The following is a 116,642-nucleotide window of genomic DNA, read 5'->3' as shown; positions in this document are numbered from 1 at the left end:
ACAACATGTAAAATGATCTTCACAAAGGCATTTACCTTCAGGAAAAAACAGCAAAACAATAAAATGAAAAGTTATCTGTGTTGGGCTTCAGTCTATTTTTTATTACCCAGTAGTTCATCATTGCTCTTTACCTTCCTCCTGAAACAGCCAGTGTTGATGCAGGCATTAGTGTGGAAATATACTGTCGAGCACTTCAACAGTGTGGTGGAATGGAAACACAGTTTTGCAGTGACATTCCCAAAAATAATTTCCGTGGACTAATCATTCCAGAACAAAAGTAGCTGTTCTAGATCAACTCTATAAATAGGGTCTAGATAAACCAGAGTAAGAAAGCAGATTCATCAGTGGTGAACCAATCTGGATTTTTGTCACTTTGAAAATCCAACCTGTTACTTTCCAAATCCTACCTTAAAGCATTAATATACATACACAAATTTAATACACAACAAATTATTTCAGAAAATTAATATTTTTAATATTAATATCCATTATTAAATGGATATGGATCTCTTAGATTGGTCCTGTCCTTTAGGACAATGAGATGGGTCTTCTCTATAGCATTTCCACCAGAACAGAGCCAAGCTGGCCAGTCATTGCTGCATGGTTATCAGGAATAATGGAGATACAGCAGCAGAAAGAAACTTACAAATTGTTGGAAATTTCCCAGGTTCTTTGCTCTCATGGAAGCAAGGTCCATGCTAGAAAGTGTGAAGCTGAGACAAGCTTTATTTTAAGCATTTAAACTTGTTAGATATAGCACCAGAACACCAAATAACCAGCATCCCTTAAAATTACCTATTTCTATCCTGTCCAATTCTTTCCCCACCCTAGCCAGCATTTTGATTTGTTTTTTTCTTGAGAATTGGACCATTTTTCATTTTAGGCACTCAGTATCTACAGTCTGGGCGATCTGCAGGATTTGTTTCTCTGACCAGAATCAGTTAAATTATTCAGGAATGAGTTAACAATTTAAGCAAGTTGTAGCCATCACTTTTGAGCAGCAAATTTGTAACAGAGGGCCAGTGTCAGTTTCTATACATCTGGGAAATAAGCCATGTCTCCAACCAAGGTAAATCGTATGGTCTCAGAGAGAAGTTTCAGCAGAAAAGTAATAAAGAAGGGCTCTGTTTTGCAGCTCTGCTAGGGATTGAAAGGAATAAAAGCTAAGAAAAAGGTGGTCTGACACTGCCAGAAAAAGAGCAAAATAAAGCAGATTTAGGAAGACAAAAGAAATTGCTGGGACACCTCCCCTGAATCTTCAACTTTCTTCCCACCTGAATTGAAAGGCATGCAATCTTTTAAAACTGTGAGGAGCAAAATGTTCCTGGGATCATTTACAGCACAGTTTGTAACTGTGACTCTTGAGTAACAAGCATGGGATGCCACCTTTCGCTGAGTTGCAGGCAGTAGATATATATTCAGCTCTATAAAGCCCTTTTCTTCTAACCTGTCTCAGGTTAGAAGTTACGTGAGCTGTTTTCCTTCATGTCTTATGAAGGAAATCATAATAGAAACAAGTTTGCCTTGTCAACATTTCTGTCACTTCTGCCATTCACGGTGTTAGTCTCAAAGAAGTTGAAGATCCTCTTAAATAGATTAGAAACTGGTTGGAAACTCCTGCAGTGACCTGGACCTTGCTGAGGACCTGAAGGTCTCTGTTTTATTGAATTTTAGCAGTGAATTCTACTTTGGGCCCAGTACAATGGGCTTAAACATTCTTTAAGCTTTGAAGCACTGGGCAATGTCCTTGAATGTGGTCCTTATCTTGGGCCGGTTTTAATTGTTTTCAATCCCTTGGTATCTAATGCACATGTGTGTAAGCGTAAGAGTAAAGGGCCAATAAATGCAGTGTGAGCAGTTAGCAAAGTTCATACAGATATTCTTTCTCTCCAAAAATAAAAAACTTGCCTGCCATATTGCATTAAAATTCTGTTACAAGATGAGCTGTCTCAATACAAAGTAAATCTTCTTTATGGTAGGCTTTGCAGTTCAGTGAGGATTACCACTGCATGTCCAGGAAAGATAGATTTAATGAGGGAAAGAATAACCTCTTCTAGATTTAAAAAGACATTGGAGACCAAAAAGCCAAGGCTTTGCAGATACATGGGGTTTTTCTGCCACGCTTTTCCTGTAGGAGATGCATGTTCTGTTTTGTTCCGGATCACATAATCCTTGGGGTGACCTTCATGTGCTTTTGCACATGACACTCTACGGCAAACACAGAGTTCCTTTGTGCAGAGTCCTTATTTAAAAATCTTGGGATTTTGATTGGAGTTTCTTCTCTTTCTGAAAAGACTATTTTTCATGTGAAAATTAAGATTTGAAGATTACTGTGATGTCTTTTGAGTATTTGTGCAATCTCATTCTCATGAATTTGAGGCTGGGCCTTTGCACTTGCAGACAAAGCAGAACTGCTTTATTTCTCATTTACAAGACAAAATCAGAAAATGCAAAAAAACCAAATAATTTTTATGGGAGCACTGAAACTTATTCTGTTGCTTTTAAATTTCAAAAGAAAAAAGTTTGAAAGAAATGATTGATCAAAGCTAGTTTTCAAGGGAAAATTTATTTAAGCCAAAACGCTACTGTGGTAGGGTTTGGGTTTTGTTTTAATGATATCTTAGGCAATAGCAAGTCTATTCCTTATTCACCAACCCCTCTTACCACAGCAGCCAAGAATCCAGAAGAAAAAATCCACAGAACAATATACAGAAATAAGGAACTGCAGATAAAAGTAAAGCAGGCCTCCATTTGGGACATAGGTCCTGTGGCAGCCTTTAAACTCTGGCATGAGATTTTTATAGCAGAGTGGAATAATATTTTAGCCGCACATCATGAAGTAGTTGAACGTAAATATTTACTGGGGCTTGCATGTTAATTTTTCTTAGCAATGAGGCATTTCCAATCCTGGACTTTCTAATATTACTAGTATTCTTTATACACTGGCTTCACAGTTTGGTCTTTTTTTTCATTTAAATTGATTCAGATATTTCTAAGGTAATACACCTTCGAGTTGTTATTTGGGCTCTCTGAAAGCAGAATTAGGTTCATACAACAGGTAATGAATGATCAGTGCACCACCTGTTTTTGGAGCCTGATCTTCACAACTGAAAATGTCCTCTATGTCCAAGGAGGGCACAAGAGCCATTCTTCACCTTTTAAATGCTGGGCTGGGGAAAACAGTAATCCTGTTGCCATTGCTTGACAAAAAAACGAGCTACAATACAAGGGTGGTGGATTCATTCACTTCTGTCTCTGGGGTATAAAATGAGGGTGGATCATTAGGGGACTCATAATATGCTGACCAGAAAGGCTACACTTGATGTGTGACTGTCCTCACCGGAGAGGATGATGAGGATGAGGAGGTGTTGCTGACCACTGGCTAACAGCCAATATGTGTGACAGACACCAGAATCCTCACCTGTTCAGTCGGTGTCTATCCGTTTATTGGCTGTTACCAGAATACCAGGGCTGAACTCATGACAGAGCACAGTAGTGTTATAGAAACTTCTGTGTATAGATTAAGTTCTGTTTACTATGGGTTTGCATCACATTTTGGATTACTTAAAGCTGTAGACTTGTCAGATGTGCACATTAATTTGCAGCAGTGGGGGTGAACTCAGTGACCCAGAAGATCCTTTCAGGTCCATGCTCATAATTTATTCTTGTATCACATTATAAAGTAAACGAGGAGCTATAGCTTGTCACCATTCAATTAAAAACTTTTAAACAACACTGACTTTTGCATTACCTTCAAAAACAAGATGTGCTTTAAGAATTGAATCATGCATCAATGGTGATGTGTTTTGAAGTCAATGACTTTAAGGAACACAAATCTCATTATTCAAAAGGAAAAAGCACAGAGGTATCTAAGTGCTTTTAACAATGAGTGAATTAGAGTTAAGCCCTTTCAGAAATTAAATAATCTAAAGAGCATTGCAGATTTTGCCCAAGATTTTCAGCACCCTGAAATCAGCCAAACTGAGGTTCTGTCAGATTGCTGCTTTGATTGGAAAGGTAGTAAAACTGGAATCTCTGTCAAACAGGAGAGGTAAATACTGTTTTTTCCTGGGCACCACTAGATTAGAAATTTACTCCAGAAATGTTGATTTCTAATACATGCCACAGTGGTCTGGCAGACATAAGGTATAGCTTTTAAACAGAAAGAGGGAATTTCAGCACTTGATTTTTGTCACCCTAGTCACTATTAATCTGGGTTCAGAAACAAACACTGACTCATTTTGAATTCTGATAAAAGAGTTCTCATCTCTTTTTTTTTGTTACTCTACGTACAATTCATCAGTTATGGAATCACTCCATTACTGAAGGGTGACCCAGCAAATTAGTTGAAGCCAAAATATTTAGTAAAACTTAACTCTGAAAAAAACCCAAAGCAAAATGGTTGTTAGTACAATATTTTTGTAATCTGTTATTAAATTATCCAGAATACAGATGTATGCTTTTTGAAAACAGATTCTCTATGACTCTTCATGAAACTACATAAAGGTTCTCATGAAGTTTCACACCAGCCATCATCAATTGCTCTTCTCACAGACCTGGCTGGTCTATGTGTTACCAGGATCTTGGTGATTTCAATAGTGTCATGAGCTATTCAAGCATCCCAGGGTGATCACCACAGTCCTGCCCAGCCTGGGCTGGGCTTGGCAGAGTCATAAAGCAGAGGCGGAGGGAAAGGTCTACATACAGCTCCTGCCCTGCAATGACATGCCTGTTTTCTGTCACATGGAGATATAACTTATATAAACATGAACTTCCTTGAAAGTTACAATCTGTGGATTTTTAGCCAAAGCACTTTTATTTCTAGATATTTATCTCCCAAAATATATACCAGATTTAGTTTTTACCTTGTGTAGACATTTTGGATATACTTAATAGACAGGAGATGTTAGACTGTTTGTCTTCACACCTGTATTTTCTTAGCTCTCACTATGATGAGCAAAGGCAGCCTTTAAGTAGTGTGGTCTTCACTAGCAATCCATTTGTGAGGCTTGAATACCTTTCCGCCAGCAGCAACTGTTCCACCATATGACTTCACTCACAAGTCAAAAAATACAATTGGAGATGAACTGAAGATCCAAGAGTGGAGTTTCTGGTGGAGTTCCTTCAAATCTCTGAGAGAAATCAAATCTTTTTAGGAGTGCTATTAGCCTTTAATTGTTGGTTAAATAATAGAATTATTTACTTCTTTTCATGTAGCAGGTTTATCTGCTAGTGAGAAATTACACCAATTTTCGCAGCTATGCCACTGGGACATATTGTAGTTTCCACATCAGATCTTGGCAGCGAAACTGCCTAAACTAATGAAACTAGGCATGTATGCAGTGTGTATGTGGCCACGCTATTACATAATGAGATTTTTGATTGATTTCAGTAATTTTAGCTTTGTTCCTCTCTGTACAATAGGATGATGTCTGCTTCAGGACCCTCAGCATTGCCCACCTGGTTTCTTACCTTTCACAAAGTCCCCCTGCAAGCTGGCAATGCCAGTGAGTGGTGAGCTGAGAATATGTGGAAGTGCTCACTTACAGGTAGCCACATCTCCCAGCCTGGCCGCTGGCTGCTGGACTCAGCTGGGATCAAACCTTGGCCATGCTGATTGAAGCAGTGCTCTCAGACTTGGGGTTATGGATGGGCAAAGGAGAAGGTGCAGACCGAACTCTCAGTGGTTGCCAACCACTCTGTCAAACCTGTGACCTAAAACACAGCTGAAGAGAACTTTTACTGCCCCAACCCTTTCCTGCTAGGCATTGAAATTAACAAGCAGTTAATTTCTGCAGTGTTCTATGCCCAACAGATCCTGCACAAGCCCAGAACAGTTATGTGAGACACGGACAAATGGTGAATACTCAGGAAGTGAACTGGGTTACCAGAGCAATTAAAAAAAAAAAAAAGAGAAAATAAAAACTTCTTCACAATTGTGGTTTCATTTATTGTCTCTCACGTGACTCGGGGTAATCACCTGCAGTACTGGTATCCATCCATAAAGCTTCATACACCTGAGCTGCCAAGCCAGTGACTCACTCAAAGGGCAAGCAATATATCTAAGGTGAGTTGTACACAACCACAGGTAACCACGGCAAACCTGAACAAAAGCGAGAAGGACAGGGGTGAAGGGGAGAATTCTTGAGACAAAAGTCAAATCTCTTACTGTAGAAGTGTAACCAGCTTTATCTGCTCTCAGCTCCCATTTTCCTTGAAGCAGCAGTGGGTCCTGTGAATTGATGAGTCCTGCTGGCTGGTGCTGCCTGGCTCTGCCTGGCTCTCTCTGGACCTGTCTGGCTCTGTCAGGCCCTGCCTGGCCCTGTCTGGCTCTCTGAGTCTCTCTCTGGCCCTGTCTGGCACTGCCATCTCGTTTTCTTTGCCAGAACTGCTTCCTGATTCCACACAGCTGCCAATAATTATATTTTGCCTGTTCAGGCATAAGGGCCATATCCCTTTTATGTTTCTTACTATTTTTCAATTCCCAGCATGGATTCTCCTCCCTTCATGTAGAACACAGTCAATGTTATTTCTCCAAGCTGGCTTCCAAACGGAGTTGCTCTGGACATTCAGCAACTGGGTAATAATAATAACCACAAGGAACTTACTTTTACAAACTGAATCTTATTTTTGAGACTTGTTACTAAGCAACCTCTTGATTACCAGCTAAAAAGAATTAATGCTTTTCCCATCTTAATAAGGCAGGGTAATTTTAGGATACTCCTTAGAGCCAGGTAAGATCACATGATAAAACCTCCCTCCAACACTGTGCATGGCATGTCAGCACTGCTTCTTGGTGGAGACATCTGACTGCTAAACAGGAGACAGGTTTCTGCACCAGCTCCAGGGCTCTGATACATGGCTCAATAAACGTTTGTTGTTCATCTGGCAACAGAAGGAAGCTGATGATTCACTGCTGGATCAAATATTTAATTCTTTATCCCTTGATAAAGCTTTGAGGTGCATTAATTTGAATTCCAGGGGAGAAGCCACAGAGGAAAAAAAGCTAAGCAACATTTGAGATTGGTAGAAGCTGCCTGAATGTTTAGTCAATATAATTAGAAATAACTGCCATAGTTAGTAGCAGTCTCACCACCTGAAATTAAGTGGAAATTGTTTGTTATTACAGAACTGCCAAATTGAGTTTTTTCGCTAAATGTGAGTTAGCATGCGTCTGAATGCTGAGACAATGTTGAACTGAAAATTTCTGTGTAAAAAATAGGGAGTAAGGTTTTGTGGAGAAGATATAAAAGAAATTATGTCAAGCAATATGAAGAAGCATATAGTTAAATGAATTGTTTCTTATTCTCTCCTTAAAAATGAAGGATTGTAATTCCTCAAATAGATTGCTGTTTGAAAAGCAGAAATGATCAGTTTCAAAAAAAACCTTAAATGCTACTGAGAACGGATCGTGTGATTGCTGGTGATAATTTATTTTTACAAGTTTCACTCTTTTAACATTTTTTCTACCTCTTATGATTGCTTTAAAACCATATACTAAATCATCAGTATGGAAGTTTCTCTTGCCTGTTAAGCCTGCTACAGTATTTTAGCCTAGCACATTCAGAGCCCAAATGTCCACCTGCTGATATTTCTTTTAAAAGTAACATCAAAGATGCTTCAAACATATAAAATTGTTCAAAATTCTTGCAACATAAAGATAGTCACAAGGGTAGATATTTGGCTACATATGGTATACACCTAATATGACACGATTCAGTCAAAAGCCACAGTATTTGGGGGTTCTACCCTGAAAGTAATTTTCAGCTCAGTTAAATTCTTATTCTCATGAGGCTGGTGGGAGGTCTGGACATGCACTAACTCACTTCAGCCTGCCTTAAACTCACCTCATTTACATCTAGCTAACTCAAGCTTTGCTCATGTATGTAACTTTCAACTGCAAGCAACACATTGCACACATTGTCCTGGTTAGATATCCGTATAGATTTGGTCTAAATTTTAAAATTTTTCTTAGGTTTTCTCCAGCACAGTCACAAAAATCAGCTTTCATTACGCTGCTCCCACTCAGTGTATTACCTTTGCTTCAGAAGTACTCTAGAATCAGATCCAGCTTGTTAGTTGGCTTTCTTGGGCTTTTTGAGTTTTTTAAATGGTTGCTGGACCTAGGGCATTTTACAACCCTTTCACTTGATAACTTATCAAACCTGATGGCTTAGTTCAGGAGCAGTGTGTCCCAAAGTGACATGGCTGGGTAAGGTAAGGGGCAGATCAGCTCTCAGGTTACCTCTGAGATACCAGTAAGGATAAGGAAAAGCATCCCCTCCTCAGCTGTGATTACTTCCTTCTTGGGGAAACTTGCATTTGCACTGGGAAGCAGTATCCTCCCCTCCTTTCCTGGGAAAGGACAGATGACGCTACCTTTTGACTGGTTTTAGTGATTTTCCCAACAATGACTAATGAATGTTTGCTTGAAACTTTTATAGATAAACATTCAAAATAACACTCAAAAATAACAACACACTCAGAATAATCACATTAGCTAGTACTTTGCTTAGTTATGAGCTCCCCGAGGTGATCACTTTTGTTTTTAATTGTTTCTTCAGAGTTCTTGGATGCAAAAACACCTTTTCCTGATCCAGTAGGTCCATCTACTACATCAGCCTCTAAAAATCACAAGAATGTGAATATATTTTTTAAACTCTAACTACTGTAATTATTTGTCTAGCTGAATTTTCCCATGTTACCTAGTGGGATCTCCAAAAAGCACCTCAGTCTTAATCTTCATCCCACAAAACCAGGTACCTGGGAACTTCCAGGTCTCTGATCTTTAGGCATCTCAGTACATCCAGAAATCTGCCCTGTTCCTCTTTTGGGAAGAGAGCAACTTGTTTTCAAGCCTCACTTGCAAGAAACAAAGAATCACTGCTGGATTACTGACTCCACAGCAACCAAGAGTGTGACATTTGCTGGCAGATTCCTCTCCCAGAGACTTAACTCCAGCCACATCTGCAGCTGGAATGCTGAACCCACCCTCCATCTCTGCAGAGGCAACATTTCCCACAGGGCATAGGGAGGGGATTTTTCTACACAGAAGAGAGTCAAAGAAATGAATGTTTTCATTAATAGCCATTCACTAGACAACCTTTTAATGTAAATACTTTCATTTGACAGTTTTCTCATTTTCTTTCTTACTAAAGCATTCTTGAATCCTGTTTTACTGTTTCACAGGTCTGTTCTCACATGCATGCAGATGGATTTACATGTTTCTTCTGCAGATTATCCTGCAGGTAAAGCTCCTGTTATAGAAAATGCAGACCTCTAAAATCAGGGCAAGTGTCCCAGCACACATGCTTTGCTAGTTCATCGCATACCCCCGAACAAGTGTTTTCAATGCCCAAGGAAAAACTGGCATCTTGTGCTCCACCTATAATTTATGTTGATGAGCTGGTGTCATGCAGCTGACTGCTACCAGATAGAGAAACAACCAGCAGAATGGTTCTGAGAATCCTACCTGGGGGCACAAGAGTTGTTAAACTAGTGTATAAAACTATATTGAATGTTTCTAGGGGACAACATGAAGTCACTGCTCCAGGAATATCTTTGTATTGATGGGGCAAATCTCAGCCTTGCCCTCAGAATTTTGGCACTCTCTTTCAGGGGCTTTTTGTGAGTTTGTTTGCTAATTCTACTGGACAAACATCAACTTAATGGATTTTCACTGAATCTCTGACTGGTTGGAAGGGATTTTAAAGACCATCTTGTTTCTCCCCCCCACCATGAGCAGGGACATCTCCCACTAGACCAGGGTGCTCAGGGAACACTGCCAAGCCAGGAAATACTTCCAGGGAAGTGTTCAGGGCCAGGCTGGACGGGGCCCTAACAATATGTGAGTATTCTGGAGAGTATATGAGAAATTAAGATGCAATTTCAGGATGAATTGCCAACACTGATACCATAGTCCTACCCTTAGTTTCCCTGTACAAGTGTTTGCAAGGGTGTTCAGTGACACACATTAAATCAGTCGGATCCAGGCCAAAACTAACCCATGAAGATGTCACGGAATAGGAGAGGATGGTGCTTCCTGAACGTGAGCACAAATAATTCATTTTCTAGTTCTGCAGAAAACTTCATGTGATGTATTCAGTTTCTTTCAGATAAAAATTAGTATTTATTTGGCCCTGGCTGAAAATCCCCTCAGCCAACTACTTAAACCAGCACGTTCTTAAACCACAAAACCAACAGGCAGAACACACAATTCCTTTTGTCTTTTATTGCTCCTGCCAATGTGACTACCTTTATGCAGGCACATTGCTTTCCTAGATTAAAAACCGTTTTATTAATCTGGAAGCAGTGTTTTGACCTCCACCCCTCCTCCTAAGGTTATCCAATTAACATGGTTATCATTTTAAGAAGCATAACTTTTTTGTTTCTCAGGTCTGTGTAAAGGTTACTTGGCAAGAGTACATGCACAGGACGTTAAATGGAGACCAACCCACCACTAAAAGGTAATGCACATGGAACATAATACAGTACTTCAACATAATTTCAAATAAATACCCACATACAAATGTAGTAATTTTAAATGCAACAATATTCCTAATGAATCAATAGTGTAACAGAAGATGGAAATATAAGTCCCCACATCTAGGAATAATAATGCTTTTTCCAGCAAACAGAAATCTTCTCTGCACTTTCAATATTAATTCAATTTGCACTTTTTTTGAGAAGTGGGAGGGCTCTCCTCCAGCAAGTACCAATTAAATCATCCACATGAGCCTCACCAAGCCATTGAGAACCTGGCATGGCTTGTTGATGAGCTTCTCTCTTTCTGTTTGCTGAAATCACAATTAGATACAACATGCAAAGGAGATCCCAATGTGCTGTGGTTCACATATGCACACAGTGCCATGGCTCCTGCCCCCACCACCACCCACAGTCAGAAACATTCCTGACACATTCCCAGACTGATACCATAAATGTGGCCATATACTGCTCATCTGCTCAAGATGAGTCCATCTGGCTCCCAAAGTGTAGTCATGTTTGTTCAGGTTTGTGGTTTTGATTTTTTCCCATCTATACCCCGAATTTGCAAGGATTTGCATGATGAAATATCATTGACTAACAGAATTTTTTACAATTCCTTGAATATATAAACTCTATAGTAAGCCTACCATTAAAAATGTGCGAAATGGGAGTTCACTTGCACTTATTGCTCCACATCTTTAACAAATTCCAAACCAGCCATTCCATTCCTCCTAAGTGACAGGACTTAGCCTACACTACTCTAAGAGTCTCCTTTCAAATTATCAAAGGCACTACTGGCAATAATGAGTGACAGAAAGGCGCTGACAGATAACACCCTATCACTGACCACTTTAGAATTTTTCTTTCTAAATGTACCATAATTTGGCACAATAAAATGAAAAAGTAACAAAACAATTCCAATTTGGAATTTAACTGGTATAGTTGTACAAAATTCTGTTAATCGATAATACTTCAACTTCCTAAAACCCAGGAATTCTGGAATTTATATGTAATACTACTTATTTTATATTTTTCAAGTGCCTATTACTGTTTTAACCAGAGCAAAGTCAAGTTTTCTTCTTGTTACATTGAACTATTCCTAAGAATAATAATACAATATGAAAAAAACACCAGAATTGGCATACCCTGGATTTCTTAATGAACATGGCAGTTAAAAAAATCAGTAATTTAAACATATAAAGCATAACATTTTAATAAAAAAAAAAAAGATGCTGAAGCACAGCACATAGTTCAGCAGAGCTCCTGCTTTTTGTTGAAACTCTTTTCTAATCACAATCTAGAGCCCCCCCCCCCCAAATCTCTGCCACATGCTGATATATAAGTCACAAGTTTCAAATTGGAGAGAGACTATGAGCACAAACCACTGCATTTATATAAACCTTCTACACAAGGAATTAAAGAAGCTAAAGAAAAATATGAAAAGTGCACAGGTTTAACAATCAGGTAAAAAATTAGCATCTGCAATGAATTAAATTCCCCCATCCAAGATTTCTAGGACAGCACAGACTAATATGGTGAGGATTACATTTGAAGTAGATTTCTTCAGCACTTGTAAGGTTTCTTACTGCAGCAGCACTTATAGGTAAAGCTTGTTTGTTTTATAGCTTCAGGCAGAAAGGGAAGGTTTCAGGTAGTATATAGGAAAAGGTGTTTTCAAAAGTTAGGATCAGGTCAGTGGTTTCCATTCTGTGTGCAATGGGCCACCACTTTGAACCAGAGTGAGGAGGGCTAAGAAATGTGTTGCACTGTTGGAAAGGCCTTCTCCAGGGACTACTCTACAGCTGAAAAATGGAAAAATAAAATAGCATTAGGAAAAAAAAATCAGTGTTTATTTCTCAACAAACTGAAAACTTAACCCCATCCATGTGCTGCACAGGCAGGTTAGTTGGCTGAGGGTCTGTTATCTGGCTGGGGGAGCAGCAGCCACTCCAGCTCACAGATGCCTTTCCAGTGGGTGAACAAGGCTTTGTGGGCTCAGCCTGGAAGTAACAGCTTTGCAGAAAGAAGGATTCTTACAAGTACTGAATACAGCTTTGCTATTCAAGCATAAGTTAAAAGCAGTGAGTGTGCAAGAAATGTTTTCAGTGAAGCTTTAGGTTCTCCAGAAACATGCAGGTCAGAATATCATGCAGGCCTATGCAGAGAATCATTCAGAAGAGCCTGCTTGCAGAGGTAGGTGATGGCTTAAGGAATTTTCCATGCTTTACCCCAACCCATTGAGACTGATATGAAAGACTTACAGTAAATGAACATCTCAAGAAATTGTTAATCAAGAATTAAAAGACAGTCTTAAATATTACCTAAAAATACAAACGGCAGGATCAAGTCACCATTTTATTACACCATTCCTCAGTTCTTCTTCTGACAGGATAAACCATAACAGTGATAGACTCAAACAGCAGGCTGGCTGTTAAGGTTTTTTAAATATTTGCAGAAATGACTGAAGATGGAAATGATCACTAAGGCTATTGGGCTAATAGCAAAACTGCTCACACTTGGAACTGACAGAAGGAGCCAAGCCTGAAAGCAATAGTTACTGTCTGGTAACACCAGAATTGTTACAGAAAATTCCAACTAATTCAGAGAAAAACCTAACAATGCATTCAATTCGTTTCTCCAGTTTACCTTTTTGCGATCAGTATTTTGCAAAAGCACTGTCACTAAAGACATGGAAGCAGTGAAAACTGTGTTAAAGCTCCCTACTACGGTGGAAGCAGAATTGTAACTGAGTCTATTAGAGCAGAGAAAGTTAGCACTCAAAAGCCTGCTTTCACGATGTATTTTTAAATTGTACTTAATGTAGGAGTGAGAAGAATGAAGGCCTTTCGGAAGATTGTGCAGCAAAGAGAAAAGCAGGATTGAAAATTATAAAAGGATCTCTTCTAAAATATCAAGCCTGCTATTTAGCAATATTAAAGCTCAAATTCAGGAGAATTCAGTATTTTCTAAAAGAAGTAGTAACAGACACACAGGGCCCAGTTTCTAAAACCAGAACTGAAATTTATTTAAGCCCCAAGCAGTCATGTTTTAGAAATGTATTAGAATTTAATCACTTGAGGTTTTTTGATTCTTCTCAAGATCATTAGATGAAATTCTGGCTCTGGGCTGCAGTATTTCCATGGTTCCCAGCTTTGTAGCAAAGTTCCATTTGTTTTAAATCTCACTGTAGTAATTTAGACTTTCCCCCAACATGCCTAAAAATATCTGGGAAGCCAAAATTTCCCATGGTTTCTCCTCAGTGGGAAAACCAGCCATGCTCTTATTAGCTTCTGTTAGCACTGGATATCTCCTGCATGTGCATGAGCAGCACATGGAGCAAGCTGGGAGCAAGGACAGGGACAGGCAGGGGAGCACAAGCACAGCACAGGGTTAGAATGGCTTTGGGAACCATGCTATCGAGCACTCACCAGCACAGGCTCACATTTCTTTTAGTAACACTACAGGCATACAAAAGTATTTGAAAGAGTACAAAATGAACAGGGCTTTACATTAAAATAAAGTCTGAGGCTAGGCACTTCAAACTCCGGGTTAAACAAAGAACTGTGCCTTTCTGTGCTCCACAAATTTTCCACAATTTTAGAAGCAACATTTTCAATCTTCTTCTGTTATGTAGGCACCAATTAGAAAGTACACTTCTATACTGTCAAACTTATTGTAATTAAGTGGGTAGAAAGGCCCCTTAAAAGTTCAATATCAGACAAAGGTTTATTCATTTTTAAAGATTAATATGTGCACTAAGCTATTTCATAAATCACTATTAGCAGGATGATCTGGATCAATTTCCTGTGCCTCTAATGTAGAGCCCTGTGAAACACATGGCTTGCATATGGAATGCAGTATCTTCCGTGTACTTAAAAAAATGATCAGAGCTCTGAAATGCTACCTATTTACGTTAATACTGAGAGCTGAGAAAAACTGTTTGTGACCAACAATGCTAGACCATAGTCACATTAATTCTACACATACATATTGTGTGGCTACTTTCCTGTAAAGGGTATCTCAGATGGGTTCTTTCCAAAGTGTTATGTTTGCAAGGAGCAACATAAGACCACACAGAACCTTTCAGGACATAACTTCTTAAAGTGGAACTGTCTACCAGGTAGAATTCCAATTCTTAATATTTTAAATTTTTTATCAGATGGAGTTAATATTGCATATTTTTAATATACATGTGCAAGTTTCTTCTGATTATCCCTCTGAAGAGAGAGATGCAGAGTGTCCCTAATGTACCTGGTTTTGTTTTAGCTTTTATAGCCTATAAAAGCTTTAGGACTTTGGTTAGTGGTGATACAACAGCAAGTATTTAACATCCACTACCACAGGCAAATTAAGTTTGACTCCAGTTTCCAAATGCTCTGAATTCTGGAGACAGCTCTAATTTTAACCTTTGTTTTTCACCACTTAAGCCACAGTAACAAAGAAGGTTTTCCATTTGTTTCTGCCTATGAAAGCATTTATTGAAGTATGCTGCAACCCTGGAGAAGGGATCACATTTGTGCTATACAAACTACAGTAAGTAACACCAGATACATACTCTATCAGGTGTACTCTTAACACTTACCATAAACAGCAAACCCCAGACATGTTAATTGTGGAAAAAGCTAACAGGTTTCCACTATTAACTTGTTAATAGCATCCCCATACTTATGCATTAGTTACAGTTAGGACCACTGTAATACATTTGTATTACCCAGTTCAACAACATACTAGTATGAGTCAACTCATTGTGACGTTAGATATCGGGGATTTACGCTGACAGTTACAGCATAAAATAAGATGCAGAATATGGTTTTTCTAGACATGTGTCCTAGTCACAACAGATTTTATATTTCTCACTACAAAACACCTGGTTGTTCAGGACAGATCCTTCAGACCTGTCCCCACAGGACCGAATGGGACTTACACTGGGGTTACTGCCCTTGGCTTTGGAGGCAGACTTTGTGCGCACCCTTTTGGACTGCTCATGGTCCAGTTCCAAATGTTCCAGGCGCTGGGTCAAGGCCAGTTTCTGTTGGATAGCCATCCGAAGCAAGGAGTTCAGAGTCTTCTTCTCATCCTCGGCTGCTGCAAGCTGCCGCTGCATTTCATCCAGCTGTGTGACATACTCATCACATCTGCAATGAAATACATCAATCTTTAGCAATACGGTTCCATTATAAACACCTTCCAACATAAGCCCTTGTGTCCAGCCTATACAGCAGTGATAGCTTTGCAGCTGCTTATATACACACTCTTAAACAGGAACTTCAGCTAAACTTGTCGAAAACCACAACTACTTCTCACTGGGGTTCTAAGAATCCCACACTCAGCACTTCATGTTTGTGGTTTTCAAGATGGTGTATAATTAACAGCCTCCTTGGAGAGAGGAGGTGTGGAGCCTGATGTATCTGTACTCATCTCTGAATGTCAGTGAGATGTCCTCCCATAGCAAGTAGACCCCGTGCAGTCATACTACTTTTCTCTGTGCTTACAGAGTGGTTCTAAGCTTCAGGCTGGAAAGGGTCTGAGGGCAGCAACAGGAGCATTGTGAAATGGCCACCTGAACTGTGCTGTTTGTTACTTTACACAAAGTCCAAGTAAGAAATCTTCAGAGGTGACTGAACAGCACTATTAAAAACAAGCATGCTTCAGAATTCTACTTTAACCTACTCTGATTATGCTGTAAGTAGTGGCTGTCTTCTCAATAGCAAGTGGCCTTTATTTAATTGTTCTCACCATCAAAATCAATTTTAGAACAATTAAAGGAACTGTGTTAGTGGGAAGGCTGTGGTAAAGCTATATGAATGCCTCAAGCTGTTTCATCTACAGTCATTGTCACTGAGTCTGGAAGCTGCTTAACTTAAAAAATTAAAGTCTACCTGTAGGTCCATATAGAGACAACATTTATGCATATGGATAGAGAAGTAAATATTCATAGGTACCAGCTGGAATTTACCATCTGCAAAGTACAACTTCTTCATAAAAGCAGAAATATCAGCAGAGAAGTTCCTTTAAATTTTGAAATGGAAAAGCCCCTGACTTAAAGGGACAGTTATCATTAGGTAATATAAAGCAGACTGGAAAAAAACCCACCACAAAACAAAACCGCATTGATATACAGATTCATCAGCTGTGCTTATGCTATCAAACTCTAGTCTCCCTGACTTTAAATAGCAGAATTAGGCCTATATGCCTAATTATATTTGCTTGGGAATATAAATAGGAAAAAGAAAACCCAGATTTTTATTTTTGAATACATAGAGATGTTAAATAGCAACTTAGTAATATGAACATATAGTTCATATGCATGAACTATAACTGCACTGCAGCTTTACAGACCAGGAAGTTTGGGTGAGTTTGGGGCCCCCACATGCACAGGAATCTGTCCCCTCGCCTCTCTGGGCATCCTGCTCTGGAGTTCCTCACAGCCTCTCCCACACTGTGCAGCCCAGGAGAAACCAGTATGTGAGGCGTCTTTCTTTAAAAAAAAAAAACAAAAACAAAAAAAAACACCCACCAAACCCAGGAACCTTAAACTTGTTGGAACACCAAACCTGCCCTTCTCAGTGGGGTCAGATGGACTTATATCAACTGCTACACTCCAGGGAGTGGAAGCCAGACTCTGGGCCAGATCTCGTCCCATTGACCCATTTCAGCTCTAGAGACGAAGTAAGATTGAAACAGCCCTGGGAAGTCTGAAAAGACTAAAATAATCTTGAAAGTGTAAGAGTCTTCCCCTCTGAGGGAAGGCTCCACCAGCTCCAGAAGGAGGGTGTGGCCACAAAACTGAGCAGCTCCCAGCATCCCACTGACCCTGGGCCCTGCTGCTCCAGAGTGTCAGAGAGGTGTTTTCTTCCCCTGGGGGTGAGAGCAAGACACAGGCTAAAGATTTCTGGGAGGACAGAGAGGCTGTGGGGTTTCACCCTAGCTTTCAAACCCACTCATGACATCTGAGGTGAAAAGCAAGGTCTGGTTATATTAGAAGTGACCTTTCTGCTATCTTTTCTGTGCACACCTTGAACCTGATTCCTTCCAAGCTCCACTATTGCAAACCAGGGGGATGTCCAAAATAGCGTTACCAATTCCTTGAGAAATGAAATGTGATTGCTTCAGGAAAATATGATCTGGCACTGGAGTGACCTGTCCCTTGTTCATGCTCAGTATTATAGTCCCAAAAGACTTGGGACACGTAAAAAATATGCAGAGGTTCCCCCCACTCTCTTCCAGCCTCTTTCTTGTGAATCAAAACATATCCACATTTTTGTACAGAACACAAAGTTAATGTAGCCCCAAAACTTGCAGCTCAATAAAACAGCACCAAGATTGCTGCTGTCTTGATTTGTCATGCAGCAGAGACGTGTTAATCCAGGCAAGCTAAAACAAGGGGAAGAGAACTCTTCACTACCATCCCATTTGGAACAAAAAGAGATAAGGAAGAGAAAACCAAACCATTGCAGTAAAGCAGAGCAGGGACTTCCCACACCATCTTACTTATGTTCTGGTATCACTCCTGCCTCTTGACCAAGTACAGCCACTTGTGCCAAAGCCAATGGCTGACTGGCCTTTCTAGGCCTGGCATCTAGCCTAGAAAGCAGTGAAGTCTTTCCCACGTGAGCCAAGCTGTAATTAAAGCCAGGATTTTGACTCCAAAAGATTATTGTAGCAAGTCATAATCTCACAGAGCTTCCTGTTAGCACAGAAGTTTACAACATCAACTTACTGTCCCTAGAAATTACAAAGTATTCACTATTTCGAATACCTAAATTGTTTGGTTTTTTTGTTTTCCATAGAACTCTATTCGGGGAGTTTTTCCTTTCTTCCCCACAAAAAGGGAAGTGTTGTCAGTAGCATATGTGTAGCTGCAGTTTGTAACTGTACCTGAGCGACCGTTTTCTTCTATAGAAGAGACGACTGGAGAGAAGCAGGAGCATTAACTACTCTGCCTACACACCATCCTGCACCCTGAACCTGCTTTCCTGATTCTTTAATCCCAAAGGAATCATATAGCCTCAAACTCAAACCTTGTCCTGGTGCAAGCATGGCTGTCCTGGGTCAAGGAACATCACACTGCACAAAGCACAGCAATCATTTACTGGAACAAGGGGATAAGAAGTTTTCCTAGAAGTGGCTGTAGATGTTGCACACAGAGGTGGACTGGGATCTGCACTACTTTCTTCCTTCATGCTACTCACTGGCTCTCAATTTCATTTTCCCAAAGAAACCCAAACCAAAACCCAGCAATGTTGCCTCCCTAACCATCTAGGATGACACAGGCTCTGGACCTGCTTTAGTTGGTGGCAGCAGCAGCTATGGCAGCATATCTTTGTGCCCTGTGTATTTTTACTGCTTTGACAGAACAATAAAGGCTCCTTCCCTTTTACCATTCCCTTTGTCATGTGCTAGGCTACTTCCCAGCTATATATTCAATAAAATCGGAATAGAAGATGTCTTTCTTTTAAAAACACCTTTGAAAGAAGATCATTTGGCTTTCACACTTTTAGGAAGAATGTGAAATTAGTATCAGCCTGCTGTACTTTCACACATTGCAGCTTTAAGTAGATAGTGAACACAAGGCTCTGATTCTGCCCATTTTCTTAGTACTGGTAATTAACAACAACAAAAAAAGAAGCTTAAGGAAACATCAACTAGATTTTTAAAAACAACACCAGCTATATACAAATATATACACTGCGAAAATGAACATCCTGAGTGTTAAATATAATGATGAGAAATAAAAACTAAATCTTGTAAAACTGTCTGAAGCCAAACTATTGAAAAACCTAACTCGGCATTTTCCAAAGCCGCATACCACTGCTTCCCACAAACATTGGTCTGACCTTAGTTCTATAGACCAGTTTATGCAAGGGTCAGCATGTAATAGTTTTAATACCATTTATATGTAAATTCATTAGTAAATCAAGCCCTGTTCCAGAAAAAAAAAAAAAAGAAAAAAAAGAAAAGAAAAAGTGATGTAACCAAATGCACCTGGGCATACTCATATTTCTCCCCTCTTCCCTGTAATCAATGAAGACCACATGACAACTTCCAAGGAAACAAGACAGGTGACTCAATAGTGACTGAAGGAGGCACTAGAGAGAAGCATCAACTACTTCTACCTTGAGAGATTAAACTGTCAACCCACTAAGGAAATTCAAACATGCAGGATTAAAATCACAATTTCTCAGCTTTATAAAAAACTGGGAAACATATTAGCAGAGACACAGTTAAAATGAGATGAAAATGAGCACTGACTGCATTCAGCTGTAAGAGATCAGCCATCTGCTACTTCTAACTCAATCTCTGTATTAGAAATTAATAGTAAAGACAGATTTTTAACACCTTCTCCCCACCTTTTCCTTACCCCAGGCTCTAATTCCAAGCTCTTCAGCTCTCCCCACCCCAGGCCACCCAAGCCGTGCATGTGCTTTGCTTTTTACATCATACAAGCACTGACACTTTCCATGAATTGTCAAACATAACCAGGACTTGTGAATCTAAACCATGGAGACAAATAATTGTTGCTGCAGTAATCTCCTGTATTTTAAAGCAACTCACTTTCCACTTTGATTAAAACCAAAAAGGCAGACAAACTACCAAACAAGAGCTGGCACAGTGTACTGTGAGGAGCTCTCTGCACCATTATTATTGCACAGGAATGCATCCTGTGGTTCACTCTCTTAGCAGCAGTGTTCAAGCAGAGCACCAGGAACATGGGAAGGTGGTGTCAACATAGACACTTCAACAAATCTCTCGAAGAAGACTGTTACAACCCAGGTCCAGGGCCTATCTACAAGAGGCACCTTCACCAAGGCTCAATGTCAACATATGCAGCACTACATTTTAGTTGTCAGACACAGAGTCTAGAGCAGGCACCTCAGTGCTGTAAATGTGAGTGTGTGCACAACATTATTTATGGGGTTTTGTAGCATGCCCATTGGATAGTGAAATGCCTTTGCCCTGCCTGGACATCTCCTTGCTTTCACAGGGATGCTGACAGCCCAGACCTTTATTAGTCTCTAGATGCCATTCATCACCTCCAGATCTAGCACCAGGAATAGGAGGTAAATGCTGTTATTTCCATCTGGGAACCCCTTTCTGGAAATGCTCAAAGTCACATCTTCTGTGTCTAGCTTTCCTGAATATTAATGACGAACAGCTGAGGGAGCTGGGTTTATTTAGTCTTGTCAAGAGGAGGCTTGGGGGGATCTCACTGCTCTCTGCAACTGCTGGAGAGGCAGTGAGAGGATCACAGGAAATGGCCTTGAGCTGAGACAGGGGAGATTCAGAGTTCAAGTGGCCAGGCATTGGAATAGGCTGCCCAGGAAGGTGGTGGAGTCGTCCTTCCTGGAGGTGTTCAAAAAGCATCTGGATGCAGTGCTGGGTGATGTGGGTTAGAGGTTAACTGGTAGTGCTGGGTGGACAGTTGGACTTGATGATCTTAAAGATCTCTCCCAAACTTGATGATTTAGTGATTCCATGTATCACACCATAAAGCACAACTAAGAAGCAGAAGCAAGTTCCAAAGACAAAGCAATCAAATCATCTGACACAGGTCAGTGAAACGACAGAAGCCAATTGCAGGATGGCCAGCCCAAGAATACCAGGATGTTTGCAACATCTTTACCTTTTCCTAGATCATCAAGGTAAAGCAGAGTCCCATCTTCAGTGTACAATAAATGCTCATTTTCCACTGTTAAATGTCACTCCTTCTCAGAGCTAATCGCTTCAAGAACCAGGGAGAACAGGTAATCTCCCAACCAACTTGAATAAATACTGCCACAACAGCTTTATGTTTTGTAGTAGCACACTATATCCACACATGTTCCTCATCAACAGGAGCATATCACAGACACACACACACACTGCAAGCAATGATCTTGGGAAGAAGCACCTACTGCTTCACTCCGCACGGTGGATGGGAAGGATGTTCAACTCTTCCCCACACAAGCAAGGAATTAAATTTTGTGGAGTTCATTATATTTGTTACCTTGTAGCAAACATAGCTCTCAGGGAAGAGAAGGTAGCAGCATCCTCCTTCAAAGCCTTCAGCTCATTTCGCAGCTTCATCATGGTCTCTGTAACCATCGCTTTCTCATTCTCATACTTGCTTTTTAAGTTGGCAAGGGCTACTTCTGCAGTCTGTTGGTTACCAGGGAGAACAGAAACATAACATTTAATGAAACTCTTCATCAAATGGCTGGCTAAAAGATTTTTAATCACTATTCATGTTATGAAACATTTACTTTGTACTGCAATGTTAGACTTGTGGTCAACCTATCTTGTACAGATAAAGTAAAATTTCATTTCTGAACACTGGGAACAGACATAGTCATCTCCTACTCCCATTACAAAGCAGCATTAAGGAAGTTACAGAATATAGATGTAGTGAAACCTATCTGCTAGCAACATAAAGGAACAAAACAATCTACTTAGTATCTCAATACTTAAATGCATTTGTCAATCACTAGCACAGTTCTCTCTTATAGCATCTTACTTATCTTACATTTGGGACACCTTTATTAAAATGTGCAAAAGAAAACTTAATGTGTTTATTTCATTCTTAAACAACACCACTAGTAGTTTAGTAGACTAAACTACCTTTTTTTTTAAGACAATTTAAATTTAAGCGTAGAGAAGAAGATGAAGCATGTCACGTGGTGCTTCAATGGCAGTTATTTTCACCTACTGCACTGCTAATGTTGTTGAATGTTCAATCCCCAAAGACTATTTTTATCTTTTACTTCTGTTATTTTGACCACATTCTTATATCACATTCTCATTTTGGAAGGATCTCTTTTATTTTGGAGTTTGAGAGAGAACAATACTTATATTTCAGAATTCTTTTAAGGGTAACTACTAGAATTCTTTCAAGTAGAAAATAAGATTACCTCTTAATTTTAGGTGTCCTACATTAAATATAACCTGATCTAATTCAGACAGACAGTAGATTGAAGCTACCTTAACCTTAAAAAAGTCTCAGGAGTACGTGAGAAGCTGAAGTCAGTTACAGCCCCAGTGCTCATCTTTACATGGGACAGCTGGGTGCCTCTAATGGAACAGCCAGCTTCAGCCTCAGACTAGCGAAATAACAGCAATGAAAGCCCCACAGAACTGAGGGAATAGCAGAATGAACTACAAGAAAAATTTTCTTTTGCTTATGACCTAGTTGCCTAACATTGTAACCTTCAAACCTCTAAGACCTGGTCACCTGTTTGTTGGCTTTCAGCACAGTTCTCAGAGTTGCTATCTGCTCCCTCTTGGTGCTCAGCAAGGACTTCAGCTTCAGGATTTCTTCCATAAGAGCTTCCTTGTCTTTGTCCACTACTGGGCCAAGCTCTTGAGTAGCAACACGCTGCCTGGACAGCTCAGTTGTTCTGTCCACAGCAGCCTGCAGGTGCTTGATCTGATCCCGAATTATAGCAATCAAGTTGTAAATGTTCATCGGCTCCTTCCGAGGATCTGACACAGGGGATGGCAGAGATGACACTGGGGATGGGCTGCTGTCACCACTTCCATTCTCTCCTTTTCCCATCTCAGTAGTTAACAGCCCTTTAGAAAGAAGAATGGGAGACCTTCTTCCCTTGGCCTCTGGACTACTGCGTCCACCTTTACCTTCCTTGTAGTAGTCCAGCATCACTCTATTTGGAGTTTCATTGTTGCACATGCAGACATGGTGGTACAAATTGGCCAGCTCTTCGCTGAAGGTGACTAGTTCATCTTGAGCCACACTGAGGCTGCCCTGTGTTTCTCCAGCAACATCACTGACCTTCTTCAGCTCCTTCTCCAGCCTGGCCATCTGTTCTCTATCATGCCTACTGGACTTTTCCAGTGAGGTGATCTTTTCAGTGAGAGCTTGGCTCTCAGTCTCATATCTACTCTTCTCTTCCTCATACTTAGACTCACATTCTTTGTATTTTGTCTTCAAATTTTTGAGCTCTTCCTTCAGGTCAGTAATTTCTGCCACAGCCACTTTGTACTTGCATTCCAGGATCTCTGGCCCATTGATGTCAACTTCATAATAGTCTCCATCTTCATGGCTATCTCGGTCCTTCTCATTATCAAGGGCAGACTGACGCTCCTTACTGGCCTGGAGCTTCTTCATGGCATTCAGATTTTCAGTGAGCCTGCCAATTTTCTCATGCTGCTCTGAGAGGGCCCCCCGTGTGTTTTCCAGCTGCTTCTGAGATTCCTGCAGTGTTGTTAACAAGTTAACCTTCTCTCTTTCCATCTGAAATGCAGGAACATAGACATCTATGTTAAGGGAACTGTATTACTTAAATGGTTTTAACTCTAAGAGACAGCAACTTAGCCAACAGTCCATATGGTTACAGAAATTCAATCACTTGCACATTATAGAAAGTCTCCACAATGTATTCTAAAATTATCTCCAGTTACAGTGTTCATTGCCAATTCTTTCTTATCTCCTCGTCAAAATGCACATTTTTACACATTTATTCCCTAGGTGATGGTCTCATTGTGAAAACTTCCTTTCAGCTAACAACAAGCTAAAGTTTATTGCTATCTTCTAAATTATCAAGTAAATTCTAGAAAACACAGAGTTACTCTATGGTGAAAGCTTGGAACTTCATGAAAGACTCAGAAATACCAAAACCTTTTCAAGTTTCTCCTCTTAAATTTCTCATTTTTAAAAATTCTGACAGCTTTTTGCATAAGGGCTTTTTCTTACGGAACATAATTTAAAACGTCTGACAAAATATTAGTAGGAAACAGAAAAGTGCACCTTGTCCTAAACTCTCCAACCTTCTAATTGCACAAATACAGCACAGAAATGCTTGGTGCTGACTAAGACTTTATGCTCTTTGAACTAATTACAGAAAATATGAGTACAAAACTTCTTTTGATGAAGGTGATTGGAGTAACTTTCAATTTTGAAACAAACCACTATTGTTCTTGGTAGTGACATAATGAAGTAGACATAGCAAGTATTGCACAGGAGATGCATTAGAACTTTCCACCAAGGAAAGGACACCACTGCCAACTCCATTGCATTAAAAAAAAAAGGAAAAGAAAAAAAGCTGTGTTTTTTCACTAACAAACATTTAACATCCTCAAATTCGAAATCAATTAAACCCTTTAACAATACAGTATAAACAGTACCACGTGAGATACCAAAAACACTGAAATTACATCCCAAACGAACTTTAGGAGCTATTTGAAAGCACACAGCTTTCAAGGAAACCCATTTACCTGCACAAGCTGCTGTTTCAGCTTCTGGATTTCAGAAATGTTTAATTCACTCAGAAGATCTGAAACCAGACTTGGGGCTGGAGGGAAGCTTTCATTTTTCTTGGGCGTTGAAGTACTGTTTTTGCCATTGCTGAGTTTGCTGAGGCAGTTTTGTTCAAACCCATTCATGATTTCATCATTATTGGGCTCTGTGGCTTCATCGCTGAACTTCAGCCCATCCAAAGAGATGTTTAAGTGGCTGTTGTACAAGGAATCATTGATGTTCATGTAGTGAGACAGCTCCTTCCGAAGGTTGTTCTTCTGCTCCCGCTCTGTCTTCAGTGTTTCCAAGGCCTCCTCAAGCTGGCGCTCAGAGATCTCCTTCAGCCGGATGGCATCTTCCAGCTGGCTATTGAGAAACTCGGTTTCCTCTTCCAGCCTTTTGATTTCATGTTTCAAGCCTTCAAACTCCACCTGGAGATATACAAAGTGGGGGCGAAATCTCTGATGAAAATGTCTGCCTGCAAGGCACTGAGTAATTTTGCTTTTGAATGCTTGATGTCATTTAAATATTGTAGAAATAGAATACTTTTTCATTTCTGGAGTCTAGTTTTAGCACTATGACTGTAAAAATGGCTTATGTAATTCACCTTCACAGAGACTACAGAATAAATTCACTAAGCAAACTGTCAAATGAGTTCGTCTATTCCAGCTCAATCAGGACAGGTGGGAGATACAGTGTGTCTGATACAGAAGCATCCAAAAACAGTCTCCCTATCTCTGCATGCAAACATTTGTTCTATTAAAAAATTCCCTGGCCAGCCTTCCCACAAAGTTAAGCTTCACATTTCCAAAACTGGCATGATAAAGGTACACTTTGACGCTCTGCTTCACTACCATTCAAATACACACCACTGGGTTAAAACTGTGATCAAGTTCTGCTTTGATACATTCAAATTGAAATGCTTTAACATTTCTCTCATCATCATTTCAGCACATCTTGAAAGGGCTAAAATTCAGATTCTACACTTGAGATCCACATCGATGAGTTTGATGGCATGCTATCACGTCTAGTACTGCACTTTTCTAAATCTCTCTTGCACTGAAATTATGTACACAAACAATTAATGTAAAATTTTTAATCACTTGGGAGTAGCAGGGAAGAAGCAAACAAAGAATATTTTTCTTTACTCTGAAAGAAAGGAACTCATACCATATGATATCTCACATATTTATTGTTTGCCAATTGCTAAACAAATTTTAGATGTCAACATAGAGCAACCTGGGAGCGCGGACCACACCCAACTTACAAACCAGGAATCAAGTATGTTAATTCAGTGTTGCCTGGGAAAACTTGACGGCTGTTTCTAGTTGCATGAGTAACTAGAATAATTAAAAACTAGAATAATTAAAAGTTTATCAAGTAGGATTAGGACAAGGTAGAAAATTAATCCACTGCCATGAAAAGTACAAGCTCTTGGTTCTGTATACTTCCATTAACATAAAATACTTCAGACTGTAGTCTATTTTCAAAGTTTCCAGAATAAAAATACAGCAGTCAATAACGACTAGCAAATATTGAGATAGCATCTGAGGTTAAATTTAGCTCAGGCCAGAATGGCAGCATTCTCCAGTATTGTTATTCTAGAATGAGAACATGGGGCTGAGAACTTTCACCTGCTGCTCTGAATATGATGAATGAGAAAAAAAGGTAAAATCCAAAAGTAACCAACTACATAGGTTTGATTTTACCAGTTCCTTCTCTTCCAGCCTGCATCCAGACCACAACAGCCCCTTTTGTCCCTACTACAGGATGTCAGAGTGCTCAAAACTGCACAATTAAACCAAATATATGCAGATGAGAACAGGTCCAACCTGGAATCCTGTTTTGCACAGTGAGGCCCAAAGTAATAAACAGAGACACAGAGTTTCACTTGGACATAAATAAAATACATTCGATATCCGACATATCTAGCCTGACAGGGCAGCTTTCATTCATTACACTGAAGGAGTTCTGCTGACCACAACAGATAGTATTAACATTGAGTTTTCTAAAGAATTTTGATTTTAGGAGTATTTTCATGGAATTGTAGAATCAGAGAATAGTTTGGGCAGGGAGGGATTAAAATTAATCTCATTCCTCCCCCTGCCATGGGTAGGAATGCCTTCATCTAGACCAGGCTCCTCCAAGCTCTGCCCAACCTGGCCTTGAACATTTCCAGGGATGAGGCAGCTGCAGCTGCTCTGGGCAACCTGTGCCAGGGCCTTACGACCCTCACAGCCAAAAATTTCTACTCCTCTGGCAGTGGGAAGTCATTCCCCCTCGTCCAAGGTCCCTTTCTAGCTTTCTTGGAGCCCTTTAGGTACTGGAAGGTCTCCCTGGAGCCTTCTCTTCTTCAGGCGGAACACCCCTAGCTCTCCCAACCTGTTTCCAGAGCAGAGGGGCTCCAGCCCTGGCAGCATCTATGTCCTTCACTTTCCCAACTGAGCTTTATTTATGCAATGGAACTGACAGCTACCTGAAGAATAAAAATAGGAAGTCCCTCACTGATAGATGAAGATAAGTGAACCATGCCAAAGACCACATCTATCTTAATTAGGTCCACAAATGATAACTCAGGGAAGCTCTTAAGAAGTTCCAAGAATGCAGTTTTCTAAAACTCTGGAAATAGCTGGAACTGTACAATTAAACATGGCCTTTCAGACAAGCAGTCACACAGATGTGACAGTGCAGAGCAACTATAACAGCATTCCAGGTTTATTGAAAGTAGCTAGAAGAGTAGCACAGAAACAGAGAGAGAAGATAAGGATAAAGTAGCAATTAAAACATATTTCAGAAACACTCCTATTTCCAGATACTGTAGAAGGGGAAGGATGGAAGATGGATGGATGGATGGATGGATGGATGGATGGATGGATGGATGGATGGATGGATGGATGGATGGATGGATGGATGGAATTGTAAAGAGACACTGAAAAACTACTGCAGCAAAAGGACTAAAACAAGTAACAAAGCAGAGAGAAAGAGACTTTTCTTTCATCAGAGAAAGAGAAGGCAACAGAAGGACTTGGAAGTCAAACTAGAAGCAATGAAGTATTATGACTGTGTATAGAGTCAGAAAGAACAAGTCTTGGTGCTAAAATATAGAGCTTATAGTCTCAAAAGTAGTACGAAGATAGAAAATAAGTAGGTGTACGCTCAAATGAGACAGAACCATACTGTAAAACAGGAATTAACTGGTACTACCAAAGCAATGCCACTGGTTGGAAAACTTGCCTGACTTTGCTTCAGGACAGACACTTGTTTCTGGAGACAGATGTTTTCCTCTTCAAGTTCAGTATAGTCTTGCAGCAAACGTGCTTCTCGGAATTTATATTCCTTAATATCATCTCGCAGGCGGGCCCTTTGGATCTCCACATTTTGGTTGACCTGGAAAAACAAACAAAGCAAAACAAAAATGGTGGCACCTGGATCAACTACAATTAAATTGCAAAATTTTATATCTTTTTTATATGCACTAGATTATTGAATTATATTGAAACATATTGAAATTATATATTTTCCCCTCACCCTCCAAAATTACAGAAAAGCAAGTCATTTACACAATAATTAGATTTTGTATTCTTGATTTTCTTACAAATTCTCACTATCGACTCAAAAAAGTCAAGAAACAAGCAGGGAAAGTAGCATTTACACCTGTGTTGTCTCACTGGCTCTAGCAACCAGCAAAAGTTTTCCAGACCAGAAGTCAGTGCCCAAATCTGTTTCAACTTTAACAAGAAGGGCCTTTTCACAAGAGAAAGACATAGTCAAATGAGTCCAGATGTTCTTATTTGGACATGTATTTGCTGCTGCTTTTCAACAGACATTTTCTTTATAACCAGAGCAGTAAGTTGAAAACATGATACAATTAATCCTTTTGGAGAAAGACACTGAGTTAAAACCCATGAAGTCTAAGATCTCAGGTTGAGAAAAAATAGAAACTAGTTGACATAAAATACTCCCTTTCCTTAGCCCCAGGACTTGTGCAGGACTTAATGAAAGACTTCCACAAAAAAGTTAGCATTGTTTTGAAAGATAAGAAGTAAAAACCAATATATTGGTGTAGTATGACCTTGGGATCTTTCATGAATGTACACAGACACTTGAATAAATTGAGCTGGAACATAGAGAGCTATAGAAATGGCTCACTGCACATACTTTTTATTTTTTCCAATATTATTTTCCTTCAAGTCCTATCTTCAAACACTTAACTCATACAAAATGAAAAAGTATGTTCTAAAACATTAACAGAATCAGCTTGAGATATAGGCAAACAGGGAATACAGTTGCCTAAAAAAATAGTATTTTTGTAGCTGTGGCCATTATATGATGGAGTAGTTTTCAACACCTTTAATTCAAAACCACTGCTAGCTGCTGACAGAGGCAGCCTGTCACTTCAGCTGGCACATGGGACCTGCTGCCTGATCTCACTGGTCCTGCAGCCTAAGAAAGCTTCAGCCTCAGGCCTACAAACTCAGATTCCCTCCGAGCTCTCCACTCCCGGCTAGACACAGGCATGTGAGGATGACTAAATACGGTCTCAGCCCTTGAGAGTGTGCAGCAGGGTTCCACTGAATAACCACACAGGTACCAACAGGCACACACAGCACACTGAGATAAGGGAAATGTTTGCAGCTGGAGGATGTGCCAAGAACTGAATCTGGCATGTTTTGAATACAAACACTGAATCACCTGCAACTGTTAAGACTAATAAACTTAAATTCCAATTCCCTCACACATCAGGTAAAGATTAGACTATATAAAATTGTCTGCTTGTTTTTAGCCTGAAAGAGAGCACAACTTCAGAGCACACCAAGAAATCAAAATTGCTGCAATCAGACACTACAGTACACCAATACAAATTACAAGTTGCTATAGCCCATATTCCATGCCTGAGTAAGTGTTGCCTCTCTATCTTTGCACCAACCTAGGGCCACAGGGAAAGCTGAGGGCTGACATGAATTCACATTTTTATGTCTCCTTAAAAGGTAACTGGAATGTGGCAGTATCTGGAAAGAAAAATCGCCTCCAGCTGCAGTGACACTGGAAGCAGACCAGAAATCTGCTGCTCAGCACACTTTGAGAAGGGACCAGAATCCCTCACAGACACTGTGCTGCCTCTGGGGTGGGCAGTTTTTCTATTAAGCTAGTCTTAAAGGTTGGGAAATACAGACAAAAAGTTGTGTCTGTGTTTCTAGAACTGTTTCCCTGTCTACAGAGAAGGCTTGATTCCAACTCTGTTCCACCTAGTTAAAGGAGAAGTTAACCGGCATGCTTGATCACTTGTGACCGCTTGTACCACAAATCTTCTCTGTCATATCCCAACAAGAGGCACCAGTGAATCCCCACATCTCCAGAAAAGTAACCCACATTTCCTCATTGATTTTACCACCAAATATTATCCCCATATTTGTTACTATGTCCTAAAGAAATTACATGAGACACCTGCAGCTGAGGTCACGTGGAGTAAGTTGAGATTCAGATGTGGGCTCTTGGATAGCCTTCCCTCCTGGCAGGGGAGGCCAGCTGATTAGCTTAGGACTAGACAAGATTAGATCCCAGTGCTTCAAAGGAAGGTGCAAGAAAGCTCAGGAGTAATAACTGCTGACTGTTTTATCCATTCATCTGTGGTTTACAGTCCCTGTAGTTTTACCAGACTGAACTGAAGCAATAGTTTGAGGTCTCAAAACAATAATTTCTGCACCAGTACCACAAAGACTTCAGCTGAACTACAGATTTTGTAAGTAATCAAACTCTTTAAGTAACTTCTCAGCAATTATTTCCCCTTAAAAATATGTGGTTTCAATAGCAAAACAATAACAGGTCGAAGCGATTATGTTAAGCAAGCTACATAAAAGTAAAAGCCACCGCCTCATGAGAGAAAACTCAAGACTATAAACTTTCCTATCCCTCTCTTTGTGCATTTCAGTGTTTTGTTATAATCCCACACCTTCAGAAATTAAGGAGGAAAAAGGGATAAAAAGGGAAATTATGCCACAAATATTTTGCAGCCAGAAAATCTGCATTGGGAATGAAGCAGCAAAGTACATCCAAGGGTCTCTGTACTTGGCCTAAACAGGTTCCTCTGCTTTTTAAGGCAGCAATCCTGGAACTGAGGGAACTGATGTGCAGTACCCACAGGACCAGCATGACCAAACATGCAGCCAATGTGTCTGTCAAATTGCCTTTCAGCTCAGGAATCTTCCCTTTTTGTGGCTACATAGCACCAGAAAATGTAACAAATCCAAGCTGCAGTAAACCCTGCGCATCTTCACTCACCTCCTTCAGTTCCTGCGCAACAGAATTAAGGCGTTCATTTTCAGACTGTGTGTTGGCAAGGACATTTCTTATCTGTTTCAATTCTGTCTGCAACTCCATAACCTTCTTCATGTAGTACTCTTCTTTGGTAGCTGATTCTTGAATTAAGGTTTCCTCTCTGCTCTCTCCATCTGCTGCTACTTTCTTGTGGTTGGTATGGGCCTGTCCAAAAGCCTAGGAAAGTCAGAAAACACATTTTTTATCAATAAACCTATAATTCTGCATAAGGAAATTCAATGTTAAGTAGTTGAAAACATTTACCCTCATATAGTTCTTCAAGGCAAAGGAATGTAACCTCTTCCTACATCCTCCAACTCAGATTTACAAATCCTAGTAAGTGGCCAACACTGCACTCTTGAAAGTAAACCACAGCAGCTAAACAGTGTTTTTTGATGCAGAATGCTTAAATAGAACCTCATATAAACCCTTGTGGGAGGGAACAACAATGTAGTGACTCTGCTGTTGAAACACAACTGGCTTTCAGCCAGATGACTGCATGACCAGACACTGCTGCACATGCATATTCTCTATAGTGGGGTTAGATTCACTTCTGCAAAACCAGAATCACTGAGAACACATCTGGCATTAGCAGCCTGTTCCCTTTCCCAGGCTGGGAGCTCCCAGCAGCTGCTCCTGGCTGGTAGATTACAGCCCCCTCCCTCAGGCTTGGAGACGTTAGCAGGGCTGCTCCAGATCCAGGCTAAGCCAGTGGGGTCACACCGGCTGAAGTAGGTCAGCGGACAATCCCCCAGCCAGCTCGAGACATCAATCCCCAGCAGTGTGCCAGCAAAGGTAGTCAGAGGCAGGTCAGAAGTCCAACCCACTTGGCACAGCCTGCCTCTGGCTAGTCCTGACATTGGCATTATTTTGCCTCCTCACATTTCTTTTGGGGGTCTTCATTTTGCTTGAAACCCTTGCAGGTGATGCTCCCTGTGGTAGTGTTCTCCACATGTGCCCCCAAGCCACACAGACACCCCAGCTGCTGACGTACGGAACAACCTGCAGCTGTCACTGGCACATGTTGGAGAGCAGAGCTGGCCACTTCCAGTAGTTATATTTGTAACATATGGCCCAGCAGATCGGCCATATTCAACAACATTAAAAATGTGATCTTTAAGTGTTGCACACGCTTGCACCACAATTCAACCCAAGGCATATTTGGAGCTTTCAGGTGCCACAGTATCTTTTCGGGATGCCAAAACATGGCAGATTTTCCTAGTCAACGTTAATATCAGGCCAAGTCAAGGACAGAGAAGCATCTCATGAAACTCCTTATCTAGTCATGCATTTTCAATTGATGCCAGCTCTTCAGAAAAATACTGTCAGAGAAGAAAAAAAATTTGCTTTGAAGAGAAACAGATTTCAGTGTTTTATTACTTCTGTGTGTTGCAGCAGGCACATTAATAGCACAGAAACTACTGATTATATCAGGGCTGAAACAGCTGATCAAGTACGCTAACACTGCCTATGATTAAAGGCACACAGATATTGCTCATATCAGACTAAATTTTATTTCAAATAAGCAAGTCAGAGATATAGGAGACAAATATCCATTGGAGAAATTCTAGCCAGATTCATCAAGATAACCTAAGGGAAACTAAAAAGTGCCATATTTCAGACAAAAAGCACCATCTGGTGCTGTCAAGTCCTTGTCAAATGAATTTCAACAAAGCAGCTTAAAAGCCTAATACCCAAGATCTCCGTAAATGTTAAAGGGATAACAAAAAGCACACTAGCTCCTCAAATACAACTATTTTTTCCCTGTAATAAACTAAGATCCACCTTTAGAGATCAGTATGGATGACAAATCTCTGGCACAGAGAAAGGGACAATGGGTATCTCTTTGCCCAGTGAAGTAGCACCATTTGCTCAGCTGCAGGATGCCAAAACAGCAAATGGAAGTTCAGGATGCTTTAAGCCACAGCTGATCAGCCAGACCTCAGAACCCAGGCATGACGCCATCAAGGAGCTCAGTAATGTTACTAAAGGAAGGACTCTTAAGAATAATTGTGGAGACCCTGGGGGGCATTCCCTGGTTTAGGGACACACAAGAAGCCTCCCTCAAAAAGCTGTTAAGACCCCATTGTCTCCTTCCCTTGTTCCTATGTCCCTGAGCCACTCCTATTCCGTGATGGGCCCTTATCTTTGTACTGCCCAGAGACCAGGGTCACCCTCGAGGTCCCTTTGGAGAGAGAAACGTGGACCCTCCATGTGCACGTGCCTGGGACCTGAACATGTTACCAGGCAGCTGAACTAAACATCTGTGGATACCATGCAAAGGCCCTTTTTGCTTCCTTACCCTGGACTTTATTAGCAACAATAATGACTGCAACAAATAATGACTAATTTGCTTGTGAAAGTTCCAAGGCAGATGCTAGGCCATGGGTTTCTTTAATATCTGGAAAGAAAATGTCATCATTTTGCCCAAGTTACAATTGACAGGGAGCATTTAAACACAGAAACTGCCATAGAGGATGAGACTTTTTAAAAATCCAATATTCTGTCTTCTACAGAGGCTAACGCCAGATGCTTCAGAGAAAGGTGCAAGAAACCACATAAGCTCTTCAAGCTGGAGATTACCTTAAACTTTAACGGAGAATGCCTAATTTGGGAAAGCTACTAGCTCTGAGTTACCCATGTAAAATACCTCCTTATTTTTCAGAGGTTTATGCATTTTTGGCCTCATTAAAATCCTACAACAATGAATTCTATATATAAAATCTTACTCTTACATGACAGTGTTATGAATATGAACGAGGCCAAACTTCCTCCAGAGAAAGAGGTTCTCGTTTATTAAAATAGCTACAAGGAACGGAGTACCCAGGATAAGCCCAGGCACCCACACAGCGAACCAAAAACAAAACAGTGAGCTAACCCCAAGTGCACTGGGCCCATCCCAACCAAAAACAAGTATCCAAAAAGAAGAAACCCCACCCCACCGAACTTCCCCCATTTATAGCCCCCTTTGAGTCCAGGATCGGTCCATTTTGGATCTGCATGATGATTGGTCCATTTCCAGGTTTCTCATTGGTCTTTAACACCGTTCATTCTGGACCAATCGTTTCTGCAGGGCTTTGAATGATTGGTCAGATCTTCCGTCCAATCCCTCTTTGACCTCGCCTTGCCCCACCAGACCACTGTTGCACCAAAGCCTGGACCCTTCTCCTAGCACATTCTAATAAGCCCCCCCTCCCCTTAACATAATACAATTAATATAACATAATTAATACAATATAATTGAACTATACCTTAATTTAACTTAACTTTTACCTATAACAACAGCTTTTCATCAGTTTACAAGTTTCCCACATTTCCATAAAAGAACACATATTTTTGCTCAGGCTTGAAGGTGTGGTGTTAATCCCATGGTCAGCTGTCAATCACTCACTATTTCTTGAGGCATAAATCACAAGTCTCTAGTCTCTGGTGATGGCAAGGTGACGTTCAGTAAGTTATCACTACTTTTATGTGTGAGAGGTTTTTCCATTCACTACAGCAAACTCCCTTTTCAGAAACTGCCTTTATTATGGCTTGTCCCAAATGGTTGACCCAGCCAAATGGAGCTGCTCACACACAGTAACTGCAGAAACAAGCTCATGGTCACTCCAAAGGATGCTGCTGCTCCTTGTGGGCTCCAGTTATTTCTGCACAGTAAGGCAGTTATTTGCTCTCAGCCGCCATGCTTGTGAAGTGTCAGCAGAAACCCTGCCATTAGCTTGAGTATTGCTGCCTGGAGTACAGAACTGTGTGTAAACCGCCTCTGACATACACAGAAAACGAGAAACCTCCTTCAGAGTCATAGTCATCAGGACAGACAGCCTGGAACAATGCAAGCTGCGTGCATTTTTAAGACAACGCTTGAAAGGCACTTCCATTCCAACCAAGCTTTGTTATCTCTCTTATATGTACTTAGAAACAACCTCAGACATCACTGTTACAGGCTATTTTCATAGCTCCTGCGGAGAACAGGAAATGTAACTTTTAACAAAACTGTGCAAAATTACAGGGCAATGCAATTACCTGCCATAGCTACAGCCCAGACCTGTCTTAAATCAAACTAGGGAAACTGACTTTTTACTGCTATGCACGAAACCCCTAAACCTTCATACCTGCAGGAGTCCAGCATCTGCCCATCTACTTTTGCTTTAACATTACCTAAAGCACAGGAGCAGAAGTAAGAGTTACCCTGCTCTTCCTCCTCTTCCAAAACCCCTACTTCCATCTACTAGGGAAGAAAACTGTTCACAGTTATACTGGATTGACAGACTTTGGAGGATCTCTTCACAAAATAAAAGTTTCTGATGTGAGGGCTGCAAAACATCATGTTCTGCTCAACAGCTACCTCCAAGAATTACGAGACATTAATGTTAAGGGATTTTCAAAATTCTTATCTTCCAGATTCCCAAGATCAGGGCAAAAGCAAAATCAAAAAGTTCATGAACCAAAATGCTGTCTTACTATTTGCTCAGCTGTACTTGTCAGTGCACTGGAAAGCACTTTTCTGGACAAAGATACAATTTACTCACAACTATCTCTTCAGAAAGCTGCATGGGACACACATCAAAAGCCCTCCTTGGGTTTAACACCATCTGAAACTATCTTGGTTTGGAAAGACAGGAGTCTCCTAAGGAAGGCAGGAGCCTCCCCTGAAATTGAGAATGTAAACCCTTCCCACCCCTCCGAATTGTTATAATTTTAAATTAAGGGGCTCTCAGGCAAAGATATGGGAGCAGGAAATAACAGTTCTTTAATAGGGAGAAAAAAAAAAGAATAAAATAAACAATGCAGTCCACTGGAACAACACTGACAGAGTCAGAACCCAACCTGACACCCTGTGGGTCAGGGTGTTGGCGGCAGTCCGATTGAAAATGTGGCTGCAGTCCTCTGAAGTATCAGGTGTGGTTCTGTTGGAGCAAGGGGAATATGTAGAGAAGGATGTAGTCTTTCTTCTGAAGATCCAGTGGAGGAAGAGGCAGCTGCTGTTCCTCTGGGGAATCTCGTGGAGAAAAACCGTGCTGGTGTTCCACAATCTCAGAGTAGCAATCGGAGTAGCAATGCTTGGCTCCTCCCTCTGGGCGGAGCATCTCACAATGGGATGTTATAGTTCTTATCAGTCATGCACTGACATTCAATAGCCTGTTATCAGCAGAGGTCCCCTCCCGAGGAAGGTGTGAATGTGGTCACTCAAAGAGAGAGGTAAGGCAAACTGCTCACTTGACAAGGTAATCTGCCATACAGATGGTAATGGAAAACATCTTGCATGCAACCTTCAACAAAACCAACATAAATGAACCTCTACCTCCCACACACAACCTCAAATTCTGTCATACACAACTCCAAATTTTGTATACCCATTCACCTCTGGACCAGGCAAACATGGAACATTTCCCAGTGGGGACACGCAGTTATGTGGTGCAAGTGCACCGAATCATTCAGATGCTAAGTTTTGGTCCTCGCTCATAACCTGCTGCCAAAGCTGCAGGTCAACTGAAACCCTGTCAGGTTTCCTTTGGTCAAGCTGCCATCCCCTACCAGCTACGCCAGTCTGTGAGGTCCTTCTCCCCTCTTCCTTCAAATACACTAAGACAGCATTGCCCAAAGGCCAATTACAACATCCCTGACACATACGGAAAATTTACCATAATTTGCTGGTGAAGGTTTACCAAAATTAGTATCGAAAATGCTATTAAATGCACTTTCATGTTTACAGAATTACTTACATCAGCAGACTCAAGGCATGTAGAAAATACATGCTATCATATTCTTAAATAGCCCAGAAAATATCGTTGCTAAATTAAGGAGATTACTACAAATTTCATGATAACGTCTTAAATCTCAAGAATTTAAAGCTCTCCACAACAATTATGAATGGAAAAAAGAATCTGGACAGCAAATGGATGAGGCAGACTCATCCAAAAACTGCAATGTTATATAAAATGTCAAACCCAGTTCACTTCAAATGAAGCCCTGGATCAAGCTACATTTAGACTGAGTTTAAAGTACTGATTTCCAAAAGACAGACTTAAAAAAAGGTGACGCTTCCTCTAGGTTTGATGATAATACAGATTCATCTGTTAATGTTGCAGGAGGAACAAGATCCCAATCATGCAGATGCAGATAAGTTTTCTGCATGAAACCCAGTACACTGAAGGAAGCTTTCATATAAAACTCCAAGCTTTGAGGAGAAAGTTTTCCCAATTCTGTGAAGTTTAGCATACTGCTAACGTACTAAGTTTTTAAAAACATTGTTAAAATTTTAAACATGATCTTTTGAAAGAAGTTCTTTATCACAGTGCAGCTGTTCACATAACACATGAAATGTGAAGAATCTCTGAAACACGCTTCTTAGAGAATTCCAAATGTTTCTCTCAGAACAGCTGCTGTGATATGGGAGATGCACAGATTGATCTCAGTCATGCTCAAAACAAGACTCTCAGGCCTTCAGGAAGATCAGAACAGTTCTGCCTTATTTGCCTCTATAATCTGTCACACCAGACCTCTACTTAGCCCAAAAGTCATCCAAAGTATGCTGGTTATGCTTCCATATTTTCTGGGATCCTGAACTAGACTGCTAAAAACAAGAGTAATACTGGGATGCCACTATCAAATAAAACCTCCCAAAGAGATGCTGGAAAGGGCTTTTTCTGAACAAACCCTGTATGATCTCAAACCTTCTACTAACCTCTGCAAGGAGGCAATGTTCCTAAAGGCCTGTCAAGAGCTGATCAGAACCCAGATGCTGCACAGGGACTGTTAGAGGCTCTGGAGGCTGCCCTGCACTGTTCCTAGGGCACTACCTTCACCCCGTACCTGTCTTTTAACACACATCAAAACATAGCAACATATCAAAACATAGGAAAGGGCAGAAAGAGAGTCTCATGGATGCTTAAAGCAGACATACTGACAAGGAAAGTCACAGCCCACCGGCCTTGAGATGACACAGATGAACAGAGGAAGTGACATCCCACTCATACTCAGTCAAAATCACAGGGAGGTTCCTGTGCCATGCACAAATACACCCAAACAAACAGAAAACAACACAAATATTTCAGTGAAGGAGTTTCATAAAATAAGTTGCTTAAAAATTTATTTGTCATCTAAACCTGAACTTATGTTCTCCATTTAAAGGAGTAGGGAGGAAGCAGAGAGAGACAATTGCTTATACACAGATGAAAAAAATAATAAAGAGGGAGAAAAATCTTAAAAGAGCACAGAACTCCACAATACAAATCAACTTCTGGACATCACTGATCTCCATGCTCATTTCTTCTCCAATGAAGACTCCTTTGCCTGTGCATCTAATTTTTTCCCATTTTCCAAGCTGTGCATCCAGCCACACATGATGCTGAAAATGTCAAGCAGCAAGGGCAGTCCTTAGTAAATGTCACACTAGCCTTTTCTCTGCAGTGAAACACTGCTATATGATGCTAACCATCCTCAACAGATGAAGCAGCATGAGGCATCAAACAAGACATTTTCCTTCAGTTGCTCTCTACCACTACTCAAGAGAGATTCAAATCTTTTTTCAGGAGGCTTTCTACCAATTAACAGAGATTAGCAGTCATCCTTCCTCTCCTTCAGCAACAGGCACCAAACTGTGATCAAGGTACACATGCTCTCTCCCTTTGGTGTAAGGGAATAAAGCCAGCCCTGCCAGGAGTCATTTCTGTCCGCTCTGACTTCCAAGCAGAACTCCTGGAAAGCTTGGAGTTAAAAGCCAAGGACATTAGTCACAAAGTATTTCATCCTCCACTGTCATTCATCACTGCCATGAAAGACTGTGGGCATAGCTGCTCTTGAAGATGTGAATGCTACTTTTGTTTCAAAGTTTGTGCTATAAATTAGCTAAATACATATCCTCCCAAAATGTGGTCTCTGTCACTTATAAACACATGTGACTACTGACATCAAAAGTACATTTCCTGACATGGTGGAGCATTTCATCATCCCCAGTGTCCTGCTCTGGAGACAGTGGGCAGGATGGTGTCCCCATGGCCACCTCAGAACCTGCTGCTGCCTTCATCATTAATCAACTTCCCAGGAAAGCCACACAACCAGCAGACCCCTGCACAGCCCACCAGCAAGTCCAGCTGTCGCCAGCAACTTCAATGGGCACTCAGCCAAAGCCTGGGGTTTTAGTTTTGGTTGTTTTTGTTGTTTGGTTTATTTATTTGTTTGTTTTGTTTGTTTTTTTTTTTTAAAGAAAAAATCCTGTAACTGTAACAGGGAAGTAGAATTAAAAAGGACCCAATTGCATTCTACTGAGTTTAAACCAGAGAGGAATGGAAGTTTTGGTGAGCATTCATTTCTGCTTTCTTATAAATAAAGAAAAGGTGCACGAGAGGGGTGCATGAGGTGGAATGACACACAAGTCAACAGAAAAAAGTACTCCTTTCAGGATAATTTTAGGTCTGATGGGTTAAGGAAGAACATAAAACAAGCTATCCTGAGGCATCTTTCTCTGCTGTGCATCATAACAGTTCAATGAACTACTGCCAGGAACATCTACACAGCTCCAGACCAAGCCTCAAAGGAAAGAAAGATGGAAATGTGTAGGAGAAGGATGCTGCTGAATGTCAGCACTATTTAGGAGCTAGACAGCAGAGGAGACTACAGATTTCTACTTACAAGTGCAAAGGCTCCCTTTACCTGCCCACTGTGATATCTAAACATAGCTGAGATCCACTCTTCCCAGAAGTCACACTGCAGGAAATTTGATCATCAATTGCTCATTTTTAAACCCTTCTGCTAAATTTGATGGAATTATTTATTTGTACAGGCCAGTTCACAACGTTGGCTGATCCTGTTAAGCAGGTCATTGGGTCATCTTCTCCTGCATATGAAAGGAGAAGTGACTGCAAATGGACTCTGTACAGTAGTGTCGTTTTAAGACTGTCTCTCCTCTGCAGGCACTTGAGCTAAGCACATGTCAGGACATGCATTACAAATAATTGTTGCATTACAAAGTTGTGCAGAAACTTGATGTGGGTATTATCTACAATGAAATAATTTTTAGAAACTGAAAACCAGGCGCAGTGATCTGTAAGTATTACATTAGATCTCTAGCAGCTGACCTCAAAGAATAATTTCAATAAAGACCATAATTAGTCCTGGGAAGATATGTTATGAACCTTCAGAGGGTGCAACAGAGGGTGCCTCACACAGCCTTTATTGTAATAATTCCTAGAAGAAAAAACTTTCATCTAGTGTTAATAATCAAATGATACCCACTGCTGTTCAGTAAGTGCCTGCTCAATAAATCACTGGAAAGTGAGCAAATGCATCATGGAGTACCTCTGCCAACATCCTTTTGCCTTCCTTCTCATCTTCACCTTTGATAAGAACAATAGAACAATACTTTTTTTACTCTTGTCAAATAAAGGGAACAATGCAACCTTGGAGAAATAGATATGGCTGACAAAGCAGAAGCCATGCAAAACAATGATATTACACTTCCTCAAAAGTGAGGGTTGAAAAACAGTCACCTAAAAAGGACACCAGAAATTGAAGACCACCAAAGAAGACCCCAAAGAATGCATTAGGACTTCCAATAAGGAGGGCAACTATGTAAAAGAAAGTATCATATACACATCAAGTGAGCAGGCACAGCTAATGAATACATAATCGGAGTGTACCATTAAATCTCCGTTTACCAGGGCACTCAATCAGAGCAGGAATCCTCCAAGTGACCGTGGCTGCAAAGAACGCCTGCTTTCTAATACTCAAAACCGCGTTAGAGACTTTCCATCTGGCTAATTTTGGTACCACCTTAACCTATCTTGTGGCTGTGTGGGGCTTGGAGGCTGGATGGAGTTAAAACACAACATTTCCACTAAAAAGTCCCGCAACAGCATGAAAGAAAAATCAAATGAGATCTCAGTCCTCTAAACATGTATGTGTCTGTTTTTAAAGTTAGGAGGAGTTATACCTACCTAAGATAACTCATAAACTTACTAAAACCAACTTATACTTAACAAAGCCAGTATATGCATTCTGTCCTTCATATTAGACCAAAACGGAAATAGTTTAACTGCCCCACACATGACTTGCATGAAAAACCTTTCTTTTTGTATTTGAACACAACATTTTGCCTGCAGTCTGTCAGGCATACGCACTGGGAATGTGTATGGCCTTGCAAGTAGCAGGTGTGACCGAGTTCCTCTTGGCAACCTTGGATCTCTGCACCAGCACCATTACCTCCTTCATCCACAGCCCAGCCAACACACAGCCTGTGGCCAGCCACCACCTGGGCACCAGTACAGCCACACAGATCTCAGCTCCTCATCTGCTCCTCACCATCGCAAAAGCTCTCACACTTCCACAAGTTTGGGAGTAGGCTCTTTCTCCCACACACAAATATCCCCAGGGGCCAAACACTACCATAAACTACACGGCAGGTGTAGATTCACAAACAACAGCTCGAAGGAGATTTGGTACCTTCAGGGAAGTTGTGATGCTTTTCAAAACATTACATCACTTCCCACCATTCAGCCCACTCCATACTGACATCAAGCATCTTCCAAATCGTCGTGTAACAGTGAAGATTTGTGCACACTCCAGGAAAGAGTCCAGTCCTTGATCTGGCTTTCATTTTGTTAAAATAATGGTCTACACTTTCTTTGGAGAAAGCCCAGTTAACACACAAAAATAATTCTAGACTGCCTTCCATAAAATGTTGTGGTGTGAGCTGGAGAAGGATTATACCTTCCAGAGTGTCCCGGCAGCGCAACCCTACAGCAGAGCTCAGTTCCCCTTAGGTACCTGTAAAGTAAGACACTGCAAGGAAACAAAGTGACATTGTAGAAATTTGAAGAATCAGCCTACCCATCTACGGCTGCAAAAGCCTGCTGAACGTGCCTCAACATGATTAACTCCAGAATTCAAAAAAGCTGCTGCAAGATTATGAACTACATTTCTATAAAAGGAACATAAAAATAAAGCAGAAGATATAACATTGTTACTCCCACACAAGAAAGATTACTTATTACATATGAGCACAATCCACTTATGCAACTGATGTTAAAGTGTAGGCTTCTACAAGGTCAACCAAGAGTTTAAGTTGGCACCAAAGGAACTGCTCCCTGGCTCAGCAGACAGTCCCAAGAAATCAAGTTTAACCTCTCTCTCACCTCCTCTGCCCCAACCCAGCACTTGAAATTAGAAAACCAAGAAGATAATTGTTTTAACTGGGAGCAAGATTAAGAGGTTCAGGATGAGAGAACACAGCTTCCACTCACTGAATTACTGGTAACCAAAGGAGCAGACACACACAGTGGTGATAGAAAACACTTTCCATCCTCTTCACTGGCTTTGCTTCCCAACCAAGGATGTTTTATCTGTATGGATAACAGTAAGCATGAAATCCTCCAGTGATATTCAAGTAAATGTTTTCCTTTTTTTTTTTTTAATACAATAGCTAATAGCATACAGCTCTCATTGCAAGAGGACTCCTCCTAAGAACAATGCTTGCCTGCCGTGCAGGCACACCCACTCTAGAAATAACATAAGGAAGTAAGTCGCATCCTGCAAAACATATGTAATGTACAGCTTATTACACTGCTGCTTATTTACCAGCATAGTGGCTTCCCCTGGTTCTGACAATAACAGAAGCTTCCAGGAACAAACCCTGCTCCACAAGGAGTCAGAAGTATGGCTGCATAAACACAGCCCAGTACATATAAAAATACCTACTAGTTGTTGGTATCAGAATGAACCAGGGCATGAGGCACTTTGGGGGAAAAAAATTTTACCATCTCTGACTAATTATTTAAAATACCTAAGCAGATTTTCAATTACTGAAGTATTAAAGGAGACTAATGCTAAGTGTGGAATCACTTCCTGCATATGTCAAAGTTACCTGTGCTCACATGAGCTCTGTTGTTCATACACTTTTATGCAGAGAGCTTTATAAAAACCAAAACTACTAGTCAGGCTTTCTGGTTTTAGTTGTCTTCAATCATTCTCACAGAGGTGTGCACACGTACACGTGCACAACTGCACAAGGCATTTCATCCAATGTACCATTGGTAGCTAGTTCTGCATGGCAAAACCAGACATTTTCTTGTTATCTAATTGCCCTTTCATTAAGAACTCATTACACCTGAATGACAAATTTATTTCTCCCCTAGAACCTAAGCAAAGGTCCCGACAGTTTAACCTGAATACAACCGCATAATCTGTTGTGTCCTACTAGCACAGTATTTTCAACAAACTCCAGAGGAGTCTCTCGATTCCTTCTGACATGTTCTGCTTGCAACCTACATCCAGGAACAGCAGACATATTTGAGCCTCTACTTTGAGGTTTAGGTTAAAAAGCAAGGAAGGAGAGGGACAAAACGCGACCTTCTTCTCGCAATGCAATTTCTACAAACACCCTGTAGAGAGAAACTGCCAGCTGCAACAGCCACGTGGCCAAGTCACTGGTGTGCGCCAGTTAATCTGGAGCACACAGCTCAATCAATACTTGATGGGGCTGGCGAGGCACTGCCAAGTGCCCTCCGATATCTGTCTGACAGTAGTGTCAGTGTCAGAAACAATTCAAGGACGGGGTTTTACCATCACTTAAAAAAGGGAGGACAAGTGCATTTCCATCTGTTCAACTCTATGAGACACTTTGTGAAGTAAAGGGAGGATTAGGAAAGAGATACAAAATACAGGAGGAAGTGAAGCCCTGGTGCATGACTTAAACACTAGCAAACAGGAAACAAAGGCCTCCCTTAGGGCCCCATCCCTGCAGGGGTCCCAGCAGCCCTGCACAGGAAGGAAGAAAGCCCCTCAGCACATGACAGCGCAAGCACGCTGGCAGCTATTTTTACAGGGCCCTGTAAAGATTACAGCAATCACTGCTCATTTTGGAGCAGAATACCTGTCAAAAACAGAGCAGTAAGAGGCACTGTCCTTGCTGGCAAGAGCAGGAGTTTTGGCAAAAACAGACAGCCCAACAGAGAGATCTGCACACTGTCACATACATGCTGAAGATGTTATGGATCCTGCCCCTTTGTTCAAGCCCATTCTAGCAGCATCCAGCACACCTAAAGAGACTGCAGGTTATCCTGGGATGTGTCACTGCTCTGTGGCCATCTGAGAGGCCTTACATCACCATGACACTACCAGCTGCAAAGCAAGTGCCTCTTCTCTCCAAACATTCAAATACTTTTCATTATTTAAGTTTAGCTTTGTTTTCCACCTTATGAGCAAACCCACAGTCTCCAAAGTTCAGGCCTGATGGTACCACGGGAAGTCAATGAGTCTCATTGCTTGCAAGACAGAGCTGCCAATTACAATGGGAAACCTTACCTCAGCAAGGCCCAATGTCCAAAATCAAGATAAACTTGGGAATTCTCTAAATTGGATGCAATCTGAGAAACCCACAGATAGCTTGTGAACACAGTCTGTTCCTGACTTCAGAAATCTTTCACAGAAACTGTAACTAAAAAAAAAAAAAAAAAAAATTTAAATCCCCGCCAGAAACCAAAATGGAGCTTCAGAAAACACCCAAACAAAGCCCACAGCGTTCTGTCCTTGCCAGGAATGCAGCAACAAGCAAGCAACAGCAAAGGGTCAAGAAAAAGCTGTCCTCAGATTTCAAATTAATCAAACACAATTGCTGGCTACTGAAAAGGGAGCAGAATTAGTTAAAATAAATGACTTAATAATAACAGGACAAGAGCCTGATTATTATTGGACATGGCAAAGGGTGATTTTTTTTTTTGTTCATTACAAGACTGTAAAGAGAAGTTGTGTGTCGCAGACATCTTTTTTGTGAAAATCCTTTCTTAGGATTTTTCTTGCTGAAGCTGAGAAGTTTCAGCAACAAGATGTAAACAACTGTTATCTGCTGCTGTGGAATGTAACAGGTAGATCTGTGATTAGTTTCTTGTAGATGTTTAGATCTGGAGACCACTTATGGCAGAGCTGGCTCTCGCCTTTGTTATCATTCTTTCTTGTCTATTCTTAGCTTAGCTAGCTTTTCTGAGAAAACATTTCCTTCTTTTTCTTTTTAGTAGAGTTATAATGTAATATATATATATCATAAAATAATAAATCAAGCCTTCTGAACATAGAGTCAATGTTCTCATCTCTTTCCTCATGCAAGAACCCTTGTAACCACTGTCACAGTTGTGTAGATTTTTAAATTATTGGCTGAACTGTATAGCACCTTGTCAGAGAAGAAAAACATATAAAAAATTCTTCAAAGTTAAAAGATGCATAAAAACTCGCAGGATTCAACACAGAAAAGATGGAATTACCAAACTCTTCAGAAAATTGCACAGCAAACATTAATTACACTCAAAGAACAATTAACTACAGTTAGAAATTCACAAAAATATGGATCATTACAAGTTCCAAAGGACATCTTGAAAAAGCTCTGTCTTGGGAGTCCAAGGCCAAGGTCTGAAACCTGAAATGACAGCAGTGCTTCAGAGGATCCAGTGAAAAACAAGGAAGAGTTGGAAAAGCACAATGGATTCACACATAGTGAGAAACTGCCAAAACCATTAGAAAGGAAATTGTCAAAGACAAGAAACTTGAATAATTTACAATGTTATTTTATCCTAAGGCCTTGGACATTCAGAATTAAAGGGCAGTAAATTAAATCTGTGAATTTTGGAGACTTTGAAAGCAGATCACAGAGCTCCTAAAATAGCTTTACACAGCTAAGTCAAACCATAAATAAATATTATATTTCTTTAAAGAATTAATTTACAACTAATAATATTGAGACTTTGTAAGTACACATAAGGGAATTATTTTCTTCCCCCTCCAGACAAATTTAAAAATAATTACATGTTCTTCATCATCTCAGGACACAAGAAACTCCACGGTTATTCACTTTCAACGTCAAATCCAGGTATGAAGTGCTACTGATGCACGTCCCATATGATTTCACACCTCCTGTGTAAAGATGTGCAGAACTATGCGGTCTGTGTGGTAGGAAATAAATACAGCCACCACGAGAAACATAAAATCCTAGCCACGAAGAACAGATCCCAGATTGCAACAACACAAGACAGAACTGCATACACAGAGGTAAGGGCTAAGTTCAGACTCTCTTTTTATAAGGAGTACTAATGAAGAGACAATAAAGTATTACTCAAAAATAAAAATGAAGGATTTTTCTTCCAAATAATGGATCTGATTTTATTTTGTACTCATAATTTCATCACACTCCTGATTTCAGCAGGGCAAGACATTGCAGCAAAGCAGAGCTGAATAGCAGGAAGCAGAAGGAATGTTTACATTCCTGAGGAGTTCTCTCACTGCCAGATCCACTGAAAAGAAATCAATATTATTATCATCTTTTAAAAAAACGCATACAGGAAACCTGATTTGGAATTTTGGACATGTAAGGTCCAAACATTAATTCAAAGGCCACTTGCCACCACAACAGCTGTTTGATCAGCTCTTCTATTTTGCCTATGTTTTTGTTTTCTTAGATGGGGAAATGTCTGTGACAGATTCATTCATGTCTGTCACCATCCTCCAGCCAGAGGCCCTTCATGTGGTTGCTAACTGAAAATGCATCTTAAAACAAATAAACACATCTTGACTTAAGTTCTGATCTCATGCTCAGCAGGAACGCAATGCAGGTTTTGTTGCCTCTATTAATAATTTAAACATCTCTATGAAGGTTCACTTGCCCAAGGTCGCACCTGAGGAGGTGACACATGTGAACCCCTCTGCCAGCACCCCTCACTCTTGCACTTGGGTGAGGACCAGACTATTCAGGAGCCATCTACTCCTAGGCCACAGGCAGATCAAGAAGGCCCACACCGGGTCTGATCTTTGTAGTAATGGTACAGACACTGCTATATAGAATCATAAGTGAACAGGATGGGAAGAAAAAGTCTTACATAATAAGGATTTTAAGAGAATTTTATACAGTAGTATATTTCAGATCCTATTGCTAGAATCCCACTGAAAATCTCCAAATTACTTTTTTCCCCTCAAGGAACTTGCGTAAAAACACGGAATTAAAGCAAGCTTCTGGATATGTTTCACTGATAAGCTGCCCACAAACTTCTGTCCCCCATTACTGCTCCCTCCTTCCATCCTATTTGACTGCATTTCTTTAAACAAATCCACATATTTATGAGCAAATAAACATTTTGACTGCATCTTGCTCTACACAGTAGTTCCCCAAGGAGAGGCATAAAGCCTAGTCTTAACAAGGGTTCGAAAGGCAGTCTCCTCCTGTCCCCAAAGGTGAAATTTTTTGTTTATTAATCCAGTTCAGCAATTCCAAGAGCAGTGAAAAGTTAACCCCACTTCACTGATTTATGTTGTGGCAGTAGCCTCACGTAATAACAGTAATTTAAACTACAGTTTTACACACACAGCTGCCTTGATTAAAACAAACCAATCCATACTGCCAGGACTGTTTGCTTTCATGCAACACTTACACAGCACATGGCTGGTGGCTAGTGAGCGGACAGCCAACAGCATGGACCCAACACACACAGTCACAGGCAAAGTCATCTCCCATCACCACAGCATCCAGGGTCAGGACTTCAGCAACAGGTACCTCCCAAGTTTCATATGGTATGACCATACAAGGAAGTGGTAAATAACTACTTCTCCATACACCTCATAGGGGACTTTGGAGTTGTATCTACAGGCAGATCAATAAAAAACCGTGAGTCCTCTCCACACACAAACCATCCCAGGACCATTGTTGTACAGGTTGGTTGGACAGTGGCCCAAACAATAAGCTGTTTTCAGAAAACCAGGGATTCATCCTCTTATGTGGCATGAGGGAGGGATTAAGCCTTAATTTAGCACCATTTAGAAAAGATTACCCTTTAATTGCAATAGGAGCTGGCAGACACTGGCAGCAATGAAAAGCCTTTATCCTGCAAAGCTTCCAGGCAGTCATTGACAGCTCCCAGGCCAGCAGCAGAGAGCCAGCCCATGCTGTCCCCAGCCAGCCGCTCAAGGCCACTGGACCGATGGGGCAGAATGCGGGGGCCACACAGCTGCATTACAACTGCAGAGACAAACCCCTCATTCAGTGGCATTCATTGGGTAGGGTATGTGGGGCTGCCACAGTGCACTGAGGAGCCAAAGCTGTCAGAAGGGCTCAGCTGCCAGTACCACCCAGAGCTCTGCCCGGTGGGACTGAGCTGGTTTGGGCAAAGATCCAGTACTGGGGATATGCCCACTTGCTGCCTTCTGCTATCAGTCTGGCCCAGTCAGCAGAGGAAGATCCCCACTGACCTCAGCTCTGCTATTCTCTGGTGACAGGGCGAGAGAGGTGTCATGCTGTATTTTCTGGCACTGAGAACTCTGCTAAAGCAGATACCTGACACGCCTCAGGTGGAAGGTTGCCAGATCCCTGCCAAGGGTTCCCAGTAGCCCATTGCTGCTCAGGAGCCTGTTACAAATGTCTTCTGATTTGGAGCAAAGCTAAATTTTCTTCCAAATTGGCACCCAGGAAAATATAATACTTGTTCAAACATATTTTGTTGCAGCAGTAACATGTGTTTTACATCTGTGCTGCATTAATCCAAGATTAGGCTGGTACAGGACATCCCAAAGCCTACAGCAGTTTAACTCAGGCCAGCTTTATTTTTAAAGGTTCAATGAAAAGTAACAATTTCTATGCACTGACAAGGCCTTAAATCAAGGTTTAACTCCTTTCCTCTCCACTTCTTACCCATGCTGGGCAGTGCCTGGCATTTCTGACAGCCTCAGGCCTGAAAGATGAAGCCACTGTCCAGCTGGCTGAGCCATCTCAGCTTACTGGGAACCAGTGAGGGGAGAAAGAGCTCTGCGGCATGGAGGCTGGGAGCTGGAGAAGAAAACTGTGTGACTGATTAGATGAGGAGCCATGAGAAGTACTAGTGTCAAGGGAGAAAGCAGGTCTTGTAAGGAAGAGGCAAAGAGAATGTGTCCAAGGGAAAAGATAAGTGATGACAGTCAAGACAGTGGCACAGGGCAACAGCAGCAGGAGGAGGGTAACAGCAGCAGGATGATCAGCAGCTGCAATGGAATTCAACAGGAAACCAAGGAAGAGGAACAAAACCAAGCACAGGATGAAGTAGGAGTGGGAGGAAGAGACATGAGCCTGTAAGCTGCTTGTCCACTTCAGATATCAAAGGGCAGCCTCAACCTCTTTGTGTCCTAACTGCTTCCAGTTTCTTAGCCTGTGGCTGAAGTTTGTCTCCTACCCTGGAAGAAAACCTAACCAGTAATTGTGTAATTTGCTCAGGGCATTCTTTCTAAAAAACTTTCAAGTTTTGAAAGTTCAACACCAAGTAGCCCAGCATTGCACTCAAGAACACCTCAGAAAAAACTCAAGAGTATATTATTAGTTATCCTTGGACATTATTACACTTTGCATTCACTGTCACTGCTACCCTTGCTGCTCATTCTCATATGAAACACTGGATACATCCATACAGGACTGATGTCTAAAGCATAATTAATCCAAAATAAAATTTGGATCAGAACATAGAACTGAGAGTTGCATCTCGTACTCTATGACACACTGAAGCAGACCAGTGTTACTTTTTAAGAATACAAGGAAGAATTTTGTCTTTCCAGGAGTTCATTTCATATTTGGAGTTGAATTTCAGCAAGTTGATTTGTTGCATTATAAACAGACACTAGTTTTAGGCACATGAAGGCCACAAAGTTAAAGAAAAAATGAAAGAGATTGAGTAAGAGGAACCCTAGCCATCCACACAGATGTTATTCAAATTCCTCAAACATAACTTCTCCATTATTACTGCAGTCTTCTGCACTACAAAAACAAAGAGAAACAGACATATACCTATTATCTACAGACCTGAAATTTCAAGACACTAGATCAGTAATCCAACAGCAAAACACTACAAACTACACTCTGCTGCAGCACCAAAGGCAGCATTAAGACAGTTCTTAAAACACGAGAAGTTAAACAATTCAAGAGTTAAACAACCTAAGCCTGAACACTGGAGAGCATTCCTGGGTACACAGACACCAAGTACTAGGCTGTTCCTGATAGCTCTAGAATCCTTTAGAAGTAAAATCTAGCTTTAGAGACTCATTGAACTAAGAGGCAATGCAATAAAACTTGGATCTGCATGAACTCCACATCTCATGGAGATTCTGTTCCCTTGTTGAGCAATGCCTACTGAAGATTAAGGCCACATTCTTGATTACAAAGCCTAATGTTATGTGCAGTAAGACAAAACTAACACATGACTAGCACAGCGTGGTACCAGGCAACAAATGGAGCTCAGGGCAAGAAAAATACTTTCATCAAATTAATCACTTTCTATGGAGATGACCCCTGCCACAGAGAACAATGATAATAAAACAAGAAAATACGTTTCTCATAAAGCACACATACAGTGTCAACCTTAATGCTCTTTCAGGTCTATTATGGGAAAAAGAGCATACACAGCTACATTGAGAGCGGCAGATCACAGGGCTGATAAATGCTCTTTAAGGCCTGTCCTCACAACTCCCAGAGCCAAGAACCTTAAAAACAAATGGATGCCCCACAGAGGCTTCACCAGCCCCAAAAGCCTCCCTGGATGAGCCAGATTCCAAGATGCTCCCCAGCTGTAGTCTCTCACACTGAGGAGCATGAAAGGAATTTATGCCTTACTATCCTCCCCAAAAACCCTAACAATAGGGAGGTAAAAGGGAACATCAGATTAATTTTAATGTTAATGGACTTTGTGTCACATTAAAAGGGTCCATTTGCTTCAGTCCCAATAAGGCATTTATATTTTAGGGCACTTGGCCACACAGGCTACATTAGAACAACCAGCTACAAACCAGTGGAGTAGCTATTTTTTATGTGTGTATATATATATATGTGTGTGTGTGTGAGTCTGCATGTAAGAGCCGCTCTGTCCCACAAAATTCCTTTACTGCACTCTTATTGTTTGGCTTCTACCTGTTTCCCAAGTGAAATAAGTAGGCATTTCTCCCTGTCTCCTTCTACAGAGAGAAAATAAGAGTAAGCTGATTTATTATTAAGTGCTCAGATGGAAAAGCTGTCTGAAACATAACACTGCTAGGAAAGCTGCACTCTTCCTTTCCATGAGAGCCTGTAAAACAGAACATTTCAATGGGAAAGTTTTCCTCCACACTTCCAGGACAGACAATGCTCAAGTCGACTATCCCAGCAGCCTTGACAAAAAGTCTACAACCCAGCCCTCAGAGGCCCTCTCTAATTCCTAAAACCCTCCCAGATTTCAGAAAGAAGAGATCATAAGGTATGTACTTAAGCCTCAGTCAAGCCATGAAGAGTCCCAGCTATGGTTTTACTCCAATTCACTACTATGCTTACCTCCACTGTGAACCCTGAAGGACAGAAAAGTGATACAGCTCACATGAATGAAAATTAGTCCTGAAATACAGGATTTTCCCCACTCCAGAACCCCACAGAAGTTAAAGGTAAGCACAATTCATTCACATTGTTTAAGGAGTTACATTAGCAGTATACAAGTATAGAGAATTTAATGGTGCAGAATACATGCAGAGGTGAAGGGAGGGCTTCAAAACTGCCAAACATCAGAGTGATTAATAGGATCACTGCAGAAGTCTACATGCACGAATAAAACTATAAAACCCATGAAATACCTGACAATGACAGATGATTAACTCTTCTCTGCATTCCTTTCCTAAGGGGTAATACCGCAAGTATCACAGTAGACAGCATTCTGTCAGCCCTCCTGAAGTCCAGACACACAACTAATATATCTCACGTGCTCCACTTGGTAAGATGCAGATTCAGCTACTCAATCCTTCAGTGTGTATTCACTGACTAAATAGAGCAGGAGGGGATGAACAATACAAATTAGTTCAAACTTCAGAATTAAACTATGGGGCATATTTTAAAGTACAGTATGTAAAAAACATACATATGTAAGCAACAAAGTAACAGAACTGTAGATACTGAAGACTGGAAGGGAGCCCTTGAACATTATATACTCCAACCTTCCTGCTTAAAAGCAGGGTCACCACTAAAAGCATGCTCAGGACATTGTCCAGTTGGGATTTCAGTGACTCCCAAGATGAAGGCCACATAGCCTATGGGCAAAGAATAGAAAATAAGTTACATATGGTACATTGTGTTTGTGGTTACTAATGTATGTGCTCAGTCTTTAGTTTTTATGGACTGCTCTGTAGCAACACAAATAATACTGGAGGCTAGAGCTGAACAACTCCTCAGCTTGATTTCTTCCAAGTGACTCAAATCTGTTCTTAAAATATTTCTATGATTACTGAACGATCTCAGAACAAGACTTTTTTGTATCCACTGTGGGGAGGGGGAAATGTTTTAAAACAATCCTGCTTCCTAAACACTGCTCTAATTTAGCCATTAAATGCAAGTGGTCCTGTTTCCCAGGCAATAGTTTGGATACTCGGCTTCAGCCCACCTTTAAGAAGCTTCCTGAATTGGACTCAATTAGTATAAAACATACATGCAAAAAAAATGAGGAATCAATAACCTCTAAAGAAGAAACTTGCAAAAATGCCTTCTATTTTGCATTTTGTCTCCGAGTCAAATGCGTCTGAAAGGCAACCTGAGCTTCAGGTGGAAGCAGATGTTATACTCAACCCTGTAAACTGCACCAAGAGCCAGAAGTGTCTAGTGCATCCATATGAACCTTCCTACCAGCAGATGCTCCTCATCAGCACATCCTGAACCCTTTTCATCTATGCCAAGCACTGTAACATGAATCTCACTCAAAAAATACAATCTCTCATCACTTTCTAAGTCAGCTACATGCTGCAGTGTGGCACTTTCCCAGGGAACATCCCATCTCTGCTGCTCACCATCACAGCACCCAGCATGCTTGCCCCAATAAACCACCTTGAGCAAGAGAACACCAAGCTATTAACAGGCAAATCTGGTGTAAGACCAACATCCACTCTCCACCACTGACACACTTGACTTATCTGTCTGCAAAATCAAACTTTCATGTGAGGCTGGCTAGCCATTTCTTAGTTAAAACCATATACTTCCTGAGAGCATTCCCAAAAGGGAGCCAAGTGGAATTGCTTTGCACAGCTGTTGACCACAGTGAACCAAGACACAAGTAAGACAGAAGCTTTTATTCACATGGATACAAGTCTCATAAAGCTATTGTATTATACTGAGCCAGAGAAAAATTCAAATCTAGACTGCTGCTGGATGATTTCTGCTGAATCGGAGACCTGTATTTATTAGAGAAGAATGTTTTGGCAAGATGACCTTTCTGTGTTTGATAGTATATACCAAAGATGGGGGCACATGCTACATGACACGCTTGTTACTGCTTGTGACCTGTTGGGGACAGTCACACTCATCCAACAATAGCCAATTCCTATTTCAGAGGCCAAATGCTCTCTCCAAATGACATCGTAGAAAACCACTAAATAATTATATATTGATTGCTTGAAAATGCATTTTTCATTTCCTCCCTAGTATCACATTGGTGAGAAGTTTCACCCACAGCTTCCAAGAGCTAGAGGGCCGAGTGGACTACAGATATGTCATGCAGCAGCCACTTTGGGCATCACAACCTAATTTCTCCCTCAAAACACACACAGCCTTGTGCAGCAAGATGCGAGAAAATCCCTTCTGGTTTAGAATTACCCATTCATACAACAGAACAAGCTCCAAACAAACACCATTCTTCATCATCAGAAAATACAGTGGATTCTGACCTTGGAAAACCAGATATAGCAAATTCTCTGTGCACAGGAAGCAATGAATCTTGTTTGATTTGGGCAGGCTGGATCCCAGTTATGGTATTAGGTCAGTATACTTCTCTGCCTTGGAGCCAGAACTGAGCTACAGGCCCAGTTCTGTACAGCACTGACACTGAACATGCAGAAGGTCTTCCTAATGAACTTACCAAATACTGTCTCACTGCCTACAGCACAGCACTCTGCACCATGCTGGGAGCTTGCCAAGCCCCACACTGCACATTGGCAACAACTGAGGCATGAAAAAAAATCATTTAAGGAGACCAAGGACTGCAGCATGCTGCAGAGTCTGGGCCATCCAGCACGACTCAGCACCCCACCAGACATACCACTTGTTTCAGCGAGAGCTGTATAGGACCTCGTATGGCACAGCTGCTTTCCAAACATGGACACAGGACTGCAGAGAATCGATATCCATTCCCACACTGAGCTTCAACTACACTGGTGCCGAACACTCCAAATTAGTCCCATATCCCTGCTTGCCCAGAGCCCCAGTGGCAAACCTGTCTGTGGGCAACACAGACTACACCTTTTAGAAGACTCCTCAGGTTAGTCCCCACTGCAAAGTGAGGTGAGCCTGACATCCGCTGCCTGGTGTATATTTCAGCCAGAAAACAGCTGAGAAGAGAGGGGGAGGAAAGTAGGAGGTAGAAGGAAGGAAGGAAGATGAGCTGGAGAATGAGGAAACAAAGAAAAAAAGCCACAGTTTACAGCTATTATACCTGAAACTTTGGTTCTTCCCTGAAATGGAGGGTCCTCCATTCATTTGTATGGCAAAGTTGATCTATGTCATTTCCCTCTGCTGAGGTTTTGTAGACCATATTTCAAACTCACACTATATTCCTCTGTTGCTGGGTTACCAAATCTGAACAAACAATTCTCTGCAGTCTGCCAAAAGCAGAGAAAGCAAGCAAATGAATGCCTGGAGTATGCATCACCCTCTGGAAGCCATTTTACAGTCCGAAGCTGCTACAGATTAGTCACAAGCTTACATACCATAGAGTGAAAGAGGAAATTGTGAACTTATTAAGTCTGGGGGCAGTGCATTGACTTGAGAACTGCTGTTCCCACCCTCCAGCCTCCTCCTAGTAAAATCAGGCAATTCTCCAAATCATTAGAATTATCTTGCAGACTAGAAGAAAGTCTGGTCAAAGGGATATTTTGGGTATTAAGTCAAAGGGATATATTGGGTATTAATACCCCTGAAACTAGCAAGCATGTTTCCGTAGATTTTGAAAGGATGAATCAAGATTTGAAATGAGGAAACTGCAACAGCCCATGTGATGAAACACCAGTGACTCTAGGTTTAAGACTTTCAGTTTCCAGGCAGGACATCTGCCACATCAGCAGTTGCACAAACTTCCGCTTCAGGGGTGTTGGAAGCCCTCTGAGTTTACTCCAGTCCTCAGCAATACTGCTTGGAAGGAATCTTCCCCTGCAGCGCCTGTGCAGAGAAGCCACAAGCGTGCAGCATTTGGTCTAGTGTTTCGTATGCATAGATGGTCTGCCCCTGTTCTTTGAACACCCAGGCAGCCTCCCATCCCACCTTCAAGCCCCAGCTCCCAGGTATCCTCACAGACTGCATATTGAAGGATGCCAAATGCAAGGCTCTAACGAACAATTTATTTGTGCAAATACAAGAAATGCTACAAGAGAGACTATATCCCAGGAGAGACCTCAACCAAAGCCACCAGCCTGAACAACACTGCCACTGCAGTATCCCCAGGACTGCTAATTCCCAGCAGCCAGGCCAGACAGATCCCGCTCACTGTGCAGCTGCTGTCTGTGGTGTTAAGGCAGCAGCTTCGCCGCCAAGCCCAGCAGAAAGACTAGCTGAAGCTGCTCCTCTCATTCCTTGTTTGCTGCCGCTTTAACACACTCTAGGTGAGGTGGTACCTGCACAGCCACATACGACGTGCCTGTGACCCAAACTGGGGTACTGACCTAATTTAAGAACAAAACCAAAAGAAAGAAAATTAACAAAGAAAATTTGGCACAGTTCCACACCATAGTTTTACTATATCCCCTCCACCGGACAGCAAACACTCCGTGCTGCCACTCCTCCAGGCAAAAAACAGGCAGCAAATTGCACAACTGCTGACAAACATCAAAACCTCGGGTTAAACTTAATGAAGAAACTTAGAAACAAATTATCTAATGTCTACTAGCGGTCAGGGACAGACCTCATTTTGGGCCAAGTCACAGACAAGCACCACAAACCAAAAGTAAAACATGACTTTTCCCCAAGACCCAGCTCTCAGCTGAGACTACAGCTGAGAGCAATTTAGGGAAAACCACTTCTGCAGAAACATGGAGGTTTTTAAAATAAGTTTTAAAAGTTCCTTACTATTCATCCAAATACTTATGGTTGTTCTAATACATAAGGTATAGTTAATTTTATCAGGAAAAGACCAAGAAGAACATCCAGCAATTTCATAAAATAATCTGAAATCATAATTTCAAAAATATTATTTCTTATTTTTAAGAAAGGCAGTTCAAAGAACAACAGCAAAGAAAATAAATTTAGTAACATGAAACATTACAGGTTACTATTTCTAGTACACCAGGAAGAATTGGAACATTTAATTTTTCACATTTTGGTTTCTTCCTAAATTTTGGTTTCTTCCTAAATAAGGATATGTGAGAAAAGTAGCTTTTCCAAAACATGGTACTAAGTGTCTATATCACTGCAAACATCAGATTAATATCAGGGGTGCTATTCTTCACATAAAGCAACTATGATTTATCAAAATATAAGAGGCTTAATTTACACAGGAATATTTTGCTTACCCCACCCATAGCTTTCAGTCTGATTTGACAGTAGAGACAGCAATTGTGTTCTAACATTTCAAGCGTGGCAGGTGTTGAAGTCCAAGTAACAATCATCACTAAGTCCCCAAGACAGATTCACTAAAGCATAACCATTTTCACTTAATATGTGCAAATTTGCTTTCCGTTTCCTAAATTCAATTTGCAGTTGTACGTTTCCCACTCCAAATTTACATCTGTATAACCAGAATTAAATTTCACCTAAACTGGCCTATTTAAGTAAACATTTATTTTATTAAATCCTTTGATTTTAACAGCGCTGCAAAGTTACAGGCAATCTCAAAAATATTAACATCCTTTCCTTTCAGCAGGAATCAATATATCACCTGAATATTTAATAGGAAGAGGCTGCAGATGTGTACCTGAAGCTTAGACGTACTGAAACTGAACATCATTATTTACCACAATTAAATACAAAGACTTGGTCAATCCAGCATTGATTCATGTGCACAGAGGGTCTAATCCCAGCCTGTCATGAGTTTGTTGGGTACCTTTAGCCTAGCTGTTTCTTCCCTCTTTGCCTTTATGTTCTTACACACAAAATGAGCACAGCAGTACAAACTGGCAAAATGCACTGGATAAATCCAGCGGGGAAAATCACTGCTACTTCAGCAAGCAGTTTACAATGTCTGTCTACAAGGTACACAGCACTACATGAGGTAGACAGGAAAGGTAATGATTTCTCCTTCACTTCTGAAGAAGCACAGTTAAACGTTACATTAATAAAATGTAACATAATGAAATGTTAAACCAGCCTGGATGAAATATAACGTACCAAATTAACTAGTACATCTGTAAGTCAATTAAGCAAAACTTCTGTCAGCGATCAGAGATCTTCTACAGCCCACCTCAAGATAAACTCAAACAGCAGAAATATTACAGCCTGGGACACATCACCTCAGCTTCATCATACACCCCACCTGGGCTTCATGGGAAATGAAACAGCAAGGTCTTATCTGAGTGGTTTTTTTAAAGTCAGCTTGCAAGATTAACCAGGTATCACCTACAGAGAAGTCATAAAATGGCATTAAAGTCAATACATGATTCTTAAAAGCAAAAACCAGAAACAAGGGCCACTGTTACCACACAAAGAAATTAAGAGTCCTGTGGAGATCATTGTCAGTATTCTTGTAAGCTTGTTCCCCCCTTAAAAACCACAAACCATCTATGTTACGCTAACTGTGACACATTAACATACGCTTTTAGACTTTAAGGATAGACATAGTCCACTTATGAATTTTTGCATTGTTACAGAAACAATTAATCATAACACCCATGTTTTCCAAGGGTTTAAACATAATTCTACAATCCCCAATACAAGAAAACCTCTTAATCAGAAAGGAGCTTTGGACAGCAGCCAGTTTCATAACTGAGCTAGTAGCTGGTTATGAATCTGACATCTCAAAGCAACCCTGAAGTACTGAGCAAAGCCGATAACTTCTTTTTCAAGCAAACTTTCCACGCCACATTCCCCCACAAATCATCAGGAAAGCAGTAACTGAATCCTCAGACAATCACTTTGTGAGCTGGAGTGCTCAAAGGTGTGCTCATATGTATCATACACGTAAGAAAAGAGTCTCTGCTCAGGCATGTAGTCGGCCCTGTCATTTATATAATTGGCAATATCACAAAGGCTTGCAGGGTGACTTACCAGCTGAAACAAAGCCTAAAGAAAAAACTTAAGTTACTTCATCTCCTAGAGGGAGCAAAAAATGAATAAAATTATATGTTCACAACACAATGTAGTATTTTACTACAAGAAAACCAGTATCTTATTTCTCTGAACTAGGGAAAACATTTATCATAATCTTTACTACAGTTTGAAATTAATTCCTTTTTACAAAAGCAAAGGTGGTACTGCAAATAACAGTAAGTCTTCCTTGGAAGACAGTTTGTATTTCAGTTTTGTTCTGTCAAATAAAATGACAGAAGAAATGCAGCAGAAAGTACCTTAAAAGATATATGAGATCAAGTCAGCACACACACAAGTAAAAGAACAAACTTAGAGAAAACCTGACCCCTGTTAAAAAGGGGTTGGTGTGGAGGTTCAGCATGGCAAGGACAGAGCAGCTCCCCATTTTCACCAGGACAACTTGGATTGCAAATACTGAGAGTACACAGACACCTTTACCAAACGGAATACCGCTCTGACAACACCATTCACACTTACCAAAGGGATACAACAGTGGAGGTTAAGGCTCTGAACTTCTGACACATTGGGGACTGGGTGGCAAGGAGGAGAATCTGGCCAGAAAGATCTGATGACTACAGCAGAAAAGCCTGTACTTTCAACAAACTGTATCATAAAGTTCCTACGCTCTGAACCCATTTACCTATGGTATGAATAGGGCCATGATACAGGAGTTATTAATAATATTAAACTAATTAAAGCATATCCAAACCTACAATACCCAGCAGGACAGAAAACCACCGCATGCTTGCCCCGCACCCTGCCTAACATGGCCTTGTGCCGCTTAGCTCTCTCAACACAGATGAACAAAGTAAGCTCTATAGAGACTAAAAGGGCTATACCTTAAAAGGCTGCATGAAGTCACGGTTAAGAAGCAAGAGATGGAAAGCAATACTGTTCTGGTTTCACATCAATCTCCCACACTCCCCAAGAACAACTTAAGTAAGCCAAGGTGGAGTCCCTTTAGGTTGGAGCATGACACGTAGGAAGTCTCATATGCAGCGTTCCTCTAACTGAGTGTGGGAAAAACAAGAAGTTGCATAAAACAGCAACAATGATAAATTCCTTCTCCAAGCACATGCTTCATACATCTGCTAAAGGTTTACAAGATCTACAGCAAACCAGATTCCTGCACAGCATCACAAGAAAGCTAGAGTAGCAATGCTCTTTCCCTGAGTAGTCTATCAGAGCCCTCAAGCTGTTCCCAGAATTGTCTGCTTCCCAGGTTTTGACTTAATTAGAGCAGGACATGAACACACAAAGCAAATCCTTCAAAATGTTAAAAGCAAAAAGAGTGAATCATTGCTGATTCTGCCTTTTTTTTTTCTTTTTAAACGCTTTTACAAGCTTCTCAATTGTTACAGCCCTAAACGAATAAAAAGACAGTATCATCAAGCTTTTTTCCATCTGCAAGTCAAAACATGTAATGCCCAAACACACATAGCACAGCCCAGTGACTAAAGCACTACCTGTGATGGAGGCATCCTGGCTCCCACTGGTGTGTCAGGCACTGCCTTGCTGAATGAGGTTGGGCCAGTCCCATAACCTCTCCACGCTGTCTCACATTCCACCAAACAACTAGGTTTACTGACTTCTCTCTCCCTTGAGCTCAACTCTACAACTGCCTCTGCCCTTGCCTTCCAAGTTTCTGCTCTGGTATGCTGCTGTAACTGTGCTGGTCTCAAGTGGCTTTAGGAACAGCAGCATATCCGTTCAGCTTGCATAATTAGTTAAAAAGTTTATAGACATGTATTCAAAGTAATTAATCTCTTTGCTTATACTTGTTTAATCCAATAAAAGCAAAATAAAGCTTTTTTTACAAGACCAAAAGATATATAGTAAGCAGGAAGGGAGGGCATTCACCAATTCAGCTGATTTTGTACCAGTCACTTACAAGCATTTATTTTTCCTTTGAAATACTGTATTCTGATTTTACTTCAAATCCATCTCCAACTGAATAAATTAAAGCTAAGTCCCACTGGATACGATTTGCACGGGTCAAATCCACCTATATTCACCTCTTAGGCTGTATCACAAGGCAAGGCCTTAATCAGCTGAAAAGCAGGACAAGGTTTGCCTGCATGCCAAATCACTGAACCAAACAAAGCTATGCGCAGACAAGTTCCCATGGGCCATGCTCTACAGTGGGCTGACAGGATTAGCTCATAAGGAGCGCAAACCACCACTATGCATTCTCTGACTGCTCCCCTGACAGCACTTTTCCCACATTCCACACCTAGAGGAGATCTTGCATGAGAAGAACTCAATATGCAAATTGCCTAATACAGGGTTTCTACTGACAAACTTTACTCTCCTGTACAGATTAGGTCTGGAATTTCCCTTAAAATAGAAAGTAATAAAAAAATATGCCAACGGCAGGACCTGCACCAAAGCTATATGAACTGAAGTCTGCTGTATTATTTTCGTGGTGGTCCCCACTGAGTAAGTGATTAACACCAACGTAAGATTTCTCCTTCCACACAAAAGCAGGCATATGACAGCATCGCCACCGCACCTTGGTCCCGGCCCTCGCCCCCCGCCGCCTGCTTGGGTTTTGCTCGGGGGCGCGGTGGCGGCAGCCCCAACCCCGGGGAGGGGCAACGCCGACCCGGCTTCTCGCCCTACAGCAGCCCTGAGGCGGGCCACCTCCCGGATCCCGAGGCGGAACGGAACAGGACGGAAAGAGAAAGAAAAGCGTCTACCCGCTTTCCTCCCCTTTCACCGGAGCGGGGGTTGGAGCAGAAAGGCCTTTTTTTCCCATCCCTTCCCTCTTCTGGGCCGGCCTGCAGCCAGGCACCTCGGAGCTGTCATTCTGGGGCAGGGGCAACCGCCCTGCCAGAGCCAGACCGGCTTGGGAACCCGCCGGTCGCCCCACAGCAGCCCCGGGAACCCTCAGCCTGCCGCCCCCCGACTCCAAAGCGGCCCCGTTCCCACCGCTCCGCGCTGCCTTCGCCCTTCCACCCGCCACGGCCGCGCTTAGGACCAGGCCGCCCACCTGCCGCCGCTCCGCCTCACCTCCTTCAATTGCTCCATCTCGGTGCGGATGGTCTCATACTCCAGCTCCAGCTCCTCATACTGCTGCTTCAACTGCTGCTTCTCTTCCAGCACTGCCAGCCCGTACTCCGCCGCCTGGATCTTCTCCCGGGTGGTCTCGCCTAGCTCCTGGAAAAGACGCTTGATCTCGCTCCGCAGCCACTCGGGCTCCGACTCCATCACCAGCCGGGCGTACTCCTCCTCCTCCATGGCCAGCGACATGTCGGCGGAGGGACCGCCGGCCGCCGAGGCGGATGGGCGAAGGGGTGAACGCGCAGCCCGTTTACCACTCCTAACAGCGGCACGGCTCGCAGGCGGCCACGGCAGGGCCCGCTCGGGCCGCCATCGACGGGCCAGGCGCGCGCCGCACCCGCCGCAGATCCTCCCCGGATCCCGCCCGCCACCGCTGCACTCGCCGCAAGCGCCGAAGGCAGTGAAATCATTCAAAAGGCACGGCCGGGCCGGCGCCCCGCGGGACGCTGGGAGTGGGAGTCCTCAATACTCGCCGCGCCGCGCACCGCGCGACTTGCTGGACTACAGCTCCCGGCAAGCACCGCGACAAGCGAGGGTGGTGGCGGGAGAGGAGGAGAGCGACCTCTGCCGGGCGGCGCGGGGTAGCGCGACGGCGAGAGCATAGGGCCGGCGGTGCCCGGGGACGGCCTGGCCGGACAGCGAACGCACCTCAGGCCCCCCCAGTGACCCCGGATACAAATTCGGGCACAGGCCCCAGGACCACGGGCACATACCCTGTGCACACGCCCTGGCGGCCCGGACCACGCTCAGGAGGGCTTTCGTGGCGGGTTTGAGAAAGCATGGGGATCAGCTAGGTATGAAAGATGAGGCCCGAGCACCACAGTGTGTGGGGGGGAAGACGTTCCGGTGCGGCGGGCGGTGCCACAGCAGCACTGAGAGGACAGAGGGTCACAGAGGACTGGCACCAGCCCCATACCAGCCAGCCCCACATGAGAGCTTCCAGCATCCCACTGTTCCCGGTGTTGTGCGTCTAGGGGTGGAATATCTGCTACCAGGCGTTCTCTGCTCACCGACCGGGACCAAACCATGTCCCCCGAGTCATCCTGAGGATAACCACGGCCACAGGACAAGGTGTTCCTCTATGGCTGAGCTACCTGATGAAAGGAGGGATAGGTTGGATTAAGAGCCAGTGCCGTGACCAGCCATGGGACAGTGACACTTGGGCAGCTGTAATGTGCTGCCTGAAAAGGATTTGCCATCTTGTGAGGAAAATGGCATCAGTCTTTGCCCCAGGTTACACCCACTGGGAACATTTGGTGGCAAAAGCCCAGGCACTGGGACACTCATTGGGGCACCATGAGTAGAACTAATTTCTAAAGCATAGTGATGACTGAACAGAGACAAACCTCTACTAGTTAGACCATTGCAATTCCTAAGCAGCGCCATAAAGGTGGGTTGTGTCCCTGTGGGGTGGGAAGATGCCTCACTCCCATGGTCAGGAGCCCTACAGCTTCATCATCCCTTCATACTGCAAGTGCGGCTTGGATTTTCTTCCAGTGTCAAAAACAATCGGTAATGAACTGGTGAGCAAATAGCAAGCATAATAAAAACAATAACGTGTTTGAGCACTCCACAATGCCTCAAACATATAGCAACATATTTACTCACAGCTGCAGGGTTTTTTCAAGCTACTTTGAACTTCTGCCTCTGCGCTTATTCCTTGAATAAGCTGTGTCACGGCTGAATGCTGCCTGTTAATCATAAAGCTGCCTTGGTCAGTTTTTCTTCAGGGTCCTGACACTGTCTGGAGCTCCCTGTGCATCAAGTGCAGCTATGCATTTGTCTGTGAGCACTGATGTGACACTCAGTCACCCAGACCTTAGAAGCAGCAAATCAGTGTCCTCAGCCTAGAGTGTGCATGTGAAATTCCTTTAGTTTTTTACTTTCAGAATTCTCAGTAGAAGGCATTTTTACTCTTGTGTGCCTCTGTACCATCATGACTGTCACAAAATGTTTTTAGGGGTTTAAACATTCTGATTCTTTGATAAAGATAAGTGGGAAAATAACAGCATTACCTCTCCTCCACGCACTGTTTTTCAGTATTAGGATTTCTTCATGGCCTTTTATGTTTTTTTTCTGTCTGCCCAAGCAGTTAGCATCGCTAGTCCCACCCATTAACAACTGATTCATCGTTAAGATATTTTTAATAATAAATACTGGCTTGTTTTCTTTTACCTCATACTTTCAGAGCCTTCATTCCAGGTTTTCTCTGCAGCTCTGTGCTCAAGCACATTAGCTACCCTTCAGTGCTCCTCCCTCTCCTAAACTGAAACCTGCATGTAATGACTTGCTCTCAGGACACAAAGCTTCAGTTCACATCCTGAATATTTCTGGGATTACAAGTGAATTGTGAGATCTAACTACTTTGAGGGGTTAATAGAGATAAGCTGATGAACTCATCATAGCACAAGAAACTTCACTGGGTAATTTGTTTTCTAGGTCATATCTAGAACTATTGCTTTTTTCTAGGTTTCAAACTTTCTTATTTTATAAACTGCCCAAGATGCAAAGGCAGAAACTATAAATACTGCAATAGCTAATTTGAAAGCATTCCAGCCCATTTTCAGAAAACTGGAGTAACTTGTCAAAGTTAAGGTTCCCATCATCCTTCAAGGTAGTGATGCAGGATAGTAAAAGCTTGTATGAGTGGAGGAGTATAGCCTGGCTAGTGCCCACCACCTGCTCCTGAGCACAGCCAGAGACCATTGCCCATTTCCCCAGGTCACTGTCCCCAAACTCCATCAATGCAAAGACTTAGCTGCCACTCCACTGATTCAAGGTGTCATGGCCAAGTGAACTTTGGTGATGAAGACTTACACGACAGCTGGAGATTGTTGCTCTTCTTTTTCCTGTTGAGATTTTAAAGCTATCCACTGAGAACAAAGTGGTAGAATTATATAAGAAACATCTTGAATGCTAAAATAAATTTGGGTAGTGTTTCTTCTTGTGGAAGTTAACCTGCAGAAAACATTTTCCCTAGTGGAAAAGTCATAGCAAAGGCAAAGCCCTGCAATGCTAATTTTATTTAACCTCAGTCCAAATCCCAGAGCAGGTAGGCACTCTAATCCAATGCTGGAAAACATTCAGGTATCTGAATGTGTAAACCAATCTAACCTGTGATTTAAATTGTGGTCACTGCAGACAGGAAACTCCTTCTAGATGTCTTTCTTTTCATACATTACTTTAGATAAATTCAAGTGTACCACAATTAGGGTGGTACAGCACATCATAATTTCAATCTCTTTTTTTATCCACTGCATTTGTGTACAGCTTAGCTATAGCAAACACCAGAACAATAAAGTCTTTAAGTTGACCCTGAAACAGCCATAAGAAACCCTAGCAAGCTGTTCCAAATTTCTCATCTTATTTTCGACAGGAAAAAACCCAACTTTAGGCATAAGACTTTGGGACTGCTTAGATGTTTGGTAAAGGTATGGTAATGACCCTAGGTGAAAATGAACTTAAAATCCTCTAGACTGTTCAGTATATGTAGCCTATGTAAGATTAAAAAAAAACCACATTATTTTTCAAAGTATTAAAACTCATTCTGGAGGGGAAAAAAGGTACTGCATGCTCACCTTGGAAACACTCAAAGGGGGTTTTAGGAGAAGAAAAGTTTTTTCCTTCTCTTCTACACAACAAGTAAATTCCAGAGAAATAATCTGTCAGCACCAAGATACTTAATGAAGATTGGTGTAATGACTTGAATGCTCTTTCACTGTTTATCACAGCTATGAAGATTAACATTTAACATACTATTGTTCAGTGCAGTATGTATTTCTCTTTGGTTGAGATCTTTATACACAGACAGTCCAAAGAAATTTTTTAAAACCCCAAAACACAGAACCCCCCCAAAATAAAAATCCACCCTGCCAAAAGACAAGTAGCATGAAGGAAACCAGATCCCAGTACTGAAAGGGAGCTGATATCTCCATCCTCAGGCTATTATCACAGGGACTCTGATTGTTGACTTAAGGTGACCTCTGTCATCTACAACAAAATTTCCAAGCAAAGAGCTAAATCAGCTGATGAATTAGCACAAATTGTCAGGTCACTCTGGCTGGCGGAAGAGGGAGAAATGAGAGAGGAAAAAGAGAGAGAGATATCTTCAGATTTCAGCTTTACTCTGGTATTAAATCCATCTGTGTTGCCCTCAAAATTACAGTTGCTAGAGCTGCTACTGCCTTCAGTTTTGCTCACTGCCAGTTGAAATGCTGCTCTTCACAGACAGCTGTTGCTCTTGCCAACAGCATGAGAAAGGAAAAGCAACTTCCAGGTGGCAAACTGTCACCTCCAGTGGCAAGAGCCCTTGGTCCAAGGCTTCCATGGCAGAACTGCTGTCCTCCATCCATCTCTCTGCCATTCCACAGGATGCTGCCTTTAGGTCTGGGGAAAAATACCTTGAAAACATCAGACACAACCCACTTCCACAAGCACAGATGCACAGGAACTGCAATCCCAATACAGACCATTGGGAGTGGGTAGCAAAAGTGAAGCTAATGTAAGCTATCATCAGAGAAACATTCCAAGAAAGCTGTATGAACCATGGACATGGGTCTGAGCTGGTGGAAGGTGATGTTGTGTATGGCGCTGACTGATTCTAGCTGCCAGGTAAAATAAGCATGCTACTAGTTCAGACACATGGGCTGAACAGAAAAAAACTCCCACACTATACAAAACAACACAAAACAAAACCACCAGAAAAAGGGCTAAACTGAGGTAAATAGTAATGTCAAAGGATTAATAGGATCCACTGGGATTCCTGGCCCTTCTTTCTCTGGTATGTGTGATGATTGTCTGGTGAGTTGCTGTGGCCTTGAACATAGAGTTTAAGAGCTTCTTATTTTACCTTCAGGAAAGCACAAGAGCAATTAGGGGTCAAACTGGCTATAATAATTGGCTGGATCCTTTTAGCATGTTTACCCAATTTCTATACTGGAGGGAGAAATAGGAAATGTGTCTATTTAGTCACTGAAGAGAAATTGAAGAGAAATTATCTCTTGTCCAATTGAAGAGAAATTATCTCTTGTCCAATTTTGAGACAATTATTAAAATTCGAAGCATGTTTACAGAAGGAAATATCTGGAACAAGTAATTTTGCAGCATGACTGAAACAGTTTCTGCATCCTTTCCCAGTCACTCAGTTCTGGGATCATGGTGCAGGCAGCTCATGTGCACAACAAGCATCGGCCCTGGACCTCTTAGAGAGATTTCAAGAGGACAAGAAATAACAAAATAGAGAAGGCAATAAAGAGATGTGTTATTAACCAAGGATGGATGTGCTTCCAAAATTCAGGCCAGAATTTACTAAGTTCAGATTATTTGTAGGAAACAAATGACAGAGAGATGGCTCTCTCTCCTTATCTAAATATGTTTGCTCCAAACAGGAAGTACCTTAGAAAGAATAATTTAGGTTTCTCTGTCATAAATTGTGGATGCAAATGCATTTTCCACTGTGCTGAACTGCTGTGGAAAGCATGGAAGGGAAGGTGGTAATTCATTTTTGCAGGCCAGTAATAAGGCAGACATTGCTGAAGAATGTGATGGAGAAATTGCCTAAGACAGAAAAATTTAACAAGCAGGTCTGGAGAAACTGGCATCAGGTGAAAAGCTTAACACCCTGCTGGCAGAGATGCACGTGGTGTCTCTCCCATATGAGGAGTAGTGGAGGGGTCACCTACATCCTTCCATGTGCTCTGAAAACCATATCAGGTTATTTGACCAGAGCATGCAAAAGGAGGGAGGATTAGCTCCTCTCCATTTGCTTTAGTTCCTCTATAAAATGGGGCTCCAAATATCCCATCCCTCCACAGGACTGAAAAAAGATGCTGTGAAACCTGTGCTGTGTGCAATAACCAGAAGGATTTGGTATTTTTTAACAGTTATCATGGATGCAGGAAGTAAGACTTGAGTTACCCACTAGGAGTGAAAAGAAGGTAATTTATTAACCACTTCATCATGATTGCTCTCTGCTGCTTGGCTTGGTTGAGCTGAAGGAAGTCCTGAAAAAACATTTATTCCAAGAAAGGTTACCAAAGCTGACAGTCATTGTCTGCATTGTAACTTCCACTGGGACATTGAGAGAGGGATCTGGAATGTATATGCAGTCCTGGGATCGGAGGTTTTTAATGACTAATGCATTTTCTGCAGATGTACAAAGTCTCATCTGACATATGTAGACACCACGTGGATCTTATTTCCCAGTAATTGGAGTGCAACTGATAGGCTGCTGTGCTTCTTGAAAAGTGTGTGCCTTGATTGGAAAGTATTGAGGTCTTCAATGCCTTTAAGGGGGAATAGAAAACTTGTATCTAGACAGAGATATCACCGTTGGGGGGTGTTAATTAGGTATTAACAACTTAGGTGGGAATGCATTTCCTGGGGATTAGTGACCATCTGGGAGAAACCAATGGCCTAAGAAACCCTGATCATTAGTGTATAGGCCTTGTTCTTACTCAAGGTCATCAGTAGGGCTGTAGGGTATGGCTGGATCAGAATTTAAATATCCGTTCAAAGGCACCTTCTGACCCCTGAGAAGTTTGTCCCTGGTTTGCAGTCAGCTGCGAATAAACTGGTATTAGCGAGAAGGTTTTGAAAGCATTCAGAGACCCTGTTTGAATGAGGGATAAAAGGATCACAGATCAGGTAAGCTTTAATCTCTTCAGTTTATAATATCCATCAATTAATTTATTTTACAATAAAGGCTTTACCCTGGAGCTCATTAGAAGCTCATTTGATGGTGTCAGTCCCCAAAGATGATAGTACCTTGGTGTCTCAGATTTCTGCCTGGCACATCCACTAGCAAGAAATGTTTCTCAAAAGAGGTGGGGATTGCAGGATAACCCACCCAAACAGGAGATTTCATTGCTTTGGTATGAAATTTGGAAGTTTGAATTTTCAGCAGTTTTATACACATGCTTTGTATTCATACATATAGGTATGTGCATACAGAAAGAGAGAAAGAGGGAAACAATGTCATGACAATGAGGTCCACAATGCTGTAATCATTCTGGACCAAATGGTTGGATTATTTCACCATGTCATGTCTCTCTGGCTCCCCAAGACAGGTGATGGAGCATGGCTTTGGGTTTTTAAGCAGGCCTGACAATTGCAAACATCTTCCTGGCTTTTTGCCTTTATCTTGAAATCTGGAGCTGAGGCGAGAAACGCCTTGGGCTCATCTCCGGCTCTTCGGTGCTGGGGGTGACTGAGGTCTGGATCCAGGGACATGCGGAATCGGCAGGAAGCCACAGCGAGCGGTTGGAAGCGCAGGCCGGCGGGTGGGATAGGGCCGAGGGCAATGACTTGGGGTCCGGGTCAGCCCCACCTCCCCGCCGTGCTTGTCCCACGCTCGCCCGGTGACCGGTGACGCAGAAGGAGCACGAATGGCATTGGCGAGCGGGCCGTGGCTAGACAATGGAAGCGTGAGGCGGGCGGAGCAGAGGCGCAGGGGCTCTCCCGGGCACCAGGCGACGTCAGGTGCAGTCCGGGTCACCCTTGGCAGCTCGCTCGGGAGTGGCCCGGCAGGGACCCTGCTGGCTCCAGGCGACTGAGCAGAGATGGTCCCCGAGCAGCCTGTGGTGAAGACCTTGGGGAAGCAGCTGTCCTGCAGCAGCCCATGAAGGTCCACACCTGCAGAGATCCACCTGCAGAGTTTGGAGGAGTCCAATGTCGTAGAAGGTGGGTGTGCCTGAGAGAGACTGCGACCCTATGGAGACACTGTGCTGGAGCAGGTTCCTGGCAGAACTTGTGACCCTGAGGGCAATCCACACTGGAGCAGCCTGTTCCTGAAGGAGTTACCCCATAGAAAGGACCCATGTGGAGCAGTTTGTGAAGAACTGCAGCCCACAGAAAGGACCCATGCTGGAGACATTTGTGGAACACTGTCTCCTGTAAGGGGGACTCCACACTGGAGCAGGGTGAGGAGGAAGGAGCAATGGACAATACAAAATGAACTGATGACAATCACATCCTGCTGTGGGGTGTGTTGCTCAGAGTCTCCCAGAGCCTCAGCATGGCTCTTTCATAGCTGTCAGGCATAGTGGAAGGGTGACAATCCCCCATCCTTCCAGCTTTTACAGAGACAGGAAGGAAGCATGGGGCAGGCGTCAGAAGTGGAAGAGATCCTGATCTAAAGGGTGAGGTCAGCCCTGGAGATGGAGCAGCTCAGCGTGCTCAAAATGTGTCAGGGATGTCAGGGGTGTTACTTGGTTCCTCCCTTCCCTTGTCTCCCCAGTGAAGAGCTCACATCTCTCCATCTCTCCCTGATTTGTGGCCTGCACCATCACACATCTCACTCAGCAACCCCACAGTGGTCTGGCCTTGGGTTGTGACTGCCCTGTCAGGAATAGACACTGGCCATGGAGAGATGTGGAAGGGGCTGTCAGAGGACTGGCTTCTCCTGACATGCCAGATGGAGACCAACCAAAGTCCAGGAAGAGTCTCTGCCTGCAATAGGGAGTATCTGTAGTGCGCTGAGGAGTTTCCTGAGAAAAGCTCCTGAGGGGGGAAGAAGGGTGAGAGACACAGGAACCATATGTATCAGAAGAAGTTTATAGCTGTTTAATGTGGTGGTTTTCCAGAACAAAATTGTGTTGGTGCTGATGGGTCAGGAGTGGGACATGAAGTAAGAATAGAGAGCAAGCAGCTGTTGCTGTGTGGGCAGCAAGACCTCAAATGATGAATTCCTGGGTCTCCCATGCAGCCTCGTTACCTTTCCTGCAAAGACTATGTGTGAGCTGTGGTGACAGTCAGGGACTTCCCCCCTACAGAGCTGCTGCAACCCCTGAACCGACCTTTATGCCCATAAATCTTACAGCAGGAGATGGGAGGGAGAGCTCACCTGCGCTTCCACCACCAAAAACCCCCAGCAAAGGCTGTGGCCACAAGAAGCAGCACTGCAATGGTGATGCTGATGGTTGGAGCTGCACTGCGGTTTTCTGGGACAGGGAGAGAAGAGGGTGACTGTGTGAGGGTGGCAGCGCCAATCAGGAGCTGCCCCTCACAGGGCTAGGGGCTGCTATCTGCAGCCTGCATCCCATCCCCCATGGGTGGCACCTACCCCATGGGATGAGAAGGCTGCGGGTGCCCAGGCTGTGGTGGCGCACACGGCAGACATAGCTGTGCCCATCACGGGGGGCCACGGCCAGAACACTGCGGAGCTGGTAGGTGAGGTCAGCGTTGGGCAGGATGGTGCTGGTGTTGAGCACCGGGCCCGGAGGCACCTCCTGGCCATCCCGCAGCCAGGCCACGCTGATGGGATGGGGGTAGAAGCCAGTGACATGGCAAACAAGCAGCAGCTGGTCTAGGCTGGGGGTGCGGGCGAAGACCGTGGCCACAGGCAGCTCTGGGGAGTGAGAGCAAAGGGGTGGGGCACAGCTGGGCCCCAGTGTGGGGGCCTTTGGGCTGGCTGTTGCAGGGTCAGGGTGGTCTCACCTTGTCTCTCTAGAATTTCCTTCCCATACCTCTTCAGGATGAGGAAGTTGCTCTGGCATACCCAGATAGAGAGAAGGTGCTCCAGGAGTATTCTGAGAGACTTCTGTCTGTTGAGGCTCTTGCTGACCAGCTCTGCCACCTGGGATGGCTGCCGGGCCTTCCAGCCCTGTTTATCTACCTCAAAAGCTACGAGGTCTCTGCCATCCCAGCCAACATTCAGGAAGCCCTGGCTTGTCGTATTGGGGTACAGCACACAGCCTGCACGGAACTGAACCACCAAGGGGTCTGTCAACGGCAAAGCCAATGGAGAGGTCCCATGAGTGGGTGGAATGTGGGTGGCATGAGGTGGGATGTGTCTGAGAGCACGTACGGGGATGCAGTGGAAAGCAGGGTGCAATGGGCAGCAGGGGGTAAGGCCATGCTTCAGGAGACCCCAGACACCCTGCAAGCCCTCAGGCCCCTTGGAATGGAGTGGATACTAGTGTGGAGTGCTTGCTTAAAAAGAATTCTGTCCTCCAAAGTATTTGCCCCCAGTTTTCTCTTTCATGATCTTTGCTGTGTCAATCCTTCAGCTTCAGTAAATTTGTGGCAGCTCCCTGACATACAGAGGGGTTCCTTGTGCTAGATGGCAGAAGCCCCAAGGGGTATTTTTGGTCTGCTGCTCTACCCACTCCTGCTAGTCATATTCCCCAGCAGCTGCAGTGTTTCAGCAGCTGTTGCACCCTGTGAGATCCTCCCAAATGCCATCCTGGTGGGGAGAAGGACTAGGGGTCTGGCAGGGCTCGTTTCTGTACTCACAGTGCTGTTTTGTCTGCTGAACTGTGTCATGCACAAATCGGATCATATTGCGCAGAGCGATTTTGTACTGGGACATCATCTTTTCCCCGTCATCTTCAGCTGCAGCCTGGCTGACCCAGGGCCAGTGGAAGTGGATGCTCCAGTTGGCCGGATCCAGTGTTAAGATGGCTATGTCCCCTACAAGTGCCACACATGACACCTCAGCAGAGCTGATGTTGGCGAAGAGGCTAGTCAGGAGGTACTGGATAACCTGTGGCTCTGCTAGGAGAGAAGATGGAGACAGGAAAGGGTGCAGGAAGGAGTTGAGTGGAGGTGCTAAAGGGGAAACATGAAGTGGAGGTGCTGGAGGGGAAACAGGGGATTCAGACTAGATAATAAGAAAGAAATTTTTTAAGTGAGGGGTAGTGAGACACTGGTACGTGTTACCCAGACATACGGTGGATGTCGCATCCCTGGAAACATTCAAGGCCAGGTTGTTTGGGGCTCTTTGGAGCAGGGAAGGTGTTCCTGTCCATGGCAGAGGGGTTGGACTAAATGGCCTTTAAAGGTCCTTTTCACCCGAAATCATTCTGCGCTTCTATGATTCTATGCTCTTCATCCTGCTCAGGGTTGCTTTCCTGTTTGAACTTCCTCTAACTTCACTGCTCTTTTTCCTTCTCTATTTTTCTTTCAGCGAAGTGGTTGTCTCCTGCAGAAGACTTTAGGCATTTTGTCCCCTCCTTTCCATGCCTCCCTCCTGGCCACAGCTGCTGTATTAGTGTGCAGAGCAGATGAAAGGGCACCTTGCTGCTAGTTTGGAGTGATGTTTCCCCCCAGGAGAAACACTTGTGCCAGGACCTGTATCTGCCAAAGATCTGGACATGGTACAGAGGATATGTAGGATGGTTGATAGAAAAGGGCATTTTGTCCAGGTTTGGGGGTCCCTGAGAGGGCCAGGACACTAGCCAAGCCCAGAGATCAGTCCTGACTTTTTGTGTCTGATGCTGCCTGCCCTGGAAGCATAAGGTCTCACAGGGTTGTGGTAAAACTCTCTGTGTGACAGCAGTGCCCAAAAAACCCTCTGGCAGGTGCAGCTCCCTAACGAATGAGAGGCTGCTGGAAGAGGCCCTCAGCAGCATGTGGAGCTGAGATCTGCCTGCCACCCACAGGCTCCCTGCAGGGGGAGGACATCTTGCAGGGTAACTCCACACCCAAGGCCTGGCTGGGGACCGCTGTTGTCTCTTCTGCTTGCGTGCCCAAGGCCTTGTGTTGGAGCTGGTGAGGCAGAAGTCCTGAGCTGGAGGTAGGAAGGGTGGGCAGGGACAAGGCATGTTTGGGTGGTGCACGATGGGAGGTGGCCCTCTGATGCTGGGAATCATCCACCCCCCCCCCCCCCATATGGCACAGTGGCCCGGCCATGCCTCCCCTGAGCAGAACTTGTGGGGTTCTCTGACAGGGCGGGGGTGGTAAGAGTGGTTGAGGTGAGCCAGGGCTCCCACTTACCCTCTGGGTCTGCCCACATCCCAGGGAGGAGGATCGGGAGAAAGAGGAAGAGGAGGAGGTGAGGGGGCTGCATGGTGCACGCGGCAAGGCTGAAGAAGCAGCAGCAGTGACTGTGGGAGGAGGAAGAACATGTGGGGAACCTAAGCTTCAACCCAGCCCAGCAGTCACTGCGGTGGCTCTCCACCAATTGGAGAATCAATGTGTCAAGGGAGGGGCCCAGAGGGCCCAAGCTGATAGCTGGGGATGTGTGGGAGGGACAGAAGCTGAAATAAGGTCTTGAGCACGAAATGCCCTGACAGGCTGGCGCTGGGGAAAGCTCAGCCAGAAGGAGAAGGCAGGGAAAGAGAGACCCATGAAACAGCACTAGGAAAATAGATATTCAAGCATCTAAGCTGGGTTTTCCTGACTCCCCTTCCCCACCTATTGTCCTGTCCCTGTTCTTGTGGGATGCATCAGCACCAATGGAGGTGACGATGGCTTTTGGATTTCAGACCTGACTGGAGAAAGATGGTTGCTGTCTTCTCAACCCCTACACAGGGAGAAGGGATACCACCTCCCTCTGCTGGCACCTCCAGCTCAGGCTGCTCCTGCATCACTTGCCTAATTCTGGGGATGGGGCTCCCAGGGAGGAGGCAACAAGCTGTTCCACCTAGACCAAAGCTGAGGGACACTGCTGAGGAGCGCCTACTCTGCCCTAAACACCTGGGGGTGGGCCTAGCAACTCCCCTTCCCACCAGCTTTGATGAGGAATCCAGTCCCCCTCCCCAAGAGCCCCCTGTGCATGGGAACAGAAATGGTGGGAGCCATGCCCCTGCTCTGTCCAAATTGGCAGCAGTGTCCAGTGCTGCAGGGATCATGTGGTGACCCGAGTCAGCCTCTCCTCACAATGTTTCCAATCGACTCCTCCTCTCTACTCCCCTCAACATGCAATTTCTCTTACCCTCTTTTGGGTAGTGCCTGCACTGGGGGCAAAGGCAGAACCAAAACCACAAGCAAGGGCAAGTTGGAGGGGTTCAGCTCGGTAGTGTCCAAACACTGAATACTTTTGTTTCCATGGAGCTGTCCCAGAGAGAGGTAGGGATGCTGTGGCGGTCTGGTAGGCCGCAAAATGACACCAACTTCCCCAGCAGCATGACGCAGGGGATGTCCAGCTATGCCACCACAAGGTCCACATCCTTCCCACTAGTCCTAGACCCAGAGGAGACTGCTTGGCTCTCAGGATGGCAAAGTGCAGCCATGGGGCAGCCAGGGAGGGAAGAGACAAGGGGGCGTTTGTCTCTGCAGTCCTGTGAGGTGATCACTTGTCCCCATGGCTTCCCCTGAGATGACTGCTGGTCACTTCTTGCTGAGCAGCTGAGAGGCCATTCACAGCCCTCTGTCCTGTGAGTTGCCTGAGTTGCTCATAGGACAAGAGCAGGCACCTGGCTTGTGTGGGTGGTCACAATGTGTTCAGCCCCCACAGAAATTCCTTCCATGTCTCCCACTCTCTCAGTGGATCTGCTTTAAAGTTCTGCTTTAGCCCTTCCACTTCTCTATTGAATGTACTTCTCATGTTTGGAGTTTTTTTCACTTCCTTTTTTGCTCACAACTTCTTCCTCCTTCATATTTTCACTTCTCTGGTGTCAAAATGACCCAAGGAGACAGGGGACTGTTGGTCCACACATTCCGTTGGTCCTCAGAGTCCTCTCAAGGGACCATGGTCCTCAGAGTCACACCCAGGTTACCACTGGTCTCCACAGTTTCCTCAGGTGCCATTGGTCCTTACAGTCCTCTGAAGTGATTACTGATCCTCACTTCCCCCCTGCCCCAGAGTACTATTGGACTTTGAAGTTCTCATGTGGCCACTGGTCCTCAAAGACCCCACAGGTGACATTGGTCCTTGCAATCTCCCCTGAGGTGAAGTCTGTAACCCCCGCAAGCTGGGCCTGTGGGAGTTGGAGTGGAGGGGACAGGGATGCCGTGCCTCTGGGTGCCATACTGGGCATGTGGGTGAGCAGCAGCAACCACTGCACTGGGTGTGATGGGGTGCCTTAAGAACACTCTAAAAATGCCTGGACGGGGTGTGTTATTGTAAGGTCTCTTAGGAGATGTGAGCAAACGCTTGCAGACACCCCTCTGGTACCAGCTATTTGTGGGTGTGGAACTGTAGGGTCTCTTGGGAGGTCATTCACGTGAACAGCTTTCCTCAACAGGTTTCCTCACTGGCTGCACCTGATCTCCAGGTCTGCCTGGTATCATGAGTGCTGCAGGATGTTCCACTCTGCTTGGGAGAGGAATTGCCCCATTTGCCCTGTGGTTGCCAAGGCCGCAGGGAGGCATGCCCACACCTAAGTGTTTCATCTGCCTGTCCCAAGTCAGCCGGAGCTGGGAGAGGCTTGGTGTCACTCTTCTTGCAGTGAGTTCCTTGAGCCATGTGATGCCAGCAGGTGACACTGGCTGCTAGGGAAATGCAGTACTTACCCCAGCATTGTGGTTTCCAGGTTCTGGCCAGGGGAGAACAAACACCATTGGATTTGTGATGGATATGGCCACGAGGCAGCCAGGTTTTCTGGCTTGCCATGGCTGCCAGACTTATCCTGGGAAACTGCAGGAAGTTGACTAGTGAAACCAAACCTTTTGAAGCTACATGTTCAAGTTGATTTGGAGCGTGAACTACATGCCTTCCTGTGTATATGTGAACTCTGCTATGTTTCATGGGACATGGGCTTCTTTTTTCTCCTTTATTGGGAGCCTTGGGGATACTTTACCCCCATGTGCACAGTTGTTTATTTCCATGCAAATATCTGAGAACATGTTCACATATTCACATGCACAGGCACACATATACTGTTTTCCCCCCATGCCTTGGTGCTTCCTGCAATTTAGTGCCAATAATTCAGTGGTGTTTCAACTTGCATACATGGCTGATAAAAACCTCTCCAAGCCCATTCAACTGCTAAGGAAAGGCATATTATCTCAGTGAAAATATGAATGGTTTATTTTCATTTCATACACATATGCAGCTCCCACACATTACATCAGAGTTTCAGTATTACTCAGCACTTTGTAAAGCCATTTCTGACCAGGTTCTGTTAGTCTGTGTGGAACAGTTCAGTCTCAGCACAAATATTTCTGGAATATGGCTAATAAAGGCAATTTTTAGGAAAAAAAACCCAGAAAGTGATAGTAGAAGGGGACAGCTTTCCACCTTCTGACAAAAGTGTTACTGAAGCAGAACCAGGAGAATTTACCATTGGGTATTGAGGTGCCCTACAGCATCAATGGGTGGACTGGCCAGTGCCACAAGTGAAGAGACGATCATGTGTAACAAGAGAGGAAGTCACAGATGTGCACTTGCATCTGTTTAGAAAATTCAGGTGAGTCAAAATCTCAGATTTCTCTCGCCAGGTTTCTCTTGTGCATCTCTGAATCAAGTTAGTCTTGCAATTGGCAATGCCCAAAACTTAGGTGAAGCAGAAAAAGGTAGTTCTTGTTACTGTGGGAGGGAATGGGGACTGTTGGCTCTCTTCTGAGCTAAGCTTCTTTGCTCAGGATGGAGTTCCTGGACTCTGATTCCTCTATCTGCTGGTGCTTTCTGAAACAAGAGGGAGATGGCTAGATGCTCTATGGCAGAGACCATGTGGGAGTGCAGACAGTATCTGCCAGGGTCCAAGCAAGAGCTTTGCTGCTCAGTGCAGAAATCCTCACAGCATTTCTTTCTCTCCTCTCTCACTACCCTCCATGGGGCAGACAGGGACTGACCTTTGTCTCCACACCCAAAGCACCGACATGGCGCCTACAGCCATGGCTGCAAGCAGCCTGGCCATGAGCCCTGTGATCACCACCACTTCTGAGTTCCCTAGGAAACATAAGGAGGAGCTGCCATGAACTCTCTGGGGTTTGCTCTATCTTGTGGTGCAGGGTGGCTCAGGACCCCCATCCCATCCCCCATGGGTGGCACCTACCCCATGGGATGAGAAGGCTGCGGGTGCCCAGGCTGTGGTGGCGCACACGGCAGACATAGCTGTGCCCATCACGGGGGGCCACGGCCAGAACACTGCGGAGCTGGTAGGTGAGGTCAGCGTTGGGCAGGATGGTGCTGGTGTTGAGCACCGGGCCCGGAGGCACCTCCTGGCCATCCCGCAGCCAGGCCACGCTGATGGGACGGGGGTAGAAGCCAGTGACATGGCAAACAAGCAGCAGCTGGTCTAGGCTGGGGGTGTGGGCGAAGACCGTGGCCACAGGCAGCTCTGGGGAGTGAGAGCAAAGGGGTGGGGCACAGCTGGGCCCCAGTGTGGGGGCCTTTGGGCTGGCTGTTGCAGGGTCAGGGTGGTCTCACCTTGTCTCTCCAGAGCTGCCCTCCCATAGTGCAGCAACACCTCCATGTCATCGACACAAGTATCATTGAAAAGAGTTTCCACTAGCTCACTCAAGGCAGTGTAGTTCTGGAGAAAGGACTGGACATACTGTGACAACTCGGTGTCCTGGGAGAGGGTCCAGGTGAAATTCTTTGTGTCGAAGCTGAGGAAATCCTGACCATTGTAACCCACATAGCCAAAGGCCAGGGAGGTTCTGTTGGGGTACAGCATGCAGCCTGCTGTGCACTGAACAACAAAGGGGTCTGGTGGGGCAAAGAGGAGAGAGAGGTTGCGTGAAGGGCTGGGATTGCCTTCCTCCAGACATGGTCAGTGTCTCCTATACAGCACCAGCACTATCAGATCCTTCCCCACCTCCCAGCTGCTTTTCAAGAAAGGGGATGCAGTGAAGACTGAGCGCTCACAGGGGATGTCCTTTTGCATGGCCCCTTCATTGATTAGATGGTTGAACTGCTGCAAATAGATCATAAGCAGGTTTTCAATGGTGTCCCAGTCAGCACGGGGAAGGGCTGGGCGCACCCAGGGCTGGCAGAAGCGGATGGACCATGTGTGTTTATCAAGAGAACCAAGTTCAATGTCTTCTAGCAGGCCCAGCCCCTCTGTGTCCGCAAATGAGGTGTTTTGGAAGGTGGTAGTCTGGAGCAGCCGGACAGTGAAGGTCCCTGCATGAGACAATGGTTGACAGGGAGGAGATGGGACTGGGAGAAGAGGGCTGAGGAAAGTGGAGGAACTGAGCAATGGGTCCTTGAGGTTGCAGGGGTCCGTGGGTTCCCCATAAGCCCCTTACAGCATTTGCAGCCCCAGTTCCCATCTTCTGCACCCACCTGGGGTGGCTGCATCCCTGCTGGGGAGGAGGTGTGAAGCCAGGGGACAAGGAGGAGTGAGGAAGCAAGTGCCCAAGGTGGGTGTGAAGCAAGAAGCCTCTCCCCTATGGACTCCCATGGAGGTAGATGTGTATGAGCCAGGGGTCCTACTTACCCTCCAGGTTTGCCCATGTCCCAGAGAGGAAGAAGAGGTAGAGGAGGAGGGAGAGAAGGCAGCAGCAAGGGGACTGCATGATTCCAGCAGTGAGGTGTGCAGCAGTCGGTGCAGCAGCAGGAAGAATAGACTGTTGAGAGATCTGGCCTCAGATGTCTCCTCAGGCTGGCTCTGCCTGGGCAGCTCTGCTGGTGCTAATGGCCCTGGCAGCCAATGGGGCTGGCACTGAGGTTTAGGGGAGGGCTCAGAGGTTCCTACTTGGAGTGAGCTGGGGCATCCTGAGTATGGCTGTGAGTGCTGGGAGAATTTGATTGTGAGCAAGGTTGTTCTATTGCATGCAGGAGCGGTCCCTCATGGCTGCAGCAGCACCTTGACAATCAGAGTGATGTGGGTGAACTGAGTCCTCTGTTCTACCCCCCTTTCAGGTCAATGTGTCTCTTGGCCATATGCTGCATCCATTGCCCTGATAGGAATATCCTTTAGTTATGTCTGGCATATCTGGCCCTGCATAGAACAGACATTGCCACCTGCTCTGCACTGCCAGGTGGGTTCACAACAAAATGGCTGTTTTTCTCACAGGGCAGGCAAGCTCTATTCTGACCCCAGGGCCTCATACTTGGGCTCTCTGTGCCCCAAGGCTGTGCACTGGTCCCATGCCTCTTTGTCACCTCCCAGCCATCCCACAGCAAGGCCACTCTGATGGGCCACAGGTATATAAGCCAGTGATGTGGCAAACCTGCAGGAAAGCTGGGCCATGGCCTTGGAAAGCTCTGAGGGATAAGAGAGTGAAGGAGAAAAGTTGATAATAATATCCCTTGACCCCTCAGCACTGCTGGTCTCATCCTGGGGAAGGGACTTCCCAGAGTTGAGGCGATGAGCACTTCCAGCCTGGATCACAGATGTGGGGTCAGGGATGGCTGAGGAAGCAGTTCTCCGGGAGCTCTTCTCGGGGTGCAAGAAGTGAAGGGAGTGGAGCAGCTATAGTGTGGTGGTCCCCAAGGGGAGAGATAGGCCACAGGGCCTGGAAAGGACTGTTTCCCACTGTGAGAGTCTGTCCGAAATCCTGCATTTTTCTGCCTCACGATTGCCAAAAAGACCACCGAAAAAACTGTTGAGCCAGTGCAGGGTGGGGAAGTTGTGTGCCTCTTAGCTACCTGTCTCCATAGGTAGTTATCTATCAACTTCATGGGACATTCTGCCCCCTGATTCCAAACAATGGATCTGGACTCCCCGCCTCTCGGCCTGGCTGGCTTTGGACTGTGCATATGGCCCCTTTCCAACAAGGAGACCCCCCGCGGCCTGCCTTCAACCATCGTGACAAATAAACAAAGATGCGGGCTTCTTCATTGAAGGATCAAGACAAGAAGACCCTGTACCACCAGACCCCCATGTACCTTCTTGTAAAGACTGGGACTGAACTACCAAAACTTGCCCCCCCTAGCTCGGTGGTGGGGAAGGAGAACGGTGCTGTCGGGAGGGGGAAAAGTTTCCCAGAACTGAAGCGCGAGCACTGAAGCATGAAAACAATGGTTCCTGCTAGTCATCTGGACTCCGAGTACCTGTACCCCGAGTTCTGTGTCCTTCCCCCCTTTTCGTGATTTCGGTTGTGAAATTGATTCCCTTCCCCCAACGAACAACGGTATAATTAGGGTCCCAGAACAGCCGTCCCTTGGAGATCTCCCCAAGACCTGGTACCCTGCTGAACTTCTGACGGCTGGACCGCGAGAAGCAAGACCACGGTTTTGGTAGCTATAACCCATATCCTCCCTCTTTTTCCTTGTCTTTTCCTCTTCTCTCCGGTTCCCCCCTTTCACCAACGCCATTCTGCTGTGATTTTCAATAAAACTGTATCTGATTTGTTGCTGTAAATCCTCTGTGCCTTTTTGGTTATTTTTGCACCTAAAAAATCAACCCCGCCATCTGTACCCCCCCGGGTCGGATCGGGACACCCACTGACAGTCATCAGACTCCTGGAGCAGTGGCAGTGACAGGATCTTGAAGCTGGGATGGGGATGGGACCCCACCATCAAGCCCATTCCAGGGAGTTGCAGTGGATATGCAGCTTCCCCATTTCCACAGATCTCTATCCAATGCCATGGGATCTGGGAGCTGCCTCTTTGTTTCCCTGCACCCCACAGTGTAGGGGAGCCTGAAGTCTGCCCTAAATGCCCCAACAGGGGAGGGTCTGAGGATCGGCTGCAGCCTGGCAACTCCCTTTTCCTTCCCACCAGCTTTGATGAGGAATCCAGTCCCCCTCCCCAAGAGCCCCCTGTGCATGGAAAAAAAAATGGTGGGAGCCATGCCCCTGCTCTGTCCAAATTGGCAGCAGTGTCCAGTGCTGGAGGGACAATGTGGTGACCAGAGCCAGCCTCTCCCCACAATCCCATATCCACTGCTCCTCCCTCACTTGCAGTTTCTCCCCCCCTTTCCTAGGGGTGCCCATGTTGAGGGTGAAGGCAGAGCTAAAACTACAGCCAAGGGGAAGTCTGAGGTGGGGTGCCCTGATAACAACCAAACACAGCAGAGGTATCCATATTGGTATGTGACCCTTCCAAGCACAACTGGGATCAGGTGTCACTGCTCCATGTCACCATTTTTGGTGTCTCCAGCTGTAGGGACATAGGGAAGGCCCATATGGGGATGCTGCAGGATGAGCTCCAGCACCCCATGACACTGAGTCAGATATGGCGACAAAAGGACACCGAACCCCTTCCCTCCCATGGAGCTGTCCCAGAGAGAAGTAGGGATGCTGTGGTGGTCTGGTAGGCCCCAAAATGACACCAACTTCCCCAGCAGCATGACGCAGGGGATGTCCAGCTATGCCACCACAAGGTCCACATCCTTCCCACTAGTCCTAGACCCAGAGGAGACTGCTTGGCTCTCAGGATGGCAAAGTGCAGCCATGGGGCAGCCAGGGAGGGAAGAGACAAGGGGGCATTTGTCTCTGCAGTCCTGTGAGGTGATCACTTGTCCCCATGGCTTCCCCTGAGACGACTGCTGGTCACTTCTTGCTGAGCAGCTGAGAGGCCATTCACAGCCCTCTGTCCTGTGCAGGTGCATGTGACAAAACTCAAATAACATGCAGCCCCCTGTACCTCAAGATGAGGTCCAGTGTACACAATCCTCTTATATCTACTCATATTTCATTTGTCCTTACTGGTGGAAATAATCACTAGATACAAATTTGCTAAATCCCACAAACTCCACAGAAACAAAGACAAACCTAAAACAGAGGGGTACTCCCCCCCCTTTCAAGATGGCATCTGCCACAGGCAACCATGTTTAGGGAGACAAAGGGAAAATGCAGTCAGCCTTCCTCCCTGCTCATCTCTCCAACAGCAAAGGCAGCTGGCACATTCTGCAGGTGATACTTAGCAAACAGCTAGAACTCATGGAGAGACTTAGCCACACTGGAGCAGAGAACAGCAAGGCAAAGCAAGGCAAAGCAAAGCAGCTGGGCTGGGTGACTTGGTGCCTTTTTGCCTCAGCTGGGCACTGCTGGCAAGCTATGGGCAACTTAGACTGGAGCAGGGCCACTCTGTTCCTTATGGCACAGTGCTGCTGACAGGCACTCCTGGAATTTGCCTTGAGGCAGGCCAAGATGCAAAAGAGGAACAAAAGGGAGGGGTAAAAAGAAAAGCCCCAAAGATTCTGCCTTGAGCAAAGATAACAAGGCAAGAGGGGTCTGCCTGAGAGACCCCTGACTTTGAAAAGGGGTCTTTGCACCTTGCATGTCAACTTCCATCCATGGCACTGGATCTTAAAGAGACAGTAATAAGTTTGGGCACAGATAGATATGGACTACAATAACATCTTGGGCTACCCAGGACACATGCTTATTTGAAGTGGGCCAATCTTCCTTCCTGCCCTTTCCCAGGCTCAGCTTTCCCTCAGACTTCTCTCCTCCTGCTCATTACAGCTGCAAGTCACACTCGATGCCATTACCCAAGTGCAGGGTAGAGGGTCTGTATACAGTGTGGGCTCTTTGCCTGTGCTTCCACCTGGCTTCTCTGCAGACTGCAGTCCCTTCAGGGGTGGGAGGGGGTGGCCCTGGCTGGCAGGTGACCCTCCCATCCTGCTGCCCACTCCCACTCCCTCAGTGGGACAGGAGAGAGAGTCACAAAGGCATGAGAAAACACTCATGGGTCAAGACACAGATGGTTTAACAAGAGAAAGAAGCTCTCTCAGGAAACACTTCCTCATATCACACTGTGGCCAAGGATGGCAGGAAACTCTGGAGACCATTGGGCCCAACCCCTTGCCCAGGCAGAGTCACCTATAGCCCAGCTCAGGGGGTCGTTCAAGAATGATAGATCATTTAAAAAGCATAAGCATGGCAACAAAAAGCTGCCTGAGTGTGGCCTTGGCATGTCTGAAATCTTCAATTCCAACCTCATCCCATTACATTTTGAATGCATAAGTAATTACCCAAAGTGTAGTGTAGTGGCAATATCTAATGCAAAATGTTTAATTTTGACCTTTTTAAAGCTGTGAAGCATAGTACTGATGTCCATCTAATACTAGAAACCTCTGCTGCTTCTTTGAGGGAAAGAGTATCTTCTATATGGGTAAGTCTGATTAAAATAACACATAGTTCCAAATTGATGCTTGTTTTATTAGAATACCACATAACGTGAAATTCACAATTGATGACACTTAAGCATCAAAATCTTCTTGCTCTATTCCAAAACCTCAAGATGTGAAGAAAAACCCAACATGTTGTTCTAACCCAACATCTTCAGAATGTTACTTTGAAAACATTAGCAAAGTAGAATTTAATTTAAAGCATTTAATAGCTGAGATAAGCAATGCTTGAAGAAAGGTTTACAATGCTTACAGAAGAAACAGTGCAACCCAATATTCATACTACAAATCTACCTTTCCACAACAATTAGTACTTCCAGGTCAGTTTTTTCCACCAAAAAGATGTTGTAGTGGCGAAAAGATGATGCTGGGGAAACAGTAACAACAAGAAGAGCACGTTAGACTTAAAATACTTCTCTGAATATCGGGAAAAAAGCTGATTTCTGTGCAGAAGGACACAATGCTAGTACAAAACAATACAGAGGAAAACTGAAAAAAATAGAGGAAACATTGAATAACTTGTGCGCTAATGGTCTGGTCTCAGTCATTAAAGGAATGGCACACATTACAATTAACAAGGAGTTTTATTTTTGAAAAAAATAACAAAAAACAGCAGCTGCCAATATCCACCTGGTTCTGTGCAGTGATGGATGGCACTCACAGGATCCAGACTCAGCAGCACGAGAACTCCTTTGGCCAGCCAGCAGGTGTCTGAACAGTGACACTGATTTCCATTTAAAATGGTGCCTTTGGGAGTCAAAGTCCAGATTTGTTCAATGGCCAAATAAAGGTCACATGCAGCTTCATGGGGCTGACGATCCATCCAGGAAGACCCTTTTAGTTGGCACTTCTCAGCTGAGAAAAGCCACTTTATCTAATGGCTGTGATGGAGATTCAGTCACCCTCTCTCATCAGGAGTTTTTCCCAAAGACAGCTCAGAAGAGGAACATTTAGTGGTAATGCTGCCCCTTAGCATGAGATAAAATGACATCCCTTTTTTTTAGCCTTGGGAGACTTTGGTTTAACCACAGAAAAAATGTCTTTCAAAATTATGGAGAACAACCTGGCACTGCCAGAATCAACCTTTAACACAGCCTTGGACAGAGCCAGGACTGCCTCTGCTCATCAGTGTATGATTAGTACCTTCTCCAGAACTGTGAGAGACCTCTTTCTTCTGACTTCATGTTTCCTTTCTTTCCTGTTTGGTCCACTTGCTGCAGCACCTGCACTGCACCCTCGGCCAGACTGGCTACTCTTTTTTGTTCAAGGGCAAATTCCACAGGTCCCCCTGTAAGAAACAGTAGCAAGAACAAAACCACAACCCCGCTCTCTACACACTCCCTGTGGAGCCAGGGGAATGAAACTCAGTGGAAACCAGGAATTCCTTACTCACAGAAACTCAGTTGGTCACAGTCTTTAGTAAGGGATGCTGGGCTGAACTCAAGCTCATTTGCTTTGGAGGAATTCTAAAAGGAAAAGGAACCCAAGAACTGTTACATAATGCTAAATTCTATTGTACAGAGATTTTGTTAGCTTGCTTCCTAAAAATATTAAAAATCAAGGTCTAAGTCTTTGTTGTGTGGTTTCATTTGGGGATTTTTTTCTGTTACGATGAGGACTTTCTTCACCAAGGTATTTTTACACCTCCTTCATCAGGACATAACATAAAGCTGTAATTTATTTAGAAGATTTTAGCATACCAGATAGTGAACTAATAGTAGCTATGGAATAGGCAGAGATTTCAAAAAACATGAACAGAAGAGCTGTGGGAAACAACAGCCCCTGGACAGTGCAGGCCCCTGGAAATTCATCCTTCTAGGACATAGTCCCGGGACACAGACTTAATTCGGAAGGGTCAAAAATGAAAAGTTCCAGAAGCAAGAGGTGGGCCAGGAATACCCATTAGGAAGGTGATCAACAACACAAAGTACCACACAAAACAAAATAAGCATATAGGAACACAGCAAAATCAGCAGGTAAGCTTCTAAAAGAGAGTAAACCCTAAAACAATGACAGGTCCTAATGGTGTTTCCCTTGCACTAATCTCAGAACCATTTCGGTTGGAAAAGCCTTTTAAGATTGAGTCCAGCTGCTAAGCCGGCACTGCCAAGGCCATCACTAAACCATGTCCCCAAATGCCACATCTAACCTCAGGTTAACACAAAATTCCAAGCCTCTGATAGCCTGAGATCTTTGCAGTTTAGTCTGAGAGCATTAACTAAGTTAGGAAAATTCTCTGGAGTGACAGGCTGAGTCTCTTTCTTTATTTGACTCTCACTGGTGCACTAAGTGAAAAGACATTCAGGTTTGACCACATTCATCCTGACCAGATGTCACCATCACAGGCCTGGGAGACATTTGGGTGACAGCTGAAAATGCAGTCTATTGAACGGTCATGTGCCTGTGGAACTTCTTTGCTCCTCATTCCAAATCCAACATCCCTAAGTCGATCCCACACATACTACGTAGACAGATTTCCTTCCTGTTTAACGAAATCCTTCCCTTTTTGAGAAGCATTATGAAATACCAGGTGGATTTGAAACCAAAGCCATACACTGTTGATAAACTGAGAAAAAGCCTTGGAAGAACAACCAGAAAAACTCCAACAAAGTACAGGAGCTACTGACATGTTTTTATCCTAAATCTAATCTTTCTTCTCATCCTGAATTAAAAGAAAAAAACCAAACAAAACCCAAATGGAAAGCATGTCACAGAAATATTTGGCTTTCATCTTCTAAAAATGCATGTTAGGACTTAATAAGAGCACTTCTGCCCATGATTTCACACAGTACTTGTGACACCTGATCTGGTGTTCATCAACAGAACAATCTGTGTCCAGACAACACTCTCAGTTTAACAGTGCCTTAACTAGTGCAATTTCAAGGACAAGTCATGATGTCACAAGCAGCTGTTCCAGAGAAGGTTCTTTTCACCTGAGTTAGTATTTACTGAGTTATTTTTATCACAGTTCCAGTTTACCTGGAAAGTGCTCATGACATGCCCTCCCACATTAGTTAACACAAAAAGAACTTAGCGTAACGTCGGCCAACTGTCATACTGTTTCTCAGAGTCCAAGCTGCTAACCTGGAGCTCCAGCATTCAAGGACTCTAATGTCTCGAAAACTGTACAAACAACAGAGGAATTCTGGAGACATTGATTATAGCAAAGTGGAGAACAAAAAAAGCATCTTTCAGAAAATGATCCTTATCTCACCAATAGTGTTTGGAGTACCTGAGGAACGAAGCCAGAGAGGGCATGTATAGAGACCTGTCACTTATACTGCAAAGATAAGCAGAGGAGGGGTAAAAAGGGATACAAGTTTTACAGACAAATAAACCTGCTTTTTTTAGGTAAGTTATTCTTTACTGAATGCTCCCAAGGAGTTATTAGGCAGTCTTCTTCCTATTCTGCAAATCCAACAAACCTGTCAAAAAACCCTGTTCTAAAAGAATGTTTTGGGCTTCCTTTGTGAGCAAACCCAAGAGAAATGTGTTTGCCTTCTTGGAAAAAACTCTCTTCCAAAAAGCTAGAGAGGGTGAAAAAGCCAGAAAGGTGATAGTGTAGTAGGGATTTGAATTAAATTTAGAATGAATATCCAGAAAATATATGAAGTGCATTTGGGAGGATGTGCAACATCTAGGAGGACACAGGTGTTAGGGTGTGACTAAGAACAGCTCTATCTGAGCAGGCTTGGAGCCTGTGGGCTAGAAGAAAAAGAATCTTCTCCTCCTAACAAGGTCTTTGAAGAACACAGAGCAACAGCCAATGCCTCTGGAACAATCCTGTCATGAATCTGCCTTCTGGTGACATAGTGAGAAAAGGCATGGCACTGTTTCAGGAACAGGGTGATGCCTGCACAGCCATCAGCAGAGAGAGGGACACTGGTGGGGAGTGGCACATGGTCACAGCAAAGCCAGTGACAAGATGCCAGCACTCACTGTTGGCCCTTTGTGGAGTTCTCCATAAAGGGGCATGTGAGATGACAGAGGACTGGAGTCCTGGAGAAAAGGCAGGGCATCCCTCAGGCTCTCCTCTCAGAGGCTGAGCTTACCCCCAAGCCTGTAGATTGACAATCAGAAAAGTTTGCATAATCTCAAAAAAAAATATAACTCATCCCTTTGCTAAGTCTCGTGAGGAGTCAAAAATGATGAGGGTGATGCAGGGAAAAAGGGGACAAATTACCTGCAGGCATTTTTATGCTTGCCACTGTAAGGGTCCAGGACTAAATAGGTGATGTTGTTTCTTTCTGAATATTCTGTAGCTTACCTTTTCAAATCCTTGCTCTGCTTTACTCATTTGGTGAACACAGTCAGCTCCAGTTCTAAAGAAAAGTAAGTAAAAACTGAGTTTACAAAAAGGAAGCAGCCACTCCAAGTACTTCACTAGAAACCAGGACTTTAGTAGACTCTACTCAACAAGATATATACCCTTAATCTATATTTGTACTCATGTTTCAAAGTCTTCCTTAAAAATAAAAATATGCACTCATTCTGCTTTTCTACTGTTGGGAAGGATGAAAGTTTGACAAGAAAGTCTCACAGATATGTATGCTTGGCAGAAAGATTTTTAAATGTAGAGTCTGATGAAGGAATAGAGATGGAAGCAAGTTTTGATATAGAAGAAAAGAATTGCTGAGCCAGTCTTACTGGATAACCAAGAAGGCAAAAGGTGTGTTAGTTAGAAGGGGTTTTTATGACTTAGAGCAAAGGATAAACCCACCTGAAACATGATGTTTTCACCAAGCAGAAAGAGAGCACAGGCAAACAAGTCAGCAAAGTTGCAAGTAGAAAAAAGGTCTCAGAATTTTCCACTGCAAGAAAACTGAAAAACAACTTCTAGCTTAAACTTTAATGTACTAACTTTTAGTGATTGGAGAACAGTAACATGGATATGGTAATTACAGTAGTTATGATAGGCTATAGATAATAGTTAAGGTATAAATTGGTTCTACTGTATTAAGATGCTAACCAAAGAAAAGTCTATAATGCAATGTAAGCAAAACCAAAGGGTCTCCAGGCCTGCCTGTAGCTGGAGCTGACAGCTGTAGGCACAGGCTCTGTCACCCACAACCCTGGACTGCTGTGACGTCTTGGATGGAATAAACTGCATTTTGGAGAGCCACCTGGAGTCCCACATCTCTCATTTAGGCTCTTACATTCTACGATGACAAACAAGCAGTTAAAGAGAAAAAGCATTACATGAAAAGGGGAAAGAGCAGATAGCTGAGAAGGCTTGTGAATCCTACAAGGTTACAAGGGCAGGTAGTAAAGAACCACAGAAAGATCTTGCAAGACTTGGTCATGGGGCATTAAAATGGCAGAGGAAACTCCATATGGGGAAGTATGAAGAGATGCATGTGCAGAAAAACCACCCTGGCTTCACCTGAGGAGATCAGAATCACTGGGAGTGCCACTTCGAGATTCTGATTTCTCAACACTCAGTAGCACCTCAAGAAAATCCAAATCCCCCAAGACAATTTAGGAGCAAAAGAGATTGTCCAGAAAGAAGAGAAGACAAAGAGCTGGTCTCATTGCAGCAGACACACTCCTTCCTGGGGCAGGGAAGATGCTCAGCCTGAATGAGCTCTTCAGTCTAACAGAGTAACTGGAAAAAATGACAGAAGGCTTGAAGCTAGTTCTCACCAATTTGATTTTGAATTCAAGCATACACTTAAGAATTATGGATTGTTCTAATCATAACTGCTGTGGCAAGATTCAGGACCTAGAGAGAACTGCCAGACTGGATCATGAAATAGCCCTTTTTGACCTTGTATTTTATTAATCTACAACTTGTGTCTTTGGCTAAAAGAAATAAAATTCTGAATCCTGGGCTCATTCCTCCCTCATATTCAACAGTTGTACTGTGAGTAGAAACAGGCCAGGGGGATGGGGGTGGGATTAAAGGAGTACATTTCCATGAGCAGGAAAAGAACTGGCTTCAGACTTTGTTAATATCTCTGCATGAAACACGCTTGGGAATTGGGTAGGATATAAGGCACCAAGGTAGATGATTGGATATAGTCTGTACATGGGAGGGGAAACGTGCACACTGATGGATCCAGGACTGTTTGCCACAAACCTGTGAGGATTCAGCTTTTCTACAGAGTTTCTTCTTTTAAAAATACACTCTAAGAAGAAAGAAGTCTGCCAGCCTCTAAGTAACACTGGATATCTGAAAGATAGTCAAGAACTAAGCACAAGGTTTGCCAAGAGCCAGCCCTGTACCCTCACGCAGAAGAGTGATTCAGCTGAGCTGAATGATTCACCCTGAGCTGAATTAGGCAGAGCTCTGCCAAACCACTGCCCTCAAACAGTGATCTCTCTCCTCTGCTCAAGGCTGCTGAGGCCCCTCTGCCCCAGTATGGACTGGAAACCCCAGTACATGAGTGAGACTCACAGCAAAGGGCCACATGCAAACATGATGATGGGTTTGAGGAATTTTTTTTCAAGTGGAGAAGCTTTAAGAGATTAGGCTGTTTAGCCTGGAGAAGGCTTGGATGGGATCTTACCAATGTACACCTGATGGGAGGAAATGAAGAACAGAGAGCCAGACCTTCCTGAACCCTCTTGTCTTCTGGCAGGACAAGAGGCAAACGGCACAGACTGCAAAACATGAAATTAAAACTTGAACACAAGAAAAACCTTTTTGACTGGAATTGGGGTCATACACTGCAAGTGGCTCTCCACAGTTGTGGTGGTTCCATCCTCAGAGTCTACTCAAGACCTGAGGGAACTTGCTTTGGGTGACCTTGCTTGAGCCGAAGGGGTCTGAACCTTGATATCAAAGGACCTGTCCAACCTCAACCATTCTGTAAAATCCAGAGATAGACACCTACTTGGAAATCACCATGAGAAATTTAGCTACTGAAGAATTTTGGTGAAATTGTGTGAGAATACTCACACAATGCGTGCAATTTCATAAGACTTTAAAGCACTTGGAAAAGAGCAAGTTCCAAGGCATCTTGACGCCAGCCTCAAGCCAAGAGGGCAGCATTTATCAGCTGGCTCAACGGAGCAGGCTGGGAGGCAGGTGGAAAACTGCTTCCAGTTCTTCCCTTGCTGTCCTAGACTCAAGTGTGCAAGCCAGTACACTGCTCTGTCTGGCTGCTGAGCTATCACCTCACTGTGACTCAAAAGGTGATGTGAACACAGAGGAGTTAAACAGGCAGAGCTCTGGTCAATAGTATGGGAACTTGGAAAGTATGGGACCACTTTTTTCCCAATATGAGCAATGATGCTTAGATTCTGTTAGCCATGGAAGAAAAGGAAGAAAGAAAATGGGGCAAAGGATTGCACAGAAATGAAGCATGAAGAAGGTACAAGACACATTAAGAATATTAATATGTGTCCTGGGAGACTCTTTTGGAGTCAACTTACCTGTCCATACAAGACTGTGGGCATGAGGTATCATCTCTAACTTCCACTCTTCTCCTCTTCACTCCTTCTTTCATTGCAGTACTTTCTGACATTTCATTTCTTTTCCTGACCTTCAAAGGATTGCAAGTTCAGTATTGGTAACAATTGATTTTGACTTTTCTATTTTAGAACAAAATTCCCAGTTGAAGTACATTCATATTTTGCAAAAATTGTTCCTGCTTATACTCTGAAAACAAACAAAAAAAAAGGATTCAAGACTAAAACAAGCACTGGGAGGTCAGCCAGAGAATTATGCTCAATAGTTTTAAACAAAGTATTTCTTTCTAGGACATCCTATTTTCTCCATTTTCAGAGGACTGCCACGGAATGTAAATAGCAGGAATGCAGAGACAGAAAAAATTCCTTAGGGGAATTTGGACACTTCCTTGGGGGAATTTGGATTTGAACTGTTCTTAATTAATTCACTTCAGACACTTACCTATATTGAAAATAATCCTATCCTAAACTCTCATTACACAAAAACTTCTCAAATAAGCATAACTTTGCTGTTTATGACACAGTACCTAGGGAACTACTTAATTACTCAGAAATATCAACCTCACAGATTCTTCCAGTGATGAAAACACTGGACAGCTCACTCAGTTAGGCTTGCAGAAAATCCATGGAACTGAAGGCAGCAGGCTCTTAGGTCCTGATACAGGACTGCTTTCCAAGCTCACCAGAACTGTCAGAAGAACATCTCTCCCCTTGGTTCTACGTGAGAATTTGGTGCCACTTTACACTGCCTAACTCCTAGTGGTAGGAGAACTCTAGCATTGCCTAAAGGCATAGATTCTGTTTCTCAAGAGTACTTAGAACATAAATTAAACAACAAAATAAAACCAAACGCACAACTTACAAGCTCATCACTGCCCTTGTTTACTTCTTTACCTGCAACAGAGGTATAAAACTTGGTGAATATTTGGACTCAACTTTCTTTAACCAACTGAAAAGTATATTTTTGCACTGCAATTTCTCTTCCAGGAGCAAGATAAACTACTGTGAAACAGTCTGGACCTGCATATGATACACTGAAATAGAAAATGTTCAAATACAGCTCTTTCTGAACCAGAATTCCTGGCTATGAACACCAGATATCATTGGGGTGGGACAATTGCTTGTCTTAAAGAAGTCAAAGGTATCTTCAGAAGAGAAGGGCCTGAAAAACAGTTAGCATCTCGCAGTGCTTTGGGCACCAGATGGAAGATGCAAGGACATCTGGATCACAGCCTCTAGAGAATACTGGCCAGCTGTAAGATGTATGGGATTCACACATATTTCCCTGAAGAAAAATCCCCACCAAGAGAAATGTGAGACATCAAGTCTGAAAGTAACAGTGCCTTACACTGTTCCTAATTTTAGAATAGCAACGCTGTACAACTATCTGGATAAAGCAATTAAATACTGTAGCAGGTGTGCAGGGAAGCGAGTGAACTCTCCATGGTTAGAAGTCTTTACATCCAGACATGGTATGTTTGATAGGAAATGCAAATAGGTGAGACTAAGAAAGTTGGCCATCTTATAAAGATCCCATTATCTGCTAGGCAGTCATTAAAGAAAAACAGTAAGTTTTTCCAGAGCCTGATAATCACAACAGGAAACAGTATGAATACTCAGTTTTCACATCAGGGGAGTTTTAATGTAGAGTCCCACAGAGTCCTTAGCTGTGGCTTGAGGTTGTAAAGAGAATTCATAGAAAGCCTGGAAATTGAGATGCTATTGAGGTGAAAATGTTTGCTAATTGTATAAAAGATATTATTAACATGATTACTATGATTTTTTTTTAGAAAAATCCATTATTTCTTTAGGAACATAGCAACAAAGAGTGTGACTTTCTATGTCAACAAATGTAGTCATGCACAAGGAACAAAAACATGTGTCCCATATACATTTATGTGCTGGCTCCAGCCCACTGACTGACATAAAAAAATGAAGGTTGGGAGCCACTGGGCATAGCTTCACAAAAATACCAGCTAAAGAGTCACCGATGGTTGGAAAGGCAAAGGGGAATTCAGGGCATTTTAGACAAGCAATATGAGACACTAAGGAACATCCTCTTGAGCACTATTTCAAACTCATGGTACAGGCATCCCACATGCAGTTTTGCTCTCTCTGATTCAGATACACTGACAAAGGAAAAGAGAAAAGCAAGACATAGATCATAGATGTTTACAGAAATTACCCAAACATAATCACAGTGACTTACCACAAGATATATTTCGCTGAAATGAGTTCAATTCTAGATACAACGTACAAATGTAGGGATAAGGCACGAGATGGACATTCTCATGTTTGAATTTCATTTTTGATACTCGCTCCCATTTACTCAAATCTGAGAAGAACGATAAGACTTAAAAACACAACACTAACATTTCAAAGGACCATGAGTCCTGAAAATGTCTTCTAAAGCTTCAGAAGTCACAGCACACTGTACATGTGCACAAGGGAGCAAATACAACCTGTTACTATGAACTTGTGAAACTGCACTAGTAACACACTACAGGAAACACTTATCCATTTTTATTTATCCACACTGCCCCATCAGTCACCTTTATTAATAGTGTTCTGTTCCCTTAACTGTTCTTGCCTTCAGTACTGATATCCTCCTGAAAAAAAACTAAACCAGGCCCTTCCAAACCTATAAATAAAAAAAACCCCCTTCAACAGTCTTCCTAAGTAAAAAGGAATTTTTAAAAAATTTTATTTAAAAATTAAAAAGGATTTGGATTCATAGAAGCAGCATGTCCTGGTTTGAAAAGGAAGTGAGTTTTTCGGGATGCTGTGGTCAGACCAATAGGTGCTCAGATTTGAATATTGGCACCTGGTGTGGCCATTGAGGACATGGATACGCCTCTGAGAACACAGGGGGTTAAAAGCAGAGAACTCCCAGTGGGAAGCTCTCTTGGGTTCCAGTGGGTGAAGGAGGTCAGAGTTGCCCTGCCCAGCTGCGGGCTGGGTGCAGGAGGGGAAGCCATGCGGCCGGGTGAGGTGAGCCGGGGCCTTGGACAGAGAAGGGAGGTGAAGGCCCCTGCAGGACAGAAGGGTGGAGGAGCACCGAGAGGCATTGGGCAGCACCCTCCCCCCCCCACCGCTTCCCAGGAGAGAGAGAGAGAGAGCAAGCTGGTGCCTCTGGTGCCTGTGCCACCTTGAAATTTGATAGCATGGCCAGCGGAGAAGGAGAAGGGGGGGTGCAGCAAGAAGGTGCCCAGCAGGGCAGCTGTGGGAGTTCTGGACATGCAGAGCCTGAGATTTTTAAGCCTTTTCTTGGGTGATGGAAACCTTACAAATGCTGATCCTCCTGGAGTTGAATGAGAAGAGAGATAGAGATAAGAGGAAATGGGCCAATGTGATGCAAGTTTGCGCAAGTGAAAGATGTCCAAGAGAAGTTGAGAAGAATCCTAGGTGGAAGGAGATGATGGAGTGGCCTTTGGCTGGACTTTTCTTGTATAGCCATGGACAGAATCATTTTTCCTGTGACACAGAGACTGCATTTAGCAGGAGGCAATGGCTTGGAGCCAAGACAATGCAGTGATGTGATGTGAAGGAGTGTGTGAACAGAGACGACGGGTGAGGAGGGTGGTGGTGTCCTCCGACTTCAGAGAAGAAGATGATCTCTGTTCTCGAGACCCCTCGGCCCCAGGGGTGAAATTTGGGGGGGACAGGTGTCCTGAAAGTGAGAGACTGTGCTTTTTTTGGAATTGGGCAAAGCATCCTTAAAAGGGGAACCCTAGAAGCAGCTCTGGTCCATGCGCAGTGGTGAGAGCACTGGGCACGGAAGGAAGATGTCACGATGGCAAATGATCTCCGGGTGGTGCCACGTGTGACATGGAAACACAAGAGGTCTCAACTGTGTTTCCAGGGGAAGCCTATGGTACAAGAGGGACTCCTCTCTCCTTGATGAACCAAGAATTGATTATCTAAAGGGTGGTGATGGACTGAGAGTTGGTGATCGGAGGGATGGTAACTGAATTGAGAATCCAAGGTTTTGTACTACTGTAATGTATTGGAAATTTGGTGGGGGGAGGAGGAATGTTTTTAGAGGGTTTTCATTCTGAGTTCTGTGTGTGTTTCTTTTTATATATAGTTCTAGGTTAATATAAGTTTTTTTTCTTTATTCCTAAGTTGGAGCCTGCTTTGCTGTATTCCTGGTCACATCTCACAGCAGATGCCAGGGAGAATATATTTTCATGGGGGCACTGGCATTGCGCCAGCGTCAAACCATGACACAGCATCATTAAATTTACTTCACAGTTCAAAATAGGGGAAAAAAGATAATTGACATGACAGCCATTCCTTCATGTGAGTGCAGTTCTGACATGCAGGAGCTTCTGCTTGGAAGGTCAAATGGTGCTGGACATAAGTCTCCTCACACACCTCTGATCTCAGGGAGAAACAGGTGAAATGAATACTGTTAGTCCTCATCTGCTAGCAGAAACTAACGTCTTGGGAACAGAAGACAATGAAACATTGATACAATCAGTTCCTTTCAGGACTGAAACTGCCTGATTTTTAGCTTGAAGGACTTATCATCGGTGATTAACAAAGACACTGTCACTCTACAGAGAGGAGCCCGACACACCAGCTGTAAGACAACCTCTCATGCCAGGCCTCTGAGCTCACAGTTCTCTTCCAGGCCCAGTGCTGGCTGAGCATGTGGATGGACTTACAAGTTCTAGAAATGCAAGTTTGTAAACCAAACACTCTTCAACACACAGACAGAACTGGTTGAGATTTAGAGCAAACTAATAAAGTTGGTTGGATTGGATGTCTTCTGTATAATGATGTTCTTGGCTACCTTATCTTCTTGACTCTAACATGAGTAAGTTGCTGTTGCATGTATCTGCTTCAGACAGAGGAAAAGGATGGCCTAATTTCTCATTCTATTATGCCTGCTATTAAGAGGCATAATGCAGTCTTCTAAGACAGGAGGGGAATGCCTCAGAGGTTTTCATTACTCCAGGGCACTCAGAATCACAGGAAGTGATGCCAGATCTGATCCAAAAATGGACTCGCCTTTAGGACTGGAAAACACTATCATTTAACTGAATTACTTTTCTCTTCAACAAAAGTCTCAGGAGAGTAACTTCTCAACCCAACACACAACAGCAACTACAAGAGAAATATTAACAGTTACCATCTCTTTTATCAAGTTACTGTCACTTTAAATTAAAAATATGCAGAATATGTAGCAGACATGACTAAATTCTGTCCAGTTGCACAAGCCAGAAGAAAAAATATGAAGGCCACTTATGTATTCTGATGACAGAACACCTAGAAAGAGGAGGAGCCTGTAGTACAGCCACTATTTAGAATAATCCAATCTCAAATGCCTCAGCACTTCTGTATCAAAAGTGAAATCCTGGGAAACGACACTCCTCAAAACCTGTGCTTCTATATGACTATGCTGTGCAATTGCACACAGCTTTTACAGCACTGTCTGTGGACAGCAGGCCAGACTGACAGCAGCTCAATGCCTCTGCAAACTTTAGGGAAGACAGAAAAGATCTGCTGACTGGTTCCACAGGAGTAAGAGGCATGAGTGCCGTAAAGTGAATACTGTGCTGATCACATTTGCTTCACAATTGTTTCTAGGCTTCAAGGACTGAAGAGGGAACCAGGATAACTGGATGACAATCCTGCAGGCTTTGTGTGTTTAAAAGCCTGTCTGGACTTCCAATTATCTTAGCTCAACTACTGCTTCTTGTAAAGCTCACTCTGTGAGGTACTTTTTGCTTCTCTCAGCCATCTCTGTGGAGACATGAGTGCAGACTCACACTTGCTCCCATCCTCCATCCCCAAAGGCTCACGGTGGTTTAACCTTGAGGGACCTAACAAGAACAAACATGAGTTTCCCTGCCCACGAGCCAGTATTGCTGGGCCTGTAAGGAGTGTTTTACGTTCCATGAACCTTTGGGAACAATGCACCGGCTGTGCTTCTGAGCACATGAGATGGGCTTCCTGGCACTTCATGTATACCTTTGTTTGCTCTGGCTAAACCCAATTTGGAACACAGGGCTGTTTGGATGACAACACTGCAAAACACTCTTGTCACATCAGTTCTCTGGTGAAGGTAACACCTGAAGTGTTCAAAATGCCTTCAGCCAATGTCAAACTGCAAAGATTGAAGTAGTACTACTCCAGCTAAAGAACTACACACTCCTACACATAAATGTTGACTTATGCAATGCCCAAAAGATACAAATCACTGAATCTTTTCTTTTATGAGTAGGAAAGAAAGGATACATGGAAAGACGGTGAAGTGGTCTGTAGAAAATGGATGTAAATCATCAAGATTTCCAAGGATTACTCGAATCACTTCCTGGAGAGGCCAAAAAATAAACAAAGGAAGAATATTAAAAACATAGTGACAATTCCACTGTCAGGTACACTTTCAAGACTTGGGGAAAAATTAACATTACTTTACAGTTTGCATGAATCGTGGAAGATCAGGTTCTAGATATTCTGCCTTTCCTCCTCCCCTTCTTCTCCCCACTCCCTCTTGCCATTTTAGAATGTACTGCACTGACAGACTCATAGAAATTTAGGTGAATGAGTACCTTAATCTTGAATTAACATAGAAGAATTACTATGGAAAACGGGGGTGTGCTTTTAAATTTAAGGCGTGTCATTTAATTTTTCCAGCAAAACACACACAGCATTTACCTACTCCTCTTTCTCTGAATATTGACCCAAATCAGTTATAAGGTAAATGCAGTTAAGCCCCAACAAACTCCTCTACAAACACAAAACATTTTCTAGTAATACCTTTCAACATTTTCAAAAGTGAAAAAAAATTGTAGTTCTTCATATCAATTAAAATCAGCACATTTTCTTCAGCAAGGTTTTCAATGCTATTACTGTACTTTGAAGTTTTTTAGAAATTAAGTAATAGGAAGGAGCATTTTTAAGCAGGGATTATATTTGTTTCAGTTTCTTAGTAATGGCAGGGGCCTTCTTCTGTCTCAGGAAGAAGATGACAACAACACAACTCATCCATCGTGACCATCAGTTTGTGCTTGGACACAAAGCAATAGCATCATTAAAAGAACACCCATTGGTTCAACAGTTGCAAGGAAAGCACATGCAATTTAGCATTAGATTAGCCTCCATCGAGCCAGCTCACCAGTACTGCCACAGCTCCTGAAAAACCACGAGGGATTAACAGCTAAGTCAAGTCTGACAACTTGAAAGTTTCAAGGTTGAAACTGAAATCCTGGGAAAGAGCTCCTGCAAGAATGACTCTGAAGAGGAATCAGACAGGAACTGGGTGCAACTAGCTCAAGAAAGGGGATCTTCCCTTTGTCCAATTTTAACAGTCAGTAGCTTCTTTGGAATAGTTCAAACAAAAGCATGACTCTTCTACACTAAATTTTGCCTGTTGAGGAACATTTTTCATTTGTGGGGTTTTTTTGTTTTGTTTTGTTTTTTTTTTTATGCTCAGACTCTCCAGGGAAGTTCCCCCTAAGTTCTCCATTGCTCACACTTGAAATGCTGCATTTGACAAAATGTTCTCAGTCCCGTAACAAGCATATAATTTGTTTAGCCTAACAGCCATCTGAAGTCCTATGGACCTGCCTCAGCTCCTACCTCAGACTCCTTGGCAGCGCTTTCAGTGAGACTGAGATTGGGAGAGCTGTGAAACAAAGAGAGAATTGGAACCATCCCAGCCAAAATGCAATGAAGTTACATTTCAAGTAAGAGTTTAAACAGAAACAAAACATAATTCCCACTGAACAGGAAAAAATACTTAGTGGGCAGGTTAATTCCTAACCTATTACTCTTAAAAAACATCCCTTATTCAAAAGGATTGTTCTGTGTGAACTTTCTATCCACTTGCGTTTTGTTTTTTAAGGTCTTGTATTAACTCACTGCCACATGCAGCCAACAAACAGCAGACTGACTTCTTGGCTTTAACACACATACCTGTTGAAGTTGCCATACCGGATTTTAAATTTGTACACATGCCTGCCAGCATGAAGAAATCTTGTTTCAGGCAATGGATAGGTGAATGGTTTCAATGGCATCTCTCTCTCTCTCTCCCCCTGAACGCCAGACTAGGAAAGCAGGAGAGTCAAAGGTTAATTCCTAAAACCCCACACCACATCTCTTTCTGTCGTATGGAAAGATTATATGCAGTTTTTCTTCCAGGGGACATTTGCAGAGAGAACTCTCCTACCAGTCAGCAAACGGCTGATCTGAGTGTCCCGTGTTAATAGCGCTGTGTTTTTGAGCAGGATCCAAGGACAGGCCTGGAGCAGATGGTCACCTCGTCTTCAGCTGCACTGCCCTGCAACTGCCTCTGCCAAGGTCCCTGAAGCTTTATGGGACTCGTGCTACGGGGATGGCAAACCTCCTTTCCGCCCCGCCCCCCCATCCCAGACTCCTCCGCAGAGCCCTGTGGGGCCTGCAACTGGCACTGGATGCATAGGAAGCTGTGGATCCTGGCTACCCCTGAGAGTCCAGCCCGCAAGAACTCATTGCTCTCCATCCCACCGCACATCCCCGGTGCCCCCCGGCCACCGCAGAAGCAGTGAGCACTGCCTGGCTGCCCCCGGGGCGGGGCGGAGAGCCCAGGCCTGCTGGTGCAAGGCCAGGCCCCACTGTGGACGCCGGCACAGCGTCTGGCCTGCCAGACGCGACATGCCGCCACCTTTCCCGAGTCAGGGGCGGCCTGAAAGGCCTCTGGACTGCTCCAGCGCCTACCGGCCACCCTCCGCTCCACGTCCACTGGTCCCACTGTGCCCACCAAGCCCTTGCCTATGGTGGGGCCAAGCCGGGGCTGCGGTGCTGAGCGGTGCCGTGCACAGCCAAACCAAGCCAAATGGAGCCGAACCAATGAGAGCCTAGCCGAACCTAGTGGAGCACAACTGAACAGAGCCGAATGGAGATGAACCAAGACCAGCCCAGCCAAACCCAGCCAAGCCCAGCCTAATCCCGCCAAGCCCAGTTGAGCCCAGCTGCAGATAGGGAGGGAGGCATGGCCCAGAGCGGATCCGCAGTTCTGCAGCCCCTTTCCTCGGTGGGGTAGCGGGGCTGGATGTCCTGGTGGTGGGTGCTGGAGTTGGCTGCAGCTGGGCTGCCGAGGTGGCATTTCAGATGAGGCAGAGGCACCAGGAGGCACTAGACCTGCGGCGAGAGGGCCTAGGGCTCGATCCTTAGCCCATACAGCACTTCTTTCTTTTCCCTTTCTGACTCACACAGCTCCCTGCTCCACTTCTGCTGCTTCCTGTTGTCCTCCCTTTATATAGCCGGAACATTTTATATACTGCACCTCTTTAAGAAAGACTGGAATTGAAAGATCTTTCCTTTTCCGACAGTGTTCACAGGGGTCCCAGATGAGGGAAGAGATGAGGATTTGACTCCATGTTTCAGAAGGCTTGATTTATTATTTGATTATATATATTACATTAAAACTATACTAAAAGAATAGAAGAAAAGGTTTCATCAGAAGGCTAGGCTAAGAACAGAAAGGAAAGAATGATAACAAAGGCAGCTGTCTCGGACTCTCTGTCTGAGCCAGCTGGGCTGTGATTGGCCATTAATTATAAACATCCAAGATGGGCCAATCAAAGATCCACCTGTTGCATTCCACAGCAGCAGATAACCATTGTTTACATTTTGTTCCTGAGGCCTCTCAGCTTCTCAGGAGGAAAAATCCTAAGGAAAGGATTTTTCATGAAAAGATGTCTGCGACAGTTAATATCCAGGGACTGATACAGCATCCCTTGCTGTTCAGTCAGTGAGGTGAAGTCCACTTCCTATAAGCAGTGGCATGATGGTACCCCTCAGCATTGGTAAAGACATGATGTAAAGAATAATTCAGCAGCTGCAGAACAATTCTGAATTTATTTTCACTGTCTTTTGGTTTAAAAAAAAGCAAAATAAGCTTAGGGAGTCAGGAAGTAAATTGATGCATTGATTTCATGCACAAGCAGGAAATTGGTAATGACCAATGTTCAAGCAAGACGATAACGCAGTGGAAAACACAGCTTCACTAACTACTCTAACCTTCTCTAAAGACGCTGAGCCCACCCTTCTGGGTGCATCTCAGCACGAAGGGCTATGTCCTGTTTGAGCTGCTCTTCAATAGCAAATGGGAGGCTCTAAGTTGGCTTTACAGTAAAACAGCACCCTCAGGAATCCCTCCAAGAAATCCTTGGGGCACACCAAGGGAGTCCTCAACACTAACGGATCTTGCAGCTAGGCAGAGTCCCATCTTGCCACGGTGTCACAAACTGATGCCTGAAAACTGGGCAAGAAAACAGTAGTCCATAGTATAGGGCCTACAGAGTAGGTATTTGTTTAATCGATGCCAGAAGTGAGCGGGACAGCTCCGCCACAAACTCCTTGTCCATTCTTTGCACAGTACTACATTTTATACTTTTTTACATAATGTATGTATGATACTTTTCTAACCTTCATATTGCAATGTATTTTCTAATTATATGATTATGTAAGCCCTTGTAGCACATGCACGGTTTCTGCACGAGGTGATCGTCAGGCTCCTGGTGGTCGCTTTGGATGAAGGCTCGTAAGTCCTCCTGGGGTTTGAATTTTTCACCTCTGTTTTCTGTGCCAAGTTGTATAAGATTGTCTGCTCAAAGAGCCATTGGTTAGCTTTTGCAGTTAGCTTGTTCTGCTAAATTTGCTGATTTCACATACCCTGTTCCAAAGTAACTACACTTTCTGCATAGCTATAGCCTTTGCATAGCTCAAGCATTATCTTGTCACCTAGCCACCAGCACGAGGAACTCAATGTACGCTGTGACACAACACAGCCTCATGGCTCAGCAGACCATTATGACAACCTGAAATCTCATGGATCCAAGCATCTACTTGGACAAAGTAGGGGCTCGTAGGACACAGGTGCCACTGGGACATTGCCAGCTCTTGTAGAATCCAGTGTCCATTGTGACACAGCACAGCCAGATGGAAACATGGAGACCATTGGAATGGAATCTGATGGAACTAAGTGTCAACTGTGAACACGGCATGGTCTCATGGAATTCAGGGGCAACTGGGACTGGACCATGGCTCATGGAAGCAAGGGGCCGTTGTGACACAGCAGGGCCTCATAGAACCCAGGAGAACATTGTGGGACAACGGAATTCCATGGAAGCAAGCGTCAATTGCCAAAATCTCAGGCTTCATGGAACCTAAGCGACCATTATGACTCCATGGCACTGCTCATGGAAGCAAGTGTCCATTATGGCACATCCAGGTTTAACAGAATGCAGGAGACAATTGTGATGCAATGGAATCTCAAGACACCGAGGCTCCATTGTGACACAGAGGGGCCTCACGGAACCAAGGAGACTGTTAGGCAATGGAATCTCATGGAACAAAGTGTAAATTGTCTACACAGCAAGGCCACATGGAAGCCAGGGGCCAATAGGATGTTGAAAGGTTTAAAAGCATTGTGCCTAGGCATACTTGGGCAAGAATAAGATACATTGTAGCCAATATAGAACCTGGCAAATCCTAGCCACAAGCTAGACACAGGATGAAACTGGGCAAAAAATGGGGAACAAAACTTCAAACAATGAAGTACAAAGCTTGCTAAAACCAGTAAGAAAATTGCTGAAACAGTTAACAAGAGACTGCTCATGCCTAGAGGAGAAAGGTGAAATGGGCATGGTGATAAAGACATCCAGCCTTCATCAGTGGACCACCAAGGAAGATGCAGAGCCTTCCTCAGCGAGACCTGGGTGCCCTGCGCCTGTGTTTTGCATATGCTAATGATAATGATGAGTTCTAAGAAATAGTTTGTATAACCACAACTTTTCTAAGGAAAACAATAAATACGCACGAAGTATAAACAGGTATTGTAATCTGCTGTGCACCTTGGATGTGGCAATGCTAGGAGGATTGATCCCTGTGCACCCAGGACATTGAATAAAACAAATACCTGTGTCTTGGACTTTGTCTCAGAAATATCTCTTGGCCTGGTTTGGGGTGATTCAACATTTCGAAGGCTCATGCAAGCAAGTGTCCATTGTGAAACAGCTGGGCCTAATGGAACACAATAGAACATTGTTACACAATGGAATCTCATGTCAGCACTTTTACACCAGGGCCTCATGGAACCCAGGCACTGTAATGCAAGGAGTCTTGGGGAAAAAAGTTTCAATTTTGAAGAACGCAGCTCCTCATGGAACACAGATGCCACTTGGATAATGCCAGGGCATGTGGAACTCAGTGTTCACTGTGACACAGCGCAGGCTCATAGAACTCAGCTGACCATTGTGACGCAACGGAATCTCATGGATCCAAAGCTCTACAATGACCAAGGTGCCTCTGGGACATTGCCAGGCTAGCAGAAATAAGACTCCGTTATTGCACAGCAAGGCCTTATGGCACCTGGGAGGCCACTGTGTCACAATGGAATCTGATGGAAGCAAGTGTCCATTGTGACATAGGAAGGCATCATGGCACCCAGGAGACCACTGTGACACAATGCAAGCTCTGGGAATCGAGTGTCAAATGCAAACACAACAGGGACTCCTTGAAGCCAGATGCTATTTGGATATTGGCAGGGCAGGTGGAACTTGGTGTCCATTGTGACATAGCACAGGCTCATGAGCAACAGGAGAGCACAGTGACACCATGGGATTGTGGTGAACCAAGCATCAATATAAACATGTCAGGCTCTCATGAAACTAAAGAGAATTTTGTGATGCAGTGGAATGTCATAGATCCAAGGCTCTACTTTGGGCAAGATGGGCCTCATTAGACACAGGTTACTCTGGGACCCTGCCAGGCCTAGTAGAAACAAGGCTCCATTATTGCACAGCAAGCCTCATGGGACCTAGGAGGTCACTGTGTCACAAAGCAGTCTGATGGAAGCAAGTGTCCATTGTGACACAGGTGGGCCTCATGGTATCCAGGAGACCCCTGCCGTGCAGTGTAATCTCTGGGAACCAAGTGTCAACTTCGAACACAACAGGGCCTCCTTGAAGCCAGGTGCTACTGGGATATTGCCAGGGCAGGCAGAACTCAACGTCTATTGTGACTCCAGTGTCCATTGTGACACAGTGTTGCCTTGCAGAAACATGGGGACCCTTGTGACACAATGGAATCTCATGGAACTAAGTGTCAATTGTGAACTCAGCATGGCCTCATGGAACCCAGGGGCAACTGGGGCTGTGCCATGGCTCATGGAAGCAAGAGGCCGTTGTGAAATGGTGTGGCCTCATGGAACTAAAGAGAACATTGTGAAGCTATGGAATCCTGAGGAAACAAGTATCAATTCTCAGAACAACGAGGTCTCATAGAACCCAAGTGACCATTGTGGCTCCATGGATTTTAATGGAACAAACTGCCACTTGTAGCACAGCATGGCCTCATGGGACACAGGCACCACTGGGACATTGCAACTGTGCATGGAACCAAATGTCCATTATGACACAGCCAGGCCTGATGGAACACAGGAGGACACAGGAATATTGTGACACAAGGGAATCTCGAAGACACCAAGGCTCTCTTGTGACACAGAGGGCCATCATGGAACCAAGGTAACCATTGTGAGGCAATGAAATCTCATGGAAAAAAGAGTAAGTTGTCAACACAGCAGGGCCTGATGGAACCCAGGTGCAAATGGGACGTTTCCAAGGCTCGTGCAAGCCTCCATTGTGACACAGCTGGGCCTAATGGAACACAGGAGAACACTGTTAGACAGTGGAATCTCATGGATGCAAGTGAAGTCTTTTGCAGCAGGTCCTCATGGAACCCAGGAGACAATTGTTATGCAAGATATCTTGGGGAAAAAAGTTTCAATTTTGAACGATGTGGGGCTTCATGGAACACAGGTGCCACTTGTGTACTGCCAGGGAATGTGAAACTCAGTGTTCATTGCGACAAACCACAGCCTCATAGAACTCAGCAGACTACTGTGGCACAATGGAATCTCATGGATCCAAGGCTCTAGTTTGACCAAGACAGGCCTCATGGGCCACAGATGCTACTGGGACATTGCCAGGCTTAGTAGAAACAAGGCTCCATTATTGCACACTAAGGTCTTACAGCACCTGGGAGGCCACTGTGTCACAATGGAATCTGATGGAAGCAAGTGTCCATTGTGACATAGGAGGGCATCATGGCACCCAGGAGACCACTGTGACACAATGCAAGCTCTGGGAATCAAGTGTCAAGTGCAAACACAGCAGGGCCTCCTTGAGGCCAGGTGCTGTTTGGATTTTGCCCTGGTAGGCAGAACTCGGTGTCCATTGTGACATAGCACAGGCTCATGAGCAACAGGAGAGCACAGTGACACCATGGAATCTTGGGGAACCAAGATGGTCTCAACACAAATCCTTCTAGGAGTAACTCTTGCAAAAAACAGACTTTCTTTTGTCTTCAATGGCCTGGAATATTCAGCTTTGGAAAATCAACTCATTTACAAATGTAACTGCAGGGGCAAGCCACCATTCTTTTAATTAACCTTTATACGTGTATAACCCTTAGTGGGTATCCATCCTTGTGACACACTTCGCATTTCGTAAGAAAAGAGGCATTGTTTATTTGCTTTTGTGAAAAAAATCTTGAATGTACTCCGAATAGAATTAGAATCCAAAAGAGTGAATATATAAGGAACACTTGAGATATTGCCTGAGATGAGATGCCTTCTAACAGTTTCACTTAAGGTCCCAAATTCTCCATCCAAATACTGGCAGATTGGTCAGAGGAGAAAAGCATTCTTTTTTAATGGTCCTTTGCGAAGACAGAGCTTGCAGGGAATTTGGTACTTTCTGGTCTACTGCCTACATTTCAAGAGTTTTAAATACTGAAATGACCTAAGGAAGATGAAGTCATTGTGAATGTGAAAGTCCAGTGAATGGCAGTCTCAGAAAGGAACCCATCAAAGCCCTTGAAATCCCAACAAACAAGTTGCGAGTTGGCAGTGTATGCCAACCAGCTTTTAGCAAACCACAGAAAATGCAGATGAAAAAACAAGGCCATTAGGTCAGATACAGTATGAAGCAGAATTAAAAAAGGAAAGCAGACGATTGCAGCAACCCTGTTAAGTGGTATAAAAAATGTCAGTATTCTTAATGACATTAGCAGAAATTTGCAGCAAGTCTGAAAATTACAAACTAAGCAAAAGAAAAGGGGACTGATGACTACTCTGGGATAGGATGTATTAACAGGGATTTTCAAAATATACAGATTGTATCATCCTTTAATCCAAAGGATGTTATTAAAATGACAGTAAGGAAACTGCATCAAATGCTAGAAAGACTTAGGACAGCATATATATAGCTAGAAATACCACTTATACGCTGAGAAAACTGACACCAATGCAGAAACATTGTACTAAACTCCACAAATGTCCACTGCTTCACTGTCTGGCGTTTCATTAATATGCACATAGCAGCTCTGCAACATTCCTACTGATCATCTTCTTGGCACACCACTAGTTTCTTCAGTGCCAAGATTTTAGGTAGATGATATTACAGATACAAATCTATGGCCTTCAAGTGAAACATAGTGTGGGGAGAAAATCCTGTCTGAGATGTTCAGTCATTCAATTTTCTAGACAGACCAAATAAAAAGAGAAGCAAGCTATAGGATTGTGCACTTGCTATTACAAAACACCTGCTGGCATTTGAAAAAAAACTAGCAGAAAATCATCATAAATGGCAGTTGAGGCAAACAAACCTTTGAAGAGAATAATGATGTGATAAATCAAAACAACACATTTCCAGGCTATCAAGGTACTTCAAATGTAGGAAAAGGATTGAGAGCAGAGGCTGAACTAATGAGGTAAGATTAAAAGAATCGGAAGAAAAACATGACCAAAAATTATGAAAGATAAGGACGACTGACATGTTTAAACCTTCACAAAATCAGTGACCAAGGATTTAGATAGACAATTAAATCAAGCAATTTACAGGTGAACCTTCTGCTTCTTTTTCACTTGGCAACATCACAGGGTGAATTGTGACCACAGAGTCAAGATGATTTGGATTATGTTTTTTCAGGAGAGAAGTACAGCAGCTGAAGTACCTGTTACTGATGTGATACCCAGGAACACAGAGTTGACACATTTTATTAATGTCCAATCACAACTAGCAATACTAACAAGATGGGATTGGCCTCTTTTCATGACGCTCTTCTTGTTTTACAGCCTGCTCTGATACTGATCCTCTTAATCAGCTTCTCTCTAAAAAGGAGAAAGTCCAATTAAATTTCCCTCCCTACTGGTGGAGCTTTGACATTTGGTTTGTTCAGCCTAAAAATGGAACCGGAACTAGCAGGAATTACTGTATTTTAAGTTTCCATCTCAGTTTGATAAAAGCCTACATGCTGTTGACTAAAGAATATTCTGTTTTCCCCAAGACGAAATGTGTGCAGTTTCATCAAACTTTCTGTAATAAACCCCAGCAATACCAAAGAGTCACAAATAGCAGGAAGAATTATTTCACCATTTAGGGAATCAACATTCTCACCCTCTTCTGGAGTGAGCATAATCTGGTAGCTTGTTGTGGTTTGAGGAAGTGGGTTTTCTGGGAATGCTGTGGTCAGGCCAATAGGTGTTCAGATGTGATTACTGGCATCTGGTTTGGCCACTGAGGTATTTGATACGCCTCTGAGAATACAGGGGTTAAAAGCAGAGCTCTTGTGGGAGAAGGTCCTCTTTGAGTTCCGGTCAGGGAAGAGTCCAGACCGCCCCTGCCCAGCTTTGAGCTGGGCGGGGGAGGGGAAAGCCATGGGACCCGGGAGAGGTAGGCCAGGCCCTGAAGATGGAAGGATGGGGGGGGCACCAGAAGGCATTGGGCAGCCCCCCAGGAGAGAGAGAGAGAGAGAACCCGGTGCCTGGACTTTAACCTTGAAATTTGACATCATGTGCTCGCGCCACAGCCCGGCTTGCAGAGAAGGGTGGGGGGAAGCATGGAGAAGAAGTCTGGCTGCTTGTAGGAGCTTTTAACCCCTGTCTGGACAATGAAAACCTCGCAGAGCATTGACCTTTTCTGGAGCAGAGATAGAGTGGAAGACAAAGAGGAGATGGGCAAGTGATAAAAGTCTGAGCAGTGAGTGAGGCTGGAAGAGTAGAGAAAAGGCTGGAAAGAGATGACAGAGTAGCTGGTTGCTGGACTCTTTGTACAGCCATGGACAGAACCATGCTTCCTTGTGACACAGAGACTGCATCTAGGGGGGAGGCAGTGGCTCGGAACCGGGAGAGTGCAGTGTTGAGACCCCTCGGCCCCAGAGGGTGGAAAATCTGGGGGAAACAGATGGTCCCGAAAAGGAGAGACTGTGCTCTTTTTGGAAGGAGACAAAGCACCCTTAAAAAGGACAACCCTAGAAGCAGCAGCAGGTCTGTGTTTGGTGGTGAGAGCACTGGACAAGAAAGGAAGAGGTCACCATGGAACAAAAAGAACCCCTCTCCTCTGGACGGATTGAGAATTTTGTATTTACAGGGTGATGATGCACTGATGGTGAAATTTGGGAGATGGATGTGTTGGAAATGTGGTGGGGGAGGAGGAAATGTTTCTGTGAAGTTTCCATTTTCCATGTGTGTGTGTGTCCTTTTTTCTTGTAGTTTAGTTAATAAACTTTTTTTTCCCCTCTATTCCTAAGTAGGAGCCTGTTTTGCTTATTCCTAGTCACATCTCACAGCAGACACCAGGGAAAGAGTATTTTTCATGGGGGCACTGGCATTGTGCCAGTGTCAAACCACAAAGAAACAAACTTGACAACATAAATCTCCCTTCTACTGAGAAGCTGCTGACACAGGAACCACCTAAGCTCTGTGACTTTCTCCTTTACATTCACTTAGTCAAGCTTAGTAGCCTATATTGGCAATGGAGACAGATGGGGACAACTGACTGGTGGTCAGAATCCAAATTTATACTGGACTACATATGCTTACACACTATTCTAGGAAAGCTAGTGATTTTTTTATTACAATGATTGGGTTGATCATCACATAAACAAATGTCTACATTTTGCAACATCTCTTGCTTGCAGAAGTTAATTCAATCTTCTTGGCTGTCTCATTCCATGTTCTTGAAATCTTCAAAGCTCTGTTTGTTCTTGCCAAGGCATCCTGGTTATCAAATCTCTTATGCTAATCCAGTCCAAAGTACATCAGCCTAAAATTGACCCAGTAAAACAACCAATTTCTTATATCAAACATTTCACTTCTGCAATGAACAATCATATCTATAACTTAACATATGGACTGGATTTGGCAGCATGAGCATCAGAAGGCTCTGGGCTTTGTAATGGCACTCTAATGCATTGCCAGAGGTTAATATGAAGAAGAATTCTAGAAAAACACAGGAAAAATTGCACCCAGTTTCCCTGAAGGATACATCCCAGGCTATTTGGAATCACTTGTCAAAAAAGTGCATGGAGTTTTCTTGATAGCACAGCAACTGTTTTTTTTTCTTCTTCATTTTAGTCCATATTTTTAGAAACTAGCAAATATGAGGATTAGTGCACCATGAAATCACAGACCACTGCAACCAGAAAAAAGGCTTTAGTAGATTACTAGGAAAGCAATGTCATTCATTTCTCTGGAGATTTCCTGTTGTTAAGCGAGTCAGTAACATTTGCTTTGTGTTTTGTATATTTGTTTTGTATATTCTTTTGCACAAAAGGACTCATCTTTTTCATTACCAAAAACATGCACAGAGAAGCATATTGGTTCTTGTTATGAAATATTTCAGAGCAAAGGCTAAGTCATACAAGGAGAATAGTAAAAAAAAGACACTTCTGACAGCTCTCTCGGCTACTTTTAACATCCTGGAGGGGCGGCAGGAAATATGGAACACTGGTGTGAAGTCAAGTCTGTCCTTAATTCTGTCACACTGACAAGGCTTTCCCCTCTGGTTCTCCGATGCAAACAAGAATTTCAAATGGATGCACTCCAAACACATGCCGCCATTCACTCCTGCCTGGGATGGCTTCTTACAGCTCAGCTCTTCTGTTGAGGGGATGTACAAAATCACAGGAGCATGACATAAAGCAGAAAGACAAATATTGGAAGTCACCTACAATAGGTTGGGCAAGTCTCTGATGTCCCAAAATAGTGAATACAAGAGTGAGACATCAAACAAGATGAGCCCCTATGCATTGCCCAGCCCCATTGCCTCTGGCTGGGAAACTTCCATTAAAAACAGCCAATCACTCTTCCCTCAGAAACATGGTGGCCAAATCCAATTGCCTACTGCATACAATGGGTCCTGGATTCCACTTTCCCTAAACCATGCCTGGGCATTGTCTCTGCTTAACAGGCATAGATTCAAACCTGGAGTGCTGGTACAGTTGCAGTAACTAAGGATGTAACCCCACTAGATGACAGCTAGTTATAGGGCGCTACCACAAGTCAGAGAAGACTGCTTGCAAGTTGCAAAATAAATACTCAGAAAATTAATTTAAAGCTGAAATAACTCATGCTAAGCAGATAATCCGACATAATTATTTTTAATTATTATTATTATTCACTAAAACTTTATACCCTATCAAGTAACAAAAAAATTTTTAATCAACACGGCATATTATTTTGTAATGAACAGTCTTTTCTATACCATTGAAAAATGGCTTCAGAAGTTTTCAAGCTGAATTGTTTGTTTATTCTTACACTTTTAAAAATAACTTCTATTTGGAAGGACTCCCAAAACACAACATCAAGAGTTAAAATATATCTCAATCCCTTTACAATACACAACACATTTATTAATTGTTTTAAACTGACGCACCGTCTGACTTTTAACTCCACCGCTTGCAACTTCTGCCTACAAGGAGCAAGTCTAAGGTCAAGGCATCAAGAAAAAAAGCTCTTTTCTCCAAAGTCACAATCTAGTTTTCAGTCACAAAATGACTATAGGCTGAGTTTCTGCTAAATGACTGTCAAGTTTCTGCCAAGTTTCAAAACATGAAATTAGAAATCAAAGAAAAAACCAAACATCTACATTATAAGCTTCATCTGTCATTAGAGAAAAAAAAAAGTCCTTCTTGTGTAACTTTTCTAGACCATGCCAAAAGGGTGAACAAAAAAGCCACTCTGTGCTCTATATGTTGCTGGAATCCAAAACTGTGGCAGATTATCATCACCCCAGCATGGTATACACCTACTTATTTCCTGGAGAGCGACATTTTGGTTTGCTTTTATTCATTTGCTGTTAAAACATTTGTGAAAATAATTTAAAAGATTGAAACAAATACCATCAAGGCGATACTTTAGAGGACTTGCTAACTGTTACCTTCCATTTTATCAGAAAACAACCACAACGCTAATGATTTAATTGAAATTATTCCTTTTAAAAATGGAATTATGGCTTCCTATGAATTAGAACTAGATGTGATTAAAATTAATCATTTCTCAAAAAAAGAAATGTTTCATGGCAGTCACTATGAGGGAAGATATATGGCTAAAGATTCAAAGATTACAAATCTCAGGAGGAAGAATTTTAGTGACAAGGATGGGTATATATGCAGACCTTCACTCTAGACTGTTTTGTTCCACTAGACTTCCCTTACATCATGGTTGCAAATAATCTGCAGAAGAGTATTTACACTGAAGAGCAAGCAAGAGTTCCACAGATTTCCATCTTGAAAAGTGTCACAATTCAAACAAGTTTCATCAGCAAATACTTTGGAGGAAACAAACTGTCCAACAGATGATGAAAAGCATCTTGAAAGCTCTGCATCCATCGTAGAAACCGTCCTGTCAAGAGGCAGTGCCTGTTAGCCTAAGTGTCCACGAATGCAAGCTGTCCTAACAGCTAAACAACATATGGAGCCCTCTAGAAATTAAACTCCCTACCTGAATGGAATCTAGAAACAATGAAGTGACTAGACCCACAAGAATAGCAAGTACCATGGTGAACATAGCCAATGCAACTTAAAATACAAACACCCTTAACAGACACCTAAAATATAATAGACTGCAAATCTTCTCAACTGCACCTCAACCATCATACAGAACTAACTAAAAAACAACACATTGCAATTCCTCCGAAGGGTGAAAAAAAAATGTATTTTCTGCTACAATATCAGGTTCCAAACTATAGGCTGAGTAGTACAATTTATGATGAAGCACTTCAATCTTGAGGAACTCTAAGGTTAATACATCCCAGGGAAAAGGAGACCTGACTGTATAAAAGAACTGTTTTACACACCATAGTTTCCAAACCACTTGGAGAACTGGTCAGTCCTGGCCTTCTGTATGGATGAGAACTGGAGATTCACCACTGCTAGGAAGGACTCATCAAAAGTCTTAAGAAGCCACCAAGAATTACAGAATGAGAAATTCCCAGAATACCAGAAGCAAAATAAATTGAAAGGTGCACATCTGACCCATTTTCAAATTCTGGAAGCATGTGTAGGACAAATCTGAACTGTATGAGATTTTTTTTCTCAAAATTCTCCTCCAGCATATCCACAGTGGCACACACCTGCTGATTCATCAAGTTACACAGTCTCTTCTTTGGTCTGTCATACCCAGTTAAGAAACTGCTTTGTAATAAGATAAGGTGTCTTGTACTTAAAGCATTCAGAAAACCAACCAAACAAGCCAACAAAAAGCCCACTTTCCATCTCTTACCCAATGTGTCTGTATCTTAAGTAGAATCAGCCACTGAGCAAGAAGATCTTAAACTCAAACTTCAAAGGCACAAGACAACCCTACTGAGATGGACTAGGGCTCCTAAAGCAGCTGCTTCTAGTACATTGAGTTGGTTGGCAAAAATGAGAGGAGAAAAAACCCTACAGAAAAAAAAGGCCAGAATTTGTCTTGAAGAGGAAAAACTTTAGATCAAAAACAAATACAGCCCAATTGTAGTGCACAAATCAAAAGTTGCTAAGCAATCTGTAGTGACATGACTGGGTTAACCATGGGAACATGACTAGCATCCTCAGGAGGTTTCAAAGGACATTTAGTAAATAAGACAATTTTAAAGGCACAAATTTCTTGCTCTAAAACAAGCTAAGTCACAGCTAAGTAATTAGCACAATTCATTTCACAGGCTTTTTAATCATCCAGTAGTAGCAACACTAGTTTTGGAGAATTGTTTGAGGCGCTATGAGGACAGAAGAAGGGAAGAATTCCAGCTAACAAACACAAGAACAAACACAAGAACAAATACAGAAACTTCAGGATTAAATCTATCTGCATTGTTGAAATGCATCACCAATATGAAGAGACTAGGAAGCCAAGAGAATATTTTTCCTAACACCTTTGTTTCTTAAGGCAGCTGGTAATTAGTTTATAAAATGGCTTCTATGTATTGCAACATACATGTCATAAGATGACATGTAACAACAAAATACTGCAAAAATTGAACACTGCAAGTTCCTGGAATGCAAGATAAAGCCGGAAACACTGGCACAGCAAATTGCGATTCTATGTACCAGAAAATGGAAAGTAGTGCTAGGAGTTGTGACACTGAAAGAACCACTGTAGTCACGGGTTCAAATGGAAGCCAGAAATACTTCCATGCATGTTCCAAGCACTGTTTCAGACAATGGAGTACCTGAAGGACCTGCACAGGCTGCCAGATGTACCACAGAACTTCAAGGACACTCCCATTTTCTGGAGCTGCTCCTTGAGGTCACACAAGGGTGAATATGGCAAACTGGGTCTTCAGGTATACTTACCGCAAGTGAATGAAAAGTGCCTCCACAAATGCAGACCTTGAAGAATATATTCTTGGTTTATCATATAGAAATTGAAATAAAGTGAAAGGCTCAAAGAAACATTAGTTAAGTACTCCACTTGCTAACAAAATCAGAATTTTCAGCCCACAGATGTTTGCTTACATCTCTAGCCTGGAGTATGCTACTCAGTTTTAGCAAGTCAACCTAGTATATATTCCACTACAAGTAAAAGAAGGCAGTTAAGAGGAATACTAAAACTTCAAGTTTAGGCCAAGATTTCATCAAATTAGAACATCCAAGATCAAATACAAACAAAGGAAAGGAATAAGTGTTATGCTTTTTCCCTTCTCCCACACAAGCGTGGCCCAAGCAGCTCCTTTTTTAGCTAGCAGTTCTATTTATGTATTTATACTGAGTTGAAATGGTGTAATAATTTTTCTAATATTTCCATACTGAAACCTGACAAAGAACTCTAAAAAGTGTCAAATACATAAAAAACCCAATCCAAGCAGGCAAACAAACATGAGGTCTTATAAGAAGAGCATGTACCAAAAAATTGAAAATAATCCTGTGAAGGTCAGATGGGTGCTCAAACATTATTGACCTTTTAATGAATTGTTTCATCCCTGCCTCTTTCCAGAGACAATAACCCCAAATCCAGTTTGCACATTTATACAGAAAAAAGAACTAATCCAACTTTTGCATCTGGTTGTCTCCCTAGTACCATCAGAAGAAGCTAGGCCATTTATTTGGTTGAGTGAAAACAGCCTGGAGAAACAGACCTATTGGTCTGGACTCCAGACCACAGGATCAGGTTGCTGAATACATCAACAAATTGCATTAGTCCGTAAAAGGACTGAATGACTTTTCAGTCATGACTTTTCAGAATTTCAGCATGTTCCATTCTCACCCAATGAAAGCACCTCCACATGGAGCAGATGTAAGTCTCCATGTGAGTGAAAGGAAAACCATACTTTTACTGCAACATGTAATAGATAGGGACTCATACTCATCTTCCTGATCCCTCAACTCTATCTAGTCTTTCGATATAATAAAATTATATGATTACATTTCCAAGTCATCATTTAACATGGCTTCCAGAGTTAAAAGATGTGTATAAGTCTGGCCCATTACTATTTGTTGGCTAAGCCATGCAATTGTTTAAATTAATAGAACTGAATTTTCATAACAGGTTTTTTTTTTCCTCTGTGTTTTATCATAACATTAAAGGAAGAAATTGTCTTCCTGCTTCCAAAATCTCCAAATTACTTTCCTCCTTCCTGCATCAGGCAAAATACAGGATCACTGAGGGTTTTTAAACCCAAAATTATTCCAGGCAGGAAAAATGAAGAAGAGCAAGTAACAGAGAGGGATTTGGACATCAATCCAAAAATGGCCCAGCACTAAGGGCAGTCAACTTGAAAAGAAAAGACAAAGCATTAAAATTCAGGTCTCCTGCATGACATGGATGAGACAAATCTAATAACTAAGTTACATCCTGTATGATTGTCTTGGGGTGACTTTATGATGCTGAATTGTAACCTCATTCATCTGTTTAGCCCAAAAATAAGTTTTACACCTTTAAGACTAGTTCTGAGAGCAAAGGAGGGGGAGAGAAGAAGCATGCAGTTTGTTTCTGAAACTGCACTCACATTCCAGCTCCTAGACTGTATTATCTACAGCACAGACAGAGAGCAAGACAGAGCTCTCCTTTACTTTTCAGTTTGTTTTTAGCTAGCTGAAGCAGAGAAGTTCCCTCGACTATAGTTTTTCTTTTTCCTTAGAACTCTTTGAACCTGCTCTAAACTGAAAAACCAGAAGAGCACCAACAACTCGCACCTATTAACCCACCAAGCCTAGCCTAGGTCTTAACATTTCTCAATGCCAGAAAAATTAATAAAGCACTACGTAGGCCCAGCATGAAGGGCAGTCAACTCAAAAAGGAAAGATGAAGCATTAAAATTCAAGTCTCCCGACTGACTGACCACTTGTCCACATCTTCTGATGTGGACAAGACAAATCAAATAACTGTGTTACATCCTGTATGATTCTCCTAACCACTCACTGTAATTCCAGCGTGGATCAATTCTTCTTGCTTGAAGAAGCATTGATGTAGCTTATTTAAGTATGTGCCTGCCATCCACTAGCCATGCAAATTATTTACCCTGCTTTACAAATATTACACCTGGAATAAGCACTCAAATATCAGCATGTCCCCCACAGATCATTTGCCACCATCCATGAGTCAGTGCAGAGGCAGAGTGTTGGCCTCTTCTCTCATTCAGCCATATCCAAAGGTTTAAGCTTTAAGCTCGGTAACCTGACCGGATCCAGCTTGTCCTTCAGTGGCTTCCGCAAGTTGTCATGTAGGACTCCATACAGCAGCTATCAATTTTTGATGCATCTCTACAATATGGTAGGAACCATCAGTAAAGATAGAATGACACTTTTCATTTTCTGGTCAGGGCCTCCTTAGCACGTGCCACCTTCACCTCTTTCCCTTCTGATGATAATCTGAAATTTTTGCCTCAGGGCCAGTTCATAATGACTTCCAAGAAGCCTTTCCCTTTGAACATCCAGCCCAGCACTGGCAGTAGGATGCCAGTGGAAGTTGTGCTTTGGTGCCAATCACTTCTGACACAGATGGAACCTCCTTATAAGCTGCCAGTAACTGCAGTGTGGTGTAGGGGTACAACTGGACTCAGATCCTTTGTATCCCAGAGTCAAGAGCCATAGGGTGGTCCTCGAACTTCCTCAGGTCCCTTCTGGTGGAGGCTCCAGGATGGACCATTCCCCCTGGCTACAGAGCGGAGCCTGTTTTCCACACCTTGTCCTGTCCTGACTGGTCCAATGGGCTACTGTAGGAACAATCTCCTCTTTAATTTGTTCAAAAGCTTGTTGCTGTGAAGGACCTCACTTGAAATCAATCTTCTTCCACGTCACATGATAGAGAGAGTTTACAATCTGACTGTAACATGGAATATGCATTCTCCAAAATACCACAGTGCCAGGAAAGCCTGTGTTTCCCTCCTCTCAGTCATTGGGGACATGGCTGCTATTTTGTTAACCATATCCACTGGAATCTGACAATGTCCATCTTTCTATTTTACTTCTAAAAACTGAATTTCCTGGGCAGGTCCCTTGACTTTACTCTGTTTTATGGCAAAACCAGCCTTCAGGAGGATTCGTCTCCCCTCGCACCGAACAGCTGCCCCCATGGAAAACCCGCGGCTGCCCCGCCACCGCTCTGTGTGGCCACAGCAAGCCGGCCGATACTCGCTGCCTAGCCCCGATCGGAGCAGCCTGTGGAACCGGGGTCGAGGGCGGGCGGGTGAGGCCAGCGGCCCCGGGGCGCCGCTGTTGCCAGGTGGGTGGGCAGCCCCACCGAGGGAAGGTGGGAAGCGCTGACTGCCGCTGCAATAGAAGCCCCGTGCCGGCAGTACCCGCGGGCACCAGCCGAGAGAGACCCCCGGGAGGCGGCCAAGCTCCAGCATGGCTGCCAGCGCCGGGAGCAAGACGAAGCTCGGACAGCAGCGCCTCAACATCAGCACCAGCAACACGTCCAGCAACAGAAACACGGACCCACTGACAAAGGTAAAAATGTCCTTGCCATGAATGTTTAGGGGACAGTGAAACGGTTCAATGTAAAGAACAGATATGGTTTCATAACCTGGAA

The 116,642-nt window shown here is 43.5% G+C and overlaps 4 protein-coding genes across 5 annotated transcripts; all 4 read right to left on the bottom strand.

The window, feature by feature from the left end:
- Positions 1-10,216: 10,216 nt before the first annotated feature.
- On the bottom strand, positions 10,217-61,684 carry BICD2 (BICD cargo adaptor 2). 2 transcript variants are annotated; one of them, XM_030956584.1, is made up of 8 exons: positions 61,263-61,684; positions 30,995-31,207; positions 27,950-28,102; positions 24,694-25,146; positions 22,694-23,713; positions 21,473-21,624; positions 15,410-15,620; positions 10,217-12,287 (listed from the first exon to the last, which is right to left on the bottom strand). In XM_030956584.1, exons 1-8 carry the CDS (start codon positions 61,500-61,502, stop codon positions 12,282-12,284), a joined length of 2,448 nt encoding a protein of 815 aa, XP_030812444.1. In that variant the 5' UTR covers positions 61,503-61,684; the 3' UTR covers positions 10,217-12,281. The 2 variants fall into 2 exon arrangements, with proteins under 2 accessions (XP_030812444.1, XP_030812443.1); XM_030956583.1 differs by having other exon boundaries at positions 10,217-15,620.
- Positions 61,685-69,985: 8,301 nt separating this feature from the next.
- On the bottom strand, positions 69,986-73,117 carry LOC115908320 (T-cell surface glycoprotein CD1b-3-like). The gene is made up of 6 exons (XM_030956809.1): positions 73,029-73,117; positions 71,547-71,807; positions 70,749-71,033; positions 70,375-70,659; positions 70,156-70,252; positions 69,986-70,031 (listed from the first exon to the last, which is right to left on the bottom strand). The coding sequence occupies exons 1-6, from the start codon at positions 73,099-73,101 to the stop codon at positions 69,986-69,988; spliced, it is 1,047 nt and encodes a 348-aa protein (XP_030812669.1). The 5' UTR covers positions 73,102-73,117.
- Positions 73,118-76,541: 3,424 nt separating this feature from the next.
- On the bottom strand, positions 76,542-78,638 carry LOC115908405 (T-cell surface glycoprotein CD1b-3-like). The gene is made up of 6 exons (XM_030956947.1): positions 78,620-78,638; positions 77,788-78,045; positions 77,347-77,628; positions 76,973-77,257; positions 76,770-76,866; positions 76,542-76,602 (listed from the first exon to the last, which is right to left on the bottom strand). Exons 1-6 carry the CDS (start codon positions 78,636-78,638, stop codon positions 76,542-76,544), a joined length of 1,002 nt encoding a protein of 333 aa, XP_030812807.1.
- A 4,440-nt stretch (positions 78,639-83,078) lies between these two features.
- On the bottom strand, positions 83,079-102,327 carry MAJIN (membrane anchored junction protein). The gene is made up of 11 exons (XM_030956929.1): positions 102,270-102,327; positions 98,285-98,415; positions 97,949-97,994; positions 96,605-96,680; positions 92,568-92,693; positions 91,221-91,252; positions 90,323-90,432; positions 87,213-87,267; positions 84,339-84,411; positions 84,089-84,233; positions 83,079-83,312 (listed from the first exon to the last, which is right to left on the bottom strand). The coding sequence occupies exons 2-11, from the start codon at positions 98,383-98,385 to the stop codon at positions 83,267-83,269; spliced, it is 810 nt and encodes a 269-aa protein (XP_030812789.1). The 5' UTR covers positions 98,386-98,415; positions 102,270-102,327; the 3' UTR covers positions 83,079-83,266.
- Between the last annotated feature and the right edge of the window lie 14,315 nt (positions 102,328-116,642).

Source organism: Camarhynchus parvulus, chromosome 12 (genome assembly GCF_901933205.1).
Source record: "Camarhynchus parvulus chromosome 12, STF_HiC, whole genome shotgun sequence".
Classification (NCBI taxonomy): domain Eukaryota; kingdom Metazoa; phylum Chordata; class Aves; order Passeriformes; family Thraupidae; genus Camarhynchus; species Camarhynchus parvulus.
This window is presented reverse-complemented; position numbering and strand designations above follow the sequence as displayed.

What these genes read in the sequence shown, in the direction of transcription:
- BICD2 (XM_030956583.1), bottom strand. Translation starts at nt 61,502, where the DNA reads ATGTCGCTGGCCATGGAGGAGGAGGAGTACGCCCGGCTGGTGATGGAG. An exon ending in CTGTCCTGAAGCAAAGTCAG is followed by an intron (nt 25,147 to 27,949) that starts GCAAGTTTTCCA and finishes GTATATCTCCAG; the next exon opens with GTGGAGTTTGAAGGCTTGAA. An exon ending in TGAAACAGCAGCTTGTGCAG is followed by an intron (nt 23,714 to 24,693) that starts GTAAATGGGTTT and finishes CCTGCATTTCAG; the next exon opens with ATGGAAAGAGAGAAGGTTAA.
- LOC115908320 (XM_030956809.1), bottom strand. Translation starts at nt 73,101, where the DNA reads ATGCAGCCCCCTCACCTCCTCCTCTTCCTCTTTCTCCCGATCCTCCTC. An exon ending in GATGTGGGCAGACCCAGAGG is followed by an intron (nt 71,808 to 73,028) that starts GTAAGTGGGAGC and finishes CTTCTCTCCTAG; the next exon opens with CAGAGCCACAGGTTATCCAG. An exon ending in TTTTGGTGGTGGAAGCGCAG is followed by an intron (nt 70,032 to 70,155) that starts GTGAGCTCTCCC and finishes TAGTCTTTGCAG; the next exon opens with GAAAGGTAACGAGGCTGCAT.
- LOC115908405 (XM_030956947.1), bottom strand. An exon ending in CATGCAAAAGGACATCCCCT is followed by an intron (nt 77,629 to 77,787) that starts GTGAGCGCTCAG and finishes TTGCCCCACCAG; the next exon opens with ACCCCTTTGTTGTTCAGTGC. An exon ending in GGCAGCTCTGGAGAGACAAG is followed by an intron (nt 77,258 to 77,346) that starts GTGAGACCACCC and finishes CTCACTCCCCAG; the next exon opens with AGCTGCCTGTGGCCACGGTC.
- MAJIN (XM_030956929.1), bottom strand. Translation starts at nt 98,385, where the DNA reads ATGCCATTGAAACCATTCACCTATCCATTGCCTGAAACAAGATTTCTT. An exon ending in CCACTTCACCGTCTTTCCAT is followed by an intron (nt 92,694 to 96,604) that starts GTATCCTTTCTT and finishes CGTTCTTCTCAG; the next exon opens with ATTTGAGTAAATGGGAGCGA. An exon ending in CAGAGCAAGGATTTGAAAAG is followed by an intron (nt 84,412 to 87,212) that starts GTAAGCTACAGA and finishes TTTTCCTTTTAG; the next exon opens with AATTCCTCCAAAGCAAATGA.